Raw genomic sequence first — 141,209 nt, 5'->3', positions numbered from 1 at the left:
CCATTCAGTAAACATCCCAGTTATTTCTAACAGCTTTGCTATCCAGAACAGCGTTTTATTCTTCTCCATAATAGAAAGTCTTCTGAGAAATCTACACCACAGAGAACATTTTTCTGTTAATTCTACCCCAAGGGAAGCATATTAAACCTTTTCTGAACAATCCTAAGGAATCAAAGGATTTCACAGATGTGTATGATGTCTAGTTATCTCTTGCTTAACAGATTGGGTATGTTGTCATAAAATTCCCTGGAGAGTACATTATCCATTGACAGACACTGTGAAACCAGGACCCCCTTCTGGGGATGGCACGGGCAGTCTGGAGATACCTGGATATAATTTCATCAATTTAACAGTGCAAAAACCCTTGTAAATTAATCATATTAAAGTATTTTATTAGAACTCATTTTTTTAAAGATTGATTTATTTATTTTAGACCGAGAGACAGAGAGTGAGCAAGTGTGTGAGCAGGGAGAGGGCAGAGGCAGAGAGAGAGGCAGAAGCGGACTCCACGCCTAGCAGGGAGCCCGACGTGGGGCTCAATCCCACGACCCTGAGATCATGACCTGAGCCAAAATCAAGAGTCGGGCGCTTAACCAACTGAGCCCCCCAGGCGCCCCTTGTTAGAATTCATTTAATCCTATTTAAATACAACTATATTATGCCATACATAAAAGTAAATTTTTTATGTTATTTTTTTAAAGGTTTTATTTGACAGAGAGAGAGAGAGAGCACAAGCAGGCGGAGGGGCAGAGGGAGAGGGAGAAGCAGGCTCCCCGCGGAGCAGGGAGCCCGATGCGGGGCTCGATCCCAGGACCCCGAGATCATGACCTGAGCCGAAGGCAGACGCTTCACCGACTGAGCCCCCCAGGCACCCAAACGTCAATCTTTTATTTTCTTTTTTTTAAAAGATTTCATCCATTTGACAGAGAGAGACACAGCGAGAGAGGGAACACAAGCAGGGGGAGTGGGAGAGGGAGAAGCAGGCTTCCCGCGGAGCAGGGAGCCCGACGTGGGGCTCGATCCCACGACCCGAGCCAAAGGCAGACGCCCAAGGACTGAGCCACCCAGGCGCCCTCAAAAGTCAATCTTTTAAATAATTACTTAAAATAGTCAATTTCATAGAGACCGAAAGCAGAATGGCGGCCAGCAGGGCTGGTGGGGGCGGGGGGGGGGGGCCTGGGGGTTGGTGTTTAGTGGATCCTGAGCTTCAGCTGGGAAGGGGAGAAAATTCTGGAGATGGCGGTGATAGTCGCACAACAACGTGTACTTAATGCCACCAAGCTGTATGGTTAGAAAATGAGTAAAATGGTAAATTTTGTTATGTGTATTTTACTAGGATAGAAAAACTGTCTGGGCGCCTGGGTGGCTCAGTCGTTAGGCGCCTGCCTTCAGCTCAGGTCATGATCTCAGTCTCCTAGGATCGAGCCCCGTTTGTGGGGGGGGGGGTCCCTGCCCTGCAGGGAGTCCGCTTCTCTGTCTCCTCCCCACTGGTGCTCGCTCTCGCTATCTCTGTCACTATCTCTGTCTCTCTTAAATAAATAAAATCTTTAAGAAAAAAACTGTATATTTAGAGAGATGACAGATAGATGGATAAAGAGACAGACAATTGCATGTGAAAGACAGCACCCACTAAGAACACCAGAAAACCCGAAAGGCTGAGTCCCTGCCAGTCTCAACCCTCACAGCTCGCTCCTGCAGCGGCGGTAGCAAGCCCAGAGCGCTTCTCGTCCCCCTGGAGATCTGAGTCGGGGGTCAGGGCAGGGCCTGGATTCTCCCGCCACGGACCAACCTTTGGGAAGCAAGGCTGCAAAGCCTCAAGCAGTCTAGTGGCAGCTCTCATCAACCCAGGATGAGACACAGTATATGAACACAGTTAACTCTGCAACCCAGCCTGGCTGTGACATTTTGCACTTCACCCCCCTAGTGCCTTCTCCTGAGACTCTGAGCCTGCTCACGTTCCCGGGAGAAGAACGGGCTGCAGGTGGCTCAAGCTGAAACGGGCCACCTGCCAGGTGTTAGAGCTTCACTCTTGAGAGCAGGGTCCTGCGGCTACACGGTAACCAGCCGGAGTTGATCAGATTGGAAATTAATTAGGTTTGGAATGTGCCTTTGCAGTTGGCTAAGCAAACGATAGGTCCACAAGCTTTGAAAGTGGGAACAAAGTGTCCTCAGACAGGATACAATCACACTGCACCACCCTGCTACTTCCAAAGCTCTGGGAAAGGCAAATCACACACTGTTCTTTTCCACTCCTAAGGCAAGGTCCCCATGGGAGAAGAGTTCCGGTTAGGGTACACACTCAGGAAGCGTTTAAAACATCCTCCACTCAGTCTGGCTTTTCATGTTGTAGGACAAAAAGCAGCCAATCTGAAAGGAAGAACTGCTTCCTCTGCCTTTGGTTACTGACACAGGCGTCCCTGGGCCTCAGTGTCCCCACCAGTGTCCTCAATTCTGGTAACCACGTCTGTCAGCACCCCCCTCAGAACCGCCGTGAAAAGCTAACTGTGAGATCCCACTTCAGGTGCCAGGCGGAACGTCAAGCTAGACCCGCGTGCACACATGCACCCACGTGCAGGCATGTACACGTGTGTGCCTCTACACGCACACACGTGCAGGCAGTTTGTCCTCCCCCACTGTATGGGGCACATCTCACAGATCTGGAAGCAGAGGCCCCAACCGCTCATGCAGCTGCTCAAAGACCCCCAAGAAGTAAGCAGCTCCCTAACACCGACAGTGGAATGAAGAGTCTGCCTAAGGAAGTGCCAGACAATAAGGGTTTTTAAAAGCAATGGAAAGGGGCGCCTGGGGTGCTCTGTCGTTGAGCGTCTGCCTTCGGCTCAGGTCAGGATCCCAGGGTCCTGGGATCGAGTCCCGCATCAGGCTCCCTGCTCCGCGGGAAGCCTGCTTCTCCCTCTCTCCCTGCCCCTCCCCCTGCTCATCTCTCTCTCTCTCTCTCTCTCTCTCAAATAAATACAATCTTTAAAAAAAATAATAAAACAAAAGGCAATGGAGGCCTCTAAATTCTGTTAAGAAAAGAATGAGATTTGGTCGAGCATTTTTTAGAGCAATGCTATTCTGAAACGTGTTAAAAGGCAATTTTCAAGAAAGGGCAAAATCATGACTCCCAAACAGATATAAAAAGTAAATACTGAGGCGCCTGGCCAGCTCAGTCAGTACAGCGTGCAGCTCTTGATCTCGGGGTTGTAAGTTTGAGCCCCACATTAGACAGAGCCTACTAGAAAAAAAAAGGAAATGTATGTTAAAAATCTTATTTAGCTCATTTCTCATTTAATGAGGGAGCCAGACAGATGTCATCACTGAAACACGTCAAGGAGACACAGCCGTGTCTCCACCCGCATGAGGTCCCAGGAGGAAAGACTCTGCCTCATTCACTGCTCGTCCCTGAGCTCCGCACGGCGTCCAACGCATGGCAGGTGCACAGTGCTGACTGAGGGAGCGAACCAAGGGATTCACACCTCCTGAGTGTTCACTCTGGACACAGAATGAGACTGAAACCAGAGGGAACTTGGAGGCGGCCACACAAGACTCCTCGACCTTGAGAGTCAGCACAAAGTAGGGAAGATAAGAAAACCCTCCCCGTGCGCCCCAAGAACAGGTAGAGTGTGTAAAGGGCACAGTAAGAGACTATAGAATATGATGCCCTTTAATGTTCAGGAGGGGGCCTCTTTATATCCAGCATTCCTCATGTTTAAGCAACAAATGATTACCATTCTTGGACTTGGACCAACATGCTACCATTTAAGTTCTTTATTGCTGTTGGATAATCTGACTCCACAGGAACAGGGGTTGTGTGGTCTACTGACTGGAAGCTGGAGCTCAGCATTCGGCAAAATACATGAAAACTAAATGTCCAACCCAAACCACGCCCATCAATAATCCCAAAAGTTATTCCTTAGCAGGTCAGAGAAAAGCCATGAGAGAGGAACAAGCACAGCTCTCCCCACATTACAAGCGCTGAGGGTCCCTGCCGGGCCTCTGGGGAAGGCAGAAAGCACACGTGTGGGGCTACTGAGCCACGCGGGGCCCCTCAAGCCCACCATCCTAACTAAGCTTCAGAACCAACCCTGGAAATCAGGTTCACTACTACAATCTGAGGACGAGGTAGATGAAACTCAGAAGCAGAAAGGACAATATCCTCACAGAAAAGTGTCCCCACTGATTCAGCCAAAAAACAAAAAACAAAAAAAATCCCGACTCCCAAATGCAGCTGTGAGTTGAAAATTGGCACCACTAAACTGCTGAGTGGCATGAGTTACTTCAAGAAATGCCACAAGACAACGGCTTTCCACGAGACACACAGTCACACATCGGCCTTCTGTTTCTGAGCAGAAACCCCGCTTTTAGGGAGGACACAGCCGACTCGCAGGCCACCCATCTCTGCGTGGGGACACAGGCCTGGGGGGCTTCCCGGCACACAGGCTCGACCGACCCAGAGCGTTTGCAGACAGGCCAGGCTGAACGTCCGTACCACAAACCAAAGGGAGTGCTAGTCCTTCCCCAGGACCCGGACACGGAGACAGCCACCAAACCAGGCCCACGAGCTCGTGGCGCCGGGCAGAGCGTCCCATTGGCCCTTCTTGAACAAGATGACCCAGGAAAGGCACAGCTGATCAGGGGTGACAGATTCGGGGCCTCTGTGTCAAGGGCGAGCCCAACACCGTACGTACTGACCTACTGGCTCTGTGACACAACATCATCTCGGGCATGGAGTACATAAAGCTCAGGTAACTCTACGTGGGAAAAGAGGGGAGGACACGAGTCCTGTGAGTCACGAGACAGGTGGCCCAAAGGTTGGAAATACCCCGAACCTACGGCTATCAGGTGTGCTGCACTTCACAGGCTCTAAACCGGGGCCCGGGGGGACGTGTGGCCACATCGTGTGTGCGCGCACAGAGACCGCGTCCTGCTCATCACAGGCTCACCTCCCTTAGACCAGAGGTCACCTCTGTGAAGGACACGCACGCTGCGTGACCACGTGCAGAAAGCCTGGGGCAGGCTGCCCAGCTCTGCCACTTTTGGGGAGGCTGTTGAGACGGGTCCCAGGACGGTGAGGTAGCCAATCAGCCAACACAAACAGTATGTGCTGTGTGTGAATGTGAATGAACGTGCATTCAAGCTGTTCTTCACAGCTGAACATTAACTTTCAAATACAGGCAAGCATTTCAGGTGTAACCTGAACGAAAAGGCTTCCTACATGGGGTGTAACTGTTTATCTACCCTACGAACTCTCCTGATGCCTGTGAAGGCTCCTAATAATGAAAATAAGACCTTTCAAAGGATAAATAGGAAAACTGATCGGCAGAATACAAAAATCAAAATGAGTGCAATAGCTAGGCAACTTTAGGTAGAACACTGCATTCTTGGGGCGCCTGAGTGGCTCAGCCCATGAAGCGTCTGCCTTGGGCTCAGCTCATCTCTCAGGGTCCTGGGATCGAGTCCCGCCATCAGGCTCCTTGCTCAGCGGGGAGCCTGCTTCTCCCTCTCCCTCTGCTGCTCCCCCTGCTTGTGCTTTCTCTCTGCCAAATAAATAAATAAAATCTTAAAAAATAAATAAATAAAATAAAATAACCCTCTCTTTAAAAAAAAAAAAAGAACACTGCATTCTTGGGACACCTGGGTGGCTCAGTTGTTAAGCATCTGCCTTCAGTTCAGGTCATGATCTCAGGGTCTCCTGGCCACATGAAGCGGCTGTAAGGCACTGAGCACGACGGGCGCCCCCAGGAGCCAAGACGGAGCCCTGCTGCTCCCATGGTCTGGGCTTCCAGGACGGCAGGGGCTGCACATCGGCCACCCACACGTCCCTCAGCAGACAGCTCCCGAGCGGCTTCTCCCAGGGGTGCCACCTTGACCTCCTAGCAGACTGAAGCAGGGGAGGCCTGCGGAGCACAGGGCCTCTGAGATGACATCACCGCACGGGACACAGAAAGGCAGCACGGAGCAGGGAGAAACAGCACGGACTCCCCACACTCTGACGCCGGCTCTTGTTCTGCCACCAAGTGGCCGTTGGACGTGGGACACTAACTTCCAGGGTCTGTCTCTTCATCTCAAAGAGGAAGAGGCTGAGAAGACACACGGTCATAGGGAATCACACCAGCCTCTGCCATTTCAGCCTGTGCCCTGTTACACGGATGGGACCGTGAAGGACACCAGCCCGGCTAGGACGGGAGATCCTGAGCAGCTCCACAGTTGGATCACAGTGCCCACAAGGGCCACACTGGTCTCGTGTTTGCTCCCAGCAAACCCACAGAGGTCAAAGCTAAGCTCCTCTGTGCCCACGGGTCCAAGGCCATCTGATCCACGTTAAAAAGGAGCAGGAAGGGGAGGTGTGGTAGGGAGCTGAGCTGTTTCAGAAGCCGGAGCCCAGCACATGGACAGGCCAGGCCAGGGTGAGGGCAGGAAGCCATCCTTGTACATCCACACCCTTCAGGGCCACAAGACAAATCAACAAGCATTGATGAAATGCTCTGTAGGAGTTACAAGCTCAGCTTGGTGTATGTTGAAATGCAAATACTAGAGGAAGCACGTGCATGTTGGTTAGCTCGCGCCAAGCAGGAAGGCAGAGCTCAAGAAAGGGCTGGATTTTGAATGCTGGCTGGAAATAATTTATCACTGGAAACCAAGGGATTCATGGCCACAGAACCTCTCACCAAGCTCCACAAGTGACCTTCTTTCTAAAAAAACTGCTGAAAAACATGTATCATGTGACCTCACTGATATGAGGAATTCTTAACCTCAGGAAACAAACCGAGGGTTGCTGGAGTGGTGGGGGGTGGGAGGGATGGGGTGGCTGGGTGACAGACATTGGGGAGGGTATGTGCTATGGTGAGCGCTGTGAATTGTGCAAGATGGTTGAATCACAGATCTGTACCTCTGAAACAAATAATACATTATATGTTAAAAAGAAAAAAAGAAGAAGAGAGCAGGAAGGGAAAAATGAAGGGGGGGAAATTGGAGGGGGAGACGAACCATGAGAGACGATGGACTCTGAGAAACAAACTGAGGGTTCTAGAGGGGAGGGGGGAGGGGGGATGCGTTAGCCTGGTGATGGGTATTAAAGAGGGCACGTTCTGCATGGAGCACTGGGTGTTATACGCAAACAATGAATCATGGAACACTACATCAAAAACTAATGATGTAATGTATGGTGATTAACATAATAAAATTAAATTAGGGGCGCCTGGGTGGCTCAGTCATTAAGCGTCTGCCTTCGGCTCGGGTCATGGTCCCAGGGTCCTGGGATCGAGCCCCGCATCGGGCTCCCTGCTCAGCGGGAAACCTGCTTCTCCCTCTCCCACTCCCCCTGCTCGTGTTCCCTCTCTCGCTGTGTCTCTCTCTGTCAAATAAATAAATAAAATCTTTGAAAAATAAATAAATAAATAAAAATAAAATTTAAAAAAACAACAACTCTGACGAGACCCAAATGAACCCTGAAATGTGTGTTTTATGGCCAAGAAAAGAAATCAAGACTAAAACCTTACAATTCTTAGGTCTCTTACTCCTAGGGCCGGTCTGCGAACACCCTGCCTTGTTCCAGACACACGTGCATTACAGCAGCTGAGAAATGAACAAACTTGCAGTGCAGAATTACCCACACACGCTTGCAGAAAAACAAGAAAAACAAGCAGCAGACTGTTTTCCTCACGAAGGTGGCAGAGTGTTAATTACCTATATAATAAAACCTCCAAGTCTGTCCGTGAAAATGGAAGTATCTCAAACACTATGCAACAAATAAAGGCTAATACAAAAACCAATCTTTTAACAAATGGTGTTGGGTCAACTGGTGTTGAGCATACATCGACCATAAAACCCAAATAGCCTACTCGTAGGTAATTCACCTGAGAGATGAAAATTTATGTTTACACGAAAACCTCTACGTGACTATTTATAGTGGCTTTATCCATAATCACCAAGAACTGAAAGCAATCCAAGTATCCTTGAGCTGGAGGACTGACAGGAATGAACACTCGCCACAGCACAGATGAATTCAAATGCGTTAAGCAAAAGAAGCCAGACTCAAAATGCTCCATACTCTATGAGTCTAGAAAAGCCCAAACTCTAGGGACAGAGACAAGTCGGTGCTATATGGGGCCGGGAGTGAGTAGAGAGACTCCCAGGGACACAAGATTGTCGTAAATGGTGGAAATGATTTGTATTTTGGTTGTGGTCATACAACTATATGTATGTGTCAAAACTCCTAACTATACACTAAAAGTGAATTTTACTGCAGAGACACAAACATTCAATAAACCTTCCTTAAAAATAAAACACAACCTAGACAATTTTACCAAAAAACAAAAACTATTTCCTATGCAAAACTTGTTGCCAATTTTTAAACTACAAAGCCAAAGCTTTTAAAAATTCATGTGGAAAAAACCTCCCTGGTCTGCCTAAATAGTGTGTTAAGTACGAAACAGGGTTCCACTATGTGTAATTTAAAGAACGGAAGCAGAAATCCGGAGTCCAAACTGAGGCACGTGCGCCAGGACGCATCAGGATGGAAGATGGTCGAGCATTAGGTATCAATATTCTTCACCTTTGCTTTCAGCACTTGAGAAAGATGCCACTTCTCTCTGACTGCCATGGGGTCGGATGGGATACCCGCTGTCATTCGGATCCTGTTTCTCCTCTGGCTGCTTCCGAGACTTTTCCCTTGTCTTTCGGTTTCAGAATTTATTTCTGATGTGTCTTGGCAAGGATCTCTTTCGGTTTCTCCTGTTTGGGGTTCTCTCAGCTTCTGGAACCTGCAGGTTTCTGTCTCTGGCTGAATCTGGGACGCTCCCAGCCGTGATTTCTTCTAGGACTCTGCCAGCCCCCCCCTTTCTCCCATCCTTCCAGAACCGGGATGGCGCGGTGTTGACCTTGCACCCCCTCCGGATTGCCGAGCTCCGTTCACCTCCGTCTGCTTTCCCTCCGTATTCCAGGCTGGCTGGTGTTTCCTGCTGTCTTCCCACACCGTTCCGTCCTTTCTCCCTTCCACCTGGCTGTTGGTCCACCCACCGCGCCTTCTGGTTTTCTTACTGCACTTTTTTCATTCAGAAATTTCCATGTGGGTCTTCTTTAAATCTGTTTTTGCTGAGGCTCTCTATTTTTTTGTCATTTGTTCAGGGGTTGGCTGCTTTCAAGTCCTTGTGGGGTAACGCTACCATCTTGTCAGGTCCGGACTGGCGTCTCGTGATTGTCCTCTTTGACTCAACTGGAGATCTTCCGGGTTCTTACATGATGAGTGTTTTTTTTTGTTTTGGTTTTGGTTTTTTTAATTAAAACCTGGACATTCCCATCCTGTGCTATGAGACACTGGATCTTACCTAAATCTTCCTTTTGAGCTGGCTCATTCGTCCCAGCAGGGGCTGGGGGGCTGGGGCGGGTACTCTCTTCTTTCCTGACCGGTGGAGGCAGAAGCCCAGACTCCCCATGCAGCCTCCATAGGCACCGCCGAGGGGGAGGGCTCGTCACCCCCCAACGGGGATGAGAGCCCTAGCTCCTACGAGATCCTGATGGTGGAGATGGGGTGCTCCAGCTTGTTCTTAGTGTCTGGCTGGAGTACAGCAGTTCTCGTCTACAAGGTTTGTTGGGATACCTGGGTGGCTCAGTCAGTTGAGGGTCAGACTCCTGATACCAGCTCAGGTCATGATCCTGGGGTCCTGGGATCGAGCCCTGCATTGGGCTCCCTGCTCGTGCTCTCTCTCGCTTGCTCTCTCTCTCTCAAATAAATTTTTTAAATATAAATAAATAAAAAAGAATGAACAGTCATTTAAGCTCATGTGTATGTACATGTGTGTAAACATTTTTTACAGGAAGGGAAGTTATGTGAAATCTCAACAAAGCAAGAGGGGCAAGTTCGAGTTGAAATTTTAAAGCCCAGATTATCTTCCAGAGACATTGAATGGGATTCAGGCATTAGTTATGAGTATGGTTGACCTTAATTAGTCAAATTCTCCTGAATCAGCACCATACCAGTGAGCCTAAAATACCTCTTCCCACCCCCAGAATCCTCGGCGCCCCCTCCAGGAGGACTCTGGGCGGCCCTCCCAGCACACGCACTGTTCACAGGCATCCTTTGTCTGCTTAAGTCTCGCAATATAATGGCGCCTTGTCTGCCCCGCTGAACCCAGAACCCTCGGTTTCCTTCCACCTGTCTTAACACCCGCATTCATATTCAGGCCACTGTGGCTGATCAAGAGAGCAGAGGAATTGGGCAAATGCGGCCGTGCACCCAGAGGGTGCCCAATCAAAGCCTGCACTAGCGGTACAGATGTGGACCCGCCCCCGAAGATGTGGGCTCACCCACAACGCGGGCTCTGCAGGCTTAGCGTCCAGATCTCAAGTGTAAACTAAGATTTTTTGAGTGGGGGCTCATGTCAATCTTAAGTCCAAGCCCCCCCACCCCAGTCCACCTCAGAGTGGACCACACAGCACCCCCCGTTGCCTGTAAGTGATCATGGGACCCCCAGTCACTGAACACCAGACTCTGTGTGTGGGGAGTTTCTGTAACCACAGAGAGGACTTTTAGAGAAGTGTTCTCCCCTCTACATGACCCAAACCAGGGCTCCAGCAAACCTTCTACAAAGGGTGAGATCGTAAATGTTTTTCTCTTTCTGGGCTATACGATCTCTGTGCCACAAGTAAGTTCGACTGCTGCAGGGCGAAAGGCACCACAGTCTAGGAGCGCCTGGGTGGCTCAGTCGTTAAGCGTCTGCCTTCGGCTCAGGTCATGATCCCAGGGTCCTGGGATCGAGCCCTGCATCAGCCTCCCTGCTCCGCGGGAAGCCTGCTTCTCCCTCTCCCACTCCCCCTGCTTGTGTTCCCTCTCTCGCCATGTCTATCTCTGTCAAACAGATAATAAAATAATAAAATAAATAAAATAAAATAATAAAATAAAATAAAATAAAATAAAATAAAATAAAATAAAATAAAATAATAAAATAAATAAAATAAAATAAAATAAAATAAAATAAAATAAAATAATAAAATAAAATAAAATAAAATAATAAAATAAAATAAAATAAAATAAAATAAAATAAAATAAAATAAAATAAAATAAAATAAAATAAAATAAAATAAAATAAAAACATCTTTAAAAAAAAGAAAGAAAGCAAAAAAGGCGCCACAGCCTATAAATGCATCAGCATGGCTGTGTACCAATAAAACCTTATTTATGATGACTAGGGAGGGCCCAGCTCAGTCTGCTGATCTACAAGAAGGGGATGTCATCCACCAGATGCTCTCCCATCGCAAGAACACCAACTGCTGGGCTCAGGGCCACCATATTCGGACCTCCAGAACCACTCAGCAGCTGCGCAAACATAACCAGAGAGCCAATAAAGACCTGAGTGCTCCACCCTCAGCTCCACAGTTTGCACGGGCTGTCCACCCACTTCGGCACCAAGCTCTCGGGGCTTTTCAACTACACAGTCCTCACAGGCCAGTCCAAAGGATCAGTGATCAGCAACTGTGTGGTCCCTGCCAAAGCGAGCTACTCACCAGCTCATCCGCAACACCACCATCTTTGCCCTATCATTCCCTGGATCCAGTGGCAGCTGCCTCCAGGTGGAGCTGGGGGCTGAGGCTTCTGCGAGGAGCGGAAGGGGGATGATGGGGGGCTCCCAGTCCTCAAGGATGGTCCGTCGCCTCTCAACATCTTCAACTGTGTGGGCCTCGCCATTCTTCAGACGCTCACAGGGCTGAGGCCCTCGGCTCTGCCACGGGGGCCAAGACCTCTCAGCTAACTTCACGGGCACCATGATTTCATACCCAGACATGCAGCATCTTCTCCTGGGTTGCACCAAAGTTCCTCGAGAGAAAGATCTTAAACTAACTGTCACCTCTGGGATGCAAGGATGGTTTGACGTCCACAAATCAATGTGACACGTCCCATTCATAGAATGAAAGAAAAGAATCGTATGATCATCTCCGTAGATGTAGCAGAAGCGTGTGACAAAACTCAACACCCATTCATGATAAAAATCATTAACAAATTAGGCATGGAAAGAACACATCTCAACATCTAATCATTACACCAAGTGCTCTAAATCTCCCCTCTTTTTACTGCAGAATTACTGGGGGCCCACTCAAGCCTCTCTTGTCCTTCTGCGACATTCTTGCTGGTGGTAATCCTGGTCATAAGCCCCCAGGACTAGGAGATGATTGTTTCTTCATCAAACACTAACACAGCACTTCCTCGTTCCAGGTACTACTGTTCAAGCACTTTGTCAAGATTAACCTACTGATTCCTATCAACGCTTCGGGTGGGTGCTACAACCGTCCCCATTTGGTAGAGGAGGAAAATGAAGTGGACACACATAACAGCCACAAAATCACACATGTGGTCAGTGGCTGTGGCGGGCAGAATGGCACACCCCCACCCCCACCCCGCAGAGAGGTCCTAAACCCTGGAGCCCGTGAAGATGTTATGTTACGTGGCAAGGGGGACTAACGTCGCAGACAAATTCAAGTTACTAACCAGCTGACCTTAAAGCTTACTTAACAAGATGAACCCAGTGGAATCACAGGGGTCCTTTAAATGTGGGGGAGGGGGCTTGACCAGTCAGGGTCCCAGAGACACGATGAGAGACACCAGGGCCTTGAGGAGGAAGCAGCAGCCACGGGATGCGGGCAGGCTCCAGAAGCTAGAAAAGGCACTGAAACAGATTCCTCCCCGGAGCCTCCAGAAAGGAGCACAGGTGGCCGGCACCTCAGTTTTAGCCCAGTTAGGACTTCTGACCTGCATTTTTTTTTTAAGCCACTGAGTTTGTGGTGCTTTGTTAGAGCGGGAGCAGAGTACTGAAACAGATGTTCGTCCTTGGAACGGGGACGACTGTGACAAAGCTGGACGTGGCTTTGGAACTGGGCAACGGGCAGAGGCGGGAAGAATCTGAGACACAGGATGGAAAGAGCCTGCCCTGTCTTGCACAGGCCGTTAGAAATACGGATTCTAGCAGCCCTGCTGGCGAGGGCTCGGGAGGAAGGAGGGAGCACTGTAGAGAAAACCTGTCTCATCTTTCGAGGATACCCAAGCCGGCATGAAGACTTTAGGCAGGAATACGGACGTTAGGGTGTTGCCAGTGTGAGCTCAGATGGAAACAGGGAACGTGTTCCTGGAGGCTGGAGGAAAGGGGATCGAGGGTTCCAAAGTGGTCTTCACGGGACAGATACTGGGGATGCAAAAGTGAGCCGTACCCCCCCGCCCCACCTCCAGGGGCTGCCGCCTTGAGGTAGGAGCAATAAAGGAGGGGGCTAGCCTTCCAGGGCTCTAGGGATGGAGTTTCTTTGGATGATCCCATGTGAAATGATACTACTTCTTTCCTTGTTGCCTCTCCCCCTCCCCTGGAGTCGAAAGCCCACGGAGCAGTGGCCCCAGGCGTGTAGGAGGGGCTGGGTTTACTTTGCTGACTGATGGGCAACATCTTTTCAGACTGTTCAGACCGACCAAAGGCATGACAGAGAAGAGAGTGGTGGCGGATTCTGCTGGGGCCCCATCTCGTCTCTGGGCAACCGCCTTTTGCTTCCAGAACTTATCAAACCTTCACGGTGAATGTCCCACATCTATCTGCCCAACTAGGCAAGGGTCAGGGTGAGCAAGACACAATGAACGGAATGCACAGCACCTGGACAGACCAAAGTCTGAATCCCTCTTAGCTTCGGCCAGCCTCTAGGGCCCCATCCTAGATGTGGACATGACCTTACCCTCCTCAGGAGGCCTCTAGCGTCACTGAATAAGACACCTCTTAACCAGCCCGGCAAACCTCTCCTCCCCCTCCAGCTTCAGACAGCCAGCCACTCTGCTGCTGGAAAGAAGAGTAAGACCTCTGACCCCCCCTCTCTCCTCTACGACTGAACAGCCTGACACCCCGCACAGCCCCGCACCCCCACCCCACCCACCTCCTGTGACCAGGGCCAGCACTAAAAACGGTCCTCTCGCGGGTCCGTAAACTCTGCCTTGGTTCTGAAAAGTAAAATGCACACAGCTTAAAACCCAGTGTCTGTAGAATGGGAAGGGCGTTCTTCAGAGTTAAACTTTTGAATTTCCAACAATGATTAAGGAAAGGTATCTATTCATACCTGTCTAGGTATCTACTCATACGTCCAGGTGGCCCATAACCCCACAGTGGCTGGGGCGCCAGGCACAGAAATGGCCTGTGTCGACGCTGAGGCCAAGCCTCGGTCACCCTGTGCGTGTGGACACAGGTCAGCCATGTGGACACAGGGCCTGGCCGCCCCCGCGGCCCCGGGAGCCTGACCCAGCTCACACTAAGGGTTCCAGGAACAAGAAGGCAATGCCAGGAAATGAGTTGCCGCCCCCGGCAGCAGCCGGGCGAGATGGCTGGGGCCTGTCATCGGCTGTATTACAAAATCCTCCGGTGATCAAGATTCCGGCTGATCATGCCCCGGTCACTGAAGAAAGTGGCCAGTCAAAATTACTTCATACTCTTGACGCCAGAGACACCTGCTCTGACACCAAAGGTCAGCTCCTCTTCCAGAAACACCAGCTCCCGCGGTAAAGGGCGGCTTCTGACGGCGGCCGCTACAGAGCCGCTCAGTTTGGGAGCCCAACACCAATCCTGCATCATCTCCTTGTAAACTGAGGATAGCAATGAAGGCCAGCCAGCCAACTAAAGGATCAATAGGGCCAGCCTTGTACAAAACAGGCAGCCGAGTCATTTCAATGTGATGTGACTTCTAGAGCTTGAGTTCCATCCCTACCAAAGGCTCAGTGCTAGAAAGTCAGCTTAAGGAAAGCATCTGGGAACGTCACTGCGCGGCCTGGAGAAGAGCAGGGGTGGCTACATCTGTACCTGGGAGACACTGTTTTCATAGCATGACTGCAACTTATTTAGTCGGACATTAACCACCGTACTAAAAAAGACAGCAACCAAGAAAGCAGGATGGAGAAGGGTAGGGGACATCAGTGAACTCCATTAACTCCACTGTAAACAGAGAACTAGTTCCCATTTTGTTTACTTAGCAGACCGGTGTGCCCAAGTTGGCAATCAAATTTCTAGACAGGACCTTCGGGTATATAGGTCACTTCTGAAAGTGCTGGGCTGCTGAAAGTCATGCTCATTGAAAATGTGCCCAAGGATGCACAGTGTCTTTACTTGAGGCATCTTCTTCCTTCTCCTGGGGAAGGAGGTAAGCTCCATGGTAGGACTGTTGTTGCCAGCGGACTTTTGCAGAGTTAACTCACCGAAAGCCTGAATCAAGACCCTGTGATTTGCACTTTGGAAAAATCACAAATACTACATGTACTAAAAATAGTTCATCACTATCTTAAAAATGCTTCTGCAGAAAACCACTTCAAAGCCCCATGACAGATAGGAGTGGAGATCGGGCAGGTGGTAAGTGAAGGGGGAAAGGCAGATGTGCTCAGCACTGAGAGCAGAAGCCTGAGCTTCCTGGTCTCCTGACGAAACCCCTCAGGGAAGGCTCTGCGCTCAACTTCCTCCTTTGTAAAGAACGGGTAATTTCGGTAGCTTTGCTCACCCCTCCATGGGGTTGGGATTATCAAATGAGCATGTTCCTGACCGTGGCGTTCCCATTAGCAGGATGGTGGGGCTCTGGAGCCAAGCAACCCCAGGGTACACAAGACACCAGGAGCCTCTCTCTTTGGATCCAGGGGCGCTTTTCAAGTGACACCTGTACTGTCCCTAAGACCCACCGAGTGGCTGAAGTTTCCCAACCAGCAAAGGAGAACAAGCAGAGACAGAGAGGGGCCAAAGTGCGGCCTCGACCGTGACCAGGGGCCTGATCCCGAGATGGGGTCACACGCAGTGCGTAGGCGGGACCCTGCGCACGGGGACCCTGCCCTGGGGGAAGTCTTGCCCTGGGACACCCCGGCCCTGGGGGATGCTTCTCTCCGGCTGGAAGCACCTGGTCTGCGGAGCCCCAGGACAGTGGGCCCGAGTGGGGCCTGAGCGGTTCCCGCCCTCACCTGCGGTGTCCCAGATGGAGATGTTGTAGGAGCGCCACTGCTTTAGGTAGAAAGCGCCGCCCACCGTGCTGACCGTGTCCGGGAAGCGCCGCTCCATGTACCTCTGCAGCAGCGACGTCTTGCCCACGTTCATGTCCCCCAGAAGCACGATCTTCCCATCGGGCTTCCTCATCTTCCTGCAGCAGGAAGGCCCCCTCCTGCTCTCGGCGCCGGTCCCACCCGTGCGCACCAGGTGCCGCTGGAGCAGCCGGTCGCCGCCCCCCGAACGCTCGGACCCCGGGACTCGCGAGGACCCAGACTCGCGGGAAGCCCGATTCGCGGAGACCCGGGCTCGCGGGGACCCCGAACTTGTGGGGACTCGCCGGGACCCTCCGGCTCCGACGCCAGGGAGCTCGGAAGAGGAAATGAGTCTCTGAGCCCGTGCAGGAGCTGGAAACCCAGTCCCGCGCCCACCTGGGATGTCCAGACCGCGGCAGTCAGTTCCCGTCGGGGGCCCCGGGCCCCGCCCCGGTCACGTCCCCCAGGCCACGCCCCGTGGCCCCGCCCCACGCCCTTCCCGACGCCCCCGGCCTCGCCGGGGCCCCGCCCCGCCCCCACCTTGACCGCGCCCCCGCTGCACTTGGCTCCGGCGCGGGACCGCGGACTCGGTCCTGCGGGCGGCGTGGGCGGTGCGCTGCCGGGAGGCTCGCTCGGGCAGCTCGCGCACGTGCCCCGCGGCACCGCCGGAGGAGGGGGGCCCGCACCCGTCCAGCCCACGGCCGCTACCCCAGCCGTGCGGATCCCCTTATCTGCGGGTGCGCAAATGTAGCCACTGGTCAAGGCCGTTGTAAGAAGTTTACCTTCAAGGGGCATCTGTGCAAACCTTTCAGCACGTTAATGATTAGAAAGCTAGGGAGGCGCCTGACTGTGTCGCTTTTGTTTTGTGTTCTTCACTTCTGCAAGAAATCGTTTATGCTGTTTTATACCTGAAAGGTGGACGGCTGTGACCGGTTAAAACTTTGGAGTGAAAATTTGTCTTTTTCAGTAGCAATGCCTACTAGCAAAATCTTTCCTCCTTCCTGTTCGAGTGAACCTTGAAATGCTTCTAAAATGTGCAGCGTGTGGGCTTTAGTATTTATTTTAGAGAAACTGCTGAGGCAGACCTCGGTGCTCTAGTTTGAATCCCGGTAGGTGGTTTGCTGAGATCGCTGTGTGCGCTGGCGGGTCCCTGTCGGAGGGGAGTGGGACATGGTCCGCTCAGGTGCAGAGAGACGGGGTGGGGGGGGGGGGGCAGAGGTGTGGGAGCATCTCCCGCACTGTGAGGCCCAGGAGTGGGAGCTCACGGCCACACCGACCTTTCCTAACTCCTGCTTTCTCTGTCCAGACACCTGCCGTCTTCCCACTTGGCCAGTCCACACTCTGCGCATTATCTGCCCCCACATCCTGCCCACGGTTTTTCCAGAGTTCTCCCGCCCCCTCCCCTCTAGGGCCCTATCCTGCTTTGCTTTCTTTTCTTTTTTTTTTTTTTTCCTTCTTTAAGTTTTTATTTGACAGAGAGAGACACAGCGAGAGAGGGAACACAAGCAGGGGGAGTGGGAGAGGGAGAAGCAGGCTTCCCGCTGAGCAGGGAGCCCGATGTGGGGCTCGACCGCAGGACCCCAGGATCATGATCTGAGCCGAAGGCCAACGCTTAACGACTGAGCCACCCAGGTGCCCCATCCTGCTTTGTTTTCTTGCTGGTATCTCATATTGTATTGCTTATTCACACGTCCAACCCTGCAGCCTCCCTCTCCAGAATGCAAGCTCCCTAAGTGGAGAACAAAGGCACAAAGGAAATGTAGATAAAATTAAACTTCCTTATAACCTGCAGCCCATTGACAAATACTTGAGGCAGGCAGAGTATAAGATTCCTCCAGGAAGCTCCCAATCTTAATGTTAATGTCTTGCTAGAGGGAAAAAGGGAAAAACAATTTGGTCTGATAATACCCAGGCCTCCAGGATTCTGGGTCTTCTTTAGCATATGAAAATCCTTTTGGAAACTCCTTTGTCTTTACCTCCCCCAGTTCCAAAGTCTATAGTCAGTTGCTCCTCACGATCCCAGTGCAGCTCTTTTCTGCCCATGGGTCCTGTCTCTGTGCTATAATAAAACCAGCTTTTTGCACCCAAGACGTCTCAAGAATTCCTTCTTGACCCTCAGCTCCAGACCCCAACATTTCCACATCATCAGGAAGGGACTTTTTGTGTGGTGCTCCCCAGTGAGCCCTGGTGAAGCCTATCTTGCACACAACAGTTGCTCAAGAAAGCTTTGAGTCAAGGGTGCCTGGGTGGCTCAGCTGGTTAGGTGTCTGACTCTTGGTTTTGGCTCAGGTCATGATCTCAGGGTCGTGAGATCCAGCCCTGCGTCGGGCTCTGCACTGGACATGGAGTCTGCTTAAGATTCTGTCTCTCCCTCTCACTCTGCCCCTCCCCTTGTGCTCTCTCTCTTTAAAAAAAAAAAAAAGGAAAGAAAGCTTTGAGTTAGGAAAGAATGGATGAGTTCAACATCCTGGTGAGACCAGAAGCTGTGTCCTGCAAACACCTGGTGAGCAGCTATGCCACACCCTCTGGGTTTGCCTCACCTGGGCAGCCCCCTAGCCCCCCAGCCGTGTGGGCAGGCCCCTCCTCCAGGCCCCCCCTGGTGAATGTCCCTCACCCTCCCAGCCCTCCCATGCAGTTAAGGCCCCGGCACTTCTAACCAGCTCATTATATTCACTGTTACTTCATTATCTCCTGAAGTAATTTTAAAATTCCCTAGGGACAGGGAGCATGTTTTAAACGAAGTTTGTATCCCACCCAGCTCAACACGCCTTTCTTGGCTCCCCCCATCATTCACTGAACTTGGGGCTTTAAGCCCATGAGGGTCTTTGGGTTTTGTTCTCCGGTGTCTCCCGAGTTCCTGGAACTAGGCCACGAGCTGTGCTCAGTTCATGTGTATTTAAATACATTTCATTAACTTAATGTTGTCGCCCCTGGAAAAACTGCTGCTCTCAGAGCAGGTTTGCAGGGGAGGGACCTGCAGGTTTGCTAGGTCCCAGCACCTAGGCCAGTGCCTGGCACATACAATTCACTCAGCGAGTCTGTAAAAATATTTAAATTGTCCAGCATTTTGAACAACTAAATTCAACCAGGAGAAAGTCTCCGTATCAAATTTCAACCACTCCTAAAAAATGCCTTAAGACTCTCAATTGCCTTATTCCTGTTCAGGAGGCCATATGGAGGAAGGAGGCAGATGTTGGCATGAGTCTGTTTAAGGAGCTACTTACCTGCCAAGGACGATGTTTATTCCGCCTGGATTTAAACCACTGGCCTAACAGGCTAATCCTTTTTCCAGTTGCTAGATGAAACATTCCCAAGGCCAAGAAAAATATGTAGCTTCCTTTTAAAAAAGATGGAAACTGAGCAATTCTGGGACTTTCTGCAATGAAAATATAAGGGAAAAACTGTGGTTGCTTTCGTCGGGGTTTGCAAAGTACCTTGGGAGTGTTTCTAGCTGCCTTTGATGTAGTTTTTGGAGTAGTGTTGGTGGTTGGTTCGGAGCCCACGGCCAAAAAAAATTCTTGAGACGTCTTGGGGGCAGAACGGTGGTTTTACTAAAGCTTGGGACAGAACCCATGGGCAGAAAGAGAGGCCGCGGGCGCCTGGGTGGCTCAGTTGGTTAAGCGACTGCCTTCGGCTCAGGTCATGATCCCGGAGTCCTGGGATCGAGTCCCACATCAGGCTCCCGGCTCAGCGGGGAGCCTGCTTCTCCCTCTGACCCTTTGCCCTCTCATGCTGTTTCTCTCTCTCTCTCTCTCTCAAATAAATAAATAAAATCTTTAAAAGAAAGAAAGAGTGGCCGCCCCAAGATTCTGAGGAGCAACTGATTATATACTATGGGGTTGGGGTAAGTAAAGATAAGGAAGTTTCCAGAAGAACTTTCATCAGCTAAAGAAGACTCACAGGATATAGGAGGCCTGGCTATTGTCAAACCAAGGGTGTTTTTTCCCCTCTAGCAAGGCATTAACATTAGGACAGTTGGGAGCTTCCTGGAGGAATCTTACACTCTACCTGCCTCAAGTATTTGTCAATGGGCTACAGGTTATAAGGACATTTAATTTTATCTGCATTTCCTTCTGCCTTTGTTTTCCACATCACCTGGTTGTAGAACAATTTTACCTTTAAAGTACTTTCCTCCTTTTTAATAAAAAGCAAAGGAAAACAAAACAACAAAACCAAACACTGCCTATCTATTATATATTCATTCAGTGGGTAGGAGGTGAAGCACTAAGCACTAAGCCCTGACCTAGGAACAGAGCAATGAGAAAGGCAGCCAACAGAATAAACGAGCAAAATATATAGTGTCCTAGACAGTGATGAAATGTTAGATGGAGAAAAACAGAACAGGACGGTATACAGAGAATGAGGCCTGAGGGTGGATGCAGGGGGTCCCGTTTTTTAAGCAGAATGTCTTCAAGATAAAGTTTTCGTAAGCATTAGGAGATGAGGCGTTGAACACACACGTATCTGTAGGAAGAAGGGTTCACACAGAGAGCAGTGCATGCAAAGGCCCTGAGGCAGAAGCCCTCCTGGTCAGCTTGATGGACCGCAGGAGGTCAGAGCAGCTGAAGCCGGAGGGAGAAGGTGAGCTAGACCTAAGGTCTGTGAGGAGGCGGGTGGGTGGGGCAGGGAAGGGCACTGGGGCCTAGAGGTCATCGTAAGGGCGGTGGCTTATACTCTGAATGAGACAGCAGGGTAGCGGAGGGTTCCGAGGGGAGGAGAGACAGGAGCTGTCCTCACACAAGGTCACCTGCCTGCTGTGTTGAGGCGGCCACGGCAGCTGCAGAGACCTCAGAGAGACAGTGCTGGTTGGGATTAGCGCGGTACCGGAGGCGTGTTCAAAGTTGTGCGCAGTCTGGGTGTATTTTGAAGGTGGAACCTATAGGATTTGCGGCATCGGGTGTGGGATAGAAGTTCCCGGAAGGGGGAGGGTTAGAGAGGGGAGCGGAGCACAAGCCTGCGGAAAGATGGGGTGCCACGTCCATCTTTACCAGCCCCGGGCTGACAGCAGCCCTCTCTGGAGCAGGGCTCCCTGACGCCAGCGCGGCCACAGGCCGGGTACCCGGAGCGCGCTCGGGGGCGCTGCTGCTGCTGTCCTGGGACGGCTCGCTGTCTTACAAGCGCAGCCAGGGCGCAGCGTGAGCCCCCAGCTTCCCGGGCCCGCGGCTGGCCGCGCCGAGGAGGCGTCTAGGCTTGAGGTCCTGCCCTCGGCCCACGCCAGCCGGGCACGGACCCCAACATTCACATCCATAAGATACTGGTTTCTTTCTCTGTCGTTCGCATGCACAGGACCACATCTACTTCAGGACACAATCGGTGGTTATATAGGGTGTTCGCTGAGCGAACCCCCGGCAGCGGAAACGCGGCTCCTGTCTGGGGCGGACGCGGGGCGGCGCCGTCACGCCCGAGACAGAGGACGTCGCTGCAGCCAGGTCGAGCAGATCCACTTTGGGCCACGTAGGACTGGGTCCGCGCGGACGGGACAGAAAGCCCCGAATAAGTGGAGTTTAAAAGGGACATGTATCCCTCTCACAAAAGAACTTCTGAGGTAGCCCGTCTGGGGCCGGCCTGGCAGTCTGCTCTACAAAATCCGCAAGGCCGCTTCCAGCTCGCAGCTCTGCCAGCCCGGAGGCGACCCGCACCCTCCTCCTCCCACCGGCGCTCCGGCCGCCACACCCACGTTCCAAGCCGCAGAGTGAGGAAGGGCGGGCCGACTGTCCAATGGCTGACACAGGACACTTTTGCTTACATCCCATTGGTCAGAGGTTAGTCACATGGCCATACACCCAACTGCAAGGAAGGCTGGGAAATGTAGTCTTTACTCGGAGTCCTCGTGTACCCAGATAAAAATTCTCTAATTAGGAACAGAAGGTGGAAGGGTGGGGAGGGGGGACAGCCAGCAATTTCTGCCGCTCACATGTAACAAACTGAACCGATACTGTTCAAAATGCCTCAATGCCACAAATATTACATCATTGTATACTTCCATTAATACTGAATTTCAGTATTCTCCTGGGGGGCAAATAAGCCTTCAGCTACGTGCCAAATCTAAATGATAATCTCACTGGGGCTCAGCGGACAGATAGAGTGAGGGTAGTGACGTCTGCAAGGGACACAAGGGACACTGTGGAGAAGAGTAGCAGTGCACGTGCTGAATACTTGCCCCCCATCCAACACCCTCCCGACACCAGGAGATAAAGCTTCGTCTTCACCAATGGAGTAGGCAGAAATAGGTCTCATATCCATCTGTGTTTCTCTGACCATCAGTAAAGTCAAAATCTTTATTTAACAAATCTACTGGTTGGGGCGCCTGGGTGGCTCCGTCAGTTAAGCCTCTGCCTTCGGCTCAGGTCATGGTCTCAGGGTCCTGGGATGGAACCCAGGCAGGCTCCTTGTTCAGCAGGGAGCCTGCTTCTCCCTCTCCTCCCTGCTCATGCTCTCTCTCACTCTCTCTCTCAAATAAATAAATAAATAAATAAGTAAAAAGAAAAAAAAGAAACATTGAAAAAAACTGTGACTATTTTTTTGAACATTTTTAAATTATGGTGCTACTATAGATTTGACATTCTTCAAAATAATAAATTGGGAGTCATATGTATCATGTAAATAAATTTCAAACATGTAAATATAAAACTTAAATCATAAACCTGTAAATAAATTTCTATGATATAGAACATTTAAAAGCTTTTATATACTTGTTTACTCAACTATGTCAACCTTGTTTATGGTGATTTTTAAAAAGTTTTTTGTTTGTTTGTTTTTGCTTTTAAGAAAGAGAGAGTATGCCCATGCACCCATGGTGGGGAGGGGCAGAGAGAGAGGGAGGGGGAATCCCAAGCAAACTACCCAGTCAGTGCAGAGCCCCACATGGGGCTCCGGATCCTGAGATCAGGAGCTGACCCGAAATCAAGTCAGATCCTCAGCCCGCTGAGCCAACAAGGCGCCCCAGGGATTTTTTTTTTTTTTAATGTGCAAATATTTTTTATTTGTATGTAACCAAATCTACCAACTTTTCCAGCATAGTTTCTGGGCATTTCAATATCCATTGCGATCCCGTCAATTGACTGCTGAAGGCCTGGTGTCAGCTAAGTATATGGAAAGGTCTCAAGAGAACTGAATTTGGAACCCCGGTTGGCCATGTTTTAACTGAACGACTCTGGGCAAGTGTTCCTAATGGTGGTGTCCTCTGTTTCATCAGCTACCAAATGTAGATGACACTGCCCCTCTCAATGTTGTGGGCAAGTGATCCTCTACGCAGGGGTGCTCAGTAGGTGTGAGTTCCCTTATTCCCTCCTGGTGCCCCCCGCAATTCGATCAGCATCCCCTCAGCGAGCACCACCAGCACTCAGTAAGATGAATCAGGCCCTTGGGGACAACAACCTTGCCCCAGCTAGGACAGGAAATTGTGGGTGTTTTTCGAGTCGGGTTTATATTTCAATTTCAGACACCCCCCCCCCCCGCCACGCTGAGTTTGTTCTTCTTCCTCTTAGAATTCCCGGCAACCTCTTCCCTTCTCTGGAGTCAGTTGATGACCCAGGGCTGGATTCTCAGCTATGCTGCCATGCGTGCACCTGCCAGGAGGTATGCACCTGCCAGGAGGCGTGCACCTCATCCCTTCAGGTCTGGGGTATCGGCACCTCGGGACCCCCTACAGGGCTGCTGGGCAAACCACATTCACAGAAAGACTGTGCGGCCTAAATCTACACACAGATTTGGGGGCAGAGGTGAGAACATATGAAAACTCCTTTCCCTGCTTAAAAACAGAGAAACAAAATATCCAAAGCTGCAATGATGTAACTACTAGCATATAGGCTGCTATTGTAGATCAACAGTCCGCCTCGTCCATTTCTTCTTAGATTTCAAAATATATCATATCTTCACTTGATTTGACTTCCATCAGCCCATTTTCTGTTTATCATAAAAGCCATCCCAAAACCTCAAAATAAATTTAAGGAATTTTGCAGAAATGGAAACAAAGTCAATACAAACTTCAAAAATGGTAGATTTCTCATAAAAAGAGCATCTTCCAAAATGAAAACTGCGCGGTGCCCCGCAGTGCGGGCAGGGGAGTACAGCCCCTGCCCGCTGCCGCATCTGGCTGTCTTCCCCCCGGCCGCCTGGCCTCTGCAGCACCTGCCAGCTCGGGCCCTTAGTCACACCCACCTGGGGCAGCCACGAATCACATGGCTGGTCAGGGATCGGCCCCTCAGCAGCCTCCTTGCTGTTGTCTTCCCGAGCATCCGTTCTTTCTACCCTTAGCTCAGTTCCATCCAAAGCTGGGTGATTCCATAGGTGGACCCCCAAAGTGTGGGCCATCGGTTCTGTCCTAACCCTGCTTCAAGCATCTCTCAGGCACCCTTCTCTGTCTTGTGATGGACACCGGTCTTTATGCTTCTTTCCCCCAAACATCCTTGGGACAAGGATGGTGACATGTTATCCCTGGTGTATTCCTCTGCTCTGGCTGCTGGTCGGCTTAAACGACAGACATTTATTTCTCCGCAGTCCTGGAGGTCGGAGACCAAGGCAGGCCAGGCTCTGGCGGGTGGGGCTGGAGGCTGCGGGGCACGGGAGACCCCGTGGCGGGCTGCCCCATCTCTTGCATGCAGCATTCCTCACGGGGCTAGGCGTCGACATGCTGTGACATGTTCCTGTGTCCCCTCAGGTCCGGGACCTTGTCGTGAAGGACGTGTGTCTGTGGGGAGGACTTTGAAGGGCTTCGAGGGACAAGAAAGGAGGGGGAGAGACCGGCGCTGCTGTGGGGCCTGGGGCAGTCAAGTCCCTGCCCTGCTTCCCAGTGGGTGGAAGTGTGGGTTGTCTGGCCCCTCGCCGCCTTGGCCTCCCAGAGTGGACGCCCCTTTCCTCCCTGGACCCATGGTGTCTCTGGGGCCCTCCTAAGCTAGGACGCCTCGCCAGCTTTCTGCTAAGACTTGGGGTCCTTAGCATCTGGCCATTCCTTGCAGCCCTATTCAGTTCTGAGAACCCGCTCTCAGGGATGGTTTTCCTTGAGCCAGGCCAGCCAGCACCCAAAATTCTCTGGCCCCACTCCCCACACGTATGCAGTCAGGAACTCTGGGTGGGGCCCAGCCCTGCACCTGAGTCTGAGCCCCTCAGGCTTGGGGTCCCTGCTCTCGGCAGCACCCTGGGCTAATCTCCCCAGCCTCCTTGGCCTCTCCCCACCAGGCCCAGAGCCTCACTGAGCGCAGTAGGAATCCCCTTCCTTTGCTCAAAAGCTGGGCAGGGTGTGCTCAGCAAACCCTGCCCTAGGCCACACCTCTCTAGCTTCTTTGCAGAGTGATGGGCACTGAGACCCCCAGAGCTCGGAGGACGTGGAAGCCCCCCGCCCCCCGACTGTGCCATTGCCATGGCACGGGGTCCTCAGCAAAGCTCCTCCAGCAGCCCTGCCCCCACCTCCCGGGACCCCAGTGTCTCTACAGTGAAATCTCACACACACCACCGAACTTAAGAGAAGGGTCCTCCCCACACACTTTGCCCTCAGAATTTGGGTATCAATCTGCAACTTAATTACTCGATCTGCTAAGAAGCCTTTGTACAGTTGTTGGTTTGGGGTTTTGCTGGGTTTTGTGTTCTTTTGTTCTATCACCTCCCCCGAACAGAAATGCAAGTAGCTCTTCCTTCATCCTTCCCTTAGTCTAACACGTAGGGCTTGGTTTTTCTTTAACAGCTCAACATCCTCTTGCGAAACAGTGGACTTCCCTGTGCAGATAGAACAGGGAACTCTTAATTAATTGCTTTCGGTTTTTCAGTCATTGATGGATGGAGGGGATCGTGAATGTTTCTGCAACATCATGTGCGCAACTCCTCTGTCCACTGCGCCACCCAGTCCATCGTGACCTCTTCAGCACGGACGTAGAATGTGAGGGCGTCTGACCCAGGAGAGAGGCCATGGGTGGGGCGTTTCATTCTCCGTAAAAGAATGACTTTTCCTGGTCTTTTATGGACACGCCCACTTTGAAAGATTCCACTTCTCGTCTTGTACATTTCTTCTTATTACTCGCTGATTCTTAGCTGGGATTCTCAGCGATGACGAGCAGGTGTATGAGCAGGAGCCTTCCTACCTCAGGCGGCTGACGCTCCTTCGTTCTCCACGACGCTCATGGGCACTAGCTGTGACACTTCCTCCAGGGAACCTGCCCCCCACGCACCCTGAAACCGTTCTCCCCCGTGTCACCTGGGATCAACCTAACAGACACTTCAGCCTTTCGACCCACTTGTGGGCTTTGACTCTGTTTCCCACTTCCTCCTTGAAAGTCTGTGGCTTCCCAGACCACCCTTCACTTTGCCCCCCACCCCCCAGGGCTCTACCCTCATCGCGTGGGTTTGCTTTTTAAATAAACTCACCACATATTCTTTAAGTCTCTATCTGTGCACTGAAACTCCATATGTACAATATTAGCTAGATTTCCTTGGAATGGAATTTTGGCCCCTTTGGAATCAAACCTCAATCCTGCCAAGAATAGACTTGTCAAAACAGGCCTTCTTAAAGACTCTAGAATTTCTGAAGATCTGAAAAAATAAATAAGCCACAATGAACATAATGCCGTTAAAGAAGATTATGACACTTGTCTCAGGACGTTAGTGCTGTGACTTGTGCCCTTAAGCAATCACTTGTTCTAATCGCAGGATTTCACAGTTCTGGTAAATTTCTCGAATTGCATCACAGGGAGGTTTGGACCTCACAGGGAAGAGACAAGCAGAACATCCACACGTGGGCAGAGACGGGGCAGCAGACAGCTGTCTTCAGGGTACAGCCTGGGGTGTGTTGCCAACCCCAGAATGCCCCCCCTGAAATTTGTATCGTCGGGGGGGGGGGCAACACTTTCCCTCCACCAGTGCAGAACCAGTGCTAGGGGCCTGAAAATTTAACAACAGACAGATTAACAGGAGAAGAGAGAGCAAGTCTGTCCACACTATATGTGAGCATGCTCAGATGAAGCGGACCCTGAACAGAGAGATATAGGGGTTCGTGTACCAACTTAATTGGGGGGGCAGAAAGCGCTGCTAGGGGGAGACAAATGAGCCTTTAGGGGGAATGGGAGGTGTGGCCCCTGTGGTAATGTTTGTTTATGCGACTTCTCATCCTGGTGTGAGTGGCCCGGCTCCTTCCCATCTGGGGGTGAAGCTCTGCTTTCAGCAAAGGAAGGGAGCTCTGAAAAGGCTTCTCTCGGCATCCATTGTATGTCAAATGTCTCCAGTTCAATCTTCGTACCAGCTCTGTGCGGCCGGTGGGTCCCTATGAGACCAATAGAGCTCTTGCTTGGAATTTGAGCAGAAGGATCCTTCCTCAGGGCCTGCACGGAGCGCAGAGCTGAGCTCCTGTGGGCACTGCTCCGGACTCCCTGAGTTGTACTAAACAAGATCCCCATGCCCCCCAGGGAGGCCACGGCCCGGCATTCCTGGCAGGAAACAGGCAGGATTCCTGCACTTCCTTTTGCAATTCTGGCTTCCTCGTTAGGATGAAAGATACTTACTTGCTGGGGCCTGAATGTCTGTGTCCTTCCAAATGCCTGCCATGAGACCCCGACCCCCACATGGAGGGCATTAGGAGCGCATTTGGGAGGAGATGGGTCATACGGTAGAGCCCTCACGAAGGGGATCGGTGCCCTTAGGAAGGAGACCCCAGGAGATCCCTGGCCCCTTCCACCACGAGAGGACCCAGTGAGAGCATCCTCACCTGACCTGGGACTTCCAATTTATGAGAAATAAATTCTGTGGCTTCTAAGCCCCCCCAATGTGTAGGATTCTCTTATAGCTGCCTGAACGCACTAAGATTATTTACTTTTTTTTAGATGACCCAAGGGGAATAAATGCATTTTAATTTCTCAAATGCTCCCTCTAGCTTCTGTCTGCAACATGAACAGAGGGGAGGCGCCTGGGTGGCTCAAATGGTTAAGCGTCTGCCTTCGGCTCAGGTCATGATCCCAGGGTCCTGGGATTGAGTCCCGCATCGGGCTCCCTGCTCCTTGGGAGCCTGCTTCTCCCTCTGCTTCTCTCTCTCTCTCCCTCTGTCTCTCCCTCTGTCTCTCATGAATAAATAAATAAAATCTTTAAAAAAAAAAAAACATGAACAGAGGGGAATCTGAAGACAGGGGTGTCCTCCCTGCAGTAACCCGAGAGACTCAGGAGGAGCCCCCAGGATTGGCCAGCTTTAAAGTAAGGCCCCACGCCACTGGAACTCTGGTTTGAGATTTTCATCATTTATGTTCACTAACTTGTCCACACTGTGGCTCTGAAATATTTTCAGATATTAGCTCATCAGATTTCCTGTCCATCCCCAGGCGGCCCTCCTTACCTGCTCTCCTCCCCGTCTCATCTGAGCCAGCAAGGGTGCTCAGATCTGCATTTGAATCACTGTTTATTCTGTAGAGACCCAGTTATTTTTACTGTAGCACTTGACAAACACTTCCACAAGAGATCCACTTTGGATGATTACGGAACTAATCCATACGTCAAGCCACCTGAGTAAGTATTAACATGGGTCTCAAATCATTTATTTATTATTATTATTAACCCGAAGTTAATTTTCAGGAAGGACTAACGCCGGGCTGATCCTAAGTTTTCAGACATGGGCAGTGGGTACGGTGGGGCGTGCTCAGCTTGCCATGTCTTCTTTGTGTTTTTCTCCATTTTCATATCTTCTACAATAAATAAACGTTACTTCTGAAAAGAGAAAAAGTAGATCTAAAGTTAAACTTAATTTGAATCTAGAAAACTGGGGTGGAAGTTTATGGAAGGACCAAAGGAAAAGCTTAAAATTCATCGTGTTTACTTTTATTTTCTTTAAAGATTTTATTTATTTATTTGAGACAGAGAGAGAGAGAGAGAGAGAGAGAGAGAGAGAGACAGAGCAGGAGAGGGGGGAGGGGCAGAGGGAGAAGCAGACTCCCCGCGGAGCAGGGAGCCCGATGCGGGGCTCGATCCCAGGACCCTGGGATCATGACCTGAGCCGAAGGCAGCTGCTTAACGACTGAGCCACCCAGGCGCCCCTCGTAGTGTTTACTTTCAATTGAAATCGTATTTCCTTGCACCATGCCAGGATTTACTGGCTTTGGCGGGAGCAAGGGGGAGTGTCGTTATTGAACGGTGCTCAAATGGCCCAGGTTGCAGCTCTAATAGTCTGAGGTGACGGCATTAGTGACATCATTAGTGGGACTTGGCCCAGCCGTAATATGACAGTTGTGAACAACTACCGTTTGATGAAGGTGAAACTATTGAAAATATGGGTTGAACCATATGAAGTTGCCGGCACCTGAGCTTTGATGACCTAAAAATGGTGATTTCATGTAGTTCAACCGACAACGTGGTGAATTTAACGAGACCAATGTCCTAGACCAATGTCCATTGGGTTGGTTTAAACATATTTTCTCTCAGCTACAGAAATTAAAAGTGCATAGCCTTAGCCTAGTCTCTCACATGCCAAAACCCACCGTAAGTTACAAGGGCCAGTGATCACACCCAGGTGATTTTAGGGGCAGTTTCTTAAAAGTACCAACCCTTTTGTCCCCCGACCAACAAAGTCAGAATCTCGGGGGACTGGGGCTTGGACAGCAGGTCCTTGTTTGTTTGTTTGTTACCAACTTTATTGAGGTATAGTCGACAGACAACAAACTGTCCGTTTTTAAAGTGCTCAGCTGGGGAAGTTTGAGAAGTGTGTTCACTTGTGGGACCATCACCACACTGAAGATAATGAACCTATCACCCCAAAAGTCTGCTTGTGCCCCTTTGTCATCTGTCCCTTCGGCTCCTCCCACTCACCTTGTCCCCAGGGAACCCCTGATCTTCCGTCACTGTACATCTGCGTGCAGTTTCCAAAATGTTCTCCACATAGAATGATGCAGTATGTACACTGCATTTTGTCTGGCTTTCCTTCACTCGGCGTATGTTCTTCGTGTTGTTGTAGCGATCAATAGTTGGCTTCTTTTTTTGCTATGTAGGACTCCACTGTGTGGGCATACCAGAGTTTATCCACTCATTTGTTGGATATTTGGGTTATTTCCACACTTTTGCTATTAACAAATCAGCTGCCATGACTGCTCATGGACAAGCCTTAGTGCAGACAATGTGCTTTCATTTCTCTTGAGTAAATACCTAGAAATCACGTATCTGGGTCGTATGGTAGGAATATGTTTAACTTTTGAAGAAACTGTCAAGCTGCATTCCAAAGTGCGTGTTTCCCCGTATGTTCCCACGCGCAGGGCATGAGACTCTAATTGCTTCCTGTCCGTGCCAACCCTGGGTATGGTGGCCTCCTCACTTTTCGTCCTTCTGATGGGTATGTAGTGGTGTCTCACTCGGGTTGGATTTGCATTTCTCTAAAGGCTCATGATGTTGAGCAGCTGTCCCAGGCTTTGCCCAGGTGGTAGTGTTTTAGAAAAGCACACACCCCATCCCCCAGACGGTTCTAATGTGCAGCGATGGTTGACAGCCTCCGAGACTCCTGCAATACCGTGACGGCCAGCTCCTTGTCACCCTCCTGGGGAGGGTAGTACCCTCCCATACCCAGGTTTAGGGAAAGGATGAATCCTCTTCCAGAATCCTGAGGACCCTTCTTGGGCTAACCTCAGCACGAATCCTTTGAGGGCTTTAAATGTGGATTCCACTGAGATTCCTTTTTTTTTTTTCAAATAAAAATTGATTGATTTGACAGAGAGAGGTGGCAGGGAGGGGCGGAGGAAGAGGGAGAGAATCTCAAGCACACGGCACACCCAGTGCGGAGTCCAACAAGGGGCTCGGTCTCAGGACCCCGAGATTGTGCCCTGAGCCAAAACCAAGAGTCGGACGCTCAACCAACTGAGCCACTCAGGTGCCCCTCCACTGACATTCTTTTAGGGAATCCTGCAGTGAGGGTTCCAACATCACACTTTCCCCCTGATGGGTGTTTGGAGGCTGTGTATGCGGGGTCAGCTCTGGCCTTGAGCTCATGATGAGTGCAGTCACTGCCTAGACCTGTCCACGTAAGAGACACTGACCCCTGAGCGTGTAGAAGCGGAAGGAAGGAGAGGGACAGGGGGTCAGCTTCTCATCCCCACCCCTCCTGAAGCAAGGAACTGGACGCGGAGTTAAGCTGCCCGTCAGGGGTTAAATTATTCCCTAAAAAAGATATGTTGAAGTCCTAGCCCCCAGTACCTCAGAATCTGGTACCATTCAGGCATGATGCCTTCTCTTCTATGTATTTATTTGTTCATTTATTTCTGAAACTGGCTTAAATAAGCGGTATGGTCTCAAACATCCAACCATTATTTAAACACGACAAAGCAAAAATAGAAAACACTTTATATATCTTTTAAAGATTTTATATATTTATTTGAGAGAGAGAATGAAAGAGAGCGAGAACACAGCAGGGGGAGTGGCAGAGAGAATGGGAGAAGCAGACTCCCCGCTGAGCAGGGAGCCTGACCGGGTTCAATCCCAGGACCCGGAGATCATGACCTGAGCCAAAGGCAGATGCTTAACTAACTGAGGCACCCAGGTGCCCCTAAAAAACACTTTAGATCGCATTATCCAGAAATAAACCAATGTTAGTGTACTAGAAAGATCTTTCCAGATATCTCCTGACTGCACACAAATACGTTTACAGGAAATCTTAGAGATGGTGCCACCGTAAGTGGTGTTACGGTGTGAGTGTAAGGTTAACGGGCCCTCCACACGCCGGTCACATTGTTGGGGATCTCCACCCTTACAGACATTGTTAGGATGAACCTCCTACTGCATATCTCTTTTTGATTCTGTGGGAATAAGCCCTTGTGGTAAATTCCCAGAAGTGGGATTGCCTAACCCCTGCCCCATTTTCACTGTTTTCTGTAAAATTGCAAAAACAGCACATGCTTGTTGTTCTTTTTTTAAATCAAATATTGCATAAGAATGCAAAGTAAAAATGAAACCCTCCTCCTAGGGATGATGACCGTCAACAGTGGAGAAGAGTTTTAATGAAGCAAGTTTGGGTTTAAATCTTTGGTCTCTCTCTTAATAAATATGTGACCATGGGAAGGCTCTTAGTTTGTTTAATGCTTAATTTCCTCATCTGAAAATGAAGTGTCTGCTGTCCCCTTCTCATGGGGTTTAGGACACTTAAATAACATATATGTGAAATGGAAGATTCACAAAAATGTATGTGCACCCAGGTCACAACGGACGTCGATGACTGTCCAAAATCTGGAGTCATTCACACCACACCTTCCAGATAGAAGACCATTGGGTTGAGGCGCCTGGGTGGCTCAGTCATGAAGCGTCTGCCTTCGGCTTAGATCCCAGGGTCCTGGGATCCAGCCCCGCATCAGGCTCCCTGCTCGGCGGGAAGCCTGCTTCTCCCTCTCCCCCTGCTTGTGTTCCCTCTCTTGCTGTCTCTCTCTGTCAAATAAGTAAATAAATAAATCTTTAAAAAAAAAAAGAAGAAGACCATCGGGTTGAAAATAAACGACAAAAGGAGGTTAGAGAACCTAAGCGTTTGTCCGCGTGTACTGAGTTACTCTGGGATTAAGGAGGAAGGTTGGTGGAAGCAGGGAGACCAGCTCCACAGAACCGAACGTCAGTGAGTGGTCAGCATGCTCCACTTGTGAGATGCCCCAGAGGCCAGACCCGCAGGGAAACTCACCTTCCAAGACCTCGATTTAATAGGAAGAAATACTAAAAAAAACTAACTTAAGAGTTTATTTTTAGGGGCGCCCAACTGGCTCCGTTGGTAGAGCATGCAACTCTTGATCTCGGGGTCGTGAGTCCCAACCCCACGCTGGGTGTAGTGTTTACTAAAAAAAATAATAATAATCAATCAATCCCTGCTTTCAGTACAACCAGGATATTGACAGTGACATAATCCAACGATCTTAAAAAAAAAGTTTAATTTTAAAAATGGAAAAAGGAACAACAAAGTAAATTTAAATAAAGCACAAGGAAATATAAAAACAAAAGTTGATAAAAAATACAATCAAAGAAACAACAGAAAAGATGAACAAAATCAAAACATAGTTTAAAAAAGATTATTAATAGATCAAACTCTAACATGACTAAAAATGAATTGCAAAGAGGTATAGGAAGAAAGGTGGTAAAGCTGCAGATAATTTTTTTTATTTGTTTATTTGAAAGTGAGAAAGAAAGCATGAGCAGGGGAGGGGCAGAGGGAGAGGGAGAAGCAGGCTTCCCGCTGAGCAGGGAGCCCGATGCAGGGCTCGATCCCAGGATCCTGAGATCATGACCTGAGCCGAAGGCAGACGCTTCATGACTGAGCCACCCAGGCGCTCCTGAACATATGATTTTCTATAAAAATTGCAAAAATTGAGTGAAGAAAAGGTGGAAACTAAATAAACTATTAACCATTGAAGAAATTGAATCCGTTGTCAAAAGCTTCTGCTCATCGGATGATACCAGGCACGGCCTGGGAAGGCAGATAACCCTATTTCTTTCTTTTTTTTTTTTTTTTAAAGATTTTATTCATTCATTCATGAGAGACAGAGACAGAGAGAGAGAGAGAGGGAGAAGCAGGCTCCCGCTGAGCAGGGAGCCCGATGTGGGGCTCGATCCCAGGACCCTGGGACCATGACCTGAGCCGAAGGCAGACGCTTAACCATCTGAGCCACCCAGGCGCCGGATAACCCTATTTCATACAGACTATACCAAAAAGTAGAAAAATAGGGGACATCAGTTTGTGAGGTCAGTATAACGTTGCATAAAATGCAGACTACAGAAGTGCAAGAAATGTACATGACTCACCAATATCACCCATAAATAAACCTTGTAAATAAAAGATTGCAAAGGACATTCAACGTGTATAGAAATAGTGATGCACCGGGCGCCCGGGTGGCTCAGATGGTTGGGCATCTGCCTCGGCTCAGGTCATGGTCCCGGGGTCCTGGGATCGAGCCCCACATCGGGCTCCCGGCTCAGCGGGGAGCCTGCTTCTCCCTCTCCCTCTGCCTCTCTCCCTGCTCATGCTCGCTCTCTCTCTCTCTCTGTATCTCTGTGTCTCAAATGAATAAATAAAAATCTTAAAAAAAAAAAAAAGAAATAGTGATGCACCATATGACAACATAGTTCGGTCCCAGAATCACCACAAGGTTGTAAATCAGAAGATGTATTATTTACTCCCCAGTGTTAACAGATTAAAGGAAAACAAGGAGGATAATTTTAACAGATACAGAAAAATTAATAAAAATCAATAATTATTCCTGATTTAAAAAAAATCTTAACGTGAAATAAGGGGATTTTCCTTATCTTAATAAAAGGGTGTTGATCAGAAACCAACATCATACTTCCTGTTTTAACTTTAAAAGCATTTCCATGAATCGGGGCACCTGGGTGGCTCCGTTGTTAAGCGTCTGCCTTCCACTTGGGTCGTGGTCCCGGGGTCCTGGGATCGAGCCCCGCATCGGGCTCCCTGCTCCGCGGGAAGCCTGCTTCTCCCTCTCCCACTCCCCCTGCTGTGTTCCCTCTCTCGCTGTGTGTCTCTCTGTCAAATAGATAAATAAATAAATCTTTAAAAAAATTCTTAAAAAAATAAAATAAAAGCATTTCCATGAAGGTGAAAGATAATAATAAGGGCACTTTACTCCCCATGATTCATCAGTGAATAGGGCGTCCTGGCCAGCACAGCAGGAAGGAAGGAGAAATAGAAACTGGAAAGGAAAACAAAGCTGTCATTCTCTGCGGATGATAAAATTTCCTATGTACCAAATCTGAGAACATTTACAGAGAAATAATAGGTTTTTGGGAATAATATTAACACTGCAAAAAAATCAGCAGTATGCTGTCATCAGCAATAAATAGTTATAAAATGGAACAGAGAAATGATGTCAGCATTCATAAACCCGACGTGGGGGAGAGAGGCGTTCGAGTCTGCTAGTGAGGCGAGGATCTCATTGGGTCTGTTGGTGGCTTGCCCTCTCCCCGCCACACTCACACTGGGGGGACGGCGTCACACGGGGTGAGCACTGGCTGGCGGGGTGCTCAGAAAACGCACAGAACACGTTCCCTAAGGATCCCACCGGCTGACTCCTTGAAAGGAACCGCAGAGCACATTCTGGTGAGGCGGACAAAAATGGAGTCATACCCCCATAGGAGGTCATTATGATGCAATTCGTGAAGTTAACATGAGGTCATCCTGGTGTAGAGCAGGCCCCTAACCAATGTGACTGGTGTCCTTAGAAAAACAGGTCATGATAGGGCGCCTGGGTGGCTCAGTTGTTCAACGTCTGCCTTCAGCTCAGGTCACGGTCCCAGGGTCCTGGGATCCAGCCCGGCATTGTCGTCGGCCCCCTGCTCAGCGGGAAGCCTGCTTCTCCCTCTCCCTCTGCCTGAGGCTCCCCCCGCCTGTGCTCCCTCTTGCTCTCTCCCGCACTCTCTCTCTCTGTCAAAAAAAAAAAAAAGAAAAGAAAAGAAAAGAAAGGAATGTTTAAGATGAACACGTCATGTGAAGACGCAGACTCGCCAGGGGGACGCATGTGACACGTGTGCAGCTGTCAGCCAAGGGTCGCCAGGGGTCGCCACAGAAGGTGGAAGAGGCAGGGAAGGATGTGCCCACAGCTTTCAGAGAGAGCAGGGTCTGCAGACACCTTGATTTCGGCCTCTGGCCTCCAGATGGGAGAACGGTGAGACCCAGGTCTCTGTTGCTTTAAGCCGCCACCTCGTGGTGGTTGTTACCACAGCCCTGGGGAAACGAACACACACGGGGATGACAATGTCTACCCAGAAAAATCACTGTGGCAGAAGATGGCAGGGTCCCCAAATCCAACCCCAGAAGGTTCCATACCGTAGATTTCACTTCAGTAACGTGCTAGAAGAGATGCGATGCTAACAATGGAGGACAGCTCAGTGGCCGCCGGGGCTCGGGAGGTTGGGAGGGGAGGAGGTGGGGTGTCTGTACAGGGCAATGATGCGAATGTCCTAAATTCGACTGTATCAGCGTCACTATCCTGGTCGCGGTGTTGCGCTGTGGTCTCGTAACATGTCACCACTGCGGGAATTGGACAGAGAGCATATGGATTTCTCTCTATTATTCCTTCTAATCCCATGTGAATCCACAGCCATCTCAAAATAAAAACTTAAAAAAACCGTTGTGAGGAGGAGAGCAAACAGGACGCGCACAGCCCTCGGTACAACGCCGAGAGTGGGGCGGGGAGCTCCGGTGCGGTAGCTCAAAGAGCCTGCGGCCAACCTGGCCACGGCTCACCCCGCCGGGCCGTCCGCTGTTGGCTCGTGCCGCTCTGTGAAGACCTGGGTTCTCTCCATCTCCCGACCCTGCCCTGCTCAATACATAGGCTCTGTGCCAGCGAGATGTCCCTAGGCTCCCAAGGCTTCTCCAGCTCTAGGGATCGTGGAGGCTGGCCTCCACCTGCTGGCATCTCTCAGAGAGCAAAGACCCCATTCCCAGAAGCCTCCCTCACAGCTGAGAGGCCAGGATTACATCGCTTATGCAATCGTCAAGCGAAATGGAATGAACCATCCTGCCTTGGTCAGATCAGTCTGGGTTAACCTCCAGACCTGGGGCAAGAGCCAACCTTCCCAACTCGAGGGCAGGATCCCCATCTATGCCCATCTGAGAGCAGGAGGTGGTTCTTGGGCGGCATCCCAGCACTGCCTTTCTCCCGCTCTGCCCAGCGCAGAGCAGCCGGCCAGCAGGGCCCTGCCTGTGATGTGTGGGCCGGCAGGTCTGCTCAGGCTCCTATCCCTGCACACCGCAGGTGCCCTGTGCATAGAAACTATACATACTCGTGGAAATTAGTTAAGTAGCCCTTGCCACATTCATTCTGCCTCCTGAACATCTACTTAAATCTATGTACCTGTAACTGTATCACGATGGCCCAGGTTAAAAACTCAATCAGACCCAAGCCTACGACCCACCTACAATGTCTCTTAGTTTCTGCAGAAGCAAGCTACAAATCCTTCTTGCTCTATGCGCTTCTACATTGGATTTGTTCCTTTGGCCTTTTGACTTGAAGGCACCTCATGTTGTCATACTCTGTGCTTTTCTCTAAAGTATTTGATGTGGGAAACAGGCAAAAGAAAAAATTAAATTTCCTTACTACTTACACCCCATTGACAGGTCCTTGAAACAGGCAGACAGACCTTCCTCTAGGGGCTCAGCTGCCTCGATGTCCACACTTTGCAAAGGGCCAAAGGTAATCTTAGCCAAACTCCCCAGGATCCTGTGAGTCTACTTTAAACATATAGCGATTCCTTTGGAAACTTCCTTTATCTCTACCCCTCCCCCCGCCCGAGATATGTCAGCAATCATCCTCCAAGCATATGGCCCACCGCTAACATCTGAAGGCGCTCATGACTGAGGGTTTGCTAGCCAGTACTAAATAGCCTTTTCCTAAAAATAGCTAGCCCCCTCAAGGTCCTGGAAAGGTCCTGGAAACCTTGTTTCCAAAATACCTTGGAGGCTTGTTCTATCCCTAACCTGTCCCAACTTGAAAGCATATCATCAGTCACCCCTCACAGCCCCAGAGCAGCTCCTTCTGCCCACGGGTCCTGTCTGCATGCTTTAATAAAACTGCCTTTCTGCACCAAAGATGTCTCAAGAATTCTTTTTTTTTTTTTAAGATTTTATTTATTTATTTGAGAGAGAGAATGAGAGATAGAGAGCACGAGAGGGAAGAGGGTCAGAGGGAGAAGCAGACTCCCCGCCGAGCAGGGAGCCCGATGTGGGACTCGATCCCGGGACTCCAGGATCATGACCTGGGCCGAAAGCAGTCGCCCAACCAACTGAGCCACCCAGGCACCCCAAGAATTCTTTTTTTTTTAAGATTTTATTTATTTATTTGACAGAGACACAGCGGGAGAGGGAGCACAAGCAGGGGGAGTGGGAGAGGGAGAAGCAGCCCCCCCTCCCCCGCGGAGCAGGGAGCCCGATGCGGGGCTCGATCCCAGGACCCCGGGATCATGACCTGAGCTGGAGGCAGACGCTTAACGACGGAGCCACCCAGGCGCCCCTCACTGGTGATTTAAGCCCACATGAATCACTGCATCTTATGATTCATGTTCTCTAATTGTTCACTAGCTACCCTGCAGGGAGGACAAGAAATCTCTGGTGCTCCAATTTCTACTGAGTGATGCATGTGGCCCGTCAAGTAAGTCAATGGTTTTCCTCCACAGACTTGGCATCATTTTTTTTCTCCCCAAGTGAAGTTGTTGACTAAGTCAAATATTGGTTTGAATTGGATAGTACTATACCTCCTACGCAGAATCCAGCCCAGCTTCTCCGTCTCTCTCTTTTTGTTTTTACTTGCCCCTGAATCAACTGTGAGAAATGATTCTGACCTGGAAAATGGTAAAGCTCACAAACCAAACAGAGGTTCAGAGCCTCTCCTTAAGATTCTTCTTTAGATGGGGCACCTGGGTGGTTCAGTCAGTTAAGCCTCCAACTCTTGGTTTTGGCTTTGGTCATGATCTCAGGGTCGTGAGATCGAGCCCCACATCGGGCTCCAAGCTTAGTTCAGAGTCTGCTTGTCCCTCTCCCTCCGCTCCTCCCCCTCCGCCCCTGCTCTAAAATAAATAAATAAATAAATAAATAATAAATAAATAAATAAATAAATAAATAAATAAATAAATAAGATTCTTCATTAGATTTCCACGTTTCCTGGACTGGACGTAAGCTCACCTGCCATTTTGCCCACATCTGCCTCAGACCCACGCGCATCTCCCGAGTTCTGTCTTCCTGTTACTGTAACACAGAATGTAAATGGGAATGCTAGACATCAGCTCCTAGCCAGGCCTAGGGACATCACCCCTGCCAGGAAGAAAAGATTTAGCAGAAAGAACGGTGCATCAGGAATCCAGAATGGTTTATGTTCCTCTCACGACCAGGACAGAGGCTGTAACTGTCTCCCGGGTTCATGTTCTGCTTGAATAAAGTTTGAAGCAGCACACTTAAATACGGGACTATGTGGTAACAGTAGTTAGTTCTGGGCTAATGTGCAGCCTTTACAGAGCGGATTGTAGTCTGAAGATGCTCGCATGGAGGACATTTCAAAACTGTCATCCTGGAGACAGTAGGGGGCACCCCATCCCAGAATGAAGTGTGGCCTGCAGTTACTGGGGACAGGGCGCTAAACAGGGGCAATGTGAACTCCTCTGGCCTCAAGCTAACCTGGTATTTTCCATCTGTTTATGGTTTCAGTATCCCAGAGCTCTGCCATCCCGTATGGTAGCTGCTAGCCACAGGTGCCTGTTTGAGTTGGTTAACATATATTATTTTTTAAATTTTATTTATTTGAGAAAGAGAGAGAGATAGCAAGAGAGGGCACGAGCGGGGGCGGGGGAGTGGCAGAGGGAGAAGCAGACTCCCTGCGGAGCAGGGAGCCCGATGCGGGGCTCGACCCCAGGACCCCGGGATCATGCCCTGAGCCGAAGGCAGCCCGTTAACCAACGGATCCACTCAGGCACCCCGAGTTGGTTAACATTTAAAGTTCAGGGCACCTGGGTGGATCTGTCGGTTGAGCGTCTGCCTTCAGCTCAGGTCATGGTCCCAGGGTCCTGGGGTCGAGCCCCGCATCGGGCTCCCTGCTCCGCGGAAAGCCTGCTTCTCCCTCTCCCGCTCCCCCCCACAACTCGTGCTCTCTCTTGCTATCTCTGTCTCTTTTTCAAATAAATAAATAAAACCTTAAAAAAAAAACACATTTAAAGTTTAGCCCCTCACTTGCACCAGCCACGTTTTGTGTCCGCAATAGTCACACGTGGCTAGTGGTTACCATGTTGGATGGCACAGATATGGAGCATTTCGACCATTATAGAAAGTTCTCGTAGACAGTGCTGCTAAAATCCCAGTTCCCATACATGTGACAGTTGAATATGTAATCAGAATATGCCACCCCATCCCCAGGGGCGCCTGGGTGGTGCAGTGGGTTAAGCGTCTGACTCTTGGTTTCAGCTCAGGTCATGATCTCAGGGTCCTGGGATCGAGCCCTGCGTCGGGTTCTGTGCTCAGCTCCGAGTCTGTTTTCGATTCTTTCTCCCTCTCTCTCTGCCCCTCCTGCTTGTGTTCGCTCACTCTCCCTCTAAAATAAATAAATCTTAAAAAAAGAAAAGAGGAATATGCCACCCCCAAATACACTACTTTGGCGTCAAGATTATTCTGAGCTGAAGACAATTAGGAAGCAGCAGACACAGGGGAAGCTCTCTGCTGTCTCCCTCACCTACGAGCAGGGAGTGAGTCTGCCTTGGGAAGGGGTGCCCCTCTGTGGAACCAGGAAGGGAAGGACCCTTTATCACCAGAGACAGAGATGCTGCCAGGACGCCTCTATGTAAACAGCCTCAGTGAACATCCCTCGGCTTCCATTAGTCTCCCCTGTATCTGCCTCTGGACGCCCAAACCCCATTTCCTTGGTCTGGTCACTTCTCCACAACTTACTGCCTTTTGTTATAACGGCATATACACCCCCACCCCTAATTGGACCACTTCCCTGCCTCTTTATTTCTTTTTCTTTTTTTTTTAAGATTTTATTTATTTATTTCACAGAGAGACACAGCGAGAACAGGAACACAAGCAGGGGAAGTGGGAGAGGGAGAAGCAGGCTTCCCGCGGAGCAGGGAGCCCGATGCGGGGCTCGACCCCAGGACCTGGGATCATGACCTGAGCCGAAGGCAGATGCCCAACGACTGAGCCACCCAGGCGCCCCTGGGTCTTCATTTCTTTTCTGGGAAGGCCTCCACTCATGGGAAAAAATTAAAATACCAAGAGGTGAAATGTGTCTACCTTTTCTCGTGTTCGTACGTCTTTTGTCAGTCTGATTATAGACCCCGACTCTGAGAGGGCAGAGGAAGATTGTTTCCCCCCACTTACACAATCCACCAAGAATAACAGAAACAAACTGGTCTGGCAGAGAGGCTGAGCTCTGAGGTTGATGAGCCTGCGTGGCTTGGGCACAGAGGATAGTCAGCTGGCCTCCAATCGGGTAACTCCACCTGGCCACCCTTCCAGTGGATTTCTCTAATTTTATTCTGGAGAAAAACTTCAACTAAAGAAAGAGGATGGTATTTTTTCAATTAAAAAATAGGGGAGATATTGGTCTGAATATCATTTGGGACTTGCTCTACATAAATTCTTGATTACTTTCAACCCCCAAGCACATTACTGCTCCTCTTACAGGATTTTAAAAGTCTTTTAAAAGTAACACGAAATAAAAGATAAAATGTAAGCAAGTGTATTACTAGGTCAAATACATATGTTTCTATTGCTGACAGAAACATTAATGGTTATCTCATCTAATTTCATCTTTTGGTGATAAAATCTCTGTGACCCGAAATGTTTAGGCGTCTCTCCCAAATGCTCAAGGCTATCGCTGAGGATTAGAACTCTTATATCCAGACTCAATGTAGTGTTTTTTTCCTTTATGTTATGATTATACAAAACTTTTTAATTTAATTTAATTTATTTGAGAGAGAAAGCACAGAGAGAGAGGGAGAAGCAGACTTCCCGCTGAGCAGGGAGCCCGATGCGGGGCTCGATCCCAGGACCCCGAGATCATGACCTGAGCTGAAGCCAGATGCTTAACCAACTGAGCCACCCAGGAGCCCCATATATAAAACATTTTTATTAAAAATGTGGGCATTCTAAAGTCTTTCACTGAGATTAGCACTACTGAAAGAGCCAATCACTTCCCTTATTGGTGGTTGATCCGTAATATAGAAGTGCTCTCACAGGGACACAGCTAGACGTTTTACTTCCTCTCAGCCTCACCTCCTGAACCGGGATCAGGAAGGTGGGTTTCATGATCTCAGATTCAGTGCAGTGTGCCTTCCTTTGTTAAATGCAGGGAGAAAGGATGGAGAACTACTCCCTTGAGTTTTATGTAAGAGAAAGTGAAAAAGATTACCCAACACACTGCCATCTGCAAATGTGACAAATATGAGAAGTGCTTTAATCACTTGAGATTTTGATAAGGATTTTGTTCACCAGCCTCATCAAACTGACCTAGGAGAAGAGATTGTGGTGAAATCATGGAGTGAAGTTCAACATTCACCAGCGGCCTCTCTGGGGTCACCACGGCAACCCTCCCGCTGATGGGGCGCTGGGACTAAGAGGGTTCTCAGCCGGCGGCCGTGGCCAAGCAGATCAATAGCAGCATCAACATTTCAAGTGCTTATTTTATTTGTGTTTTTAAGAAAGATGCTGAATCATAGTAATCACTTAAAACAGATAACTTAATTTTTATGGAAACAATAGGTACCTTTATGCTTCTGCATTTCAGATAAGCCCCCAGAGAGACCAAATCTACCTGAGCCTGACTGGTTTTTCCTTAAGTCTGAAATTAAAGATTTGCTGATCCTGGAAAAAATTTTATTTTTCCTTCTGGCCATATCCCTTAATCACATTCCTCTTCATTGCAAAGCTAAAAATAATAGGTAAGATGTCACAAGAGATAGTTCTCAAACGGAAGGACGTTCTCCCAGTTACCAATGGATGTGCGAAGCAGCAGCTCCCACTGAGGTAATTAAATTAATAGGAATGCAAATCCCTTGTCAATGTTACATCAATTCTGGTCTCTTCCTGCTTACTAAAAAAGCACAGATTATTTCAGCTTCAATGATTTTTCCGATTTTGTGGGTGAATATTAAAAGACATACTTACAGGGCTCCTGTAATATTATCCAATGTGCTATTTCACCTTTGGAAGAGGAAAAGATCTGGTCCCGATTGTTCTTAGATCTCTTTCTCAGCCTGGCCAATGAGGACAGCAGCCTGCAGACCAGGAGCCGGGGGAAGACAGTTGGAAGGTGAAGGTCACCCCTGGAGGTTGCCAGAGAGATGGGTCAAATGTGTTCCAGTTCAGAGGTGAGGTTTGCAAATGAAGTGGGTGCCCGCATTTCAGACCGCTTACCTTCCCGTCCCTGTGGCGTTTGGCCTGGGAAGGCCAATCAGAACAATGCAGTGACACAGGCCAGTGTCCAGTGAGCCCTCACTCTCTTACTTACTTCCTGGCCAGGGCAGTGCCAACACCACAATGCCACAGCTGAATAGGGAAGGTTCCCGTTAACTGATCTGCACGACTTTTCTAAGTTTGTACAGATCTCCCCTCCCCGGCCCCTGCCCGCACAAGAGAAGGAACTGCCTTCCTGCGCTCTGTGGGAAGGATTGTACCCTGAGGATTAGAGATGGCTCTGAGGCTGGGGTCCCTAGATGAGCCATCAAAATGTAAATATTTAAGGGGCGCCTGGGTGGCTCAGTCGTTAAGCATCTGCCTTCGTCTCAGGTCATGGTCCCAGGGTCCTGGGATCGAGCCCCGCATCGAGCCCCGCATCGAGCCCCGCATCGGGCCCCGCATCGGGCCCCGCATCGGGCTCCCTTGCTCCATGGGAAGCCTGCTTCTCCCTCTCCCACTCCCCCTGCTTGTGTTCCTGCTTTCACTATCTCTCTGTCAAATAAATAAAATCTTTAAAAAAAATGTAAATATTTAAATATGTTTGCATTTAAAGTATAAAAAAGGGTAACATAAGAAATAAGATGTAAATAAAATAAATGAATGAAATAAAATAAGAATTCATGAATTCATATTGGTAACAATGTGGTGGTTAATAAATAAAATTTAAAATTCTGAATAAAATAAATAAAATAAAAATTCATAGATTTTTGTTGAGTAAAATAAAAATTCAGGAGTTCATACTGGTAATAAATAATTTGGTGGCTACCCAGAAATTTAATGAAGTTAATATCACCAAAAAATGGGCAAACTGACACTGCTTATAGAGAAGATCCCAAGTAACCTCAAAGTATCTGCTAGAACTAATAATTAGTGAATTCGGCATGGTCAAGGGATACAACGTCAATATATGCAAATCAATAGTATTTCCATATATGAGCAATGAACAATTAAAAATTAAAATTAAGAAAATAACATTTATAATGGAAACAAAAGCCTGAATTGGGGTGTCTTGACAGGTGTGTTCTAAATCACTAATGTGGTGGTGATTAATGTAGGAAACGTTGGGGTCCAGGAGAAAACAGTCAATTCTTGAGACATCTTCGGTGCAGAAAGGCAGTTTTGTTTTTTTTTTAAAGATTTCATTTATTTGACAGAGAGAGACATAGCGAGAGAGGGAACACAAGCAGGGGGAGTGCGAGAGGGAGAAGCAGGCTTCCCGCGGAGCAGGGAGCCCGATGTGGGGCTCGATCCCAGGACCCCGGGATCATGACCTGAGCCGAAGGCAGACGCTTAACGACGGAGCCACCCAGGCGCCCCAGAAAGGCAGTTTTATTAAAGCATGCGGACGGGACCTGTGGGCAGAAAGAGCTGCTCTGGGGCTGTGAGGGGTGACTGATGATATACTTTCAAGTTGGGAAGGGGTTAGGGATAGAACAAGCCTCCAAGGTATTTTGGAAACAAGGTTTCCAGGACCCTGAGGGGGCTAGCTATTGTTAGGAAAAGGCTATTTAATACTGTTTAGTAAACCCGCAGTCTTGAGACTCTTCAGATGTATATCAGGGGCCACATGCTTGGAGGATGATTACTAACCCGTATCTTGGGAGGTAGAGATAAAGAAAGTTTCCAAAGGAATCTCTATTATGTTTAAAGTAGACTCACAGGATCCTGTGGAGTTCGGCTAAGATTACCTTTGGCCCTTAGCAAAGTGTCAACATCGAGGCAGCTGAGCTCCTAGAGGAAAGTCCCTCTGCCTGTTTCGAGGACCTGTCAATGGGGTGTAAGTAGTAAGGAAATTTAATTTTTTCTTTTGCCTTTGTTTCCCACATCAGTGATTACATGATTATACACATTTGTTCAAACTCTTGGAAGTGTACACTTACAATGAGTGAAGTTTATTGTTATGTAAATTATGCCCCAATAAAGAGAAAGAGAGAGCACCTCCTGTGTGCCATGTTCTATGCCCTGAGCATATAGTACAGAACAAAGTAAAGGTTTTCCATTGGAGCTAACTTCTATAGACATGGTGATGGTGATGTAGATGACAATGAATGGATAAATGAGCGAATATGTCAAGTAGTGAGAAGTACTAAGGAGAATAATAATACAGGAAACAGGAAAAAAGGGGTATGGATTTTACATAGAATGGTCAGGAATGGCTTGGCACTGATAAAATGCTGCATGCACATGCCATGTCAGTATCAGGAGAAAGAGCACGCCAGCAGAAGGGAGAGCAGGAACATGCTGGGCAAGGTAGACCCAGGGCAAAGAGGTTGGTGTAGCCAGGAGAGGGAGCAAGGAGGGCGGTGGCAGGGGACTGAGGTGCATGGATCACATAGGGGCTAGAACGCCTTGGAAGAAAGGAACTTTGGATTTTACTCCAACATGGGAAATCATTGGAGGAGTGATGAGGGAACAGAAGGCAAGCTGAGCACAAAGCACAAGCTGACAACCCACAACCTGCCCCCGCCACACGTGGAATACGTATGGTTCCTCAGGCACTCCTGGCTGCCCCAAAGCTGAGGGAAGGAAAAACAAATGGTTCACTTATAGAGGTTAGAGTCCTGCAAGACAGGACTCTCCCTCAGTTTATGAATGTCTCAGTGATTCACAAGAAAGCAGCATTCTTGGGGCGCCTGGGGGGCTCAGTCGGTGAAGCGTCTGCCTTTGGCTCAGGTCATGATCCCAGGGTCCTGGGTTGGAGCTCCGGGCCAGGCGCCTGCTCAGTGGGGAGCCTGCTTCTCCCTCTCCCTCTGCCGCTTCCCTTGCTTGTGCGCTCTCTCTGTCAAATAAATAAAATCTTACCAAAAAAAAAAGCAGCATTCTTTTTTTTTTTTAAGATTCTATTCATTTACTTGAGAGAGAGATAGAGCACAAGCAGGGGGCGAGGGAGAAGCAGGCTCCCTTCTGAGCAGAGTGCCGGAGGCGGGCCGGATCCCAGGACCAGGAAATCCTGACCCGAGCCAAGGGCAGACGCCCCCCGCCCCGCCAAGAATATTCTTTTTTCTAGTATTTTATTTATTTATTTATTTGAGAGAGAGAATGAGATAGAGACAGTACATGGGGGGGGGGTCAGAGGGAGAAGCAGGCTCCCTGCTCAGCAGGGAGCCCGATGCGGGACTCGATCCCGGGACTCCAGGATCCTGACCCGAGCCGAAGGCAGTCGCTTAACAACTGAGCCCCCCAGGCGCCCCCGCCAAGAGTATTCTTAACAATACCTCAACTTCTGGAAGAAAGCTCCCAACTGTCTTAATGTTAATGCCTTGCTAGTGGGGGGGGGAAAAACAACCTTAACTTGACAATGGCAAGGTCTCCAGCATCTTGTAGGTCCTTTTTAGCGTATGAAAGTTCTTTTGAAAACCTCCCATTTCCTTACCTCCCCCAACTCCCAAGTATAAAATGAGTCACCCCTCACAACCCGGTGTAGCAGCTTTTTCTGCACTCGGTCCTGTCCCCATGCTTTTAGTAAAAATCACCTTTTTGCACCAAAGACGTCTCAAGAATCCTTTCTTGGTGGTTGGCTGGGGACCTTGCCCTACCAAACCTCACCTACGTTCAAAACTACCTCAAGAGGAGTGACGTGATCTTTCTGTTGCTGTAGGAAGTAAGGAGGGAAGTAAGGTGTTATGGGTGAGTTGTATCCCCCCAGGATCTGTTTAGGTCCCAACCCCCGGCACCGGTCAGTGTACCCTTATTTGAAAGTAGGGTCTTTGCAGATGACCCAATGAGTCTAAGGTAATCAGAGGGGGCCCTAGTTCAATACGACTGGCGTCCTTGTAAGAGGAAAGTACCACCATATGAGGACAGACTCACAGGAAGAACGCCATCTGAGGACACGGGCGGAGATGGTAGGGACACAGCTGCAAGGCAAGGAACGCGAAGGGGTGACGGCCACCACCAGAGGGCTGAATTTAGACCTGCGGCCTTCAGAACTGTGAAACAACACATTTCTGTTCTGTACTGCGCCCCCCCAAGGGGCCCGCTCTGTTCAGCCAGGGGGTCGCCAGGGGCCCTTCTACCTGCCCCGGCTCTGGCCTGTCTGCCTGAAAGCAGCCTCTGCAAGGCAGGTCCTCAGGAGGCGGCGTGCGGGAGCGGGAAGGCGGGAGGAGTGGACGCCCTCCACGTTCCGGACTTGAGCAGCCGGAACGGCGGCGGCCCCGCTCACCGGGGCGGGGAGCACCGCGGGCGCCACCCCGCTGGACGGACCAGCCTGGAGTCCGCGAGCACATCCGGCCCAGAAATCGGACTCTGCGCGAAGGTGGTGTTCCAGGCCCTCCACCCGCTCTCCCAGAGTAACGTGCTTGTCAACCGCGCAGCGTTCTGCCCCGTTTTCTATAACGCCCCCAGCCCCAAGCAGGAACAACGCAAAGACCCCAAACACTAAATCCCTGAGACGCATCTAGACGCCGGAACCCGCTTCCCGGCAAAACTCCAGGGGTCGGGAGCTGGGGCCCTGCGGGGTTGGGCACTGAGCTTGTCAATCATCAGAGACCGTATACGACTGATGGAGGCCAGGCTGTGGGTGGGGCGAGGCTAGATTTCGAGGGTCGGCTTCCGGCGGCGGCGCGGGGGCGGCCGGGAGCCGGAAGTCCGCCGCGAGCTCTGGTTCCGGCGGCGGCGCGGGGGCGGCCGGGAGCCGGAAGTCCGCCGCGAGCTCTGGTTCCGGCGGCGGCGCGGGGGCGGCCGGGAGCCCGGCCTCCGATGGCCGCAGGTCCCGTCTGGGTGGCCGCCGGGGCCTGCCGCCGAGGTAAGAGCGACACCGGCCTTGCAGGCATGGCCCCTCTGGCGGGGGCCGGGGCTGTGCTCGCCGGCGCGGCCGCTGTGGCGCTGCTCTCGGCCGCGCTCGTGCTCCGCGAGCTGCCGCTGGACGCAGGTACCCGGCCGCGGGCGCTCGTCGGGACGGGGGGCGCCGCCGAGGGCCGCTCGCGCGGGGAGCCCGGGAGCCGCGAGGAGTTGCACGGCCTTCGTGCGGCCGCGGGGCCGGGCCGAGGAGGGCTTCGCTCGCGACCGCGGCCCAGCCGCCTCCGCGTCGGGGGTGGGGGTGGGGTGGCTGGAAGCGCCGGTACCGCGGGGCAAGGGGCCGGGGCGCGCCTGGGCTCACCCGAGCGACCCCCGAGGACCCCGCCCCGGCCTTGGCTGTTAAACAGGACGGGTGGTGTAGAAAGAACGGAGGCGTGTAAGAAACAGGGCTGTCTTATTCGGAGTCCCGCGCCCCGTCGGAACGTGTTTTCCTCCCCGTTTGCCCGGTGGAGGAGGATTTACGTAAAATACAGGAGTGTGTTTTAGACCGTTAGGGAACGTGTGCGTTCGTGTGGGCTGCATTATCCCATTTCTCACTCGGTGGAGGGGTTTGTTTACCCACCTTTGTGTGGAACGTTAGAGGCCCTGAGAAAATGCGAAAATTACGCCATCCGCGGTTCCCCAGCCAATAACTAGCTGAAATGCCAAAATTCACTTTTGCTAAGATAGTAAAAAGATTTTGCTACGTACGTATATATAGTGGTGCAGAGCAGAGAATAATTGTTAGAGGGAGTTTTGGCTTTTTGTTTTTCCGCACGATAGTTCCAAATGCCTTTTTTTTTTTTTAATTGGAGTACAGTTGACACAGCATTACCTTAGCTTCAGGTGCCAGTTGCTTTGAGAGGCACTGAGAGGTCTCTTAGCTTCTGCACCTCCCTTACTCGCACGGGCAGCAGAGGGGCTTCCGGTCAGTTCAGACTTTTTATTGGTAGCCATTTGTCTCGAATTTGCACACTGTGATTAACTAGCTGTATTTCTCTTGGCATTTGTTCAAGGTTTTATTTTTAGGCTGATTTGCTGAACTTTCACCCCAAAACAGGTGGAGTTCTAGAGCCCTGGCTTCCCATCCTAGCTTTAGGGCCTGTCGGGTACTGTAAGGATTGCTGTCAGCTGCTCCAGATTAGCTGCGGTTCCCTTTGGTTTGGAGCACAGTTTGGCAGGAAGACGCAGGCTTATCCCAGAGCGTTGTAGGTGGTAATTCTAGAAGACAGCCCAGGCCGAAGAAATCCATTTCCATCTCCAGGCTCCCTCCACCACTTCCATACAACAAAAATCAGACGGGTTTGACCTGTTCTTCCAGGCTCAGAATTGTCCTGAAGATGAAGTTACGTAATGGGATAAATTTTAAATCACCTCTTGTCAAGCTGTTTTTATCCTTGAGAACATTGATGTTTATATTTAAATATTTCTGTGGATAAGTCCAATGATGCATGCTAGTAAGCCAGCTGAAACTGAGTAACTGAAGTGGAGAGAGATGTAATTGACCTTCATTTGGCCCTTTGCTAACAAGGCATTCGTCTCAGGTGGATGGGACAGAGGCCGGTGAGCAGTGGATCTACTTCACATCCATACGCACTGGTTAAACAGTGAAAATGGTATACTTCTCAAGTGATTTTATTCTCCCCTCCCAAATGGTTATTAAGGACTTGATCGTTGTTGTCTTTTGGTCGGTGTGGTGACTATTTGGTTAAGGAAAAATGATTTGCTGTAAAATGGCAGCATTTTGGTAAAATGGTGTCTTCTGGTCTGGCTTATCCATTACTACCCCAGGCGTCTTCCCAGGCCTGTGTCTCTGGGCTCTAGTTTCCTTATCTGTAAAAGGATACACCGGCCGCTAATGAGAATAAATTAAGATGCTTTTAATTTATCAAACATTTATGGAGTGTCTTTTTTATTAAGATTTTATTTATTTGACAGAGAGACAGCGAGAGAGGGAACACAAGCAGGGGGAGTGGGAGAGGGAGAAGCAGGGAGCCCGATGCGGGGCTCGATCCCAGGACCCTGGGATCATGACCTGAGCCGAAGGCAGACGCTTAACGACTGAGCCACCCAGGCGCCCTTATGGAGTGTCTTGATCTGTGCCAGACTCCGAGGTGATGGAGGGTGGGGAAACACCTGTCCTGAAGCCGGGGGTGGGAGCTGTATCACATTCTGTGTCGGCAAAGGGTAGCGGTCTTAGGAACACTCTGTGTGTGACGAAGTGCTGAATAGAAGGTACTGGAACCTGATAAACCCACAACATTGTAAGGAACCCAGAACACCCCTTGCGTGATTGGTTGCGTTTGGACTCCACTTTTACAGTTTCTAGACTTTAAAAAGCAACTGTGTTTCATGATGTGAGGAATTTGAAGGCACAGCCATTCTTTGATATCCTTGTATTGGCGGATCATGTTGTTAAGCTGGACGTGTTCAGGTGAGGTGGACATGCTTTTCAGCAGGCAGCGATGTGTCACCGGATCTGATGGCGGCAGCCCTAGTACTCTTCCTGCAGCTCACAGGGAGTGCACAGTGATGGGGGCGAGGAGGAGACAGCGAGCGGGCGGGGGGGGGGGGGGGGGGGGGGGGGGGGGGGGGGGGGGGGGGCGTGAACAGGCGCCAGGGAGGTGGGAGGAGAGAGTTGGGTTGCTCTGGTAGCTGGGTGCCTCTGGGGCAGGATGGAAGACTTGGCACCAGACTTTGGAAGCAGAGGGATCAGCCGGCTGTCGCCAAGGCTGAGCAAGCCCAGTTGGGCCTTTTCTTGGCCAAAGGTTTACAGTGATTCTGTTTTAAGTTTTAGTCTTGTGTTGGTTTGGGAGCAGGTGAAAAGTGTTGGGTTGACAGTAATTAATATTCTCACATGTGGAGGTCTCAGCACCTGGCACATCAACTGAGGAGGCAATTACAGCTACTCATTAAAATTACTTGAATAAAATTGTTGAATAAAAAGCAGAATTTTAAGAGTGTTTTTAAAGATAAAACTGTTTACCTTATGGAGCTGGGGCAGCTTTTGGTCTTCATTCGAACTGTGACACCTGCCTGGTTTTTCTCTGCTGCTGAGATAACTGGAAGGAAATGAATTTTGGGTTCCTTGTGTGAGTATTGTGTATATTTGCAAAGACGCTTTAATTCTAGAGAAAACGTGCTTTAGTATCTATTCAAACCTTGAATACACAACATGTTACAGAATATGGCATTTCTCTCACAGCTGAGCTGGGTTAAATATCAAGGCAATTATGTAATGAGGGAAGTTTTTCTAGAAAGGCAGTTAAAATCTAGCTATTTAGAGACAATTCAAAATCATCTTATTTAATTTATTTTTTCATCTTTCTTTAAAATGCTGCTTTGAACCCAGTGTAAGCTATATTCTCTATTTAGAAGACCATTTCTAGGTTATTTAATTAGTATCTAATTGAGTGTCAGAAACATGACTGGAAGGTTGGGAGTATGAATATGGGAGGTTGCTTTTCCAGTTTGAGAGAAGAGACCTGATAATGGAAGATTGAACTGGAATATGAGTAGTTTATTAAGTGGTAATGCATTAAAAACACTCTCTGAAAGGTTAACTAGACCTTGGAAACGTCTGATACATTTCAAAAACAAACTTGATATGTCCAGCTAGTGTTAGTGTTGTGTTGTAATTTCTAAGCATCATTTGCTTACAGAAATAAAATAAGGAAACCATTGGATAAAAATCTACAGCCTCCATGTTAAGTCAGCTTTGGGAAGTGTTTTGGTTAATAGGCTATCTTGTTTCAGTCTCTCTTTTTATGTATGTTAATAGATATTTTTCTAAATGATTCCGTTTTCCTGTTTTTTAGTTTTACAAAGAGCATTTTCACTGCATAAAGCACATTCGATAAAGGATATGGAAAATACTTTGCAGCTGGTGAGAAATATTATACCTCCTCAAACTTCCAAGAAGCACAAAGGCCAAGATGGAAGAATAGGCGTCATTGGAGGCTGCCAGGAGTAAGTGACTTGGAAAATGTTAGTGTTTAAGCAGTCAGTCTCTATTGTCTGGCTCTCTACCTGCTTATCAGTCAGTCGTCCGTCTCTCTGTCTGGTTGGACCCCAGTAATGTCTCAGTGTAGTCTGATGTTCCGACACCCGGGATTTTTCAGTGATGAACTTTGTGAATAGGAGAAAAACAGTAAGGGCCCCGAGTGAGCTGTTGACTGGTGTGTCAGTGTGGAGACTCCCTTCACGGTTCGGGGCTGGGACTGTTTTTTCTTGTTTTATACTTTCCTGGTTTGACCAGGCTACATACCATAAACATGTTACTTTGTAATCAGGAGAAAACCATGTGTTTGGTTTACTTTGTCAATTTGAAGATGTTCTTGGAAGCCATTAAGGAAATTTGACAGATGCTAGCCTTTTTTCAAGGCTTGTTTTCTAGTTCTATGGATTTTGCTGCCGTGTTGTTTGCACATAAAATTTTATAATTTATCCTTGTTTATAAATGATACTTTTGCCTTTGACTTAAATTCGACCTTGGTTACCATTTCAGCTACTGCTTATTCTCTGTTCATGTTGATGCGCTGTCTCTGTCTGGCTGTGTATTTTCAGCGGTTTATCACATAGTTAGGTGTATTATAAATAATACACAGCTTGATTTGTTTCTTAACCCCATGTGACAGTAGCTGCTCTTTTTAATAAGGCAAATCAACCTGTTTACATTTAGTCTACCTAATGTACTTTCTAAGACTTGTTATGTTTTCTTTTTTCGTTTCCATTTTTTCCTTATTTTTGCTAGGTTTTTCCTTTTATTAATCTGGAAATACTGTTATGCTTTCAAATTTAGCTAGGGCTTGCCTTTTCTAACTAGAATGATGGATTAGAAATGCCACTCGGGAGAGCGCTAACACTGATCTGAGAACTGCTAGGGAACTCGTAGCGCAGCCCCTAGTACTACATACGACTTCGTACGCCGCTGCCTCCTTCCTGCCTGGCCTAGTGGTCTGCACTCGGGGTGGGAGTCCTTGGCCTCTTCTGGCATTTTCCTTTCCTTTTTTTTAAGATTTTATTTATTTATTTGACAGAGAGAGAGAGACAGCGAGAGAGGGAACACAAGCAGGGGGAGTGGGAGAGGGAGAAGCAGGCTTCCCGTGGAGCAGGGAGCCCGATGCGGGGCTCGACCCCAGGACCCTGGGACCATGACCTGAGCCGAAGGCAGACGCTTAACGACTGAGCCCCCCAGGCGCCCCTTTTCTGGCATTTTCTTTGACAATACGCAGGGGACCCTGCGGAGTACTTGCATACCCACTGTGTCTTGCTGTGGTGGGTGGGCTTTTGTGCCTTGGCTGAGTTAGGAATTCTCAGGTAGCATGATTTTCTTTGCTAAACTATCATGTGATTGCATTGTCCTCTAGCCTGTATTTTGCACCACAAAAAAGAAGTTTGTTTTAATTTATAAGTAACTTGTTCTTGCTTGGATGTTTATAAGATTTTCTTTTTCTTTAGAATTCTGCAGTTTCTTCTGGATGTGTCCGGGTGTGTCTTATCCTTGCTAATCGTACTTGAGACTTGGTGAACCCTTTCTGTCTGTAGACATGGTCCCTTTGGATGAGGGAAGTGTGCCTCTGTTACTGGCTCTCCTTTCTCATCTGTTTTTTTCTCCAGCTGCATTGTGGATTCTTGGATCATTAGCTCTTAGCTGCTTGTCTTCCTTTAGGTCCCCAGTTAAAGGACAGCCCTCCTCCGGCATCTGGGATGGAGGCCGGCAGCGCGGTGGCCTCGACCAGGCCCTCAGGCCCTTGACCCCTTGAGAGTTGGGGGAGTCGGGGGTTTTAGCCCTCGCATCCCCTCTCTCTCCTGCCTTGTATTTTGGGACATTTACCTGGGAAGAACTGGCCATCAGGCTTTCTTTTCAGATGAGTCTGGTAGTGTAGCATGCTAGGGAGTAATTATCTAACTTAAAATATGTCCATTAGCTTTGGGAACTAACCTTTAAAGTAGGGTCATCTTTATTCTGATTATAAAGGTATTATCTGCTTGTTGTAAAAATTCAAACACTGCAGAAACGTGTGAAGTGAAAGCCTCATAGTACCCCATATAATAATGCAGCACGGGCACATTATTAGCCTTCCAGACTTTTCTGTGTACGTAACTATTTTTTACAAAACTGGACCACGTTGTCACTGTTTTGTGCCAGTCTCTGCCAATAACCAGTGTTGTAGTTGGAGCTGCCCCCGTGGTTCTTATGATCACAAGATGCCCGTTAGCAACAACTTTCAGGAAACTTATAAAAAAAATAAAGGTGTGTTACTTACAAGATCTGGAAATGACACAGCACTGGGGCTACACAGCGAGGTGGGTGGACAGATCATGTGGGCTTGGGTTCTACTTTCATTGGGGGTGAGGGTGGGCACCTAAGGTCTCAAGGGCTCACTTCTTATTGGTGAATTTAAAGCACCGGAAGAGAGACGACAAGTGGCCGCCCAAATAGTTATTGAAATCAACCAAGATCTTTATTTTTATTTATTTTTAAAGATTTTTATTTATTTGACAGAGCACAAGCAGGAGGAGTGGCAGGCAGAGGCAGGGGGAGAAGCAGGCTTCCCGCAGAGCAGGGGGAGCCTGATGCGGGACTTGATCCCAGGACCCTGGGATCATGACCTGAGCCGAAGGCAGTCGCTTAACCAACTGAGCCACCCAGGGGCCCTAAAATCAACCAAGATCTTTAAAACAAACTAGCCTCAAGGGGGTGGGGGTGGCCTGGCTTTCTCCCTAGTCCTGGGCTGGTGAAGCGTTTGAGATAGCGGTGTTGGAAGTGGATGCTTTTGCAGTCAGAGCTTACATCAGGTACTTGTATTACAGAACAGAGGAAACAAGCGTCAGGGCTTTGCATTATGTATACTTGCTGTTTGCTGGTGTGACCTCCTTTTCATTCAGTGCAGTATCCTGGGTATCAGTCATTCCATGTTGGTTCCTAGAGACCGATTCTTGGTGAGTGGACTTGTGGTATTTGTTGTAAAGATGGCTGTAACTTACTAACCAATCCCTGTTGATAGGCGATCAGTCACCTCTGTTCTTTTTCCCAACTAAACAGTATGACTGTAGACATACCTGTATATTTTTCTACTTATATGTGCATCTGGTTATTTCCAAGGGATCGATTCCCAGAATTGATACTGGAGCAGAGTGCAGACATCCTAAATGTTGTTGCCCATTGCTAATTGCCCTCCCCTTCTGTGCTGGAAGCAATGTTAAAAAGACAGGAATGCTGGGATGGACGCGGGGGGCGGGTGGGGTCGGGAGGTGTGTGAGTCTCTGCGCCTGGCTGTGTGCCGCTGTTCTCCACGCTGTCTGTGAGTTCTCACGGCCTCTGCAAGCCTCCAGTTTGAACACAGCGCTGCAGAGAAGCCAGCGGTCCTGACGTGGTATGAAGGTCTTCCGTGGCAGGGGCGCCTGGTGCCTTAGTCGGTTGAGCGGCGAACTCTCGATCTCAGCTCGGGTTGGGAGCTCAGGCCTTGCTGGGCTCCATGCTACGAGGTGCTGGGCCCTGGGCTCAGGGATTCCTGTCTTTATGTCCCATTGATAACCCTGGTGTGCTGGCCTTCTCAGAGGATGTTGACTGTCCCTATCTTCCTTTGTAGGTACACTGGAGCGCCCTACTTTGCTGCCATCTCAGCTCTCAAAGTGGTAGGTCTATTTACAGCTTTTCTGTCTAGTCAACCATTGGATTCTTTCCTTATTTTTTAAAGATTTTATTTATTTGAGAGAGCGAGCATGTGAGAGGCCACGAGCAGTGGGGAGGGGTAGAGGGAGAAGCAGACTCCCCGCTGAGCAGGGAGCCCGATGCGGGGCTCGATCCCAGGACCCTGAGATCCTGACCTGATCTGAAGGCAGATGCTTCACCGACTGAGCCACCCAGGCGCCCCAAGAGTTGGATTCTTTAAATATGATTAGAGAAATGTTTTCTGATAGAAATCTCAATGTCCTAGGGTAATCATGGGCAAGAGAAACACCTTTAAATCTATCCTAACCTTGTGCAGTGACAACAGAACTGGATTTTTTTTTTTTAAGATTTTATTTATTAGGGAGAGATCACGAGAAGGGGGAATGGCAGGCAGAGGGAGAAGCAGGCTTCCCGCGGAGCAAGGAGCCTGATGCGGGACTCGATCCCAGGTCCCTGGGATCCTGACCTGACCTGAGCTGAAAGCAGATGCTTAATGACTGAGCCACCCAGGCACCCCTAACTGAAGTTTTATTAGAATTGTCCTTCACCACCATGATCCTAGAATGCCGCTTTAGTCCCCACTTAAGCAGTTGGCGTCTTTATGCCTTGGCGATTTCTCAGGCCTTTGATCAAGTCCTAATGGCCCAGTTGGCACAGTTAATGTGAAATGTGCTCCCCGTGGCCCTCGGGGTGATGCAGCCAGAGTTGCTCTGGGTTGACCTGCCTCTTGGGTGGCAGCGACAGTCTGCTTTCTTTCCAGGCCTTTTCTTTGCTTCCATCTTCCTCTGAGCCACCTCGCTATAGTTTAAGGGCCGTGGTGAGGGCCTGGCGCTGAGGCCACCTCCGTGTCTGTTGAGCGGGCCCTGCTCTGAGTCAGCCCCTTGTGCTCATTTCTCAGGGCGCAGATTTATCCCACGTGTTCTGCACCCGGGAGGCTGCACCTGTGATCAAGTCGTACAGCCCGGAGCTGATTGTTCACCCAGTTCTGTGAGTGGGGCCGCTCGGGGGTGCTTTGCTTGCAGCTGTGCTCCTCGGCCATGGGGCCTTCTTGTGGGCTCTAAGTCCCTCCGTGGAGCGGCTGCTGTACTGGGGGGTGGTAGGTAGGTGCTGTTAGAAGGAGAAGGCTGTAAGGAGCCCACTGTCTGGTCAGAAGACAAGCAGCCATGTGTGTACGGCATGGGAGGGGTTTGGACCCCCAGGGCGCTATGCCCCCAGGCTGCCCCGTGGTCCGTCAGAAGTGGCTGAAGCTTCCTAACAGAGTCTTGGCCTTGCCTGCAGCTATGCTGCCCACAGCAGTAATGAGGGGCCTGTCGAGCAGGCACCGGCCATTCCCTCGCTCAGCAGATGCTTCCACTGTCCGTCCCTGCCCTGGCTTCCACGGGGACAGCACTGAACCAAGCAGACAAAACACCTGCTCCCGTGCAGCCCCCTTTCTAGGGCAGCCCTGTGTCCTAGAGCTTTTATGCAGTGGTGAACGCGTTCTCAGTGCTATCCAGATCTGTGGCTGCTGAGCACGTGAAATGTGGCCGGTGGGACTCAGAAGCTGAATTAAATTTACATAGCCACATGTGGCTGGTGTCTGCCCTATTGGGCAGCACAGCTCCGGAGACGGACAAGCAAGAGAGAAGGATGTCAGAGGGTGATGAGGACCACGCAGAGGGGCAGGGCAGGAGACAGGGAATGCCAGCCGTGTGGGAAGCACGCGTGCCACGCATTATGTGTGCACGCTCGTGGCCCATGTGCAGTTTTCACTAGGGTGATGGTGGGCAGGGGCCCAGAGAGTGGCACTAAGGTAGGGACCTACAGACCTGGGGAAGGGCTGGCGCCGCGGTTCAAGCCAAGGAGTTTTGGGGAGCACTGAAGACTCAGGATGGGGCGGGTGCCCCGAGAGGTTCAGGGCCAAGGTGTGCAGGTCATGGGGGTCATCCTAGGGGTTTCGGCTTTCACGTAAACGAGGAAGAGGGAGAAGGGATGTGCTAGAGCCCTTGAGCAGGGGAGCAACGGATCCAGTGTACATTTTAAAGACTTAGCCGGCTGCTGTGGAGAATGAGCTTTTGGGGCCTAGGGTGGGAGCAGGGGTTGCATGAGAAGGGAGTTGTCAGCGTCCTGGTGAGTAGAAGTAGGAGAGGGGGTCACATTCTAGGTACATTTGAAAGTGCAGCCCCAGGATCTACTGGCAGGTGGGTTATGGGGTAGAAGGAAAAGATGAGAGTCATGGAGGCCGCTCTGGGTTTGATCGAAGCTAGTTGTCACTTGACAAGGGGGGGAACCTGGGGGTGCAGTTTTGGCGGGGGTGACCATCAGGAGCTGGCTTTTGGATGTGTTTTCAGTTGCCTGTTGGACATCCAGGCAGCATTGCTGTGATGTGTCGGACAAGAGTGGGGTGGTCGGGGAAGGCGTAGATCTGGGGGTGTTAACGTGGGAGGTGTTTAAAGCCAGGAGACGATGAGGCTCTGCGGGAGTGCGTATCAGCAGGGACAGCCCAGCGCGCAGCAGCTGGGAGCTCAGCATGGGCAGGGAACGGGGGAGGGGGGGTGTTCTGGAGAACTGTTGGCACTCTTCTGGAAGGGCCTGTGTCCCTGCAGTCCGTCAGATACGGAGACTGAGCACAGGTGCTTGGATCTCATGGTGGACTTGTTGGGGGCAAAGCCTTACAAAGTGGGTTCTAAGAGTCGAGCGAGATGGGTGGGAAGGTGGTGTGGTGAAATGACACAATCCCGTACAGCTCTCAGGTCCTCTTCTAAGTGACAGGGTTCACAGGTGCCCCTTTGAGTACATAAGGTACCCCTGTGTGATGGAAACAAAGCGGTTCATTCTAGAGGGTGAAGACTGTTTGGAAAGTAGCCAGAATGTCTCTGTATAGCTTCGTTTAGATGCTGAAAGCTAGATTTCTCCCTTGGGGTGTGAAAGGATGAGCCCGTCTACGGAGTTGACGGGGGAGGTATGGCTAGATGCAGGCTCGGGTCCTGGCCTGGGTCCTGCAACAGGAGAAGGACCTGGGGAAATCCAGAAAAACGTGTGGGCTCCCCAGCCAGTGAGTGCAAATCGGACTGAGCTGCTCCGGCCTTGCTTTCTCCATGCAGCGACAGCCCCGGCGCCGTTCATGATGTGGAGGAGTGGCTGCCCCGGCTGCATGCCCTGGTCGTGGGACCCGGCCTGGGTCGAGATGATACTCTTCTCGAAAACGTTAAGGTAAATGTAGAGAATTATTGAACATGCCTCTCCTCATAGACTCAGCTTGTGGAGTCAGAAGAAAAGTGTTTTCTTGGAGTTTGTGTTGTTCAGTGTTCTGGGGCCTCCTGATGGAAAAATTAAGATGGTTTGGGGGAGAGAGGAGGCACTAGGCAGAGAGAAGAATGACCCTGAAATAGATTAGACAGAAGGAGTCTCCTGCTCTCGGGGCCTCAGCTTGTCGTACTTGTCATACTGCGGCGGGGGGGGCGGGGGGAGTTCCCCGGGACCGCCCGGGGCTCAGGGGTCTCCCCTCTGGAATGAGAAGCATGGTGATGGGCGCCTGGAGGGTAGGGACAGCCACTCAGCCCTCTCACAAAGAGCCGAGAGAATGGGTGCCGAATGAACCAGCAGTTCATTTGGGACAAGTAATCGGAGAGCCATTCCCGGACAGTCGAGCAGTGACCCTTGGTGACACGCTGCAAAGTCTGAGCGGCCCTGGGTCGGAGCCGCCTGGAGCCATCGTGGGGCACGTCACATGCAGGCAGCGTCGTTGATCTCGACCACTTGCCGAAAAGTAGGAGTAAACCCTAGCTGCAGGGCGCAAGAGCCTTTGGTTCACGTGAGGTGAGGGGGATCCGGGTGGGGAAGCCCATGTGTAGACGGCAGGTCTGCTGTGCACTCGCATCAGGATGTGGCGGCCCTGCACGGGTGGCTGGGCTGTAATGGCCTCTCCCAGGTGGTTTGTCTCTGGGAAGAGAGGCCAGTGAGGGCGCCTGCCAGAGTGGGGAGGACTGTTGGCACAATGGGCTTCGTGACCTTTTGTGACTCGTCCGCTAACCTCTGGCCCCACTTGGTCACGACAGAGTGCAGCTCACGAGGTTCTCTGGCCTCTCTGTCCTCCTCTCGTGCTCACTGGGGTTCTCACATCAGGGTGCTGTTTCTCGCTTACATACTTGGGAGACACCCACATGCCGTTGGTGTAGACGCGTCTGACTTCTGTGTGGAGCAGCCTCGGGGTTCGTCTGCTGCTTCCTCAGGAGAGCTGTTTACGTAGGCTGTCGGTGACTACGCTGCGGCCTGAACGCATGTCCCCCCAGATCCATGTATTGGAAGCCTCACCCCCAAGGTGAGGTGTCAGGAAGTGAGGCCTTTGAGGGGGGTGGTTGGGTCGTGAGGGTGGAGCAGCCTCCTGAATGGGACTCATGCCCTTATAAAGGGGCCCCCAGAGCTCCCTTCCCCTTCCACCAGGTGAGGACATGGCGAGTGGTCTGTGACCTGTAGGAGACCCTCCCCCGGCACCCCCATCTTGGACTTGTAGCTTCCAGAACTATGAGCAGTGCATTCCTGTTTTTCCAAGCCACCCAGCCTGTGGCATTTGTCACAGCAGCTTGAGCGGACTCTGCATGGTCTGATGGCAATTTGCATCAGGAAGCCACTTGTCAGGCTGTCTCTGGAACAGAACCGCAAACGGAGACGGCCCTCTCGGCTTCCATGGTGAGCTGCAGGCCCCGAGCCTGTCCTGCCGTGGCAGCATGGCTTTCTGTGCCGTCCACCTGACACCTAGGCATTGCCCACCTCCGAGGAGCTGCCACACCGGGCATCAACGCCTCACCCTCACCCACGTCTCCCTGGGCTCCCCGAGTGTTGGCCACTTCATTCCTCAGCAGAGGATTTCATGTGCAGAGAAAACTTAAGATCAGTGATGAGAAATGAACTTATTTTTGAAACAACGGTTTAAATGAGTGGGAAAACGTACTTGGATTTTACCAGAATTCCTCATAAGTATTTTTCTCCCTTGGGACAAATACGTGTGCAAGGGCCACACCCAGCACTGGCCGGAGGCCCCGAGACGGCCGTGCACCTTCCTCATCCGCTCGGCTCTGTGTCCTTATGTTCTGCTGGGTTACGGTGCTCGGTACAGTCTGTGACTTGTACACTCACACTGGGTGCGTTTTCCGCGTGCTCTCTCTTGCTACCCTCCGTTCCCACAGCAGCCCTCCTGTCGGTGCTGGTATTCTCCCCATTTTACAAAGCAAGGAGCCCGGATGCTGTTTGTTTCCCGCTTGCTGCCTGCTCCATAGCAGACACTTACTAGATGTTTCCTGAACAAATTCATTATCTGGTGCAATCCTGAAAACAGCCCTATTAGATAGATTTCTCTCCTTATCCTTATTTTTTTTTTTTTTTAAAGATTTTACTTCACAGAGCACAATCAGGGGCAGTGGGCCTAGAGAGAGAAGCAGGGTCCCCGCTGAGCAGGGAGCCCGATGTGGGGCTCGATCCCAGGACCCTGGGCTCATGGCCTGAGCCGAAGGCAGACGCTTAACGACTGAGCCACCCAGGCGTCCCATTATCTTCCTTTTCCTGATGAGGAAATTAAATTGGAGAAATTAAATTACACCCCTGAAGTGGCCATGTCGTAAGGTGCAGAGTTCTTAATTTCAGTTTCAGAGTTTTTACAGCCACACAATTCACCCACTTAAAGCGTCCAATTTCGTGGTTTCTTTTTTTTTTTTTTTTTTAAGATTTTATTTGACAGACACAGCAGGAGAGGAACACAAGCAGGGGCAGAGGGAGAGGGAGAAGCAGGTTCCCCGCAGAGCAGGGAGCCCGATACGGGACTCGATCCCAGGACCCTGGGATCATGACCTGAGCCGAAGGCAAACGCTTAACGACTGAGCCACCCCGGCGGCGCCCAGTTCTTGGTTTCTAAGTACCTTCATAGTTGTACAGCCACTACCGTGATCAGTTTTAGAACATTCTCATCATCCCAGAAAGAAACCCCACATCTATTAGCAACTGCTCCCTTTTCCTTTCAAACTCCTCAGAGCCTGGCGTCCACTCCTCCACCTGCGGTCTGTGGATTTGCCAATTCCTGACCTTTTGGGGCAATGCGGTCTTACAGGACGCGGTGCTTGTGGCCAGCTGTGTTCACTCGGCAGCATCTGGGGCTCGTGTGTGTGTGGTGGGGGTCAGTGCTCCGCTCCTCTCCTTGTTGGGTATTCCCTTGTGCGGGTGGACCACGTTTGGTTTACCCAGCACGTGACGGACGATTGGGTGGCTTCCACTCTGGCTGTTGCAAGCAGTTCTCCGAATCTTCATGTACAGACTTTGGTGATAACCCTGCTTCACATTTGGAGGAACTCCTGTTTGCTGCACTTTTCTTTTTTTTTTTAAAGGATGAATTTTTAATTCTGATCAAGTCATGTGTTTTGAGAGCTTTGTTTTAGCTTTTATATGTAGATCTGTGGTCCATTTTGAGTACATTTTCGTGTCTGGGGTAGGGAGTGGATATTCCGTTCCAGCACCACTCCACTTGTATCTGGGCAGCCTTGTTGAAAGTCTGGACAGAAAGGCAGGGGTGTATTTCGGGGCTCTCGTCTCTGTTCATGGAGTTGTATGGCTGTCCCTGTGCCGCGACACCCAGTCCTGATGGTGGCGGCTATGTGATCCTGCTGACCTTGTTTGCGTCCGGAGTATTTGGCCTGCTGGGGGTCCTGTGATGTCCACAGGGGTTTTAGGACCGGAAGAGGCATTGGAGATTCTGACGGGGAACATGCTGAACGTGTAGATGAGCTGGGGGGAGGGCTTGCTGCTGCTGCTGGTGCTACTCAGTCCTCCACGTTATACGCTGGTTTTGATCTGCAGTTTCTGGATCTAGCATGTGGGCTCTTGGCTAACTCCCCTCATGCTCTTTATGCTCCTATGTAATGAGTCCTGGAGGCTTTTCCTGGGTAGAATATGTACATGTTTCTCAAGGTTTTTAATAGCTGTATCATCATATACCGTATTTAAGTAGTTCACTTAGGTGGTTTACGGCTTTTTCTTAACATGGTAGTGATGTCTCAGACATTTCTGCACCTATGTTTGTCCATCTCTTTTGGGTGTGTCCTTCAGGATAAATGTCTAGGTGCTGTATGGCCAGGTGGTGGCGGCTGCAGCAGCCCCCTCTCCCCTACAGGGCTGCCCTTGCCTGGCCTCTGCTCCGGGGTCCATCCCCCCGCCCTGGCGCCACCTCCCACGTGGGAGCGCCCCCGACTGACTGTAGCTGGACTTACTGCCAGACACACGGGGCCGCTGCTCGGCCGGCACCCAGCCTCTTCTGACCTGTGGTGGTGTGGCTCCTTCCCTCCTTTGCCGTCCATCCCATAGGTGAGATTGGCGATGCTGGCAGGTGACCTCCCCTGCAGCCGCCACTTGTGGCCTGCCAACTCCCTTGCCAAGAACTAGGTACCTCTTTAGAGTTGATATTTCTCATCCGCATACAAAGTATTATATGAGGGGCGCCTGGGTGGCTCAGTCGTTAAGCGTCTGCCTTTGGCTCAGGTCATGGTCCCGGGGTCCTGGGATCGAGCCCCACATCGGGCTCCCTGCTCAGCAGCCTGCTTCTCTCTCTCCCTCTGCTGCTCCCCCTGCTTAAGTGCTCAGGAGCGCACGTGCGCTGTCTCTGACAAAATCTTAAAAAAAAAAATTATTTGAGACAATATCCTCATTTTATAGACCAGAAGATGGAGTTGCAGAGAAGTAAAGTGATTTTATTCAAGTTCACACAACTGAGTCTTTTGGACTCTGAGCCCGTGTCCTTCAGTGCCAGCAGCTTCGCCGGGGTCCGGGACTGTCCTGGTGATGTCCTAGACGCCCAGTCGCTATCTGTGGACTCGTTTCCCTCGGAGCCTCAGTCAGAAGCTGTCTCCCGAAGAGGTCAACACTTCTTTAAGATGAGGACTCAGGGCCATTAGAGCAGCCTTCCCTTGTCCAGGATTCATTTGCTGCTTCCTTGGTTTTTCCTCTTGGGGCCAGAAGGCACTTCCTAGGGAGTCCATGCTGTTGGGGGGGTGGGGTGGGGCACTGGAAATGATGGAGGACGTCTGTCTGTGCCTGTTGGGGCCGCCTCGGCAGAACACCGCAGGCGGGGGCTTAAAGCACAGACGTCTGTTTTCTTCCGGTCCTGGAGGATGTCCGCGAGCAAAGTGTCAGCAGGTTTGGTTTTTTTTCTGAGGCCCCTGTCCTTGGCTGGTAGACGGCCGGCTGCCTGCCCACTGTGTCCTCATCTGGTTGTGTCCATGTTGTCTGTGTGCCGGTCTCGTCCTCTTGTAAGGACACAGGCATCCTGGAGTGGGGGTCTTGACTCGATGTTTTCTACTTTCAAGTGTGTGTTTCAGGGGGAGATGGTTTTAATGCTATTGCAACGTGTCATCTTGTAAAATAGTGGTTCATAATAAGCGACCGTATGCATGTTGATCGTAGATAGATAAGTAATTTGGCAAAAAACCTCAGACTTTAGTATAACTTTTTCAGAGAGGTGATTGACTTTTATTATTGTCACTTATTTTATTTTATTTTATTATTATTTTTTAAGATTTTATTTATTTATTTGAGAGAGAGAGCGAGCACATGAGAGGGGATAGGGTCAGAGGGAGAAGCAGACTCCCGGCCAAGCAGGGAGCCCGATGCGGGACTCGATCCCGGGACTCCAGGATCATGACCCGAGCCGAAGGCAGTGGCTCAACCAGCTGAGCCACCCAGGCGCCCCTACTGTCACTTATTTTAAAACACAGAGTTAGAATGCATAAAAACTCACGATTTGGGGGAATTCTGCAGACTTGAGCTTTTTCATCTGGGAACCCTGAGGATTAATGTTGGTGGGACACTTGGAGCCTCTAGCTTGCGGTCAGCCTCCATGGGCTCGCCTGGCCCAGCGCTGTGTATTGGGCTTCCCACGGACTCCAGAGTTCCAGAGTTCCCAGGGCCCCTGCCTTACAGGGGGGCTGCTGTCCGTTCATTTGGGTCTTTTTCTGTTTATTGCATGCATTTATCATTTTGTTTGTTGATGACCTGATGTTGCAGTTCAAGGTACTGCTTGGTTGGTCGTCTTTTAATTCCACTGAGGGGTGATGGCCTTGTTGCTCAGCATATCTTTCTTTCCTTGCAGGGCATTTTAGAAGCAGCCAAGGCCAGGGACATCCCCGTCGTCATCGATGCAGTGAGTGTGACTCTCCTCTCCTGCCCCTTCTCCCAGCCAGGCCCCTAAGGCTGTGCTGTATGTACCTGTCCTTGTCTGTAGGACGGGCTGTGGCTGATTGCTCAGCACCCAGCCCTCATCCAGGGCTACCGGAAGGCCGTTCTCACTCCCAACCACGTGGAATTCAGCAGACTCTCTGAAGCTGTGGTGAGTTTGCTGACCGCCCAAAAGATGGGGTGTAAGCCCTCCCCATCCTGAGGAGGGGTGAGGGACGGCTCTGCTTCTGCCCCAGCTGTCCCTGCAGAGGTGGACTTGCAGATGGCCAGCAAGGAGATGCATGCTTCCCCCATGCCAGCAGTGCTCCTCTTTCTCGGTGGTGCATGGAATGACGGCGATCTTCTCCCTAGAACATCTCTGACTGGGGGAGAGGCGGGGTGCTGGGCTCTGGGCGGAGCACTCCATCCCTGTCCTGCGTTGCCTCGCCTGTGAACTGTGGGTCCTGAGAGCATCGCTTCATAGGGTCTGAGGACGAAACGGGATGATGAATGTAAACCCCCGAGTTCTTACGTAGTAAGCGTCCCATAGATGTTAGTGCGTGATTATTCAGAGTTGTCACCTCTGCAAACCTGTGAAACTCCAGCCTTGGGCAGTGTCCCCTAACTGATCCAAAGGTAGGGGGAGGGTCCCTGAGTGGTGTTTGTGCATCCACCCGAGGACCTTGCTGTCCAGCTCTTCTGGGCCTGCTTCCCCCTAGTGGATGTGTTGTGCCTTTCCATGTGTGGGGCTGGAGCTCTTGGCGGAGAGAGAGTGTATGTGTGTGTGGTTGGGGGCGGTCTGAGGATCAGGGTAGACGGGCAGGATGTACCCGTGACAGTGGGCTCTTTTCATGTGTCTGACAACGGCGTGGTCTGCTGTCCCACCTTGCAGCTGAGAGAGCCTGGGAACGGCAGCGATCGAGAAGCTGTGTGGAGACTCAGCCAGGCCTTGGGGAATGTGACCGTGGTCCGGAAAGGGGAGCAGGACGTGCTCTCGGATGGTGAACAGGGTGGGTAGCTGTGGGCTTCACATGTGTCACTCAGTGTGGTGGTGCTGGGCACCAGCCCCTGGAAAACCACAGTGATGACACACGCGGTCCCTTGTGTCACCCATGTTCCACACACAGGGGCTTCCCGAAGAGCTTGGTTTTATTTCTCTGTTTTGCAAAGGGCGGGGACCACGCTGAGTGTTCATCCTTGTTGATGTCAGGTGCGGCGGCTAGTTCTGTTGCCATCTGGGAGAAACCATGCAGGGGGGCCCTACTGGCAGGTGGCGCTCCAGGACCCCCGGCCCGCCTGCCAGTGCGGTAGAGGTAGAGGCAGTTACAGGAATATTCCACTGCATCTTGTTCTAAGAAGGGCTGGAAATGAGGGAGCTGGGAGCTGAGCGGGTGGAGGGGGTCGCCAGGTGCTGGATGTGTGGCAGCTTCCCCCTCGTTCTCTCCCCGGGGCCTGCCAGCTGCCCAGTGGGAACAGCAGGGGGAGATTATGGTGGGTGTCAGTGACCGTGAGATGCGGAGCCTCCCTAGTGCCCCGCAGCCAGGCCCTTCCCTCACGTAGTCTGAGTGGGAGGCAGGGAGCGCACTCATTATGGTAACAGGACATAATACAGAATTGCTGTCGTGGTGTAGGCCTGCTGACCAGGGAGCGCGAGGCTCGCTCGCATGCCCCCGACCCTGGACAGGAAACACTGAGGGAGTGTTCTCCGAGGGACCCGGAAACCTTTGGGGTTCATGTTGGAAAATGCTTTAGACTCTGACATGTTGAGGGGATATAACCACACGTTTTCTGAAGTAGCTGCTGGTTACACAGCATAAATGGATGAGCAGCCGCCGGCTGGGTCTGCGTAGGGGTGCTAGTGTGGCATGCACCTCCTTGAAGATGGCGCATGTCCCTGAGGGGCTGTGGGCAGCCCAGGCTCCAGGGCCCTGTGGCCCGAGGACCCTGGGTACCTATGCGCCTCTCCCCGTCTGCTCCAGCAGGCCTGAGTTGGACCAGTCTGCTCGCCGCCTGCGCCACACAGGCAGGTGCTTCTGCGCCAGCCTGGGTCTGCTCTCCTGTAAACCAGGCCGCCTGGTTAAGAACATACAGGAGGAGCTGCCACGGATTGGGATGGCGCCTCGGGCACAGGCGAGCTCGTCCCTGACGGCCATGTCCCTCTCACCCCACAGTGCTCGAGTGCGCCCAGGAGGGCAGCAGCCGCAGGTGTGGCGGCCAGGGAGACCTGCTGTCGGGCGCCCTGGGTGTCCTGGTGCACTGGGCACTGCTCGCCGGACCCGAGAAGACAAATGGGTATGTGTCGTCTTTGCTTGCCCTCCCCACCCCCCGAGAGTTCTGAATCATGCAAGCCATTCAGGTTGCCCATACGTTTAATGCGTAGCCTTGTCAAACATCGGTGTTCCGCGGAAGCAGTCCCAGAGCAGGGGTGCTCTTGCTCCGTGGGCAGTCGGGACCCTGCCCTGTGGCTCAGTGCTGATGGCTTTGGGGTGACCCTGTTCTGGGCAGTGTGATCTGTATCCTCTGTAAAGCAAAACAGTGGAACAGAAACCGGCAGGGCAGAGGTGAGCTGGCCTTGACTACTGTCTGGCAAGATGGGAGTTTTCTGTAGGAGACAGAACTCAGAGAAGCAGGCTTGGCCCACATCCACTGTCAGAGCCGTGAGCGCAGGCAGGGTCCAGTTCTCCAGGGCCCCCGTCTGCTACACCCATCGTGGGACGGTGGTGGCCACCTGTGCTGGGGCGGGGTGTCCTTGGTCTGGAGCCCCCCCCCCCCACCTGTGAAGCCATGCGAGGCCATGGGGTGGTGGCACAGCAGGGGGCAGGTCCCTGCCCGGCGTGTGTACACGTGGAAACAAAAGCTCTACGGGCATCTGTTGAGGGGGGCGGGAGCCCATGTTCTCAGGTCTTCGGTAGTACTCCCTGGTGTTGCAGATCACTATAAACCTCGACCAGCACGGGGGGCCGCTGCTGTCTGACGCTCCTCCCCCTCCAGGTGCAGCCCTCTCCTCCTGGCTGCCGTGGGTGCGTGCTCTCTCACGAGGCAGTGCAGCCACCAGGCCTTCCAGAAGCATGGCCGCTCCACCACCACCACCGACATGATTGCGGAGGTCGGGCCCGCTTTCCACAGACTCTTTGAAGCCTGAGCTGAGGCACCGGGAAGCAAGCAGCACACGGACCGGGAGGCTGCGTTTGTCCAAGAACCCACGTCCTGTGTCCCAGTCCTCGGGCTAACAGAGCAGTGTGGTCCATGGGTGGATTTTTGGCTACACGTGGAGCTGGAGATGTTACAGTGACACCAAACCAAGTATCCCTGAACTTTTCTTAGCTGCTCAGCAGGAAACGAGCCGCTGAGCTTTGTGTGTGCTCTGGGACCACGGGCCCTCCTCCCTACCTCCTCCCTACCCACGTGCTTCCCGTGTGTCTGCGGTGGATGCCCCTCACAGGGATCCTGTCGATCCTGTTAAAAAAAAGCCTCTTGTAGCTATTTTGAACACTGATTAGGTTGAAATTGGGCAGAAATAGTAAGCATTAGTGGTTGTGCTTAATTGAAATATTTCAGAACAATCAGTGATCGGTTTTTTGGAGGAAACAAGACACTGAGCCCAGAGCACGTGGGTGGGGCTCTGGGGTACCCGCGGCTATGCCCTCTCCTCTGCCCTCTCCTCTGTGTGCATGCACCCGAGTCCGTGGTGGCAGGAAGCACGCCCGGGGCAGTCATGGAGCCCTCGTTTGGGATGTGGCCCATCCGTGTGCTCTCGGGAGGAGGCAGACAAAGCTGGACATTTGGAGGGCACCCGAATGGGGGCACTGAACACTGTCGTTGAAAGTGGGTGTGTCCTCAGGAATAGATTCTGTTAAAGAAGTGCTGTCTGCGAGATGCCTTGTTAGCCTCTGGTGGGCTTCTGGATGGTGCTTTGGGTGGATGGTTTTCTCTGCGGCCAGAGAGCTGCTTCTCCAGTGTCTTTTTCCCTAGGGTCGGTTCCTGCGCTTATAAGTACTTCTGTAGGTTTCACGATGCTTTCTACAAGGACCAGACCTGTGTGGATCCCTTATGTCCTTCTGGGCTGATGCTCTGATTCAGATGCCCCCCCCACCCCAGACCGATTCTACTTTAAAACCAGATTTCTTAAAATGTTTGCCACTCTTGTTTCATATGTAATTGAGACGCGTCACTGTATTTTGTTTTGGGAAATTACATCTAAATCCTGGTAATCATTAAAAGGCAAATCTGATTTCAATGCGGAGTTTTCTTTTTTTCTTACAGAGCCCAAACCCACCTTTCAGCTTTCCTGTCAGCAGAAAGACAAACATGTAAAAGCCTGTCAGTTTTCACCTGTGCCTACCCACCTTGTTAAAATGTAGTCCTTTCGTTCCACAGAAGGTAAAAATCAGGAGTCACAGAACTATTTTTATGTTTTTGATCTGAATAAGTACAAATTCTCTTGCTCAAATGGGAATGAGGAGTATATTCAAGTAGCCAGTGGCTGATTTAAAAATAACCCATATGGACTACTGGCTCCAGCTAAGGACATGCTTTTACCCTGAGACCAAGATCGCAGAGCACGGAAGTACACTGGCGTAGCCAGGTTCGGCATCTGGCCGTCAGGGGACAGTAATCCCCTTTACTGAAGGGACGCTGTTTGGGTGTCCTCGTCAAGGGCCTACCTGCCAGGTGGGTTCTTTGCGCGAGCTGGGTCGCTGTCGGCAAGTCCATTTCTGAGCGGGTTTCCTCACCTGTAGGCTAGGACACCAGTGCCTCCTGGGGTCCTGAAGGTCAGTGACCAGGGCATGCGTGCCCGACAGTACCGGACTTAGGGCGGCCTGGCCAGGGACGGAGAGCGGGGTGCGGGCCGCGCGGTGTGGGCGCCGGTTCTGCCTCCTGCTCTGCGGTCAGACCTGTGTCTTGCTCTCACCGGTGCATCCAGCACACGGTGGTTTTCTATGGTCAACACATTACTTTTGTAACAAATAAATGTAGGAAGACCACCTCCCCTCTGCGGGGAAGGGGTGCCCCGTTCAGGGCCCTCATCCCTAGTTCAGCACTGCCCCAGACCCCCTGTAGGACTTACATCCTCCGCCCAGGGCTCACGGTCCTCACGTGACGGGGCCCAGGGGCCAGCATCAGGACCAGTGTTGGCCCGTGAAGAATCCACTTCTCAGGCGCATGGTATCGGTTGGATTGACTTTAATGGTGACTGAGCAGCCACAACGGGAAACTTTCATGGAAGCACAGGACGGTGCTGGGGGCCGTCAGCTCGCCGGTCTGGGGTCTTCTGTCCTCTGATCAGCAGCTCCCATGTGGACGTGCTGCTCCTGTCCTGGGGAGGAAGCACCAGGGGAAAGTGGGCCAGTCAGGGCTCAGTGCCCACCCGCTGCCTCCACAGGGCCCTCCTGACGGCACTGGGGTCGGGGGCTCGGGACGTCCGGGCTCTGCCTGGTCCACGTTTGTGCGATGCTGCCCCGTTTACACAGTTCGTCGGGGTGACGGTGCCCAGTGGCTCACCTTAATGCTGATGCCATGGGCAACGAGGTCCCGGCGCAGAGCGTCACACGCCTCCAGCAGGGGCTGTGTGTCCAGCAGCTGCTGCCGTCGGGCCTCCCTGGTGGCCGCTCCTGAGGCCAGGGCGAACTGCCGGACCTGCAGCCGGAACTGGACCAGCTGCTCCACCACGCTGTGCAGAGTGGCCCGGCTGTCGTCCCCTGAAACAGACTACACCAGGCAGAGCGGCGCGGTCAGCAGGGCCCTGGTAGCTGCCCACACGGTGGGGCCCAGCTGGGAGGGGGCGTGGGGCGGGGGGCGCAGCGCCAAGCCGACCCAGAGCACGTCCTCCCCAGGGCTCTCCTGGCCTGCGTGCCCTGCTCAACCAGGCAGAGGTCCCCAACACCGCCGGCAGGCGCACACCCAGGGCTCCCCTGTCCGTGTCCTCGGGAGCAGTCTCCATGAGGCCGACCTGGCTGGGCAGCCCTCCTCCCATCCCAGATGCGCTAACGTCTCAGGTGGGGTCTTTATCAGCTGGCTCCCTAGGCAGTCTGGGAGTGCAAGCCATGCTGACTCCTGAAACCGGATCTGTTCCTCTGACCAAACACGGAAAGCACCGTCCACCTCGTGTGTGGGTCGCGCACACGTGCGCTCTCGCCGCCTGTTCACAGACGGACCGTCTCCACGCCCAGCTGCGGGTCTCGGTGGGTCAGGCCCTCTCCCACTTACACGACTTCTTCCTTACGGGGAGGGGATCCGAGTGCCTGCCTGTGCTCACGGGTGTGAAAGAAACAGCACATTCTGCTCGGGGTCAGGCTTCTCCAACCTACAGAATCCTCAGTTGCTGCTTCCACGATAAAGGACCGTATTTCTGGTCACAAAAAACATGAGCCCAAAGCGGGATCCAGTGTCTGCTGTCGAGGAGGGGGAGGTGAGCGAGCAGTTTCTGACAAGGGCCAGGCAGCGCGATCTGGGAAGAGTGAGCGGTCCCAGCATACGGATGATGGGGGCTGGACCCTTCATGTTCACGACCTGCTCCCCGAGTGTCTAAAAGTGGCCTCACGGTGGAGCAGGGCGGGGAGGGTGCTGGGGAGGAGCGGGGCCCCGGGGAGAGGAGGGGCGTCCTGCGGAAGGCTGCCTGGGCGGGGAGGGGGGGCACGGCCCAGACCCCTGCAGGGGAGACAGCGAGGGGCTCGGCCGGAAAGTGTCATCCTCCTGTGCGCCCAGCTGCACTCTGAGTCTCAGAAGAAACAAAACGTGTGCAGACGGATAGCACACGGTCTGCAGCCAAGCGGGGCCGCGGGTTCTGCTCGGAATCCCTGCAGCGTCAGGTAATAAAACACGAGCTCTGAGCCTGTTTGCTTTTTCAGGAACGTAAATAAATTCGACACAATTGTCCATTAAAATGAACATAAAAGGGGAAGGAGACAGTGGTGACTACACATAGGCGTCCTCACTGAGAAGGGCAGGTTGTACCTGTCTGACTGCCAGAGAAATCCCGACGGTCTCGAAGAACTGTTCGACGTAGGACACGACGGAGCCAAACACGGCAGGGCTCCTGGGACCGCCGGGTTCCTGTGACAGATCACCCAGAGGCGGCACGTGAAGAGCCAAGGAAACGACGAAAAAGACACAGGGACGCAGCCGGTCGCTGCTCCCGTCGCTGGGCCATGCCTCGTGCGGCGGGGACGACCCTGGCGGGGGCCCCTCACTGGCACACCACGGAACCCTGCGCCTCCGTCTGCCCATCTGTAAGATGGGGATCTGCTAGGGCCTGCATGCTGGTGTCCCCCGGATCCAGATGCTGAAACCTAACCCCCCGTGTGACAGTGTTAGCGGGCAGGTCTCTGGGAGGTCACTGGCACACGCAGAGAGACCCATCAATGGCACTGGTGCCAAGCCCAGAGCAGGGCCAGGCTGCGTGGGCACAGTGGGGTCCACACACGGCTTCCCCCCCATGTCCTATCTCACGTGCTAGCAAGCTCAGCTTCCACAGAGTTCCTCTGAGCAAACGGGAGGATGCCGCGCTTCCCGTGGTGGCAAACACGGGAGGCCACCTGTCGGTGTGCAGGACCTCCCTGCTCTGGGGGGGGGGGGGGGGGGCGGTGCACAGCCCCGTGCAGGACGAAGCAGCCCCCGCAAGTCGGTGGGGGGCCTGGAGGCCACTGCAGGGAGCTGGCAGGGTGGCGGCTGTGCCTTCCCGAGGAGGGAGCCCCCACCACACCACCTACCCTACAGCCTCGTCTGGGGACGCACCTTAGCGTGCGCCTTCAGCTGTCTGTTCCCGTGGTGAATGAGGTCCATGACGGCGTCCATCGCCGCGGGCGTGTCGAAGTCGTCCGCCAGGGCAGCCCTCACGGCCTGCTTGGTGTGGCGGAGCCTGGGAGAAACACGATGCTCCTCAGCCCCTGGCCCGGCCCAGCGGCTGGAACGGGGTGCAGTCTGGCCCCCCCCGCAGCACAGAAGTGACTGTGAGTTCGCCCCCGGCCCTCCTAGGCCGGGCTCACACCTGGGAGCGCTCACAGTCCTGACGGGGTAAGATCAGCTTGGCACCATCCCGTCACCCACAAGTTCGGGGAACGCCTCTCACCCCTGGGTCTGAGCACACCGTGTATGTGCACCTCCCGACGGCTTACAAACGCAGCGGTGAGAAGGAAGGGTCCCACGACAGTATGCCGCGTTGTCAGCTGTTGTGCTATGCACACGTGTCTGGTGCCGGCTTGGAGAGCAAGACACGATGCGGCCCCCCTCCCCAGGAGCCCACAGGCAGGACACCTGGCACCACGATGACGGCCCGGCCTCCCTGAGGGGGAGGGTGGCCCCAGGTCCCGGTGGAGGGAGGCTGCTCACGCCCTGCCCCCAACCCCTTGTGAGCTACGCCTGCGCACGGACAGCCTGAGCCTCTGAGCAGCAGGCCTGCCGGGCGCGGGGCCCGGGGGCCCGGGGACCCGGCCCGCATTGGGCTCTCGAGTGTGTCCTGCTTCCCGCACCAGGCTGCGGCCTCTCCACGTCCTTCCCTCTGCGGCTGGAGCCCCGCCCCCCCGCCCGCCAGCACGCGCCCCCCGCTTCCTTCCCCAGCCATGGCAAGGACACTCCAGTCCCCTCGGTCCCCCCACCTGCACACCTGCTGCTTCACACACTGAGCTTTGTCTCCGAGACTAGCTCCCTACTGCCCACCACTACTGGTCTTCACCCCACTTCCTGCAGACTCCCCGATTTCCAGGCATGGGGAAGGACTGGGCTCCTACCCGCAGAGCAAGGTGACCAGAGCCTCTGTACGGCTCACCGACAAACGCCAGTGAGCGCCCCGTCCAAGCACAGGTGTGACCCCCCCCCCCCACAGCCACCCCGCACGCAGGGCATCCTCGTCTGTCCCCAAAAGGATCACCGACTCGCCCGAGGCACCTCCTGCACCAGCAGCCCCTGGGGACCTCAGCCTCTGAAAGCCTCTCCCGTCTCAGGAAGCCCCATGTCTGGCGCCCGGGACCCTCGGGTGGATGCTGGTAGGGCACCTACCTCTCCCACAGCACATCGTCCCTGATGGGGCCGCACACCAGCTGCCCCTTCATATAGGCCCGGGCGTCCTCCACAAATGCGGCCGCCGCCAGGAGGAGGTGTTTGGCTTCGAGCATGGTGCCATCACTGTAGTCGATGGCTGTGGAGGGGACGTGGGAGGCACCCTGCAGGCCTGGCGCCTCTTGGCCAGAGGCCAAGCGGCAGACGCAGGACACTTGCTCCCCTATCCCACTCGGGTCATGAGGGTCTACGCTGACCCGGGCCTCAGCACGTTGGAAGAGACACGAAAACCATTCCCAATATGCTTTGGCCAAGGGGTTCACTCCTGCTGAGATGGGTGACTCTGGGAAGCGGGAGAGATCCCTGGGCCCTACACCACCTCTCAGGAGACCAGCCAACGGTGGGGACTTAGGGCTCTGTATTTCAGCACAGGGAGCGAGGACGGGCTCTCAAACTCAGCGCTTTACAGTGTGTTGAGAACATGCCCTCCACCTGGGCCCCGTGTCCAGACCCACACAGAGGAGAGCTGGGGGTCGACTGGAAAACCCACGGCCTCCAAGAGACAAGCTTCTGGAACCTTCTGGCTGGGAGCTGGGATTATGCTTCCTGATAGTGCATCCTCCGGCTTCCTTTCAGGCATGAGCCCGTGTTCAGCCATTCCCCAAACACTGTCCACGGACCCTTCCCTGAGCCGCCTGAGTGCAGCCGGGCCTCACGTCTCACTCACCTGACCTGTAACTGCTCCGCATGCAGAAGAGCCGGAAGACATCGGGGGAAAACATCTTCAGAAAGTCCTAACAGGGAGAGATCAGGGAGAGATGGGAAATTAGAGCATGTGCGACAACTGCGTGAGCTGATCTGGCCTATCAAGCCGTCAGGAATTTTTACGAAAAGCTTCGTTTTGTTTCCAGACTATGAGCACACCCCCACCCCACGTTCCCACAGGGTCTTCCCTGGCTCCGCACTGACACAGGGAGTCTGTGCTGTTCTTATCCTCGGGAGCCCCTTTGCAGGACGCGGCGGCCAAGCGAGGGAAGGGGTGCCCGGCTCCTAGGCCTGTGTCAGCGCTGAGATGAAGCAGGCCCCAAGCCCACGTTTCTTGAAGAACACACCACTGCCTCTGACTAAACATCAGTAAAACTGAGCACCTGTCCTTGAACGGATGACGTCCAGAACGTCTACACAAAGAAGTGTATCCCTTCTCCATTAGGAATAACCAGGGAAACCTAGCAGAAGTTGTTCAAACAGCATGAAATTCAACAAATTTCTGTGTGGTGGCTGCGGCAAGAAGCACTTAGTGACCTTACGGGGGGAAGGGGGAAGGGAGGACAGACTCAGCCTCCGCGGGGCGCTGTTCAGCCTGCCAGGGACATGCTCGGACACGGCCCACGGTGGCACCGAGGACAAACCGGCTCCAGCAGGACCATCTGACAACGTGGAGTTTGGGTCAAAACCCAAAACCACCCTGTCCCTTTGTCATGCATTCTCTGGGAGTAAAATGACGTTCTCAGCCCTTCTCCTGTGAACCCGCTCCGTGTCTAGCAGTTATTTCTGGACTTTCTCAGCAACAGTGACCCAGCGGGTGACAGCTGGAGGACACCGTGGCCGGGACCCTGCACCAGGACCGGCAGGTGGCCCCTCTGGGAGCAGGTGCACTGACAGCCTTCCTCCAGGAAGGATGAGCAGACACACCACTTTAAATGCAGCATAGTTACTATGCCACAAACAGCGTAAGCAGAGAGAAAACTAACCCTGTAGCAGACTTCATCGCTCACAGACGGCTAGAGTCTAATGCGTTTGAACAGTGTGTCCCCTACCCGGTGACAGAGACAAGGCTCGGAGAACAGAAAACCTGCCCCCCAGCACCGGGGGCTCCACCCCAGCTCCCAGCTCTGTGCTGCTGTGTTTAGTCTTCCTTGGGTCTTACTTGCTAGTTCACTTCCCCACCGTGGTACTTCTGAGGTCCTCCCAGTTCTCACGCACACGGATGGTGCTTCTCTGAGCAGTTACGTGCACAGGCTCCCTGTGCCCGGGCCGCGCCGTGCAGCACTACCTGGGGACCACAGCTTCCAGATGTGGCTCTGCTCCGCTGGACCTGAGTGCTGGTCTGGGTTTATGCCTGGAATGGAGGGGCACGTGGACGGCTGCTCACCAGCACACACAGGGCCTTCTGGCCACCCTCTTTGCCTTTTTCCCACATGTTCGAATAATTTCTTTAGAATTCCTTCGGGGAAGTGCAGACTCAGCTGCTCTATAGCTTGTTACAAGTTGCTTTCCTGCAAGCATTCATCAGGGGACCTATTCCCCAACTGCCATGCCTCCTTTCCTGTGCTGTTTGGTTTTTTTCAATTGCTGTTGGTGCTCGTGTTGCTTTTTTTGTAAGTTGTTGCCAGATGTTTGGTGTGTAGGAGTCTGGAGTCGGTGGGGAGCTGTTTCCAGCAAAGCTGAGCGGTGCCTCTCGCAGGTCAGCTGTAGACCGCTCGCTCATCCACCAGAGAAACAGATACCGCCCCTCGTTCTCCAAACATCTGTGCTTTCTTTGAACTGGAAACCTTTTCCTTCTCTCTTGCCTTTCTGCTCATACTTGTGCATTCAGTTAAAAAAATTTAAAGTGGTATGGCTGTTTTCCATCCACTGAAGAACTCTGATCTTTCTAAAAAAGAAAATCTCTCTTCCATTTTAGTATTTCATATTTTCTGAGTGGCTACGTTCTCTATTTCACTCCTAAACCCTATTTCACTCCATTTAAAATCCTAAAAGGATTTTAGGGTTTTATTTTAAAGGGTTTTTCCTCCCAGTCAGAATATGTGCTCATTCAGATTAACCTCAATGTGTATTCAGAAATCTAAGGTAAGAGTTCTCCACAGCCCAGCAACAGGACAAGATGTTTATTCTCACCACCGTGGGGGGCTCCTGTGAAGGAGTTTACTACAAGGAGAAATCTGTGATCTAGTGTTTCTACAGCATTCGGTCCCTGAGAGCTAACTGCTGATAATAACAGAATGAAAGGACAACCACATCCAACTACTGTCCTGTTACCCCTTGCTGAGCACTGGATTTATCTTGACTGCTGGCCTGCTGGTTCTGGGTGTACCCAGGGTGACATTCAACAAAACGGAAAGGTGGCCTACGGAACTGGAGAAAGCATCCACAGACTATGTTTCTGATAAGAGCTCAGTACCCAGAATACATAAAGAACTCCTACGGCTCAACAGCAAAAGACAACCTGATTCAAAAATGGGCAGAAGACATGAACAGGCGTTTCTCCAAAGACAGAATGATGCCCAACATCACTCATCATCAGGGAAATACAAATCAAAACCATGATGAGATACCACCTCACACCTGTCAGAATGGCTAGACTCAAAAACACAAGAAACAACAGGTGTTGGCGAGGATGCGGAGAAAGGGGAACCCTCGTGCACGGCTGGTGGGAATGCAAACCGGTGTGGCCACTCTGGAAAACAGTATGGAGAGTCCTCAGAAAGTTAAAAAAAGAGCTTCCCGGGGCACCTGGGTGGCTCAGTCATTAAGTGTCTGCCTTCGGCTCAGGTCATGATCCCAGGGTCCTGGGATCAAGCCCTGCATCGGGCTCCCTGCTCGGCAGGAAGCCTGCTTCTCCCTCTTCCACTCCTCCTGCTGTGTTCCCTCTCTCACTGTCTGTCAAATAAAATCTTAAAAAAAAAAACAAAAACACAACCAGTTTCCCTACGACCCAGGAATTGCACTTCTGTGTAATTACCTGAAGGAAACAAAATCCGTATCTCAAAGAGGTATCTGCACCCCCATGTTTACTGCATCACTGTTCACAACAGCCAAGATACGAAAGCAACCTAAGTGTCTGTGAACGGACGAATGGATTAAACAAATGTGATACAGACACATATACGTACAATGAAGTATTATTCAGTTGTCAAAAAAAATCTGCCATTTGTGACAAATGAATGAACCTGGAAGACATTATGTTAAATAAATAAAAAGAGAAAGACAAATACTGTAGGATCCATAGGATCCACCCATATGTGGAACGAAAAAAAAGTCACGCTCACAAAAACAGACAATGGTGCTTGCCGGGGGCTCAGGGGCAGGGGGAGACGGGGAGATGCTGGTTAAAGGGTACAAACTTTGAGCTGTACGATGAAGCAGCTCTGGGCCTCTAATGGACAGCACAGTGGCCATAATTAATAATACTGTGTCATGTACTTGAAACTTGTAAGTGTTCTCACGTGTTAACTAACCTGATTGTGCAAACAGTTCACCACATACACGCATATCAAATCATCATGTTGTACACTCTAGTTGCACCTGTCGATTATACTCAGTGAAGCTGGGAAAGATAAGGGAGGGGGGAAGCGCTGTACCTTCCCGAACCTCATTGCCCTGAATACCTGGGTCACCCTCCCTGACAGTGACTGATGAGGCCTCCACGTTGCTGGTCTTTGTGGAGGTCACGCTTTACCCTGTTCCTCCCACTGCTCAGCCTCCACGCACAGCATGACCACAGCTCCCTGACAGGCGAAATGTCACCAGGCCTGTGTGCTGGGAGGCCAGGAGGTGGCGAACCCTCAGATGCAGTGAGCTAAGGGGGCGCGGGCCAGCAGGAAGCTGGGTGCAACTCCCCTAATGCATACCTGCCCTTCCTGCAGCACCCAGGGCAGGCGGGCTGACCACACAGACTCAGCCCTTTGCCTCACTTCACGTGCTCAGGGACCCTCAGAGTGGGCGCTGCTATGTCATGTTCAGAAGGAAAAACTAAGACTTTGACAGTAAAGTAACGGGTCCCAAATCACAACCTAGAGTTGGCCCGTTTTGAGCTGTTATCTGAACTGTCACGGTTGAGCTTTCCCCACGCGGACTCCAGTCCGTCAAGCAGAAGGAATCAAGTTTCCCTGCAGACAGTTATAAAAGCCTGTCCATGGTCTCCCAAATAATGAGGACTGGCAGGAAAACCTCCTGCTAGAAACTGGGAAACTGACACGTGTTTTTTTCCATGACGGGACATGGCTGAGCATCCCCAGGGACTGCCCGCAAGGCCAAGTTGCAGACTGGCCAAAATACAAAGTAACAAGAGACAATAAGTACACACACTCAAATGCACCATAATAAACAGAGAAATGGAAATTTAAAATCTAGCTGTCAATTTTCACCAAGTTAACAGGGAAAACGTTAACCAGATTAAGATTGTACCGAGTTCATGTGGATAAGGGAAATGGACACTTTCATACCCTGCTGGTGGGAATGTCGAGCAAACCTGCTATGCTACCAGAGGCCTTATCCAGAACATTCTGCATGCACACATCCTCTGACGGCCTCCGTGCTACACTCGTCATGGTGCAGCACCCCCGTGGGCCCCCAAGTGCTCATGACAATGCAGACTCTGCAATATCTATGAATGTTTAAAAGGCACACCCTCTAGTAGACAATTTGACATAATTTAAATGACCATCAACAGGATGCTGTTTAAATTAATTAAGGTGCAACAGAGAACCCAGCCATTCAGAAGAATTAACTCCATATGGAAGAAACCGATCCAAAAGATTCATTAAGTGAATAAAGCAAGTGCAACAGTGCAACCACTTGGGTGGAAAGAAAAAACCGAGAAATGTATTTACACATGCGCACTGTGCCAAGAAGCTGGCGACAGTTGCTCTGGGAAAGAACACGGGCAGCTGGGGAGCGTGGCCAGGGAGGAGGGCTCCTCACGCCCCGCGGCTCCCCGGCCTTGTCTGCAGCCTGCACCTTCCTGGGGGAAGCCCACTCCTTCTAAAATCACTTGCTGTAGGAAACAAACCGAGGGTTGCTGGAGTGGTGGGGGGTGGGAGGGACGGGGTGGCTGGGTGATGGACACTGGGGAGGGTATGTGCTATGGTGAGCGCCGTGAATTGTACAAGACTGATGAATCACAGATCTGTACCTCTGAAACAAATAATGCAACATATGTTAAGAAAAAAAAGAAGAAGAAGATAGCAGGAGGGGAAGAATGAAGGGGAGTAAGTCGGAGGGGGAGACGAACCCTTAGAGACGATGGACTCTGAAAAACAAACTGAGGGTTCTAGAGGGGAGGGGGGATGGGTTAGCCTGGTGATGGGTATTAAAGAGGGCACGTTCTGCGTGGAGCACTGGGTGTTATGAACAAACAATGAATCATGGAACACTGCATCAAGAACTAATGATGTAATGTACAGCAATTAAAATAACAATGAAAAAAAGGAAAAAACAAACAAAAAATAAATAAAAAAATAAAATCACTTGTGGTGAAGGGGAAGAAGCAAGGTGCACTCCAGGACACGCGGTGTGCGGCGTGAGGAGGAGAAAATCAGGACTCCTACACAGATGGCTTCTTTCTTTCACAGCGAACGTTGGGAGGGTGACCTGGGGACAAACCACACGGCAGAGGCGCACTGGGGATGGCGTCCCGGGCCCTCGGCTCAGTGCTCCCTGCCGAACTCGGACAACACTTCATGCTCTCGGAAAATAGAGGGAAAGCGGAAAGAGAAGCCCTCCAACTGGAAACAAACTTGACAAACGAGCCTGCTGTGCAGCTAAGGGGGACCGCCACCCAGCAAATAATTACACTCTGCGCGGGCATGTGCCCAGCCACGTGACCCCCGTGCCAGAGGCTGAGAGTGACAGGAAGCGCAAGCCCAGCACCGGCAAGTCCACGGGGACAGAAAGACCAGGGGACGCTGGGGGCTGATGGGGGAGGGGAGGGAGCGCTTCACGGGCGTGTGGTTTCCGTGTGGCACGGGGAGCGTGTCAAGTAGATGGCCGGGTCGGGTGCCCAGCTCTGTGAAGACGCTAAGAACCCCTGAATAATACAGTGTACAGGGTGAAGCCTCCCTATGTGACTTATGTCTCAATAAAGCTGTTATTAAAACCAGAATTGCTAGAAAATCTCAACTTTACTCAATAGTTCTACTGTTAATAGGAATATTGGTATTAAATTTTACAACATGTCAATTTTAAGATAAAGCATGAAGCTGATATGCTGTCATAAGGAAACAAGACGTTTTGTAAAAGAGGAAAAGAGCTAAAACAAGCCAGTCCTGCCGTGTGAGACTGGATAGCTCACAGTGAACTCCAGCAGCTGACGACTCTGTGTGTGGGGGGTCCATCTCCTCCTCCAGCTCTGTCCCCTGAAGGGGCCTCGGAGCAATGTCACTCCAGCAGCAGCAAACACACCAAATGCCCAGATCTTGGCTCAAAATTCCATGTCCCCGCAAAGGCAGCGAGGCTCCTTGGAGAAGTGGCAGCTCTGGGGCCAGAGGCAAAGGGAAACAGGGCCGAAAGCAAGGATGCGCACAGGGCATTTCCCTGGGATGCAGGAACCAAAGGAGCCTCCTCCCCGCCTCCCCCCGGGTCAAATCTGGGATAATTTCTGCATAAAAAGGATAAAGACTGAAATGATATACACAAAGTACAAAAGCTGAACTTCTAGCAATATTGAAAAGAGAACAACAGAGAACCCCCCCTTCTCTGAAGAGGAGGGCCAGCCAGGCAACAGCACAAGACAGTGTGCTTCGCAGGGACTACTGACGTGCAGGACGGGGCGAAGCCTGCAGTGGACGTGAACACCACAGGCGGCAGGCTGTCAGGGAACAGGATGCCCGACGGCAGATAACCTCGCTGGCTGTCCACGCGCACGAGGAGATAAGAATCTCTACGTCAGAGAGATGTGGTGGCCGTCACTGACCCCAGCGGTCAGACCCAACATCACTAACGGCAGGACGGCCTGGCACCGTGGCCCCCGGAGGGCTGCCGTGCGGAGCCCACGGCACCGCGGAGGAAGTGTTCCCGCCAGATTTACCCCGAACTGAGTCAAGCCTCGAGGCCTCACTTCCAGCTACAGGAAGAACGGGAGACAGAAGAACGAGTTACATGACACCACAGAGAAACAAATACAAAATGTGTGACGTTCAACAAAACTGGCCTCGTGTCTTCAAAAAGTCAACACCGCACGGAAAATAAAAGGAGAGAGACTACTGTGGACCAGAAGCCAAAAACGCCCAATCACGGAGGAGCTCCCGTCTCCCCCCATCTGCTGCGGTACAGACGGGCCTGGAGGGCATCACGCTGGGTGAAACAGGCCAGTCACCAAGGGCAAATGCCGCGCGTCTGCACTTCCATGCGCTCCCCAGAGCACTCACCGTCCGTCACGAGATCAGGGAGCAGCATGGCGGACACCAGGGGCTGGGGAGGGGGTGGCAGGGACTTTCTCAACAGGGGAAAGGTCCAGTTTGGCCAGATAAGGAAGTTCTGGAGCTCTCTTGCACAATGACGTGAGCACCATGCACGTAACAGTTACGACGGTGACTTTTATGTTCTGTGTGTTTCACCATGATGAAAAGTATCTTCTGAAAGGCCCAAGAAGACACAGCATAGAAAATGCAACACAAGAACCTTCACTGGATCCTGGTTTGAACAAAATCAAGGCTATAACAGACATTGGGACACATGGAAAAATCCGAACGCTGAGGAGTCAGTGATGTTAAGGAATTACTGCTGACGTTTTCGGCATCTGGGCTACACAGGAAAACGTCCTCGTTTTGGGGAGTAGCACGCAGAATGGGGCAGTGTCATGATGTCTGATGGCTCAGCAACCGCGGTGATCAAGTACACAGCGTGCACGCCCCTGTGCACAGGCATATGCGTCCACCACTCCCGTCAGCACACAAAAAGCAGTAAATGTAGCAAAGCAGTAACTCCTGAATCTATGTGGCAGGTATGTAAGTTTAACTCTTCTGTAGGAAAATGTGTAGAGATTCGAACACTTCCACTTAAGAAAAGCATATAAAGACTATTTTATGAGGAGAACTCCCCTTTTGGCTTCCAGCGCCCCCATCCGCAGGGAATACGCTCCACAGCCCCTGTGGATGCCCGAATATGTGACAGGACCAAAGCGTCTGGGTTTCCCTGGACAAACATGCCTGTGAGAACATTTAGTGATACTGCAGGCACAGGGATTGATGACAACAACAGGACACAAACAACCGTGACGCTGTGATCAAAGTTACTGGGACGTGGTCTCCCTCTCGCTCAACATACCTTCCTGTCCAGTGCTCGCCCCTCTTGTGATGATGAGAGATATCGAATGCCCCCGTGAGGAGGGGAGCTGAGGGGACGGATGCAGCCTCGGGACGCAGCACGAGGCTGCCGGTCACGGCCCCCGGACCGCGTCCGTGAGAACGCGTCCACAAGACCGTGCACAGGGGGTGACTGTATGTAAATCTGGTAGGAACAGCTCGAGTGCTCGTGTGTTCAGGGGATGAGGGTCTGGTAACTGGCCTTGCATTTTAACATTTGCAATTAAAACTACATTTGGCTTGGGCGCCTGGGTGGCTCAGTTGGTTAAGCGACTGCCTTCGGCTCAGGTCATGATCCTGGAGTCCTGGGATCAAGTCCCGCATCGGGCTCCCTGCTCGGCAGGGGGTCTGCTTCTCCCTCTGACCCTCCCCCCTCTCGTGCTCTGTCATTCTTTCTCTCAAATAAATAAAATCTTTAAAAACAAACAAACAAACAAACAAAAAATAAAACTACATTTGGCTCTACGGGCCCAAAGATGAGTGAAGTGTTGGAAGTGCCCCCGTGCGTTCACGTGTTTTCCGCTCACGTGGACACTCACACGCCGCCCCCCGTCCCCATAGCACAGCGAAGCTGCTAAGCGACAGGCCGGCGCTGGGACAGGAAAAGGGGTAAATGGGACTCAGGGTAGCCGTGTGGGCCAAGGCCAGGGAAGAAGGTGGTGTGAGCGTCCGGACACAGGAGGGGACAGGCAGATGTCCGTGGGGGAAGCCGGCCCACGGCAGGCAGGGGACACGGCCGAGAACCAGAATGCCAGATACCACCGTGCTTTTACCACGAGAAACAGTAAGTTAAATGTGGAGGGAGGAGAAGCCTGTCAGGGCCGGGAGCACCAGGGATCAGAGACTTGGGGTCACCCCACACAGCAGCCCTCCGGACAGGTCGGTGGTGCACCGTTACCTTAATGGTAATGTAGTTTTTCAGCGATTTGGACATTTTTTCTTCGCCTTTCACGTGCAAATGCCCTGAAACAAAGACAGTAGTTTGTTCTGAACTGGGTGGAAGCGGGGGAGCAGGAATTACTGGGTGGAAGAGGGGGTAGCAGGAATTACTGTGAGGCTGACCCGCAGCCCTAGCTGCGGGTCAGCCTCACACGCCGCGCTCGTTCTGCAGGAGGCAAACACCCACGTCCGCGTTGCTACAGGACGGTGCCCCCCAGGAGGGAAGCCACAGCCGCACCTGCTGGAGGGTGTGGGGTCCGCCGTGCACCCCCCAGCACCCCCATGCCGCCCTGCCCCCCGTCCTGCACCCTGGAAACACCGGCCTGACGGCCTCGTCAGCCCAGCAGAGGCCAGAACTCTGCTTCTGCAAACCAGGCACCCAGCAATATCCACTGGATTTCGGCCGTTCCGACCTGCACGTCTCTGAGAAGGACTGATTCGATTTCCCGCTGCAGTCCGTTTCCGCGGGCTTCTTGAGAGCCTGGCACTCCTTCACCCCCACGTACAGAAGACAGGAGGACCCGACTCCAGGGCTTCTCAGTCCCAGCGGGGCTCCCCTGGGCTGTACGTTCACACGGTTTACTTCCGGGGCCTCCTCTCCTGACACGGTAGGACATCGAGCACAACGGGGCTCCACGGATGAGCTTTCCGAGAACTGGTGAAAATGTGGCTTCCAAACAGAAATATAACCTTCAACACGCACTGTGATGTAACATGTCCATACCAAACACAATTAAACTTTTTAAGTTGACAGTCGTTGGAAAATGAAACCCGTCCGACGACTTCTCTTGCATCCGTTTACATCAGGAAGGAGACACAGCTGTTCCCCCAGCCCTGGGCGGCCGTGGGATGAAGGCGATGAAGGAGAACGCAGTGCCGTGGGAGCATGGCCATGGCAGGTGTGCCCGATGGCTCATCCAGGTGCCGTGTGCCCACATCTGAGACGGGACGGGACGTGGCGCCTTGGTCGTTGGAGGGTCTCTGCCCGACGGGCTCTGTGCGCATTTATGCCGCAGGTGCCTTCCCCTCCAGCCCCATGCCAGAGGGAGACCGTGGCATGTGCCAGGCCCCGGGGGTTGTCTCTGGAGCCCCTGCGCAGCACCCACCCTGCTGGCCCTGGGTGGAACTGGGACCGTCAGGCTTTCGTCCTATTTCGGGAACCCGCCAGCAAGCCGTGTTGTTGGCAGAAATACAGGGTTTCAGCCACTGCTGGGCTCCCCCCGGGGATTACGATGCCAGAAGCAGCCACCAGGAGCGCTCTGCTTCTGCTTTGTTTCTTCCCAGACTCCCGCAGGCAGCGCAGTCGTAGGCCTGGCGTTGCAGGGAACCGAAGGCTGATTCAGGGACGTCGGTCACCGTGGGGGCACCTCCCGGGAGGACTTGGGGTGCGGGAAACACGGCAGTGGGCGTGCTCCGGGCCAAGCAGCCTCAGGGCTTACGGTCCCAGGAACCCGAGAGAAGTGTAACGTCAAGCAGCCCACCGCCCGCCAGACGGCACGCCTCTGCCGTCACCCCCCGCACCGAGAACGTTCCCCACATTCCACTCAGCCAGCACTTCTTCCAAAAAGGCACACTCGTAACTCTGATCTGGAGAGGTTCACATCCAGCTGCTTCAGACTCAAACACTGGGAGAGCCAACTCTGTTTCTTCACCGATCGGAGCCATGCACTTGCAAATGGAGCAGTTTCACCAATAAAGAAAATCAAAAGAACCAAAATAGAACAAATTAACACGAAGTCATGACTTACCAGAATGCAGAAAATAATTTCCCCACTGCCTGCACTGATGGAAGGCCTCACACTGGGCGATTTCGTTCTCGTGATGTGGAAAGGCCAGATCGACCCCGCCCGAGTGGATGTCCAGCTGGCTTCCAAACACCAGACTGCAGGACAGCGTAGAGACATGGGTTAGTTCAAATAGCACATTTACAGTTAATCCTCCCAGGCTTTATGCAACCAGCAAATGGATCGCAACTTCAAATCAATATGCATGGTAATTCAATTGATGCACACAGAAACTCAAATCCTGTTTTAATTTCACGAATCTCTAATTCATAGCTTTACCTCCTAGTAGAGAGATTTAATTCTCTTTGTTCTGGATATAATAGATGCTTTTAAAAACATACAAAATTGAGGCGCCTGGGTGGCTCAGTCACTGGGCATCTGCCTTCGGCTCAGGTCATGATCCCAGGGTCCTGGGATTGAGCCCCACATTGGGCTCCCTGCTCGGCGGGGAGCCTCCTTCTCCCTCTCCCACTCCCCCTGCTTGTGTTCCCTCTCTCGCTGTGTCTCTCTGTCAAATAAATAAAATCTAAAAAAAAAAAAAAAATACTAAATTACCTTTTCTTTTAATAGGTAGAGTTTAGTGGTTTTCCAACTTTAACAAAAGAGCACTATAAAATCAAGAGAATTTTTACTATGGCTTTTGAAAATATAACTATTTAGCGATCACATATGAATAACAAGTAACTGAATTCAAAGCATCACATTTCTGCTCCAATGCTTGCGTTCCTGAAAAGTCTCATGACCCACAAAACTGTACCCTACAACTAGCAGAGCTGCTGGGGACCATGGGGCTGGCCAGACACTCAAAGCCTGTGTAACTCTGTCCCCAGAGCACCTGCGGCCTACGGGCCAGGCTGAGTGCCTCTGCTTTGGACAACAGTAAAAACGTAACCGTCAGCTCGGTGAGAACATGGGCCTGTGGGCGCCCCGGGCAGACTTGGAGCTCCCAAGGCCGTCACCTGCCCCTGCGCACAGAACTCAGTGTACAGATGCTCGTGAATTCTCTAAACGTGGCTAAAAATAGACACTTCTTTTTAATTTTTTTTTTTTTATTAAGTAACCTCTATGCCCAACGTGGGGCTTGAACTCACGACTCCGAGACCAAGAGTCGCAGGATCTACCAACAGAGCCAGCCAGGCGCCCCCAAAATGGACATTTCCAAAGATGCCACAGCCTCACTGAGATCCCTTCCTGCTGACTCCCACTGGTCTGGCTTTAGAAAGACACGTCCACATTGGCCACACCAGTGGTGGCAGGAACGCACCAGGCCGCTAATACACATCCTTGGTGACGGGCTTTAGAGAGTCTCTGAGTCCCTGAAGTTCAAGCGGCACAAAAGGAGCGTGAGACCGTAGGGGCAGGGCCAGGGAGGAGAGCAGAGGGCCTCGTTTGTTTCTGTCTGTAATGAGTGATTCATTTTTACAAAGATCTGAAACAAAGCTGACACTGTGAGTACTTAACAAAGCTAAATGGTGAGGGCACCTGGCTGTCTCAGTCTGACTCTTGATCTCGGGGTCACGAGTTCCAGCCCCACGTTGGGCATAGAGGTTACCAGAAAAAATAAAGCTAAACTGGGTCTATGGTGTTCATTAGATTAGTCTCTACCTTATCTGTAAGTTAGACCTGTTTGAAAACAAGAGAACACCAACAAGGAATACAAGTCTATTTTCATTATTTAGAGTTCAGCAAAAACATTTAATGGTAACGTTACATTTGAAATTTACTAAATCTTTTCTACCTACTGTAGAGAAATTATTTGAATCTACAAAATATCTTTTTACAATCCAATATATACCCCACATTGCTCTTAAGTCAAAAGTATTTATAAACACACATAAGTGTGTGCAGTAGGGACTGAGGGCTGGACATGGTTTTTTAATGCAAAGCTGGGCCCTGCTTCGTGACGTCTCAGGGATTCCCGGGTGCGTTTCCAGAAGAGTCCTATCGACATCACCACAGGTGAGGGCAGTAGGGGAGGCCTGGTGGGAAATGTAGCGCCCCTCCTAGGTCCTCAGTAGAACAAACAGGACTTGGGTAGGCAGGTCATGGAGCACGAGGCCCTCCCACCTGGGGAGGGAGGGTCCACTCAGTGTCCACTGAGGAGAAACCAGCCTGGGGCACAGCACTCTCCTAGGACAGTTACTCCTGACGCGCACGCTCAGACTCGGCCAGCAAACAGCACCACAGGCGATGACCGACTGGGGAACCGGGTTTGCTGATCTTCAAGTTTGGGTGTAGCCAGTAGTCTGAAATGTTCATCTTCATTATATTTTCTATATGTTTCTAATCTTTAAAACTGTTCATTATAGTAAACATCTGCAATGAGCTGAAACCCATCAGATATGTGGAAATCATGCATTACTAAGGATACTAAAAACCCTCACACCTCCCCAGACGGAAAATAAATGTACAAGGTTATTCACTGCAGGTATTTGTAAGAGCAAAACACCGGGAACTACATGCTCATCTGTAGGGTCCTAGCTAACTGCATGACGGTCCGCCCACCCAGCACAGCACCACGACGCTGAGGCACAACAGCGGGAGAACCCTTACAGGCGGTTCTCAGGACCAGCGCTGAGTGACAAAAGACCTTACAGGCCTGCCTCCGAGATCCCACGGGCTCAGTTCTACACCACTGCAATAATGCAGGTATCACAATTAAGCGAGTCAAATGAACTTTCTGGGTTCCCAGTGCATAGAGCAGTGATGTTTACACTACCCTGTAGTCCATTAAGTATGCAGCAGCATTGTCTAAAAACAATGTCCATACGCCAGTGAGAAGATACTTTACTGCTTGAAAATGCTAACCATCTTGTGAGCTTTCAGCGAACTGTAGTCTTTGCTGGTGGCGGGTCTTGCCTGATGGGGGCGGCTGCTGACCCGTCAGGGTGGTGGCAGCTGTGGTTGTGGCAAGTTCTTCACAGTAAGACAGCAATAAAGTTTGCCACATCAGTGGACTCTTCCTTTCATGAACGATGTTTCATGAGATGCTGTTTGATAGCATTGTACCCACAGAACTACTTCCAAAACTGGAGTCCATCCTCTCAAACCCTGCCACTGCTTAATCAACTCAGTTTATGTCATATTCTAAATCCTTTGTTGCCATTTCAACAATCTTCACAGTATCTTCACCAGGAGAACATTCCATCTCAAGAAACTCTGTTCTTTGTTCATCTGTAAGAGGCTACTCCTCAACAGTTCAAGTTTTCTCATGAGATCGCAGTGATTCAGTCCCATCCTGAGGCCCCACTTCTGATTCTGGTTCTTCTGCCATTTCCACCACGTCCGCAGTGACTGCCTCCACTGAAGTCTCGAACCCCTCAAAGTCATCCAAGGGGGCTGGATCAGTGTCTTCCAAACTTCTGCTCATGTTGACACTTGACCTCTTCCCATCAATCCCAAATGTTCTCAGTGGCATCTACATTGGCAGATCCTTTCCAGAAGATTTTTAGTTTACTTCCCCAGATCCATCAGAGGAATCACTTTCTATGGTGGCTATAGCCTTACAAAATGTACTATTTAAATACTCCTTGTTCCATGGGCTGCAGAATGCATGCTGTGTGAGCAGGCATGAGCACATTAACCTCGGCCATCTCCATCAGAGTTCTTGGGTGGCGGGTACATTGTCAATGAGCAGTAGGGTTTTGAAAGGAATCTTCTTCTCTGAGCAGTAGGTCTCACAGTAGGCTTACAATATTCAGTAAACCATGTTGTAAAGAGATGTGCTGTCATCCAGGCTTTATTGTTCCACTTACAGAGCAGAGAGTAGATTTAGCATAATTCTTAAGGGCCCTAGGATTTTTGGAATGGTGAATGAGCATCGGCTTCAACTTAAAGTCACCAGCTGGCTGCATTAGCCCCTAACAAGGGAGTTAGCCTGCCCTTTGAAGCTATAAAGCCAGGCACTGACTTCTTTCCAGCCATTGAAGACCAAGATGGCATCTTCTTCCAAAAGAAGGGACTTCTGTCTACACTGAAAATCTGTTGTTTAGCATAGCCACCCTCATTCACTGTCCTAGCGAGATCTTCCAGAGAACTTATTACAGCTTTTCCATCAGCCCTGGCACTTTTATAGAAAAGACTTCTTTCCCTTAAAGCACATAAACCAGCCTCTGCGAACTTCAGACTTTCCTTCTGCAGCTTCCTCACCTCCCTCAGCCCTCACAGAACTGAAGAAAGTCAGGGCCCTGCTCTGGATTAGGTTTGGCTTAAGGGAATGTTGTGGCTGGTTTGATCTTCTATACAGATGACTAAAACTTTGTCCATGTAAGTAGTAAAGCTGTTTCACTTTCTTATCGTTTGTGTGTTCACTGGAGTGGCACTTTTCATTTCCTTTGAGAACGTTTCCTCTACATTCACAACCTGGCTGACTGTTTGGCACAAGAGGCCTAGCTTTCAGCCTGTCTTGGCTTTCGACCTGCCTTCCCCACTGAGCTTAATCACCTCTAGCTTTTGTTTGTTTGTTTTTAAAGATTTTATTATTTATTTGACAGAGATAGAGACAGCGAGAGAGGGAACACAAGCAGGGGGAGTGAGAGAGGGAGAAGCAGGCTTCCCGCTGAGCAGGGAGCCCGATGCGTGTCTCGATCTCAGGACCCTTGGATCATGACCTGAGCCGAAGGCAGACACTTAACGACTGAGCCACCCAGGCGCCCCCACTTCTAGCTTTTGATTGAAAGTGAGAGACATGTGAATTCCTCACTTGAACACTTAGAGGCCATTGGAGGGTTATTAATTGGCCTAATTTCAACACTGTTGTGTCTCAGGGAATTGGGAGGCCCAAGGAGAGGGAGAGCAAGGCGGAAACAGCCAGTTCTGGTGCAGTCAGAACACACACACATTTGTTGACTAAGTTCATCATCTCACACTGGGGCACACGAACATGGCATGGTTCACGTTCCCCCAAACAATCACAGTGGTAACATCCAATACTACGATCACATATCACCATACCAAATATAATAATAATAAGAAAGCTTGAAATACTGTGAGAATTACACAAACACGACACAGAGACACAAAGTGAGCAAATGCTACCGATGCCAACTGACTTGCTCTACACGGGGTTGCCACGGACCTTCAATTGGCAAAAACACCGTATCTACGAAGCACAGTAACATGAGGCGTGCCTGTTCAGAAGAGCACATGCAGTCTGCAATCTCCTGTACACCCACCACATGCACACACAAGAAGTGGCGCATCTGGCCACCAAGAGAACCATGGGAAGTACCAGAGGAACAGTCTACAGAGGAGGATCTCCAGTGCATGCTGCTGCTCCAGAAGAAGAGCTGGAAGGTGGGCAGACCGAAGACTGAGGAGCCAGCAAAGTGGAAGCTGGGTGGTGCTTGATGGGTCTGATCCACAACCATCTCTGGGGGAGCAGCAAGTAAGAGGAAGGTGGTTCGGGGAGAGACTGAGAAGATGGCGGAGGAGGAAGACCCTAAGCTAGCCTCGTCCCACAGATACAACTAGAAAATACTCACATCCATGTAAATAATCCACAGAACGACCCAAAGACTCACAGAACAAACTCCACAGCTAAAGGGAGAGAACAGACCACATCAAATAGGGTAGGAAGGGCAAAGACAGCGTCAGGAGCTAAAAGGGCCTGGCTGTCTGGAGGGAGCCCACGGGGGCAGGGAGAGGGCAAGAAACAGACTGTCATGCCGGGGAGCCCACATGAGGAAGATGAACCCCTGTATCATTTGGCTTTGAAAGCGAGAGGGGCAGAATTTCATGAGTTCTTACAACCAGCAGGACTTAAAAGCCTGGAATTGTAGGGGCGCCTGGGTGGTGCAGTCGTTGGGGCATCTGACTCTTGGTTCCAGCTTGGGTCATGATTTCAGGGTCGTGGGATCGAGCCTGGGTCAGGTTCCACCTTCGCTGCAGAGTCTATTTGGAACCCTCTCTCCCTCTCCCTCTGCCCTTCTCCACTGCACACTCTCTCTAAAATAAATAAATAAATCTTTAAAACCCAAAAGCAGGAATTTTTTTTTTTTAAGATTTTATTTGACAGAGAGATAGAGCACAAGTAGGCAGAGTGGCAGGCAGAGGCAGAGGCGAAGCAGACTCCCCACTGAGTGGGGGGCCCGATGCGGGACTCGATCCCAGGACCCTGGGATCATGACCCGAGCCGAAGGCAGACGCCCAACCGACTGAGCCACCCAGATGCCCCAACAGCGGGAATTTTAAAAATCAGCGGCTAGGCTCTGGGAGAGCCAAGAGGGTGTTAGGAAGCTGAGTTCCCACCCTTAAAGAGACACCTGACAAATAGCCCTGGAGAGGCAGGGATCGCAAGGAGATCCCTCCAGAAACCTCCAGGACCTAGAAGGCACCCCTTCCCTCCCCTGCTCCTCAGCACAAACACACAGCCACCTGTGCGAACCAGTGCCACACTGAGGCTCATTATCTCAGTTTCTTACACCAAGTGCCCTGCCCGTGCCGTCTCAGCCCCAGAGCTGCAGGTCCCCTCTCCCAGAAGACTGGCATAAAGCTCACCAACACCACATCTCCCAACGCATGCATTTTGTGGGGCCTCGATCCTGGTGGGGGTGGCTGGTTAAACTGCACCCCAGACCCACACACCCTGTGGAGCAGCCCCAGCCACCTAGTCTCCACAGCAGCTGCGCATCCCCTGTGGAAATGGGCCAGTGCCCCTTGTTAGAAGTCTGCACCTGCCCACTACCTTCAAGAGCAAGAGATATAGCTGACTTCCCTAACACACAGAAATAGGGAGTTAGACAAAATGAGGAGTCAGAGGAGTATGTCCCAAATGAAAGAACAGGACAAAATCAAAGGAAACAGACATAAGTACTCTACCTGAAAGAGAATTTAAAGTAATGATCATAAAGATACTCACTGGGCTTGAGAAAAGAGTGGAGGATATCAGTGAGACTGTTAACAGAGAGAGAAAAAAGAACGAGTGATGAAGAACACAATAAATGAAATTAAAAATATGCTGGATGGAATATATAGCAGGCTAGAGGAAGCAGAAGAGCTAACTAATGACCTGGAAAACGGAGTAATGGAAAGTAATTAAGCTGAGCTGGTGAGAGAAAAAAATTATGCAAAATGAGAACAGACTTTGGGAATTCAGGGACTGCATCAAGCATAACAACATGCATGTTATAGGGATCCCAGAATAAGAGAGAGAAAAGGGGGCAGAAAATTTATTTGAAGAAATCATAGCTGAAAACCTCCTGAATCTAGGGAAGGAAACAGATATCCAGATGGAGGAGGCACAGAGATTCCCCCAAGAGAATCAACACAAGGAGGTCCACACCAAGACACACAGTAAATAAAATGGCAAAATACAGTGATAAAGAAAAAAACTGGGGAGGCGCCTGGGTAGCTCAGGTCATGATCTCAGAGTCAGGGATCAGGCCCCACACTAGGCTCTGCACTCAGTGTGGAGTCTGCTTGAAGATTCTCTCCCTCTGCCCCTCCCCCCACTTACACACTCTCTCCCTAAAATAAATAAAAGCAGCAAGAGAAAAGAAGACAGTTACACACAAGGGAAACCCCATAAGACTATCAGTGAATTTTTCAGCAGAAACTTTGCAGGCCAGAGAATGGCATGATATATTCAAAGTGCTGAAAGAGGGATGCCTGGGTGGCTCAGTCCGTGAAGCGTCTGCCCTTGGCTCAGGTCATGATCCCTGGGTGCTGGGATTGAGTCCCACATCAGGCTCCCTGCTCACTGGGGAGCCTGTTTCTCCCTCTCCCCCTGCCACTTCCCCTATTCGTGCTTTCTCTCTCTGTCAAAAAAAAAAAAAAAAATAGTGTTGAAAGATAAAAAAAAAAAAACAAAACCCTGCAGGCAAGAATACTCTATCCAGAAGGGCTGTCATTCAGAATAAGAAGAGATAAAGAGTTTCTCGGACAAACGAAAACTAAAGGAGTTCATGACCACTAAATGAGCCCTGTAAGAAATATTAAAGGGGTGATGCCTGGGTGGCTCAGTCGGTTGGGTGTCTGCCTTCGGCTCAGGTCATGATCCTAGGGTCCCTGGGACTGAGTCCCACATCGGGCTCCCTGCTCTTCGGAGAGCCTGCTTCTCCCTCTCCCTCTCCCCCTGCCACTCCCACTGCTTGTGCTCTCTCTCTCTGACATACAAATTTAGAAAATATTTTTTTAAAAAAGAAAAGAAATATTAAAGGAGACTCTCTTGGTGGAAAGGAAAGACCATAACTAAGTATGAAAAGGAGGAAACACAAAAGCAGTAAAAACAAATATATCTGTAAAAAATCAGTCAAGGGAGTCACAAAATAAAAGGAAGTAAAGTATGATACCGTATAGGTAAAACATGGCAAGGAGCAGAAAATGCGTTCAAGCTTAAGGGATCAGCAACTTAATACTGACTGCTATGTGCAGAAGATGTTACACAGAAACCTAATCGTAACCACAAATCAAAAACCAGGAATAGATATGCAAAAAATAAAGAAAGAAATTCAAGTATATCACTAAAGAAAGCCAGCAAACCTTGAAAGAAAGAAAGAGAAGGATCAGAGAAGAACTATAAAAATAACCACAAAACAAGTAATAAAAAAAACTCCCAGAAAACAAAAGTCCAGGACCAGATGGCTTCACAGGTGAACTCTACCAAACATTTAGAGAATAGTTCATATGTATTCTTCTCAAACTAGTCCAATAAATAGAAGAGGAACTCCAAACTCATTCTGTGAGGCCAGCATTACCCCGATACCAAACGCAGACAAAGACACCACTAAAAAAGAGAACTACAGACCAGTATCTCTCAGGCATATAGATGCAAAAGTCCTCAACAAAACACTAGCAAACTGAATCCAACACGGGGCGCCTGGGTGGCTCAGATGGTTAAGCGACTGCCTTCAGCTCAGGTCATGATCCCAGGGTCCTGGGATCGAGTCCCGCATCGGGCTTCTTGCTCAGCGGGGAGTCTGCTTCTCCCTCTCCCTCTGCTCGTTCTCTCTCTGTCTCTCTCGCAAATGAAAAAAAAAAAAAAACTGAATCCAACAAAATATTTTAAAAAATCATTCACCACAACCAAGTGAGATCTATTCCTGGGTTGCTAGGGTGGTTTAAATATTCACAAAACAATCAACATGATACATCGCATCAACAAGAGAAGGGGTAAAAACCATACAACCATTTCAATAGGTGCAGAAAAAGCTTTTGACAAAGTGTAACACCCATTCACGATAAAAAACCCTCAACAAAGCAGGTCTAAAGGAAACATACCTCAACATAATAAAGACCACATATGAAAAACCCACAGCTAACACCATACTCAGTAGGGGAAAACTGAGAGCTCTCCCTGTATGGTCAGGAACAAGACAGGGATGTCTACTCATCACTTTCACTCAACACAGTACTGGAAGCCCCAGCCTCAGCAGTCAGGCAACATAAAGAAATAACAGGCTTCCAAATTGGTAAGGAAGGAGCAAATCTCTATTTGCAGATGACACGATATTATATATAGAAAACCCTAGAGAGTCCACAAAAAAACTGTCAAAACTGATAAATGAACTCAGTGAGGTCACAGGATATAAAATCAATGTACAGAAATCTGTTGCATTTCTATTCACTAATAATGAAAGAGCAGAAAGAGAAATTAAGAAAATAATCCCATTTACAACTGCACCAAAAATAATAAGATACTTAGGAATAAATCTAGCCAAAGAGGTGAAAGACCTGTACTCTGAAAACTGTAAAACACTGATGAAAGAAATTTAAGATGACACAAAGAAATGGAAGACATTCAATGCTCATGGACTGAAGAACAAATATTGTTAAAGCGTCCACACTACCCAAAGCAGTCTACACACTTAATGCAATCCCTATCAAAATACCAACAGCATTTTTCACGGAATAAACAATAACAATAAAGAAGAAAGAATCCTAAAATTTGTATGGAACCACAAAAGGACCCAAATAACCAAAGTAATCTTGAACAAGAAAAACAAAACTGGAGGGATCACAATTCCAGACTTCAAATTATATTACTCAAGTTATATTGCTTGTAGTCATCAAACAGTACGGTACTGGCATAAGGAGATACCATAGATCAATGGAACAGAACGGAAAACCCAGAAATAAGCCCACAGTTACATGGTCAACCTTTGACAAAGCAGGAAAGAATATCCAATGGGAAAATGACAGTCTCTTCAACAAATGGTGTTGGGAAAACTGGACAAGCCACATGCAAAAGAAGGAAACCAGACCACCTTCTTACACCACACACAAAAATAAACTCAAAATGGATGAAAGACCTAAATGTGAGACAGGAATCTATCAAAATCCTAGAAGAGAGCACAGGCAGTAACTTCTCTGACGTTGTCCATAGCAACATCTTTCTAGATCTGTCTCCTGAGGCAAGAGAAACAAAAGCAAAAATAAACTATTGGGACTTCATCAAAATAAAAAGTTTCTGCACAGTGAAGGAAACAATCAACAAAACTAACAGACAACCTACAGAATGGAAGAAGATATTTGCAAATGACATACCCAACAAATGGTTAGTATCCAAAATATATAAAGAACTGATACAACTCAATACCCCAAAACCAAATAATCCAATTAAAAAATGGGCAGAAGACATGAACAGACATTTCTCCAAAGAAGACACAGAGATGGCCGATAGACACGAAAGGATGCTCAACATCACTCATCATCAGGGAGAAGCCAATCAAAATCAAGTCGCACCTGTCAGATGGCTATAATCAAAACCATGAGAAACAGTGTTGGCGGGGATGCGGAGAAAGGGGAACCTCGTGCCCTGCTGGTGGGAATGCGAGCTGGTGCAACCACTCTGGAAAACAGTGTGGAGGTTCCTCAGAAAGTTAAAAATAGAACTACCCTACGATCCAGCAATTGCACTTTTGGGTATTTACCCAAAGGATACAAAAATACTGATTCAAAGGGATACGTGCACCCTGATGTTTCTTGCAGCATTACTTACAAGAGCCAAACTATGGAAGCAGCCCAAGTGTCCACTGACAGATGAATAAAGATGTAGTATATGTAAAATGGAATAGTACTCGGTCATAATCTTGCCATTTCCAACAACATGGATGGATCTAGAGAGCATAATGGTGAGCAAAGTAAGTCAGAGAAAGACAAATACCTAAGTACAGAAAACACACTGACGACCCCTTGAGGGGCGGAGAGTGGGGGCAGGGGCACTAAGAGCACACCATCACGACGGGCACCGGGTAACGGACAGCACCGCTGGCTCACTACACTGCACACCTGAAACTAACATAACACTATTTTTTTTTTTACGATTTTATTTATGTATCTGACAGAGCACACAAGCAGGGGGGGCGGCAGAGGGAGAGGGGGCAGGCTTCCCGCGGAGCAGGGAGCCCGATGCGGGGCTCGATCCCAGGACCCGGGATCAGGACCTGAGCCGAAGGCAGACGCTTAACGACTGAGCCCCCCAGGCGCCCCTATAACACTTTATGTTAACTACCCTGGAAGTAAAATTAAAAACTTAATATAAAATAAAAAGAGGAAGGTGGTCCTGTCCCTGAGGGGCCTTTCCCTACACCCACCACCGAGGAAAGACAGAAGCACAGCAGAACTGTCCTGTGCGTGACAATCAAGAACCGAACTGCGAAGCAGGCCTTTCTACTAAAAAGGACAGGGAGGGGGCGCAGGGGAGGGGGCGCCTGCGGGGCTCAGTCATTCAGTGTCTGCCTGTAGCTCAGGTCGTGATCCCGGGGTCCTGGGATCGAGTCCCACGTTGGGGTCCCTGCTCAGAGGGGAGCCTGCTTCTCCCTCTCCCTCTGCCCCTTCCCCCTGCTCCTCTCTCTCTACCAAATAAATAAATAAAATCTTCAAAAATAAATAAATAAAAATAAAAAGGACAGGCAGTTGATGCTGGAAAGGTAAGCGGCTTGGCCAGGGTCTGGTTTCCCTAGGGAGCCTGGCGCCTCCTCTCCCAGCCCCACTGCCAGGCGGCTGGCACACCCACCCCCTCTGCTGGCCAAGTGGGGCACTGCGTGAGCTTGCACAGAACACAAAACCTTACCTTGAGATGGTGGAACATTCGATGTGCCAGCCCGGTCTTCCCTTTCCCCAAGGAGAGGCCCAAAATACCTCCTGGGGTTTGGCCACCTTCCACAGGGCAAAGTCGCTGGCATGCCGCTTGTCGGAATCAACTGCCAACAGCAAATGATCGATCAGGGGCAAGAATCTACAAAGGCAGACCCACACAGCGCGGCCATGACGTCCCCAAGAGGCTGGCTGCCCCTTCCAGCGCGTGACCTCACGCTACTCTTCTCCCCCCGTGACGGCCGGAAGGACCACCCAACACCTTTATCTAAGTCACGGCGAGGCCAGTTTCAGCAAGCAGAAGAGCCGAGATTTCGCACCGCGAACGCTGATGCTTCTTCCTAGGGACGCACTGAGCTGAGCTGTCTGCCTTCCTTATTCTCCTCCTGAGAAAGCTAGGTATGCCAGCAGGTGAGTTTCAGGGCACCTTCTCCCCCAGAAAGACAACTACACAGAGTACCAATGACACTGGAGGAGCAAGAGAACCCAGAAGAGGGGGGTTAGGGGACGGTACCCGGTTGTATGAGCCGGTACTGGGCTCTCTCTGCTCCAAAACTTGGTGCGGCCATGGTGTCCTGACAGGTGAGGGGATACACCAACTGCGCTGCATCGGACAGGGGACTATTACTCAGCACTAAAAGGAAACGAGCTATCAAGCCATAAAGAGACACGGAAGGTGGCTAAATCCACGGTCCCCAAGGGGCTCTGCCCTTGCCTGGGTCCCCATGGGACCTGGTGGCTTAAATGCACACTTTCACCTAAATGTGTATTCAGTGAAAAAAGCCAGTCTGAAAAAGGCCACCGAGTGTACGATTCTAACTTTATGGCATTCTAGAAAAGGCAAAACTATGCAGACAGTAAGAGATCATGGGTTGCCAGGGGTGAGGAGGGAGGGGCTTGAGCAGCTGCAGCACAGGGGAGGGCTGAGGGCCGTGAAGCGACTCCGTGACACGTGTCGTTACATATTTATCCAACCCAAGAATATACATCACCAAGCGTGAACCCTCATATACACCATGGACTCAGGGTGATGACGTGTCCATACAGGTCATCCGCTGTGACAGATGTCCCATTCTGGCGCGTGACGTTCATAACAGGAAGGCTGTGTGTGAGTAGGGTCAGGGGAATGTGGGACATCTCTGCTCCTAACCCTCAACTTCGCTGTGAACCTAAAAGTGCCCTAAAATAAAGTCTATTTTCTTTTAAAGATTTATTTATTTGAGAGAGAGAGAGAAAAACTCAAGCAGCCTCCCTGCTGAGCATGGAGTCCGACACGGGGCTGGATCTCACGACGCTGAGATCATGACCTGAGCTGAAACCAAGAGTCAGGCGCCTAACTGACTGCACCACCGAGGCGCCCCTAAAGTCTACTAAAACACAAAAGCGTCGCTGATGCTAGAACATGTGTCTCAGAAACATGTCCTCTGCTTCCCTAGGGCACAGAGGCAAACCCACCCGTGCGCGGTCTAGCGGCGCTCGGTTCTGGTCTTTCAGGAGGGAGCAGCATACTCATGAGTAAGAGTAACAAACACCATTTCTGAGAAGTCAAACAATACTGTTAGTAATTAAATATAAACGGCATCGCTGGGGCGCCTGGGTGGCTCAGTTGGTTAAGCGACTGCCTTCGGCTCGGGTCACGATCCTGGAGTCCCGGGATCGAGTCCCGCATCGGGCTCCCTGCTCGGCGGGGGGTCTGCCTCTCCCTCTGCCCCTCCCCCCACTCGAGCTCTCTCTCACTCTGTCCAATAAATAAATAAAATCTTGAAAAAATAAAAAAATGAAAAAACAAATGGCATCGTTTAGACAGCAGAGGATAATGGTTAAAGACAGAAATTACTTGGGACAATTTGTCTTTGGGGTTTTTGCTTGTCTTTATTTGGTTCCCTTAAATAGTATTTTTTTTTTAATTTAAAATTTTTTTAAAAATTATTTTCCATTTACTTCTATGTATATACTTCTTCTCCATAAAATGACTTCAATCTAACAATCATTGGAACAGAACAGAGCAGAGGAATAAATTAAAATACACCAGGAATGTAATATATGGTAAAATACCTATGGGGACTTACTATACGGCAAACTATAGATGGAACTGAGTACGACAGCCAGATGGCGGAGAGCGTTAAAACGCGACAGCACGACTGTGTGCTCCCATGGGAAGCCCGTGGCCGGGTGACTGTGCCGTCCCCCAGGAGAAGAGCTGAGGGAGGACATTCACAACCTGCCAAGGGACTTCACACTCCGAAGTTCCGTCTCTTTGAAAACAATGAGGGACATTTACAACACTGCTGGGATGGACGATCGGGCACCATCACTGGGTCTGAGAGGCCCAGCCTGCGCTTCAGACCCCAGACCCCGAAGTGGGAGGCTGGGGTCCACCCACCTGGCTCTCCGACGGGACCGGGGACCACACTGACCAGCTTGCCGTACTTGTCTCCTCTCGACTGCAGGTCAAAGTAGACGTTGCCTGTTTTATAAAGGTAATGAAGAAGTCATCATTTCTCTGAATCACCGAATTCTACTCCAGAAACCAACACTGCACTGTACATTAACAAGAAAAATTTAAATAATAAAAAAATCAGTTCAGAAAAGAATATGAACAATTACTAAAAATTAAAAAGAATTCATCATTTCTGAACCTTAAATATCAGCGTCTATCTAAGCATAGTAGCTAACAAGTAACTAGCATTTAAACACAGAATATGGCATCTGGCCTTCACATGGCCCCTGTGCTCCATCTCTAAATCAGAATGAACACCAGCACTGCTGTTTTGTAAGAGCACGCATCTGGGCACATCATGAATGTCCAGAGGTGGAAATGAAAACCCAAGTGTAAGATCTGCGTCAAATGTTGAGACGGTTCCTTTTAGCGAGAAGGAAAAGTGTCACCACATGCGGGCATCCAGCTCTGCGCTTTACGCTATGCACCAGCTGATAGAGAAACCCGGTCTAAGCCAGAAAATCTGCTTAGATCCCAGACGCCTCCAAGCACCCTGACCGAGGAGCGGGGAAGGAGGTGTTGGAGCAGGAGCCCCCCCGGGGCTGTGTCCCAGGACTGGGCCATCAGATCTGGATGAGGAGGGGAGGACCCCGACTCAGAGTTCACACGCAATCTCCGAGTACACTGGGGAAGAGCCAGGGGGCTACCGTGCGAGCAGCCGTCCAGGAAGTCAGGACATAAGCAGCACTCTGGAAATGCCTTGTCTTTCACGGAGGAGACATTTCTCCGTACCTGTGTTCATGTTATCAGTTCGCTGAACAAAAACAGATTCTACACAAAGAGTTGAAAATTCATTTTTTTTTAAAGATTTTTATTATTTATTTAGAGCGCGAGCAGAAGCAGGGGGAGCGACACAGGGAGAGGGAGAAGCAGGCTCCCCGCTGAGCAGGAAGCCGGACGCAGGACTTGATCCCAGGACTCTGGGATCATGACCCGAGCCCAAGGCAGACGCCTAATGACTGAGCCACTCAGGCGCCCCAAGAGTTCAAAATTTAAATCACAGCCAAGCTTTTATGGCATTGTCACAAAGTCCAAATTAATGGAGTCTGTGTTGTCAACTTATTTTCATTGTATTTACATTATCACTATTAAAAGCTTACAATAAAGCACTGTCATAAAGCAACAGACCAGGGGCATCTATTGCTAAGGCGTGTTTGGCCCTCTGCCCCCAAGAGTCTCACTCTGGGTTGCTTGTCTCATTTCATGTCTCGTGGCAGTGGGACGACAACGCCTGTATTTTCCAGGGAAAACTCTAGTTCAGTCACCCGGGCCCCTTAAAAACAAGTTTCTCTTGGAGACAAAATCTAAATATAGCAAATATGGTAAAGTAAGAAAGCTGCAAACTCTGGTGTACATACAGGTAACTGAGAAAGGCAGTGCCCGTTCCTGGGGACCCGGGGCCCCTCGCAGGGATCTAGGCGCACAGGCGGGACCCCTGAAAGAGCGGGGCTTACAGTCGGTAACCCGCAGAAATGGTGTCTGCTCGCACGCTTGATACTCTGTTGTTGACTTGCAACAAGCATTACAAGACACATCCCAAGTCTGGGCTGGGCATGCTAGTGGCTCATTCACCAAAAACGAGCGGTTTTTACGATCCCAGAAGGGAAAGAATACGAGAGCATGAGCAGCAAGCGAGGGCGGTACGTGCCCGGCGGCCAGTGGGCACAGCGCAGGCACCAGAGCTGGGCTGGAAGTCCGCTTTCAGCCCCGAGCGGAGAAGAAACGCCCCGGGAGGGAGAAAGCTCGGTCGGGGTGTGAGGACGGGTGGGACTTGGGCGGAAAGGGCTGGAAAGGGCTGGAAAGGGGGAGGCGTGGCTGAGGAGCACGGGGACCCCAGCGGCAGCCAAAGCCAGGCAAAAAGCAGCGGCTCCCATGCCAGCAGCAGTGAGGTGTGCTGGAAGGACGCGATCAGGCCCACCCCAAGCAGGGAGCGGCCAGCGGGAGACGGGGGGGGGGGGGGGGGGGGGGGGGGGGGGGGGGGGCGCAGGAGAACGAGACGCATTAGGGAACGGTCCGGCACCTCGGTCGGATAACACAGTGAACCAGAGAAGACAGTAAATCACTCGGCAACTCCAACAACTCGCAAACACACGTCCAGTTTCTCAAGGTCCCACTGGTATTTACCCAATGACCAGTTAAGTAACACAACCCCACCTTGTGCTGTCGGATAAGCGTGCCCGTTAGCAATGATTCCTTCGATGAAAGAAATGATCTGAGGAATATTTTCAGTTACCCTCAAGTACACAGTCGGGGGGAGAACCTGATGGAAAGCAGAAGAGAGATGACCTTCCACGGGTGGAAGGCGTCGGTCGGCCACACCGGCTTTCAGCGCTCAGGCCCCCCTCGCGGCGAGGACACTCAGCTACGCCCTTCACCTTCAAGGCTGCCATGTCTTGTTTAAAATCCTCTTCATACAGATTGGCGAGAGAGGCAGGTGACACGTTCATCTGCAGAAAGACGAGGTGAGCAGGTCAGCAGGTCGGGCCCCCCGCGGCCGGCCTCACAGACGGGCCTTTCGTTTTAGCTCCCAAACTCATTCTGGTAACTTAGCTAGTCACAAAGGCTGACTGACCCCGTTTTCTGGTTAGAGGGAAAAAAGGAATAAACAATGTCACGATTTCTGTTACATAATTCAAAACAAAACCCCAAAACACACAAAAAAGCCTCCGCTTTTCTAGGGCAAGGGCAGGCTAGCTCAATCCAGTCTACATCGTAACCAGAAACTTGGGTTCCTCTCTTATGCCTTCCACTCGGGGTGGGGGGGGTGGGGGGGCAAGAAAACCCGTCAAAAATACATGAACCAGGAACTCTCTAAGAAGTGTTTGGAAAGCAGCAGAGCGGGTGCAAACAGTGGGCAGGTGGCAGGGCTGGGGGGGGGGGGACGCAGGGGCACAGGCAGCCCCCGGAGACAGACGTCACATTCTGAGCGTGGGTCATCTGGGGGCACGCTCCTGCAGCCCCAGGGGCTGAGGGCACTGGCACATAAAACCAGGCTCCCTGAAGCATTTTTTACTTTTCAGCAGAAAAAAACGCTCCAAGAACAAAAGCAGGACAGGTATGGGACCCCGTGGAGCTTGCGAAGGGCCCGGGACTGCAGCCCCCGCCCCTGTGGCCCCGGAACCAGGGCTCCGCTCCATGGCCGACACACCGCAGCTCCAGTCCGGCAAGACCCCACCTTCTCAGTGAGAGGCCCCGGCCAGCCCCGTCACTCCGCGGCCACGCTCTTCCCCGCCCCGGGCCCCAGAAAGGCAATCATCCCAGAAACCACGACCACCAGACATTTACTGAATAAATCTGGTGAACAAAGTGACTTTTCAGCTGTGTGGCCGTGGGCAAGGCATGAGCCTCTGTGCCTGGGGCTTTCTTTGCAACATGGAGAGGTCCCACCTATCAATCCCCAAGATTGCTACGAGGATCCGTGTGCATCTCGGAAAGACGACCGCGTGAATGGACAACGCTGTGTTCACACCTCTGTTAGACACAGGACACCCAGCTCCAGACACAGGGATCTGCGTCCCCCTCCTGACACGCAGCGCCCCGCACACACGGCCTGCAGCTGGCTCCCTCCACTACCACCACCGTCCTGCTGGCCGGCCCGCCCTGCGTACCAGGAGCCGCTCCCCGGGCCCCCTCCTCACGCCCTCCTCTTCTGCTCTGACAACAGGCCAGGCCGCTCCTGAGTACGGATCCAGACGCCAGACCGCTGGTCGGAGGGCTGGCTACCTGCTGCCCCCGTGGAGGGTGCGCCGGCCTGAACCTGACTGAGCCCCGACCGCACGGGGGGGGGGGGGGGGGGGGGCACTTCTGGACGTCGGCGACAGGACTGCTAACACACGCTTTCTCGCTGTACGTTTAACGTGTACGTCTCTCTTCTGAAGGAGCTGAACATCTCTCGCGGGTTTAGAGCCATTTATATTAAGTCTGTAATCACCACACCCATTTCTCCGCTGACTTGTAGAGCTCTTCTTGTCGATTGGTAGGAAGTAGTTTTACATGAAAGAAATTAGCCTTTTCTCTCTGATGTGAATTTCAATTATTGTCACAGTCTTTAACTTTATGGTTAGTTTATGTCCTATAGAAAATGTTATTTCTATATTTAGCCATCTTTTGTATTTCTCAAATCTTTTTCACCAAATGGCTCCTGGGTTTGGAAACAAATTTAGGAGAGCCTTCCCAGTATGAGGCTATAAAAAGTGCCCCAAGGTTCTTTCAGTAATTCGTGGTTCCATTTCTTTTACATTAGGCTCGATCTGCCCCGGATCTGGTTGTGAGATCCGCCACTCCTCCTGGGTTTACTTTTTCCCCCAGATGCTTACCTAACCGTCAACATCTTTTGCCAGATAATTCCTCTCTTCCCCATTGATTTGAAATGCCATCTTTATCACAAATTTCCATTATTTACTGTGTCTATTTCCGACTTCCTAGTGTGTCCCATTATCTGTCTGTACAATGTATCCACACAACAATGTTTAAGGTCTACCACCTTCACAGTGACAGAAAGTAGACTGGTGAAAGCTTGGGGGCAGGGCAGCAAAGAGGGAAGGATGACAAGGGGCAGAGGAAGCTTTCGGGGGCAATGGATGGAGATGCTCATCCTGACACTGGTGATGGGTTCAGATTTTATCGTGCTGTACACCTCGTATGTACTCAGTGCAATTTATTGTAGATCTGGTCAACCTCAAAGCTGCACCAAAAAAAAGAAAGAATATATGAAAACAAAAAATTTTCTATAGCTTTAAAAATGTTCTAATATTAGGCAGGACTATTCCCTCCTTAATACTCTTCTTTAAAAAAAAAGGTATTATTTTTATTTGTCAGAGAGAGAGTGAGAAAGAGAGCACACGAGCAGGGCCGGGGGGGGGGGGGGGCAGGAGGAGACTGGGAGAGGGAGAAGCAGCTTCCCGGCTGAGCAGGGAGCCCGATGTGGGACTTGATCCCAGGACCCTGGGATCATGATCTGAGCCGAAGGCAGACGTTTAACCGACTGAGTCACCCAGGCGCCCCAATACTCTTTTATAGACTTTTCCTGGCCGCATATGAACTCTAGAATCCACGTGTTTGGTTCTGAAAGGGAATGTTAGGCACGCGCACACACACTCCTCTAAATGACCTAGCAAGTACCACGCTGCCCTGCCCAAACACGCAAGCCCCGCTCCACAGGCGGCTTCTCCAGCTCACACGGAGGTGTTTCCAAACATTGTAACATTGTAAGTGGGATACCAACCTACTGCCGTCCTTGCACGGAGGAGTGGAATCATATTATAAAACGAAACCTTTTACTTTTAAATTTACTCTTTCGGCAGCGGGTCACACCATGTATCTGGACAGCGTGGCTCTCACTCTCCGAAAATCAAACTGCACGAGGTGGGAGCTGAAATGCGGTCTCAGTCTTCGATCTCAGGTCACTGTCCAACTCGCCCCGACCATCACAAACCATCTCAAGCTGCCTCGCCCGCAGCAAGGGCCCCCCGGCCGGGCCCTCGACACTCAGCCACAGCGACCAGCCTTCTTCCCGCAAAGAAGGCAACAGGGGCCAGTGACCAGCAGCAGAGAAAGAATACCTTCGGCCTGGGTCACTCTGACACATTCATCCCAATTTTTCCTACAAAATGCGACTATGCACACGTACCACGCCTCTCGTAGGGCTCCCCCTGGAAATCCGCCGGCCGTTTTTATCCCTGACAAACTGTAACACTGTGCCGAACATCAAAGTCAAGGGAGAGATCCAGAAAAGTGTAATATTATAATATAAAATATCGTATGTACAAGCAAGTGCTGAAGCAGATGGCATGAAGAGCATTGCCATCACTTTAAAAGGTTGCATTAGATAAAAAATATCCTTTTTGCCAGATACTAAGAAACAGATGCGTTCATAACCGTGTTTCAGATGCACGCTTCATCATCTTAAAGATATTGTGAGAACGACTATTCAGTGCCATGTTAGCATCTTGCCATGTGACAGGAGGGAAATTTTCAGGTGTCAAAAATTAAACGCTCTCTATACACAGAATCTTTCAGCTAATTCTATCAACCTGTTCGTAGGCTAAGTATAATACAATTCTTAAAAGTAACAAGCACTGCCTCCTCGCGGCATCTGTGAAATCCTCTCAGTAACTTCATTCTCGCTGCATTTACCCTGTGCCGCCGCCCCTCCCTCCTGAAGTCCAACGCCCATCCTCACCGGCATCCGAACCCCTCCCCTTTTCCTTTCCCACCAGCGGGCCTCCAGCCTCCCAGCAGGCCTTGCAGCTCACCCGTCCACCTCCGAGTCTGAAGATTCACAGCAGAGCCCGATTCATCAAGTGCGGGGACCCAGGTGCGTGGTCTCGGATCCCCACGGAGGGGGAGGGCTGAGGGCAGATGAAACACTCACCTGGGTCACCTTCCTCCATAACCAACGCCTCCTGCGGCGGTGTTCCTTCCAACCCCGTGCTCACCAGGCCAGAGACCACGGCCTGCTGGCTACTAGCTGCACCCTGCGCACAGCCACTGAGGGCCCCGTCCAGCAGGCCTTCCTGCTCAGCACCTCTGGGGTCAGCCTTCCCTCCCAGCAATGGCTCCAGACCCCTCAAGGCGCCCCGCAGGGACCATCCCAGCCGCTCTCGGGGAACAGCACAGCCCCTGCCTCTGCCTCTCCCCTGTCCGTCCTACCCATGGATCAGAGGACGCTCCTTTCTTCCTCCCGTTTGCTCAGAAGCTTCACTCTCGAATCCAAAGGCTGTGCCCCTGGTGAGTGGCTGAGCTCACACTGAAGTCAGACAGCCCTGGACAAACCACTCCAAACTCAGGCCCCCTCCTCCCGCGCTCCACATGCAGGATCCTGTGGGTCGGCCACCTACCACAAGCACTACCTGCCTGGGGACCCCTTGCCCCCTGCTGTCCCCTCACTTGCGGCTCCCCACAAAGGGACGACTCACCTTGCCCCCAGGGCCTTGGCTGGACCAGGGGACACCTGACCCCAGGGGCAGAGAGAGCAGCAGGGACGGTGATGAACCCCAGGGCCTAGCCTGCCCACCCTTCGCTTCCAGCCAAACACGCGGTGCCTTTTCCAACTCTAGCCACTTTTCCAGTTCTCCGGCTGTAGCCGGGTGTCCACGATTCAACCCTATTCTGACACAAACTCCCCGGGTCAGCGCAGACCCCATGGGACTGCCCCCTTCAGACACCAGCCACCATAGGTCCCCTGGCCACTTGAACTCCTGCCATGGAGTCTAAATTTGGGGGTTTGAGCTGAGTCACAGAACCCAGGAAAGCAGTCCACTTACCATCCCTAGTTTATGATAAAGGACACAACTCAGGAGCAGCATAGGGTGAGGGGTGGGGCTCCCAGGCTCTCCGACGCCGCCCTCCCAGCGCCCACCTGTGCTCACCAGCCTGAAGCGCTGAGCCCCCTCATTTTGGGGGTGTTTATGGAGGCTTCACGACTTGGGACAGGTGATTAAATCCCTGGCCACTGGCAATCAGCTCCATGCCAGGGGTGGGGGGTGAAAAGTCCCAGCTCTCGCCATGGCTGGGTCTCTGGGACCCCAGCCCCTGCCCTGAAGCCCGCCAGGGGCCCAGCCGTGATCTCATCAGCACACAGAAGACACTCTCCCTCACTCGATTCCGTGGGTTTCAGGCGCTCTGTGCCTGGAACTGGGGTAAAGTCCACACATATCTCTACGATACCACAGCCCTCAGCTGACCGAGCTCCTGATTTCTGTATCCAGGTCTGCGTTTCTTTAGGTACGTCACACTCACTCTGCTCTCCAGGGCGAAGCTCCCACCAACCCTGTCTGTGGGCCCGTCTCCGACTGTGTCCTCTCCACCACCGAGGGGTCTCCACTGGATGGAGCTGAGCCTGGCTAGAGCACCCCAAGAGTCTACTGGACAAAGTGCAAGTCCCCTGGGTGCTCCAGGCCCAGCCGCCCCCATCTCTCCAGCCTCACCCGCCAGCCCACCCACAGGCCACAGGAGGACAGCGGGTTCCCTCGCAGGCCTCCACGCAGCCTTTCAGCCCCTCCTCGCTTGCCCTCTGCCCAGATGTCCTTCCTGCCCTCACTCCTCACCACCCATCCTCTACTAGTGCTAATTCTGGGCTAACCCCCTCCAGTGAGTCACTTCTGCATTCCACGGAGGTGTGACAATCTTCCCTGCACGTCCCTAGCTGGGCTTATAAAATGAACTATGTCGCCCACAGAGCGTCTCTCTGTGGGCTCGTCTGCCTCCCCAGATGCAAGCTCCATGAGGCCAGGACTGGTCTTCCTCACCTTTCTCGACACAAAGCCAGGCACAGGCCTGGCCCCGGACAGTTCGATGCGTGCTCAGGGACAGTTCTGGAAATGGAAATCGAGTCTGCTATAAGGGAGCATGACGTACTGGCTCAGCTGTTTAGACAAGACAGACCCGGGGGGCGCCCGGGTGGCTCAGATGGTTGGGCGTCTGCCTTCGGCTCAGGTCGTGATCGCAGGGTCCTGGGATCGAGTCCCGCATCGGGCTCCTGGCTCAGCAGGGAGCCTGCTTCTCCCTCTCCCTCTGCCTCTCTCCCTGCTCCTGCTTTCTCTTCTCTCTGTATCTCTGTGTCTCAAATGAATAAATAAAATCCTTTAAAAAAAAAAAAAAAAAAGACAGACCCGAGAAACCCCACTGGGTTTGGCGCCATCAGTAAACACTCTAAACCACCCAACTCTAAGAAGAAAAACCTTATTAAAAAAACCATTCCTCCTTGAACCAGTGACTCCACTTTAGGAAAAGTATTTAGCGAAACGAGACAGAATGAAAAAAAAAGATATTCACAGTAGCCCTATTTTTAACAGCTATAAACAACACAGCCAATGATGGGAAACTGCTGAACAGCCCCCATGCCAAATGCTACCTAGTTGTTAAAAAGGTAAATTAGGGGATGCCTGGCTGGCTCGGTTGGGGGAGCATGCGATGCTTGATCTCAGGGTCGTTGAGTTCGAGGCCCAGGTCAGGTGCAGAGATTAAACAAGTAAAACTTTACCAAAAAAAAAAAAAGGGCAAATTGGTAGGAAACAGGGACACATGGCTTCTAGAAAATAAATCTGAGAGAAAGCAGAATATGGAAGTAACTCAAGAGTCCAAAAACAAGAATGGTAAATGAGAGTATCTCCATGTGATGAAATGCTATACGGCTATTTAAAAACGTTCAAGAATATTTAAGAACATGAAAAAAGTACTCAAAATATACTAAATGGAAAAAGCAGACTATAAAACATTATAAAGTGTAGACTGGTTCCTAAAAAAAATAGTATACACAGTTTTTAGTACATACATCTTCTAAAATAACAGAAATATAAAGCACTCGGTATAGGTTTTTGCATAGATTGGATCATTTAACAATTACCTGCAGATCCTTAGAGATAATTGTTAAAGTTGCTAATTATAAAAACCAGAAAATAGGCTTAAAAATTTACCTATATTTAACTTAACCCCTCAGTTAAAACTTCCCCCTAAAAGCTTCCCCTGAATGATGCATGAGTTGTAAGGTAAGTGCCCTGTGTACTAAACAAATGAGAAAACTGAACCTCCCGTGAGCTAAGTTTTCCTAGCCCGGAAGCGGCCCTTTGCCTTCGCCGTGCGTGGGAGGCCTGGAGGCCGTGAGGCCACGGGACCAAGAAAGGGACAAACTTCCAGCAGGGGACGAGGAATCAAAGGCTTCGGTGCCCAGAATCAAACAGGCCTCCTTTACCAGGGCAGAGACTCCCCTGATGACCTGTCAGAGTGCTCCCGCCAAGCTGCGTGTGGACGGAGAGACGCAGAACACACCTGCGGAGCAGCTAGGGGATGATGTCACCTGGCGCTCAGCACAGCGCTCTCATCGATCCAGTTATGGACGACATCACCCTCTGCACTTACCTCAGCGGCTCTGTGGATTATTTTATCGTCCACATCTGTGATTCCCATCACCATGATGATGTTGCATCCAAAAACCCTGGTGAGGATCCTTCGGATGATATCAAATCTAACGTACGAGCTGAAAGAAAAGAAATGTCGGGGCATCTTTAATGCACAAAGTCCCCAGCGGGATCTTTAAGGAATGCCTTGCATCTTAACAGGCTGCCCCAAACTTTAGGTGTGTGATGGAGCTGATGGGTCCCACAGCACCACGAAGAGGAAAAGACTTCCGCTGACTGGCCCACGCAGGGCCCCACAAGAAATCAACAAAGGCAGCGCCTCAATGTCAGGCACACGGTGAGCATGTTTAACGCTGGAGCTGTTACGTGAGTTGACACCATTTAATTGTAGAACAATTCACTGGTAATACAATCTCACCAGGTAGTTAAAATACTGAGAGCTTTTACCGTCCTTGTTTATGTTCTAGAATAACTGGACTGTTTCACTACGGCAAACCAGAAGGAACAGCAGACCAAGGACGATGCTGTTAAAGCTATATGGCGTCACTCCCAAGAAATGTGCGCACTGTGGTGGGATATTAACATACCAGCTTGGGGCGCCTGGGTGGCTCAGTCGGTTAAGCGGCTGCCTTCGGCTCAGGTCATGATCTCAGTGTCCTGGGATTGAGCCCCGCATAGGGCTCCCTGCTCAGTGGGGAGTCTGCTTCTCCCTCTCTCTCTGCCCCTGCCCCCTACTTGTCCGCACGCGCGCTCTCTCTCTCTCAAATACATAAAATCTTAAAAAAACAAAACGAAACCCACCAGCTTATCAGCATGCCACACTGGGGCAGCTCAGATGTGTAAAACCAAAAGGGCTCAAGAGCCATTTAAAATATCCAGAATCTGGTTTCCCATAAAAGCAACCTTAGAACTCAGGATTGGCAAATCTCATGCTCATATGTCACCGACACAGCCTCTGTAACTCAAACACGAGCCCCGTCACTGTACCCCGTCTGCTTCCCACACTACCCTCCCCAAACACAGCTCCAGTGACCAAGCCAGGTTGGAAACTTCTTGCCGAGATATTTAATCAGTTGAAGGCTTAGGCTGCTTATTTATAAGTCGGACAGAATCCTGCTATGCCACGGGGTTGCTGAACGCGATCCTGGTGCCCTGCAGCACCAACTCCTCCAGGTATGAGCCACTGTCACCGTGGTCATGGGTCATCACCATGCCCTTCATTCGGCTCCCCCAGGAGTGGTTCCCCGGGCACTGTATCTGCCCCTGGGGGGAGAACAGCACCATCACCTGGTGTCCTTAGGAGAATCACACTGGCTGGTGTTTGTAAAGCATTTAGAACAGAAAAAGTGCTGTGTCTGTTAAGTACGTCTTTCTTTCTTTCTTTTTTTAAAGTAAGCTCTATGCCCTGGGTGGGGCTTGAACTCACGACCCTGAGGTTGAGTCCCGTGCTCTACCGACTGAGCCAGCCGGGCACCCCAAGTACCTGCCTTTTTAAAATAGAGGTGTGGGGGCGCCTGGGTGGCTCAGTCGTTAAGCGTCTGCCTTCGGCTCGGGTCATGATCCCAGGGTCCTGGGATCGAGCCCCGCATCGGCCTCCCTGCTCCGCAGGAAGCCTGCTTCTCCCTCTCCCACTCCCCCTGCTTGTGTTCCCTCTCTCGCTGTGTCTCTCTCTGTCAAATAAATAAAATCTTTAAAAATAAATAAATAAATAAAATAGAGGTGTGGCTACCTGGGGAGGCGAGTGGGGAGACGTGAACCTGGACGGTACATCGGGACAGACTTCCAGAACTGCAGAGACGTCCTTAGGATTTGGACCTTTACTTTAGGAGCTGTGGGAGCCATGCTTGACCATCCCTGCCCCTAAGACCTCACAGCTTCTTCTTTTTTTTTTTTTTTTAAGATTTTATTTATTTATGAGAGACAGAGAGAGAGGCAGAGGGAGAAGCAGGCTCCCCACTGAGCAGGGAGCCCGATGCGGGACTCGATCCCAGGACCCTGGGATCATGACCTGAGCCGAAGGCAGACACTCAACCATCTGAGCCACCCAGGCACCCAAGACCCCACAGCTTCTTCAGAATCTTGACGTTCTCAGGTTTCCCACCACTCAGGAGCATGCTGAATGACTCTTGAGGAATGGGTTCTATCTCACAGTCCATCTTCCATAGAGGATAACCGGTTATCCTCGAGGGGGTGGGGGACCACAGTGATGAAGGGGATGCTCAGGCTTCTGGGGTGATGGTAACATGTCTCTGCCTAAGACCTGTGAACATTCATTCAGCTGTACCCTTAACATTTGTACTCTTTTCTGTATTTGTAAGGGCAAATATAAATTATAACCAAAGGCTTGATTCTCCTAGCTGAAAATAAGGAAACACCCTCCCCCACCCGCCCCCTTCTTTCAGAAATTCCTCAGTCCTTCTAAAATGTACATAAATGGTTTTAATGGCTAAGGAAGCCTCTCCTGAGTCCCACAACTCCGGAAAGTTTCAAGGACCTGGGAGCCATCTCTTTGGAATGAAGCCATCAAGGAAGGTAATGCTCATCTCCGGAGGGGGATGGGCCTGACGCGTCACCTGACTGTTCAGCGCAAACCAGCCCCACCTGCCCTCACAGATGGTATCCACTTGGCTCTATAAAAGACGGCGATTTCTTTCTGTCTTTGCAATCTTTCCTCAACATATTTTATACTTCAATAAAGAGGTCAAAATATCCTTTTTAAAATGAATGGTAAGTTAGCCACTGATTCTGTTTTAACAAAACAAAAAACACTCCAGCCTCCCTGGGTGATGTAGGATTTTGTAAAAAGTGTAGGTAGCTTTTCACTCTTAGTCTAAGTCTGAAACAAAATAAGCTTAAAAAAGGAACAAGAGAACATACAAAATACTACGAAAAGTGTAATTCTGACAAAGATGGGATGCAGTGCGGCGGAGGGTTAAGAGGTTGAGAAAGCAAGCTGCGGGGGAGATCAGACACACCAGGCTCCGCCGCTTCCTGAATGCATGGCCTCGGGCAAGTTACTTATCCCCAACAACTGCTCAGCCCCCGCCACAGCGCAGCTCAGGCACTGTGTAAGCTGCACTTTATGCTCTACTTCATAAAATTGTGAGGATTCAAACCGATGGATACTATTATCATCCCCAACTCAACGATGAAGAAACCAGGACTCAAAGCAATAAAAGGGCTTGTCCAAAATTGGAAAGAAAATAAGCAGTAGGGGCCAGAAATAACTTCTCACTGCTCATTCCTGACCTGATCTCACTAAAACCCACCAAGAAGCATCCAATTCCAAAACAGGTCATTTATCACTGCTCCTCACTGCCTCCCTGTGAAATGGGTAGAAGTGCTTAGAATTTACTATGAGAACCAAATGAGACAACAGGTGTGCCTCCCACAATACCTGGAATATAGTTAGCTATTCAGTATTCTCTCTCTCTCTTTTTTTTTTTTTTGCTAGTCAGTATTCTTAAGTTGCCACTTGAGAGATGGGAAAAACCTGCAACAGGCTTTCTTTCCAAAATAAACGGTCCCTAGAAGTGTGAAAAATCAAATTCAGAACACTCACCAAGCATGGCCAAGGTGTGCATGATCATAGACAGTCGGTCCACAGCTATACCTAAGAACAAAGTTAAAATCCACCATGTGAAACATATTTGCAAGAAAGGACACCACATTCTCAGTTACGGTTATCATATAACCATGCTCTTTTAAAAACTGTTAAGTAACCACTTCTGGGGAATTCGTAGCCAAAGCCAGCCAAGTACCCGGGACTACACCAGGATCTCCAATGGTGCTTCCATGGATTTTGTACTTATTAAATGCTCCCCACCTGAGAACCTTTCAGCGCAGCGCTGGGTGCACCATCCTTCCCGCCCCACGTCCCCAGCACCCCGCTCCCCCAATCCCGGGCGGCTACCAGGAGGCGGCGTCCACGCTGCCCACGATCAAGGGGTCTTTCCTCCGGGTGAGGCTGTTGTACACCTTGACGCCCGTGTCGTGGCCCGCCGGCTGCAACCAGCCCTGCCCGCGCACCCCCGACGCCGCCCGCGCCGGCCCCAGCCGGGCGCCCAGGCCCAGCGCGGCCCGCAGAAGCCGGCGGCCCACAGCCGCCCCGCGCGTCCGCAGCATGGCCGGCCCGCGAGCGGCACGGAACAGGGATGCGCGGGGCCGCCGCGGAGGCTCCCCACGCCCACTCCGGGAGGGGCTCGCACTGGACCCGCCCACCCGGAAGAGGGCGTCCAGGTTCCGCCCACTCCTGATAGGTGCCAGACAAGGCCCCGCCCAACCCGGAAGGGGCCTCCTATGATCTGTCCAACCCAGAACGGCGGACGCCCAGGCCCCGCCCAACCCGGAAAGGGATCGGCCGTGCCCGCCCATTCCGGAAGATGACCGGCCTCGGTCCCGCCAACCCCCCAAAAGGCGGTCGGGTAGCTGCGGCCGCGCCTCTCTTTGGCCTGCGGGGCACCCGTTGCGGCTCTGGGGCCGAGGAAGAGTTCGGCGCGGGCGAGGCGGGGCGCGGCAACGGACGCCCTAGCCGGTAGAGGGAGGGGCTCCTTCGCGCCCGGAAGGAGGGGGCCCTTCTGCTCTTGGGATCCCGTCGTGCAGGTGTTTGTGCTGACGCTGACTGCCCGAGTTCACGGTGCGGGCACCCGCCTCCGGTTCCTTGCCTGCTCGGGAAGCACGTCTCACCCCAACGCACCCACAAAGCACGTCTGCACCCCAACAGCACGTTTGCGCCCCGGCGCGCACGCGGCACATCCGCAACCCAACACACACATCTGCACCCCACTACAGCACGTCTGCACACCAACACAGCACACTTGCACCCTAACACAGCACGTCTGCACCCAACACAGCACACAGCACGCTTGTACCCCAACACAGCATGTCTGCACCCTAACAGCACGTCTGCACCCCAACACAGCATGTCTGCACCCTAACAACACGTTTGCACCCCAACACAGCACAACACGTCTGCACCCCCAACACAGCACACTTGCCTCCTAATGTGCACAAGGCACATCTGCACCCCAACACAGCACCTTGCACCCTAACACAGCACGTTTGCACCCAACACACACACAGCACATGTGCACCCTGACACAGCATACTTGCACCCCAACACAAACAAGGCACGTCTGCCCTCCTACGTGTGCACCCAGCACGTCTCCATTTAAAAGCACAAGGGTCACTTGCACCCCAAGACAGCACTGTCTCCGGATGGAAGACCAAAGCTAGGAAACCACCCATCATTCATCAAGTATGTGTAGTAGGAAGTGTCTACTTGGGATTCATTAATGTTAAACATTCTATATCATCTCCTCTCTTGAGAACAAAAGCAATCTGAATTGCGGTTTCAGTGGGACTTTTTAAAAGTGGATTCACTTGAAGTTACTTTCAAATTATCTTGACAAAAGGGCCCCTACTGATACCTTGCAAAACAGTGTTGAAAGGAAGGAAGGAAGGAAGGAAGGAAGGAAGGAAGGAAGGAAGGAAGGAAGAGAAAGAAAGAAGGAAGGAAGGAAGGAAAAAGAAAGAAAGAAAGAAAGAAAGAAAGAAAGAAAGAAAGAAAGAAAGAAAGAAAGAAAGAGAAAGAAAAAAGAAAGAAAAAGAAGAAAGGAAGGAAGGAAGGAAGAAAAAGAAATCCCCTTTATTTTTGCATTCCTCAAAACCACACAGATTCCTCAGTTTTTTTTTTTGGTTTTTTTTTTTTTTTTTTTGGTTTGTTTTGGTTGTTCTATTGAAAGGCAAATGCTTAAGCAGAGACAAACCAGTATGTTCCTAGAACAGTTCATTTTTTTTTCTTTCAAGATCCCTGGAGTCCAATACTGCAATTATGTTTCAAGCTAAATTGTAGTCTAATGTAAACTATGTTCTAATGCATAAAGCTAAAATATTAGAACCTATTGTTCAGAATTAGGAGAACTCTCCATCAGTGGTAAGCACAGACTCCCTGACTACTCAAAGTTCTACTGGAGTTATTATCCCTCCTTCACTGCCTGTCTCCATCCCTATCTTGGTAAGTTTTTGTAAGAGTCCTTGTGTCTAGTACAATGTATATATTTCTCTCCCCAGTACTTTAGATTGTAAATTCTTTTGAACTCCCTCCCTCACTGTTCCAGCACTGCATTCAGAAAAGAGCTGCCGAATGAATCTGTGATGAAATCCACCTGTTGTGCCTGTGGGAGGAAATTTCCGCAGTGAATTATCTGATGGAGAAAGCTCTGGTCCAGGTACTAGACGTGCTAGTAAAATAAGAAAATGAACAAAAGGCCATCTATGTCAACACACAGAATTCAAGGGAAAAACTTGTTTTTTTTTTAAAGATTTTATTTATTTATTTGAGAGAAAGTGTGAGCAAGTAAGAGAGCAGGAGCAGAGGGAGAGGGAGAAGCAGGCTCCCTGCTGAGTAGGGAGCCCGATGTGGGGCTCGATTCCAGGACCCTGGGATCATGACCTGAGCCGTAGGCAGTCGCTTAACCAACTGAGCCACCCAGGCTCCCCAAAAAAGCTAAAAATCTTGAAAACAGACTTAGTAACACTGAAAACCAAATCCTGCACGTGAATCTGGACAGGTGGTATGTTGGAACTGGCCATAGAAATTCATAACTTTTAAATTAACAATGGTATCTTCTGTCTTCAGAAAACCAGTTGTGTAAGGTGGTCAGCCCTTATTGGCAGCAATTCTACCTTTACTTAAGTCTTTCTGAAATCATCAAACCAATGATAAACATAACCCTCTACTTAATGGTGATTAAAAATGAGTCCTTTTTGCAGGTTGAATATTAAGGTAAAGTAAAAATGACTGGGAACATTTATTAACAAATATACTCCCCAAAAGAGAATCCTGTGACTTTGAAGTGACTCCTCCCCAATCTAGGCCAGAACAAAGAAGTGTATTAAAATTAATGATTCCAAAGTATCTTGAATGCCATTTCCTAGTCCTTAATGACAACAGCCAAAAAGGTAGTTCCCAGTAATACATTTTCTTTCAAGGCCAAATCTTGCAAATTCAAAGTACAGTAGATAAGGTAGCATACCGCTTAAGGTATTTCAAGTTTGAGAGAAACATGTCAGCATTTATTTTTTAAGCACCTCAAAACACAAAAGTTTTAAGTTCACCTCTTATTTTTTACTCCCATGGGTTGGAGCATCACCACTTAAACTAGAAATATAATTCAGAAAAAAATTTAGTATCCATTTTTCCAACACACTCCAAAGAGCAGAACCGAAACAACCAAGGTAATTAAATGTATCTTCAAAATTAAACATGTTTCCTTAGTAGTATATTTAAAATGCATGGTCATAGTTAGGTTTCAGCTCTTAGTCTCTTATCTTGTTCAGAAAACTGTGAAGTCATCGATATGTATTTTAATAACTTTGTAAAGCTAGTAAATAAAATATCTTCTGACCTTTTAGCCCACAAGGTAAACTGTCTTATAGAATGTAAGCTCCTCATCCCCAGTGCATAAACAGTAGCTAGCACCTGGTAGGCACTCACGAAATATTTCTCGTTCAATGATTAAGATAACCTTTTGTTTCTGTGTCTGTGGAGTCCATGAAAACATGAAAGGAATCATTATTCAGATAGCATCGTGATTTTTAAAAAAGATAACCTAGTTCAAGCTGGCTTGATTATCGTTGGAAGGGGTAAGTTATTTCTAACCTTTATTCTTAAATTCAGACAAACACTCTCATTCTAGGGCCAATAAATGCAAGGATTCAAAGAACTTATTTCTTTCTTGCCATGGTACTTTAAAATTATATGGTCTCGAAGAAAAATAATTATTTTTCTTATTTAACTTCGTTATTGTTTCCCTATTCCATATAACGTCTCCGTTGCCACATGTCATAGTATTCAAGCCTCTCATGCAGACTAGTGGCCAACGAATTTTGTTGTACAAAATTAAATGAAATTTCATTCATCATTTGCTTTAAACCAGGCCAAGACTGGGAGAGGTGCGAATCCGTAAGTAAAACAACCATTCTCCCAATATCAACGTTGAACTTCTTTTGCTATGGGGAAGGGATGAAGGGGTTTAATAGTGAAGATCAATCTATTTACTTCAAAGTGTTAATATCAGTGGTCGTTTATCTCCGCAGATGAGAACCATCCATTTCAAAGACAAAACAGCTCGTCAGGGTCCTCGGCTCCACCGGCATCCCTATCTGAAAATGCGCCACCCGCGGATAACAATCTATTTTATCTACACTGGGTTGACGGAAATACTACTGGCTTGCATACAGTACTTTTATTTCTATTTATGTATTTATTTTTTATTTAAAGATTTTAAGTCATCTCTACACTCAAGGTGGGGCTGGACCTCACACCCCGATAGGCACCACCGAGTGAGCCAGCCAGGCGCCGCTAACATAAACTTTAAAGAAACTGCCAACGGCCTGGGTCTTGACAGCACGCCTCCTGGAGCAAGCGAGCGCCAGGCTCGCAGTCTGCGGAGGAGCACGCCGCAGGCCCCAGGGCACCCGCTCCGCCGGGGCGAACCCGGCAGGCCGAGCGGAGCCAGCTCCGCCCGCAGAGACCGCGACAGGATACCCCGCCCACCTGGGGGAAGGAAGACCGTGAGCAGCACAGCACAGCGGCGCGCCGAGGCCAGCCCGGGAGTCTGCCCGGCGGAGGAGGCCCGTGCCCGGCGGAGCAGGCCCGTGCTCGCCGGACAAAGGCGGAGCGCGGCCACGCCCACGGGGCGGGGCCTCAGCCGGAAGCAGCGGGCTGGCACGCGGGCCCGTCGCCTAGGCAACGGGATCGTCTGCGCAGGGCTTTTCAGAAAGCCCGAATTCGGGAACTTAGGGTGGGGAGAGAGGCCGGGGGGGGAGGGGCCCGGACCCCCGGGACCGGACGCCTGTCCCGCCCCGCTTGGGGTGGTCTTTCTAATGAGAGCGGATCCTAGGGCACAGTCGGGAAGGGGTCGGGATCCCCCGCCCTCTGTGGGAGCCCAGTCCGGAAAGCAGCTCCCCTCTTGGGCCCCTTTGTCTCCAAGCCGCTCTGCACCGGACTCCGGCCGTCGACACAAAGGGAAGACGGTGAAGACCGCGCAGGCGCGCGAGCCGCTAAGGTTGCTGGGAGCGGTGGTCCGGCCGCCTAATGGTAGGTCTCCCCCCTTCCCGGCAATTGCGCATGCGCCATCACTTCCGCCCTGCACGGCCCGTCCTCTCTCTCCGCCCCTCGTAGGACGCGGGTTTCTCGTAGTCGGAGCCTGGGAGGAGTTATCCCCACTCGCCCCGCCTCCCCTTCGTCTTGATTGGCCCACTGAGGTGAGGGCGGCAAGTGGATTGGGTTTCGGTGTTGCCCGTCTGTTTCGGGCCTTATTTATGCCGCGCTCCGCGGCGGGTCACCGGAATGAGGGGCTGGGTGTGGGTAGGGAGGTGACACCTTGGGCGAGCGATGGCCTCGGCGGCCGCCGTCTCACAACTCAGTCGGTTCCGACCGGCTCTTCGGCGGGGCCAGCTGCTCCCCACATTCCCCGGCGGTTCTGCATTGCCGCCCGACAGGCTCTGCTTCTAGTGCAAAACTCCTAGTAAAGTTTGCGCTTCGCCCGCCGACCCTGTCCCCGCGACCCCCTCCCCAGCCAAAGTGACAGACAAAGCCACACCCCCGCACTGCCGGGCCGGTGAGGGGCGTGATGCCGCGGGGGCGGGGCCCGCGGGGAAGGGGCGGTGGGGGGGGCGGGGCGCATGCGCGGTGCGGGGGGCCGAATGTTTCCCAAGTGTTTGAAACTGGTATTTGGGTTCTCCACGTTGGACAAGTGCGGCGCGGCGGGCGGCGCGCGCCCCTTCCCGCGCTCGCTCGGCCCCGGCCCTGGCCCTTGCGCCGGGGTGCGCGCCCGCACGCGCCGCCCGCGCCCGCCCCGCGCCCGAGGCCGCCGAGCGCCGGCCGGGCCCGCCAGGCGCCGGGTCCCCGGGCCCAGGCGGTGCGGCTCGCAGATGTAGCGGCGCGGGGCCGGCCGGAGGGGGGGCGCCGGCGGGCGGGAGCTTTGCATTTTGCAGCGCTGGGCTCCGAGGGGGCGGGGGCTGGAGGAAGCGGAAAGCCGCGCCGAGTCGCCGGGGACCTCGGTGAACCATGTTGAGCCCTGCCAACGGGGAGCAGATCCACCTGGTGAACTATGTGGAGGACTACCTGGACTCCATCGAGTCTCTGCCTTTCGACCTGCAGAGAAACGTCTCGCTGATGCGGGAGATCGACGCGAAATACCAAGGTACGGCGGGATGGATGGGCGGGGGCGGTCGCTCCATCCCCGCCGGTCGCGGCGCGCCGCGGGGCCGCGGGCCGTCCTGTTCCCCGCCCCGAGGAGCCGCGGGCCCGCGGCGGCAGCTCTGGCCGGCAGGAACAAAAGGTCTGGAGCGTCTTTGATTCGCCAAGGTCCTTGTGCGCGAAGCCCGGACACGGAGGAGGAAGGAGGAACGAGAGGTCTCAATGCCAGGCTGCGCGAGCAAAGCGCTCTTTGTAGTGAAGTGACGAGGCGGGGTGCTGCGGGGGAGGGGGCGCAGGGGGCGCAGGCTAGGGCGCCGAGAGAGGGATGTGCCGCGGTCGCTGGGGCTGAGGGGCGCAGCGACGGGGCTGCGCGCAGGGCTGCTGGGAGGGCACTGCGGGTGGCGGGTCCCCGGCTCTGCTCGCCATCCCCAGAGCCACCGCTACCCAGTCCCGAATCTGAGTGTTATATAAAGTCCGGGGTCGGCACTCCGCGCGGTGCGGCCCAGGTCGCCGCCACCCCCGCCCGACACCCCGGGCCTCCCGTGGAGCTGGACACTGAGTAAGGGCCGACGTGCGAGGGGCGGCGCGGCCGGGTGTAGTTCGCAGAGGGCGAGGGCTTTATTCTGTGCGTGCGGTGGAGAAGGGGAGGGGATGGAAGGGAGGATGGGTCGAGGAAGTCGCCCATCTGCTGTGCTCGGGGGGCGCGGGCAAAGCTTGTCGGCTTGCAGAGGAACATGGCAGGGAAGAGGACCTGTGGGTCGTTCTTTGCAGCCCCAGCTGCCCAGAGTTCCGGAGAGAGGCGGAGGGTTCGTATCCGCTGGGAATTGTTGGCTGGGGGAAACTTTCCTGCCAGGTCAGGCATGCCATTGGGGTCTGTGTATGGGACGCGGATCGTCACTCGGAGTTTACTAATGTTTACAGGGCTGCGCAGCAGGGAAACGGAAGCGTGGGGGGAGGAGGGAAGCGACCGCACGTCCCGAGCACGCACGGAGACCCCGGAGTTATGGCGCCCCTGCGCGCTCTAACCGAGCCTGGGCTTCGCAGCGACTTTTATAGGGGCCTTATTAGCATATTGTGAACGTCCCGCTTTGGCTTCCTTGTGATTGGTCTTGGCGTCCCCCATGGAATGTCCTTATCAGTCCGCCGCTGAGCTATTGGTTGCTGAGCCGGATGAGGGTGGGCATTGCGCAGTGACTGGCACGGGTCTCTGTTTCCGCTGCCTTCTTTTTTCTTCAGAGGGGCGGGGAGGAGGAGGAGGTCGAGTTGATTTGAATGTCTTTGGGTCGCCTGGCCTCCGGCCTCGGATTGGCCATTGGCGCTGCGGGGGCGGGCCTTATTCGTTGGTTCTGTGCCGTGATTGGCGCCCCTCTTGGCCTCCGCCCTACGGCCTGGCGAGCCCCACAGGCGGTGGCTCGCGGGGCGGGGCGGGACGCCCCCTGGGCGCCTCTGCATTGGCTGAGGGCCCGGCCCCGCCCCTGTCCCTCAGGGGCCCGGGCCTGGTCACTTCCGGCCGCGGAGCAATGGCGGCCCTCGGGGGTCGGGGCGAGGCTGGCCTGCCTTGGTTCCGGGGCTGCAGAGGATGCCGCTCAGGCCTCCTGCTCAGGCCCCAAGGACTCGCGGGCAGGCCCGCCAGTGGCCCCGGGCCGCCCCTCCGGCGACCCGCGGATGCGGCCGCGCGGAGCGGGGAAGCGTGAGTGGCCCGGGACCGGTGCCCGGCGAGGACGAGCCGGCCCCTAGGGCCCCGATGCGCCGAGGGGGCGGTGACTCAGGGCAGCGAAAGAAGATCGGAGGATTCGTGGTCACCGGCACTGTTCATTATCGCTCTCGGGAAACTTATCTTCAAATTGTTGTAGCATCCCCCAGAGTTCCTGTGTTGCTGCTTCGGGACCAGGTGTCCCGGGGAGGGAGCCCCCGCTGCGGAGTTCGCTGCTCCTGCAGAGAGGGGCCGCTGAGTGAGCTGCTGGGAGTACTCGCAGCTCGTTTGGTGGACCTGACTGGAGACGTGGGGAAATGCTTACTTGCCGCTTTTAGTTTTAAGGACCTATGTTGAAAGTCGAACTTGGCCAGCAGTCTTTCCTTATACATCAGTTGGAGATTAGTTCAGAAAGATGGATTAGAATTAGTTTACCATTTTAAATGGTATTTGAGGTTGTGCTTGAATTATAGAATTCACAATTATTTTTGCATTGTTTCAACTATTTTTTAAAATACCCACCCCACCATGGAAGTCCGCTTCTTTTTTTATTTTAAGATTTTATTTATTTATTTATTTGACAGAAAGAGACCTAGTGAGAGAGGAAACACAAGCAGGGGGAGTGGGAGAGGGAGAAGCAGGGAGCCCGATGCGGGGCTCGATCCCAGGACCCTGGGACCATGACCTGAGCCGAAGGCCGACGCTTAGCGACTGAGCCACCCAGGCGCCCCCGGAAGTCCGCTTCTTAACGAACGTCAGTGCAGCCTTTATATAAAGTTAAAATACGTTTCTAGTAGTTGGACAGATCAGTTTCGGTTTTGCCGCAGTCTCATTTCGTCCTTAAATTCTTTCCGTGGTACCATTGCTTCCCTACAGTGATATTGGTGTGGAGCAATTTCAGAAGGAAGGTCAGCAGCAGTTGGAGCTGACGGAGCTGGGAGAAGCTCCTGGTGTCCTGGCAGGGCGCCCGCCTAGTTAGACCTGGTGCTGTTCTTGTTTACAGCGCGTACTGCAGTGGCTCTGTTGATAGAGGACTTTGCTTGGGGAGTCTAAGAAATACATGTCATTGTCAAGAATTCCTTCTTGGTAATTTCGTGGTGTTATTTTTGTTTCTTTCCCACACCTGAGACTTCGCATGGATGTAAACTTGCTTGTGATGTAAAAAGCTGTATGTTACTGAATTTTATGTTAGTGATAATAACGTTTTTTCTATGTAAGGCTAATATTGTCTATAGATTTGGTTACTGATTAAACCAAATAATAGCTTTATTATAGTAATAGTAATATGCAATGAGTTTAAAATAAATTGGAGAAACTTCTGTTTTAGCATCTATGAAATAGAACTTAGATAAGTTGAGTCTATTTATTTTCAGAATTAATTACTCCCAGACACTATGAGACTATGGCATTCCTCCTTTCTGGGGGCAGATAGTCTACATTGTTTTTCTAGGAAGTATCTTCAGAGCCGTCTTTAGTTTAAAAATATAGCCTGGAAAATAATATTTATATTTAGGTAAGCTTCAGTGTTGGTTTGAATTCATGTATTTATTTCAGTGTTAGGCTTATACCTTATAACTATTCAAAGATAAGATCTGGAAGGGATGAGGGGTTACATTTTATATATCCTGCCTCCCACACTTGCTAGCTGGAGAGTAAAATTGCCTTATTTTAAGAGACTGCAAAGAGTTTCAGGAGAAAAATCTGATACTGTTTATTCATTTTTTAGTAGTCTCTACACCAAATGTGGGGCTGAAACTCACACCCCCGAGATCAAGAGTTGCATGCTTTTCTGACTAAGCCAGGCAGCGCCCCCTGATACTATTTAGATTTGTTACTCTTTGGGAAAAATAACTCTGGGAATTTCTGTTTGTATTTAAATAGTTGGGTTTTTTTTAAGATTTTTATTTATTTATTTATTTGACAGAGAGAAAGCGAGAGAGGGAACACAAGCAGGGGGAGTGGGAGAGGGAGAAGCAGGCTTCCCACTGAGCAGGGAGCCTGATGCGGAGGCTCCTTCCCAGGACCCTTAAATAGGTTTTTGGCAAGAACATTTATTTTCCTTATTTCAGTCAAGATTACTTAACAACTTTTATATCTTGAGAAATTGCCTAATTACACTTTCTAAATTACATCTTAAAATCATATACACCTTTTTAAGTAATCTCTACACCTGGTGTGGGGCTTGAGCTCCGAACCCCAAGATCAAGAGTCACATGCTCTACCGACTGAGCCAGCCAGGTGCCCCCTGTACAAAGTTTAAATTTAGTACTGAGGGTTTTTTAGTTTTGGTAATGTTTTAAAATCTGTTGATTTTTATAGATGTGAACGTGTATTGTCTTAAGCAGTAAATGCAAAAGCAAAATCTGACCCCTTTGTTTTAAGGCAAAGCTAGGTTGTCTGACTTATTGTGACAAACCAGTCTTGTTTTTAGTAATACAGAGGAATAGCAAGGTTGGATGATGGTGACGTGACTGATAAACTGAGGCCCTGGGTCACTAGGTAGTGTTTTTATACATTCTCTGATTTAATAGGGTATTCTAGACATTGATGCATTAAAATAAAGGGAATAAAGGCATTTAAGTTAGAAGAATATTTGAGTAAAAACTGGAAGTATAGGACATAAATCAGTTAATTTTATAGAAAGTAAAAGTTTGGGCACCAGCACTTCACCTAAATTTAAACTATTCCCCTTAGTTGCCGATCCCAAGAGTAATGTTACCCATGCTTCGGAATGCAGAGTCCCTTGGGGAGCTTTGAGTGGCACTTAGCTAAATGGGAACTGTGTTGCATTTGTATTTAGTTCCAGGGATTTTTTTCAATAGGGGAAAAAAAAGGTCTGCTCAAAATGCCTGTAGGGTATAGGATTTTCATACAGGAAATCTTGCATTGATTATTTCTGTCCTTTGCAATTACTTTTTTATAGACCAGAGAATTTAAATAGAGGGCTCAGTTGTGTTTATAGAATGGACATAATGCTTATTTTTCCTTTGCAGAAATCCTGAAGGAACTGGATGAGTATTATGAGAAATTGAAACGCGAGACAGACGGCGTCCAGAAGAGGAGAGTGTTGCACTGCATTCAGAGAGCCCTGATTCGGAGCCAGGAGCTGGGCGACGAGAAGATCCAGATCGTGAGTCAGATGGTGGAGCTGGTGGAGAACCGGACCAGGCAGGTGGACAGTCACGTGGAGCTCTTTGAGGCCCATCAGGAGGTCAATGACACCACTGGCCACAGCGGCAAAGCCGGCCAGGATAAGTCCAAGAGCGAGACAATCACTCAGGCGGAGAAGACCAATAACAAGAGGTCCCGGCGACAGCGCAACAACGAGAACCGAGAGAACGCTGCCAATAATCATGACCATGATGACATCACCTCAGGAACGCCTAAGGAGAAGAAAGCAAAAGCCTCCAAGAAGAAGAAACGCTCCAAGGCCAAAGCTGAGCGGGAAGCGTCCCCCGCAGACCTTCCCATCGACCCGAACGAGCCAACCTACTGTCTGTGCAATCAGGTCTCCTATGGAGAAATGATCGGCTGTGACAATGACGAGTGCCCCATCGAGTGGTTCCATTTCTCCTGCGTGGGACTGAATCACAAACCAAAGGGCAAGTGGTACTGTCCCAAATGCCGAGGGGAGAACGAGAAGACCATGGACAAGGCCCTGGAAAAATCCAAAAAGGAGCGGGCTTACAACAGGTAGTTGGCGGGGCTCGCTCGGCGGGGAGGAGGGCGGGCGGGCCGGTGTCTTCATTACGTCAGTCACTGCCTGTGCTGGGGCGCAAGGACCGTACATTGTATATTTTTAAGGAATGTTAGAAAAGGAGCCGTTCCTTTTGCAGGGACGGCAGTGATCCTCTGCTTTTGTTTTCGTTGGTACACACGTGTAACAAGAAAGTGGTCTGTGGATCAGCATTTTAGAAACGACAAATAGAGGTTTGAATTAAACACTCAAGTGAGTCTCAGACTGATTTGTTTTGTTTTTGTTCTGCTGGGGTGGGGGTGACTTGGAAGCAACCTATCATGTTTCATGTGGAAAGAGATTTCATTCGGCATCGTTAGCATTATTTTAATAAAAATAATGTTATCACTTCATGAGCACGTTTTTAAACATTAGCCAGATTGCCAAACTTATAGCCCATAGCAAATTTGTTTCTTGCTATGATAACATATATCCATATAACAATCCAACGTAAAGATTTAAAGTTTGAAGGTTATTTTTTAGACAGGTAAATGGTTAAGTTTTACATGACATTTTTCTATTACTGGCCTGTTCCCCAAGTGGCCTTTTTTTTTTTTTAAGATTTTATTTATTTATTTGACAGAGAGAGAGCGAGAGCAGGAACACAAGCAGGGGGAGTGGGAAAGGGAGAAGCAGCCTTCCTACTGAGCGGGGAGCCCGATGCGGGGCTCGATCCCAGGACTCTGGGATCATGACCTGAGCCAAAGGCAGATGCTTAACGACTGAGCCACCCAGGCGCCCCTCCAAGTGGCCTTTTTTAAATGACTGGGCACAGTTTTTATTAAACCACATGGAAATGGTCTAGTCGTGGAACTTCAGATCACACTTTTTTGCTATCACACATCTCAGTGTGGCTCCATGTTTCATTCATACGAGGCGTATAAACGTACATTTCAAGTGAACTTGCACTTGCTGCTTTGTAATTGGAAGCCTTTGTAGAACCGAGGTGTGTTTCCTGCTGCTGTGTGCGTGAGAGCTTACAGATGTGAGGTCCAGAAATAAGTGAAATTTGACCGGTTTGCTCCTCTTGCAGTATATTTTAATTTGGGTATAAGTAATTTTTAAATTGTTTTAAAAATCTGTATACCAGCAGTTTAGGCAAAGCCTTAAAGGACATTTTTAAAATTGTGCTTAATAATGAAGTAGAAGTACTTAATTGCCAGCAAATAAATGTCAAAACAGAGTATATATTTAGACCAGGGGTTAGGAAATTAATTGTCCACAAGCCAAATCCAGCCCACTGCCTGTTTTTGTAGGGCCTGTGAGCCAAGAATGAGCTTTACATTGTTAAGTGTTTTTTTTTTCTTTTTGTTTGTTTTTTGAAAGAGAGAGAGTGCGAGCCGGGAAGGGGCGGAGGGAGAGGGGGAGAGAGACTCTTAAGCAGATGTCACGCCCATCGTGGAGCCCCTCATGGGGCTGGATCTCACGACCCTGAGATCATGACCTGAGCCTAAATCAAGAGTTGGATGCTCAACCAACTGAACCACCCAGGTCCCCCTGTTAAATGCTTTAAAAAAAAAAAAAAAAAATTCGAGAAAAGAATCCTGTTAAATAACACATGAACGTTGTAATAAAATTCAAATTTTCATGTCCATAAATAATGTGTCACTGGCACGCAGCCATCCACGCCCATTCACTGAAGCATCGTCCGGGGCTCCTTTGTACGACAGCAGAGTTGTTTGCATCAGGCATCAAATGACCCCCAAAGCTGGGATCGCTTATTTTCTGGCCCTGTGCACAAGAGGTTTGCTGACCTCTGGTTTAGACTAACTTCATTTCTAAGCAATAATCTGGTTCCCATTTCAAAGCAAAACATGGTGGAGAGAGTTTGTTTCCTCCCGTCTCTCGTGAAGCGGCCACAAGGAAGAACTGGGGTTGTTGTAGCTTCTAAAGCTCTATGTGGCTTGATTTCCATAAAACACTACGTTGTTTGATGATTGTTTACTTCATTTGACAAACGTTGAGAACTTTATTTGTGCCAGACAGAAATCCCTCAGTGTTTTACAGTGAATTTCCATTATAGAGACTATTTGGTAGAGAAATGCAAATTGTAGTTGATTATACATTAAAATGTGAACTTTTTGCATATCAGTACCTATGAGTAGGCATTTACTTTCCAGCAAAACTTCAAAAACATTTCAGAATCTTCTTGAATGTTAAAATTTAAGATTTACCTAGACAAATAATAAAAGGTTTCTTCTATGAAAATAAGGTACTAAAATACTTGATGACAGTCCAGTGCAATAAAAGTGGTTTAAAAGAATCTTTGCTTATATGAAATTCCACTTGCTAGTTTCTATTTTAATTGGAGCTAATAATGAAAATTACATTATGGGAGTGAAAATTGACTAGAACATAGTTGCTAATACTGGTCTTCATATTTGACAGTTTTATCAATGGCTGTAGTAGAGAGGCAGGCACAGAGGCTAATCTTTGCTGGGTTTGAACCCATCTTTGTCCCTTAGGGGGGATGATCTTGATCTTGAATAAATAGCTTAACAATTAATCCATGGTTTACTTTTAAAATAATCTGTTTTATAAAGGGTGCTTCCAAGAAATAAATCAGGTTAAGTGAATAGGAGCCTGGCATGCAGTTAATCAAATGCTGGTTATTTTCCCCCACGTTTGATGAAGTTTCCAATAGGGACAGATGGCTAGGCATTCTTTCTTCTAAACACATGGAACATCACAGGGCAGATTTTGTTAGATTTGGCGGTCTTAAATCACTTTTATTATTTCCAGTGAAGGGTAAAATCACACGTGAGTACTTGGAACGTCAAGATTTAGGCTTTAGATCATGATGAGATACAGCAGTAGGAAGATGGCAGGTGGCCCTGGGAAGCAGCGCGAGGGGGCTGGAGTCTGGAAATAGACACCGCCAGGCTAGCTCTTACAGAACCGCTGCTTCTACTTATTTGTTTATAAAAGAATTTTTTAATTGAGGTATAATTGACATAGAACGTTTTAGTTTCAGATGTACAACATAATGACTGGGTATTTGTGCGTATTGTGAAATGCTCACAGGAAGTCTAGTTAACATCTGTCACCATAGTTACAAAAACTTTTTGTCTTGTGACAAGGACTTGTAAGATTTACTCTCCTAGCAGCTTTCCAGTCTGCCAGATGGAGTCACCCTGCGGCAGGTCACCTCCCCACGCTGTAAAGTCAGCGGGAGGTTTGTATCTTTTGACCCCCTCGCCCGTTTCGCCCAATCCCAATCCCTGCTCTGGCAACCGTCGGCTGTTTGCACTTACCCACCGAGTTATTACAGTTCAGAGAAACAGTCTCAAGTGTTCCTGTGGGAATGAATTTTAACCTGGCCCAGGAAACATGGCTCCTTCGGTTAACTAGTGTGCATTGCGAAGCCCTGGCATGGCGTTCCTGGGGCAGAAGGGGCTGTTCCCCCATCCCGAGAAGGAACCCCCCCCCAGTGGCAGGACCCACCGGCCAGCCCCGCAGACGTGCCTTCCAGTGACTCGGACGCTGCAGTTGTCCTCTTGGTACCCAAGACTATCACAGGGGGCAAGTGCTGAAGTCAGGAAGTGCTCGCCAATATAAAAGCCATGGTACCGCTACCTACTTATTTTAGAAAGGACAGATATGGGGCGCCTGGGTGGCTCAGTTGGTTAAGCGACTGCCTTCGGCTCAGGTCATGATCCTGGAGTCCCGGGATCGAGTCCCGCATCGGGCTCCTTGCTCAGCGGGGAGTCTGCTTCTCCCTCTGCCCCTCTTACCTCTCGTACTATCTCTCTCTTACTCTCTCTCTCTCAAATAAAATCTTTTAAAAAAAAAGACAGTTATGTACTTGAAATGTCCTTCTGTATCATGTTCATACAGTGTTCCAGGTAAACTGTATCCAGATATTAAACCTTTCCATGAGGAAGAGTTACTAACTTTTTGTGCAGGCACATTTAAGGACATAATGTGCTGGGCGCCCGGGTGTCTCAGTCGTTAAGCATCTGCCTTCAGCTCAGGTCATGATCCCAGGGTCCTGGGATCGAGCCCCGCATCAGGCTCCCTGCTCCGCGGGAAGCCTGCTTCTCCCTCTCCCACTCCCCCTGCTTGTGTTCCCTCTCTCGCTGTGTCTCTCTGTGTCAGACGGCTCAGTTGGTTAAGCGACTGCCTTCGGCTCAGGTCATGATCCTGGAGTCCTGGGATCGAGTCCCACATCGGCCTCCCTGCTCGGCGGGGAGTCTGCTTCTCCCTCTGACCCTCTTCCCTCTCATGCTCTCTATCTCTCATTCTCTCTCTCTAATAAATAAATAAAATCTTTAAAAAAAAATAAAAATAAAAAAATAAATAAATAAATAAAATCTTAAAAAAAAAAAAGACAATGTGCTTTTGCAGGACATGAGCTTGGTTTGTTGTTCCACCTAAGTAATGTATGATTCTTCGCAATCCCTACATGTATAGAACAAGATCTCCTGCTCTCTTTCAGCTTCTAACCTGTCCCGCTTTAGTCTTGGGGCCCAGGTGGTTTTAAGCAATTCGGGAGCTAGCCTTCTGGCTTCATTGAATCCGGGGAAACTGCTAGTCAGCAATGACTTCTCACCCTCCCTCTACAAGTGTACGGGGGGGGGGGGGGGGCGCTCGGGAAGGTCACAGCAGGAGGGGTGTTTGTCATGAAGCAAAACAGCCTCTTTAGGTCTTTATGGGGGCTTTGTTTCAGAATATTTATTCAGTTGTTTTCCTCACAGACCAAACACTAGTGTGCTGTGTAACCCCCCTCCCCAAAGGGTGACAACAAATACAGAGTTGTAACTGGAAAGAAGAAAAGCATTAGGCCACTTCTCTTGCCTCAAATACTTTGTATTACCTGATTTTGTTCATAAATGTTGATGCTCTCTCCACTTAAAAAGAAGTCCCTGCAAGCAGTAACTGGTTAAGTCTGGTTTGTGCCATTCAATGCTTCATTAAACCAGAGTCTTCTTATTAAACGAGAAAATGCTTGGGCTTAAGTCAACTTTAAATAAAAACCATTCGGCTGATATATACAGCCACTATGTTAGGTACTTGTATTCTTGATATTAGATCTTCCTCACGGCCCTGCCTGGGAAGATGCTAGTGTTCCTGGAGAGGGTGCCAAGGCCCAGGTGAGGGGCCCTGCCTCACACAAGGCCGTACATCCCACCTTGGCTGCAAAACCTGTGTCCTCTCAGCCCCAGGCTGCCCATGCGGACGGGCTTAGCTGTCAGCACACACCGCTGTTGGCCCCAGTGAACGGATGCTGGGAGTGGAGCTAAGTGTCTACACTGGTCTCGTCTCTGTCCTCACTTCCTGTGGGATAGGGACTTAGCCTCGATTTAGGACTAGGAAAACAGCAAGACCTAAGAAACTCGCCTGGTCTGGGAGTAGGGCTGGAATAGGAGCCCAGGGCAGTCAGCCTGGGGTCTTCATTGCCCGGCTTCTCACGTGACTGAAAGACCCACGCCACCGAGCCCGGCAGGGCTTTTCCTCCAGCTGAACCAGCGTCCGGTCCTCGCCTGCTTCTCGTCTTGCCTTCTAGTAAATTTCAGGACTGTCTTTAACCCCTAAGAGTTTAACCGGTTTATCAGGCACAGAGTGCCATCCCAGAATCAGTACGAGATGTGAAGTCAGAAGGTCTGGGAATCGGGACTAGCTGAGTCCGGTCTAACGCTGGGGAGGTCGCTTGTCTCGCCCAGCGTCCTCACAGGCAGAATAAGGCCGGTGATCGTGCGCGTCCCATGGGTATAGGAGGATCGGCCCCGCTCCTGTGCCAAAGTACTGTTCAAATGCTGTGCTGAATACTACGCAAAGAATTTCGGTCCACTATCGATGATTCTAGTTAACAGATGTGTTCTGCGAAATGGAAGTGAGATTCCTTACAGCTGGAGAGAAACAGGCCAGTCCGCCGTAAAATAAAGTGGCCGCTTCGTCTTCCATTCCGTGGGAGGGGTGGGTCTGCAGCTGCTTGTCTAAATCAATCTGTTTCTCTTTGTAGCACACAGAAGTGGGAGAAACACGGTTATATTTGCAGCAACAATCAAAGCCTATTTCTTGTTGACTCACCTCTTGATTGAATTCAAGCAGGCAGAAAATTAGTTCCATCCCTTCCATGCGTAGGTGAGGAAATCAAAGCCCAGAACAGGATGTCACTCAGCAGGTCAGTGGTGGGGCTCCTGGACTGGATGCAGGTAGTCCGGTCCCTCAGGCTGGCGGCTGTCCTGCCGCACTGTGCTGTCGGAGCCTGGGCTTGGGCTCCCTTCTGTAAGCATTAGGGCGGAGCTGCTCTTCATGGAAAACAGAGGCCTTCAGGAAATACGTGTTCAGTAAATAATCAATCCATGAATTGACATAGAAAAACAAGACATTTTCTTTTCTAACTTCTAAATGTTCTGTGATCACACCTAAGACAGAATTTCCAATTTGTTTGTGGGAAGGAAATATTTTTACGAGAGATGTATAGGCCATTACAAATGCCCTATTTCTAAATGATTAATATTTGAGAAATTGAATTTGGTTAGATTTTGATCACCCCAGGCATTCAATATTTTCTATTATAAAATTTTATAAAAACAAATGTAAATAATTGTTCACTGGGTTTATTAACAATCTATCCACGTACAAAGACGCTTTAAATGGTTTGCTGTCTCCCAAATTTTGTTTTTTTCCGCATGAGAAGTTGCTTGATAAGTATTTGTTTTCTCCACCATTGTATTTAAGCATCTTTGGGTTGCAAGTAACAGTAATTGACGGACTGTGCCTAAAGCAAAGACGGAAAGGTAAGAGCCATGTCAGAAGACCCAGGAAGCTGAGCAGCAGTGAGGACAGGCAGCATAGCTCCTGTGACCCGGGAACGGTTCTGCCCAGCTGCACAAGAGGCACTTGGCGGTGATGGCCAAGGGCAGACAGCATGCTAGACGCTGAGCCACTGCAAGTCTGACTCGGATAGTCGGTACTGTGTTGGGAATAAACTTTTCCCTTTTTTTTTTTTTTTTTTTAAAGAGGAGACCTTGCATCCTGATATGATCCAGTCTTTTTTTTTTTAAGATTTTATTTATTTGACAGAGAGAGACACAGTGAGAGAGGGAACACAAGCAGGGGGAGTGGGAGAGGGAGAAGCAGGCTCCCCGCAGAGCAGGGAGCCCGACGCGGGGCTCGATCCCAGGACCCTGGGACCATGACCTGAGCCGAAGGCAGACGCTTAACAACTGAGCCACTCAGGCGCCCAAAACTTTTCCATTTTTAAAATCCTTCTTACCCCAATAGATGCCATGTTTCAAACGGGTGATGACACAGCCACCATGGCAACCAGACTGAATTTGGCTTTATTCTTTCCGCATTAGTTGGGATATGGTCAGGGAACGGAAATTAACTTGTATAGTTCAAGGTAAGTAAAAAGTAGGTGGTGGTGAGGATTATAACTCTTCCATGGTCAATATACATGATTTTCCAAAATATTTTTTGACCCTTTGCATCATTGATCTGCTCCGTAAACATGATTAAAACTTGAGTAACAGTGAAATACTCTCAGGGCATAAAGATCTGCCATAAAGCATCAGGTGGTTGCAGGCAGTGATGCATAAGGCTGGACTTGCCCAGCATGTCTCACAGCTCATCACGCAGTGTCAAAGGCTAATAAGGAGCATTTCACTTTGCAAACTTTGAAACCTTATTTCTAGACTCAAGAACATTAACCAAAGGGGAAACTTGACCAAGCTGCAGAAGGGAAGGATGAGAATGGAATGTGTGAGGACAATCCTGAGAGAGTTTGTGGGGTTTATTCCTATTACTTCATACTGACAAGTCATCGGAACGTTCAGCATCAAGCACATTATTCTCACTTAGTAACCTCGAACAGGACATACCGGTGTGGCACAGATCTCAACAAAGTTCCAGTTCTTGCCACTGAGTCTGCGGTGCAACCTACTTTTTGAAAAATACAACTAAATAGACCACAGAAAAGCAAATTGGACCTAGAGGCAAAAACTCAATGTGGCAGGATCGTTGGGGTCATGGCTAATGTCTTGAGGAAGCGACATACGTGAATGGATTTGCTGATTTTATTTCTTCCTTTGCTCCTAGAAGGTTACTTTGTAGTATGACTCTTAGAACAATTTTATTGATATTTTTTAATATCTGGCATAGGAGAGAAGCTGACAAATGACATATATGGGCTGTGCACGGGTAAAAGATTGTTCCATCACCAAAAGCATTACATTCCCCTCGACAACAGGGCAGCTTGGGATCTTAACCGTTGAGGGTGCCAGGCCAGTATTCCTTAAGCACAGAAGAAGCAAAAGGTCAACCCCAGAAGTAAAGATGACAATAAAATCAAACATAATATTGAGAGAGTTGGTATGCTCTGTCTGCAGAAGCCACAAAAAACTTGTGATCAAGATGCTGGACCAAGCCTCAAACACTAAAAAAGCTGGATATATTTCATATGAGGGAGGGAAAAGGTTTTAAATCTGTACCTAAGAGCAAACACAAGAAAGGAGATTCCCCCCAAACAAAGCAACTTAGAGTAGGTATAGGAGCTGCTGAAGAGGTACGCAGGCCACCAAGCCTGGCCGCTCATGCGGTGCCCGCTGCCGGCCCCGTGGAACTGTGAGGAGCGGTGAGGACCCCAAGCCCATCGAGACATCTTCCCCGGAACTTTTTTCTGGAGCTACCAGGACAATGACTTTTCCATTGGGACTGCTGAGGTGTGAGATTTGGATCTGGGGCTTCTGGGGCTTGCCTTGTGCACCATGTGGAGAAAGTCATCCTGGAAGATGGAGGTAAACATGGTCCTTGATGGCATCGTTCAAACCCCTGGGATGGCCAGTATGGGGGTCAAGAAACCCTTTTGTTCTTAAGCTACTTCAGGTTGGGTTTGTACTAACCGCCCCCGTTGCCCGACCCGGCTCACCTCCCCAACGACACAGCTCCATCTGTCTTTACAGATTTCTTTCTAGGATATACACACGCCTCTGCGGTGGTTTTGAAACCACAAATTTATCACTCCTCCCATCAAAGGCAGGGCCTAGTTTGCCTCCCCTGGCCTCTGGATGAACCTCCGGCCTGGCCTGGGCTCACAAGGAGAGCACCACAACCGCGACGCCCCGAGATTTCCCAGCTGATGGTGGACAAGGCAACATAGCTTCTGGGCGAACCCCGTCCGTGGAGCCTCACCCTTGGGACACAGCCTCCCACAAAGGCCACACGGGTGTTCCTGCCACAACCTCAGCTGAGTCCCCTGGGCAGCCAGGGCTGCCCGACTCAGCCACCAGACACATGAGTGAGCCTGCAGGCGGTTCCAAGTCCAGGTGACACCCGAGTGCGCAGAGATGAGCTGTCCACATCTCCCAAGCCCTTCCCAAACCACAGGTGCCAGAGCAAATTAATTTGGGGGTGGTTTGTTACATAGCCATAGGTAACCTATGCAAACATACAGTTTTGCCTTGCTTTGTACCTAAATGGCATCATATCCTATGTATTGATCTTACGCTAGCTCATTTTTTTCCTTTGTAACACTTTGCCCTGGAGCTCTTTCCATGTCACTACATATAGATTAATTAACCTATAATTAACTACTGCAAATAATTCTGTCCTCATTTATTTAAACACTCCTCTGTTGATCAACATTTAGATTGCTTCAAATTTTCTTATTGCAAGCAATTCTAAGATAAATATCTCATCATGCACATGTGTTTTTCTCTATGATACATAGAGATGAAATTGTAATAGAAAAACCTCACACTTTTTATCTTTCTGCCAAATTGCCCAAAAAGCTGTGCCCTTTTACACTCCTACCAGCAGTATATGAGCTTACTTACTTCCCCTTATCTTTATCATCATTTTTTTTTTTTTCCTATTGGGTAGGAAAAATTTTATTAAGCAAGACACAAAATGCACTAACAATAAAAGTAATGGTTGATAAACTCAATTACATTAAAGCTTAAAACTTCTGTTCATCAAACACAACCATAAAGGAAGTTCCAAACTCATTTGCTATAAAAAACTGAGAAAAGACATTTGCACATACACACATAATAGACGAAAGAGCATTCCAATGGGGCACCTGGGTGGGCGCAGTCGATTGAACGATCAACTCTTGGTTTGGGCTCAGGTTGTGATCTCAGGGTTGTGAGATCAAGCCCCAGGTCAGACTCTGCGGTCAGTATGGAGTCTGCTTGGAACTTTCTCTCCCTCTCCCTCTGCCCCTCCCCACTGCGTGCTCTCTCTCTCTCACATGGATAAATAAATCTTTTCTTTTTTTTAAAAGATCATTCCAAATGTTTAAAGTTTATTGACTTAAATAGCAATTGCTTTTTGTGGGTACTGACTTTATCATCACTGGATATTAACAAAAAAAAAAACGTTTTTCCTATCTTGAGAAAAAAATATAATTATACATGATACATTATAATTATACATATTATATATTAACTACTTAAATGTTACATATTTTATACATACTATATTATATATATATTGTATATTTTATATATAAATATATGTATTTAAATATAATTTGCACTTTCCTTGTTTGTAGTGATTTTTCCGCAACTCTTCAGGTGTATATTGGCCATTTGTATGTATTCTAAAATTACTAATTTTCTTATTGCTTTGTTATGTGCAAATATTTTCTCCCAGTCTGTTGTTGTTATATTTGTTCATAGCATCTTTTGTCATAAAGCAGCTTTAAATTTTGAGTTTGGTATCTCTGAACTTTTTTTTTCCTTATATGAGTTTATATTATATTATATTTTGATTAAGAAAGTCTTTTCCACCCCAAAATTATAAAATATTCTCCTATCCTCTTTATATTTAAAGAAAACCCTCCTTTATCCATCTGGAATTTATTTGGTGTTTGGGGTAGGGAGTTCCTGAAACTCCTTGAGTATGATGGGCCAGTGGAGCGATGCCTCCAGGTGTGGGGAGTGGCCCCTGGGGTAGCCTCCTGTGCCCTCGGGGGGGGGGGTGTTGCCACCTGTGTGACTCCACATGACCCCAGGTGTTTGTTTCCTGTCTCCAAGGCTCAGTTCTTTCGTGAAATGGTAAGAATACGCCCACATGAAATTCAAGTGAAGAGAAGTATGTAAAAGTGCGGGGAATTTCAAATAATCTTACATATTGACCCACACCAAGTATTTCCCCAAATGGATGGACCACTGTACAGTCCAATGCTGAATAGTCCGTTACTTTCTCAATCCTATGAAATGTCAACTCTATTATATGCTGACGTTTCATATATACATGCATGTCTCAGTTTCCACTGACTGATTCCTGCAATAAGCTCCACTGTTTTTGTTGCAATAGCTTTACGGTATCTATTTTTATATTTTATAGGGCAAACATTCTATTTGTTTCCCTGAGCTATCGTAGATTAATTTGGAGGATACCTATGTATTTGCTATTTGCATCTCTCACGTAGGTATATAGTGTGTTTCCATTCACTTCTGGTATCTACTGTAGCCTCCAGTCAAGTTTTATAGTTTTCCTCCTATTTTTTATTGGTGTTTTGCATTTTAGTTGCTACCATACATGGACCAGTTTTTCCACAATTTTGCTTTATTGGCTATTACTTGCATGCAGGAAAGCTGTTAAATTCTGTCTGTCCGATCCTTGATCTGGCCACCTTGGACATTTCCCATTAGTTGTAGAACTTCATCAGCTGACTGAGATTTTCTGGGTAAAGGATCATCAGGTTTCCAGGTGCCTGGAGCTTTTCCATTGCTCTGGTTCCTTCCTGCCGACATGGGGTGAAGACCGGGGTAGAGGAGTGGAAACTTTCCACACTCACCTAGAAATATTCTTCAGTTTCAGGATGAAACCTGACATTCTGCACTGCCAGGATTTTTGTACTTTATTAGTTCTTGCACTGTATTTATCCAGGGCTTATGGGAAAGCTGTTGTAACCAAGCAGCATATTATACTTACTGATTGATTTCTTTGGACCAGCTCTCCTAAATAGTAGTTTCAGGTCCGTCAGAGGTTCGCTGGTCCAACCTGGATTCTTTTCTACATTCTCGTTGCTGACAGGGTGTAAGGAACCTGTGGATTCTTGTACTTTGAGTGTAGTTCCACTGAGGAATGGAAGGTCCAAAGCACCTCATGAGGTCCTGTCGCATTAAGTTGGAGCTGGTCCTTCAGGCACCTGCTCTTCCAAGTCTTTATTGACACCAAGTCTCCAGGATTCAGGTGGGGAACAGATACATGGGTGGGTCCATTAACCTGCTGGAAGCCAACTTAAGCATTGAAAGTACCCCATAGTATCCAACTCCCCAAAGTGAGCCTGTCAGGAACTCCTAAGTCATGAAAAGGGTGTAGAAAGAGTCTTCCATATAACATCTAGGAGCTTACCCCAAGCACACTTCTGGGGGCCATGCTTACCCAAAGCAGGGCAGCCAGCAAGGCTTTTTCCCCGAGTTAAGTTGGTCTTTTGGCATATCTTTGCTAAAGTTCATTTAAAGGTGTTTTTGACAACTTCTGAGGCCTTTCTAAACAGCGTGGGAAAGCTTCAACCCAACTTGTAAAGATGTCTACAAACACTAGCAAATACCAAGAATTCCTGTTGTTTTTGGCATCACGGTAAGGGCTGCCTGCCAGCCCCAGGTTCGGGGCCTCTAAGTTGTTTATCTTTCAGAACTAGTGGAGGCTCAGTCTTAGGACTGTTTGTAACATACATGTCACATTTCTGAACAGTTCTCTGAAGATCAGGACCCGCGATACACTCCTGGGCCCACTGAAGAGAAGTGTCTCACCCACCGTGGGTGCTTCAGTGAATATGGTTAGTTGTGTCTTCCATAAGATGTTCTGGGACAAGGATTCATTGTATCTCCAGCCAGCTTTAGTGTCTGCATGATGCTCAAATGGCCCTAGCTCTTCTCAGGTCTTCCAAGGAATATTGGGGTTGATAGTAAGTTAAGTCTACGTCTGGTACTAAAGTCATTATAGGGGGTTTTGGGGCCTTTGTACCGACTGCCAACTTAGCAGCTTGATCTGCCCAATTGTTCCCTTAGGGAGTCAGTCTTATTTCTGTTGCCCTTAGCAGTGGACAGCAGCTGATGTGTCACAGCTGCATCCAGGTCTTCATTGTCTTTAATCCATAAAACTGTTCTAATCCATGAATATCTCAAAGTCTGGATTTTCCAATGGCAGCTCCATCAAACTGGGATGACCGGAATACACTTATTCAAGTACCTGTATGTCTCCTTATCTGAGTGGCCCACACAACCACAGACATGAAGACTCTCTACACATGGGTCCCTGTGGCAATTTCTCTCTGAAGATGACCTCAAGTTGTCCAGCTTCAGTCCAGAGGGCTTCAGGAAAAAGAGCAGTGTTAGTTCAATGATTCCAAGTCAAGAAAATGGGAAAAGATTGGAAACCTTAGTTTGGAGAGTCATAGCCAGATATTTGAGGAAACCAGAAGAATTCAGGATGCAGCCCAGTTTTATAAGCAAATAACACTCAAAGAGAACTGATCAGAACCAGATCAGAACTAGAACAGAACTAGAGCAGAACTCAAAGAGAACTGATCAGAACTAGATCAGAACTAGAACAGAACTAGAGCAGAACTAGATCAGAACTAGAACTAGAACTAGAATCTATCATTCATAAATGTGTGTTACTGAAACATGATTTTGCTCTCTAGAATCACCCTCATTTCCAAAGATAGCCAAATCAAGACTAATTTGTTTGTAAAATTAGTCCAATTTTAATAAACTTGGCCTAATTATTTACATAAGTGCAGCAAAAATAGTGATTAGCCATATAGTTGTTTTTTTGTTCTGTTTTTAATCTGCTTTACTGGAACTTTTCATAAAGAATTTCAGATTGAAGTTTTAACAGCTTCTTGAGGCTAAGAAGCCAAGTCAAATACTTTCCATCGGACTTTGCCTGCAATACTTATAGGTTTGGGTGAATTCTCTCTTCAGAGTACCCCAAACATCCTGAGGCTCTTGCACCTGCCAGGAAGTGACCTTTACTCACTTGGTCAGGCTGCAGGGAAACCCGTAAGCAAGGTACCAGGCTGGTTTTTCTAAGGGGCTCTGTTGGCTCCATAAAGTCAACCTTAAGGCTGTCTGGTCATGTCCAAGTCTATGCATGTCTCTCTCCAATATGACAACTCAGTCAAAGCCTTGGTAATATGACCAATGTTTCCAATGATGTCCTGTTGCAAGAACACATTCTTTTTGAACTCATGCAAATAAATATATTGCCATGAAAATATGTAAATACTGAGTGTTTCTGAATTCTGACATGGGGAGAAAAAGACAAAGACACGGGGAGAAAAAGACAAAGGTTTCATATTTGTTTACAAAGGAATATTTTACGAAATTTCTGTTAAGTCATAGGTAGCTTTAAATCTGGAAGAGCAAACATTAGATAACCAGCAGTGTTTCAAGCAAGAGTGTTTGACACAGTTTTCCCATTAGTTCCAGAAATTCTTACTCTTACTTTTATGATCTTAAAGGTATCAGAGACCTGTATTTGTCATTACAATTCAATCGACAAGGAAATTCAGAGACACACAACATTTCAATAGTAGGATTACAAGCGATGACATTATACCAGGACATATAAAAACCTTAGGAATTCTATATAATTTCTGGAACAATCATAGTATCCCTCCGTATAATAAGGTTTATTATCACTAAAAAGTTTCATTATCACTTATTTGACAATGCTTCCCATGTGATTTGACATACCAAATAAAAAGCAAAATTAGTCAAAAAGACTTCATTTAGAAGTTGAACTTAGGGAAACAATTATCATGCAAATGGACGCCAAAAGAAAGCCAGGGTAGCAATACTTAAGAGTGGACAAAATAGACTTTCTTTTTTTTAAAGATTTTATCTATTTATTTGACAGAGAGAGAGACACAGCGAGAGAGGGAACACAAGCAGGGGGAGTGGGAGAGGGAGAAGCAGGCTTCCCGCGGAGCAGGGAGCCTGATGCGGGGCTCGATCCCAGGACCCTGAGATGACCTGAGTCGAAGGTAGATGTTTAATGACTAAGCCACCCAGTCGCCCCCAAAATAGACTTTAGAACAAAGAGTATAACAAGAGATAAAGAAGGGCACTATAATAATAAAGGGGGCAATCCAACAAGAAGATGAAACCATTGTAAATATTTGTGAACCCAACATGGAAGCACCCAAATACATAAAACAAACATAAAAGAAATAATGGACAGTAAAATACGATAATAGTAGGGGACATTAACACCCCCCTTACAGCAATGGACAGAAAACCAACAAGGAAACAGTGGCTTTGAATGACACCCTGGACCAGATGGACTTAACAGACATTCAGAACATTCCATCCTAAAGCAGAATACACATTCTTTTCAAGTGCATAGGGAACATTCTCCAGAATAGATCACCTATTAGGCCACAAAACAGATCTCAAAAATTCAAAAAAACTGAAGTCACTCCATGCACCTTTTCTGACCACAATGCTATGAAACTAGAAATCAACCACAAGAAAAAGTCTGGGAAGAGCACAAATACAGAAGGCTCCATAACACCTACTCAACAATGAATGGGTCAACCAAGTAATCAAAGCACATGGAAACAAATGATTACAAAAACACAACAGTCCAGAACCTCTGGGATGCCAGATGTTCTTATAGGGAGGTTTATAGCAACACAGGCCTACCTCAAGAAGCAAGAAAAATCTTAAACAACCTCACCTTACATGTAAAGGAGCTAGAAAAAGAACAAACAAAACCCAAGCCCAGCAGAAGGAAGGAAATAATAAAGATTAGAGCAGAAATAAGTGATGTAGAAACTAAAATACAATATTACAGATCAATGTGAGCAGGAGATGATTCTTTGAAAAGATGAACAGAATTGATAAACTTCTAGCCAGACTCATTAACAAAGGGAGAGGGGGAGAGGATCCAAGTAGACAAAATTACTAATAAA

General features: G+C 50.2%; 4 protein-coding genes, 1 long non-coding RNA gene and 1 pseudogene across 15 annotated transcripts in view; 4 read left to right on the top strand and 2 right to left on the bottom strand.

Moving 5' to 3' along the window:
* Positions 1-16,442, bottom strand: part of RAB20 (RAB20, member RAS oncogene family) — a 27,208-nt gene extending 10,766 nt beyond the window's left edge. Inside the window, exon 1 of the mRNA XM_027590259.2 lies at positions 15,950-16,442. Coding sequence (XP_027446060.1) covers positions 15,950-16,121 — 172 coding nt within the window. The 5' untranslated portion in view covers positions 16,122-16,442. The remainder of the gene's footprint in view (positions 1-15,949) is intronic.
* Positions 16,443-28,364: 11,922 nt separating this feature from the next.
* LOC113920565 lies at positions 28,365-40,525 on the top strand. The gene is made up of 3 exons (XR_003519312.1): positions 28,365-28,483; positions 38,013-38,082; positions 40,470-40,525. It is a non-coding gene; the product is annotated as an uncharacterized LOC113920565 (long non-coding RNA).
* Positions 40,526-47,501: 6,976 nt separating this feature from the next.
* On the top strand, positions 47,502-68,734 carry NAXD (NAD(P)HX dehydratase). 3 transcript variants are annotated; one of them, XM_027589580.2, is made up of 10 exons: positions 47,502-47,616; positions 51,467-51,617; positions 55,244-55,289; positions 56,225-56,313; positions 58,410-58,518; positions 64,433-64,483; positions 64,565-64,669; positions 65,390-65,507; positions 66,669-66,789; positions 67,489-68,734. In XM_027589580.2, the coding sequence occupies exons 1-10, from the start codon at positions 47,571-47,573 to the stop codon at positions 67,637-67,639; spliced, it is 987 nt and encodes a 328-aa protein (XP_027445381.1). In that variant the 5' UTR covers positions 47,502-47,570; the 3' UTR covers positions 67,640-68,734. The 3 variants fall into 3 exon arrangements, with proteins under 3 accessions (XP_027445381.1, XP_027445382.1, XP_027445380.1); XM_027589579.2 differs by having other exon boundaries at positions 47,529-47,742; XM_027589581.2 differs by lacking the exons at positions 56,225-56,313; positions 58,410-58,518 and having other exon boundaries at positions 47,528-47,742.
* On the bottom strand, positions 68,559-113,845 carry CARS2 (cysteinyl-tRNA synthetase 2, mitochondrial). 3 transcript variants are annotated; one of them, XR_003519129.2, is made up of 16 exons: positions 113,604-113,845; positions 113,253-113,303; positions 109,692-109,809; positions 102,209-102,280; positions 101,988-102,093; positions 99,717-99,800; positions 97,311-97,440; positions 85,262-85,395; positions 83,473-83,537; positions 74,219-74,285; positions 73,492-73,630; positions 72,232-72,355; positions 71,452-71,550; positions 70,000-70,206; positions 69,566-69,814; positions 68,559-69,435 (listed from the first exon to the last, which is right to left on the bottom strand). XR_003519129.2 is itself a non-coding variant. In XM_027589576.2 (15 exons), the coding sequence occupies exons 1-15, from the start codon at positions 113,813-113,815 to the stop codon at positions 69,716-69,718; spliced, it is 1,707 nt and encodes a 568-aa protein (XP_027445377.1). In that variant the 5' UTR covers positions 113,816-113,845; the 3' UTR covers positions 68,559-69,715. The 3 variants fall into 3 exon arrangements, 2 of the variants coding, with proteins under 2 accessions (XP_027445377.1, XP_027445379.1); XM_027589576.2 differs by having other exon boundaries at positions 68,559-69,814; XM_027589578.2 differs by lacking the exons at positions 68,559-69,435; positions 69,566-69,814 and having other exon boundaries at positions 70,065-71,294.
* Positions 113,846-115,286: 1,441 nt separating this feature from the next.
* On the top strand, positions 115,287-135,336 carry ING1 (inhibitor of growth family member 1). Of its 6 annotated transcripts, none has more exons than XM_027589627.2 (5): positions 115,287-115,706; positions 115,810-115,920; positions 117,791-118,793; positions 124,584-125,283; positions 132,970-135,336. In XM_027589627.2, the coding sequence occupies exons 2-5, from the start codon at positions 115,900-115,902 to the stop codon at positions 133,088-133,090; spliced, it is 1,845 nt and encodes a 614-aa protein (XP_027445428.2). In that variant the 5' UTR covers positions 115,287-115,706; positions 115,810-115,899; the 3' UTR covers positions 133,091-135,336. The 6 variants fall into 6 exon arrangements, with proteins under 6 accessions (XP_027445428.2, XP_027445429.2, XP_027445430.2 ...); XM_027589628.2 differs by lacking the exon at positions 132,970-135,336 and adding an exon at positions 125,427-125,890 and having other exon boundaries at positions 115,291-115,706; XM_027589629.2 differs by lacking the exon at positions 132,970-135,336 and having other exon boundaries at positions 115,328-115,706; positions 124,584-125,551.
* LOC118356819 lies at positions 120,450-121,624 on the top strand (annotated as a pseudogene). Its single transcript, XR_004819975.1, has one exon. The product of XR_004819975.1 is annotated as an inhibitor of growth protein 1-like (transcript).
* Positions 135,337-141,209: the final 5,873 nt, after the last annotated feature.

The sequence above is a fragment of the Zalophus californianus genome, chromosome 3 (genome assembly GCF_009762305.2).
Source record: "Zalophus californianus isolate mZalCal1 chromosome 3, mZalCal1.pri.v2, whole genome shotgun sequence".
In the NCBI taxonomy this organism is placed as follows: Eukaryota; Metazoa; Chordata; class Mammalia; order Carnivora; family Otariidae; genus Zalophus; species Zalophus californianus.
This window is presented reverse-complemented; position numbering and strand designations above follow the sequence as displayed.

Excerpts from the sequence above, each read along its gene's own strand:
- ING1 (XM_027589627.2), top strand. The coding sequence starts at position 115,900 with ATGGAGAAAGCTCTGGTCCAG. Across the intron at positions 115,921-117,790 it reads TGGAGAAAGCTCTGGTCCAG|ATGAGAACCATCCATTTCAA; the intron begins GTACTAGACGTG and ends TTATCTCCGCAG. Across the intron at positions 125,284-132,969 it reads AAGGAGCGGGCTTACAACAG|ACTCAAGAACATTAACCAAA; the intron begins GTAGTTGGCGGG and ends CCTTATTTCTAG.
- CARS2 (XM_027589576.2), bottom strand. The coding sequence starts at position 113,815 with ATGCTGCGGACGCGCGGGGCGGCTGTGGGCCGCCGGCTTCTGCGGGCC. Across the intron at positions 113,304-113,603 it reads AGCGTGGACGCCGCCTCCTG|GTATAGCTGTGGACCGACTG; the intron begins GTAGCCGCCCGG and ends CTTTGTTCTTAG. Across the intron at positions 109,810-113,252 it reads GCACACCTTGGCCATGCTTG|CTCGTACGTTAGATTTGATA; the intron begins GTGAGTGTTCTG and ends CTTTTCTTTCAG.
- NAXD (XM_027589579.2), top strand. The coding sequence starts at position 47,571 with ATGGCCGCAGGTCCCGTCTGGGTGGCCGCCGGGGCCTGCCGCCGAGGT. Across the intron at positions 47,743-51,466 it reads CGAGCTGCCGCTGGACGCAG|TTTTACAAAGAGCATTTTCA; the intron begins GTACCCGGCCGC and ends CCTGTTTTTTAG. Across the intron at positions 56,314-58,409 it reads CTGATTGTTCACCCAGTTCT|CGACAGCCCCGGCGCCGTTC; the intron begins GTGAGTGGGGCC and ends TTCTCCATGCAG.